General features: G+C 48.1%; 7 protein-coding genes across 21 annotated transcripts; 2 read left to right on the forward strand and 5 right to left on the reverse strand.

Moving 5' to 3' along the window:
* Positions 1–8,847: 8,847 nt before the first annotated feature.
* Positions 8,848–16,600, reverse strand: SFXN3 (sideroflexin 3). Its single transcript, XM_060641722.2, has 11 exons — positions 15,985–16,600; positions 14,579–14,742; positions 13,740–13,914; positions 13,297–13,391; positions 12,848–12,923; positions 12,594–12,679; positions 12,206–12,333; positions 11,976–12,025; positions 11,091–11,140; positions 10,559–10,606; positions 8,848–10,291 (listed from the first exon to the last, which is right to left on the reverse strand). Exons 2-11 carry the CDS (start codon positions 14,737–14,739, stop codon positions 10,195–10,197), a joined length of 966 nt encoding a protein of 321 aa, XP_060497705.1. The 5' UTR covers positions 14,740–14,742; positions 15,985–16,600; the 3' UTR covers positions 8,848–10,194.
* A 772-nt stretch (positions 16,601–17,372) lies between these two features.
* PDZD7 (PDZ domain containing 7) lies at positions 17,373–36,977 on the forward strand. 5 transcript variants are annotated; one of them, XM_060641710.2, is made up of 17 exons: positions 17,373–17,477; positions 18,135–18,526; positions 23,285–23,425; positions 23,731–23,905; positions 24,440–24,616; positions 24,844–24,991; positions 26,315–26,375; positions 26,753–27,160; positions 27,680–27,877; positions 29,447–29,494; positions 30,070–30,245; positions 33,367–33,458; positions 33,569–33,660; positions 33,816–33,887; positions 34,391–34,984; positions 35,279–35,379; positions 35,786–36,977. In XM_060641710.2, the coding sequence occupies exons 2-17, from the start codon at positions 18,301–18,303 to the stop codon at positions 35,999–36,001; spliced, it is 2,925 nt and encodes a 974-aa protein (XP_060497693.2). In that variant the 5' UTR covers positions 17,373–17,477; positions 18,135–18,300; the 3' UTR covers positions 36,002–36,977. The 5 variants fall into 5 exon arrangements, 3 of the variants coding, with proteins under 3 accessions (XP_060497693.2, XP_078290863.1, XP_078290864.1); XM_078434737.1 differs by lacking the exons at positions 35,279–35,379; positions 35,786–36,977 and having other exon boundaries at positions 34,395–34,527; XR_013550552.1 differs by lacking the exons at positions 33,367–33,458; positions 33,569–33,660; positions 33,816–33,887; ... (1 more) ...; positions 35,279–35,379; positions 35,786–36,977 and adding an exon at positions 29,030–29,126 and having other exon boundaries at positions 30,070–30,130.
* On the reverse strand, positions 36,821–46,942 carry LZTS2 (leucine zipper tumor suppressor 2). Of its 7 annotated transcripts, XM_060641716.3 has the most exons (6): positions 44,055–44,155; positions 41,662–41,725; positions 41,068–41,517; positions 39,776–40,438; positions 38,991–39,248; positions 36,821–38,183 (listed from the first exon to the last, which is right to left on the reverse strand). In XM_060641716.3, the coding sequence occupies exons 3-6, from the start codon at positions 41,473–41,475 to the stop codon at positions 37,500–37,502; spliced, it is 2,013 nt and encodes a 670-aa protein (XP_060497699.1). In that variant the 5' UTR covers positions 41,476–41,517; positions 41,662–41,725; positions 44,055–44,155; the 3' UTR covers positions 36,821–37,499. The 7 variants fall into 7 exon arrangements, with proteins under 7 accessions (XP_060497699.1, XP_060497698.1, XP_060497700.1 ...); XM_060641715.2 differs by lacking the exons at positions 41,662–41,725; positions 44,055–44,155 and adding an exon at positions 46,830–46,942; XM_060641717.2 differs by lacking the exons at positions 41,662–41,725; positions 44,055–44,155 and adding an exon at positions 45,002–46,120.
* Positions 46,943–49,260: 2,318 nt separating this feature from the next.
* On the reverse strand, positions 49,261–54,735 carry TWNK (twinkle mtDNA helicase). 2 transcript variants are annotated; one of them, XM_060641713.3, is made up of 5 exons: positions 52,759–54,735; positions 52,332–52,572; positions 52,073–52,180; positions 51,615–51,756; positions 49,261–50,455 (listed from the first exon to the last, which is right to left on the reverse strand). In XM_060641713.3, exons 1-5 carry the CDS (start codon positions 53,999–54,001, stop codon positions 50,135–50,137), a joined length of 2,055 nt encoding a protein of 684 aa, XP_060497696.1. In that variant the 5' UTR covers positions 54,002–54,735; the 3' UTR covers positions 49,261–50,134. The 2 variants fall into 2 exon arrangements, with proteins under 2 accessions (XP_060497696.1, XP_078290865.1); XM_078434739.2 differs by having other exon boundaries at positions 52,540–52,594.
* MRPL43 (mitochondrial ribosomal protein L43) lies at positions 54,728–56,236 on the forward strand. Its single transcript, XM_060641724.2, has 3 exons — positions 54,728–54,901; positions 54,990–55,096; positions 55,218–56,236. The coding sequence occupies exons 1-3, from the start codon at positions 54,771–54,773 to the stop codon at positions 55,457–55,459; spliced, it is 480 nt and encodes a 159-aa protein (XP_060497707.1). The 5' UTR covers positions 54,728–54,770; the 3' UTR covers positions 55,460–56,236.
* Positions 56,237–56,869: 633 nt separating this feature from the next.
* SEMA4G (semaphorin 4G) lies at positions 56,870–71,011 on the reverse strand. Of its 3 annotated transcripts, none has more exons than XR_009612907.2 (16): positions 70,880–71,011; positions 67,497–67,976; positions 67,243–67,391; positions 66,898–66,960; positions 63,539–63,637; positions 63,323–63,416; positions 63,058–63,171; positions 62,703–62,872; positions 62,458–62,627; positions 62,017–62,161; positions 61,651–61,873; positions 61,115–61,230; positions 60,829–60,992; positions 60,600–60,661; positions 58,100–59,162; positions 56,870–57,961 (listed from the first exon to the last, which is right to left on the reverse strand). XR_009612907.2 is itself a non-coding variant. In XM_060641712.2 (15 exons), the coding sequence occupies exons 2-15, from the start codon at positions 67,618–67,620 to the stop codon at positions 58,333–58,335; spliced, it is 2,523 nt and encodes an 840-aa protein (XP_060497695.1). In that variant the 5' UTR covers positions 67,621–67,976; positions 70,880–71,011; the 3' UTR covers positions 56,870–58,332. The 3 variants fall into 3 exon arrangements, 1 of the variants encoding a protein (XP_060497695.1); XR_009612906.2 differs by having other exon boundaries at positions 56,870–57,965; XM_060641712.2 differs by having other exon boundaries at positions 56,870–59,162.
* A 4,478-nt stretch (positions 71,012–75,489) lies between these two features.
* On the reverse strand, positions 75,490–121,110 carry SLF2 (SMC5/6 complex localization factor 2). 2 transcript variants are annotated; one of them, XM_060641709.3, is made up of 20 exons: positions 120,756–121,110; positions 118,111–118,154; positions 116,833–117,566; positions 115,384–115,441; positions 109,778–110,763; positions 108,731–108,801; positions 106,350–106,472; positions 105,794–105,961; positions 104,695–104,797; positions 99,321–99,396; positions 98,384–98,525; positions 93,342–93,444; positions 92,184–92,360; positions 90,877–90,974; positions 89,844–89,931; positions 88,473–88,604; positions 87,955–88,032; positions 84,668–84,754; positions 81,584–81,652; positions 75,490–78,775 (listed from the first exon to the last, which is right to left on the reverse strand). In XM_060641709.3, the coding sequence occupies exons 1-20, from the start codon at positions 120,893–120,895 to the stop codon at positions 78,740–78,742; spliced, it is 3,513 nt and encodes a 1,170-aa protein (XP_060497692.1). In that variant the 5' UTR covers positions 120,896–121,110; the 3' UTR covers positions 75,490–78,739. The 2 variants fall into 2 exon arrangements, with proteins under 2 accessions (XP_060497692.1, XP_060497691.1); XM_060641708.3 differs by having other exon boundaries at positions 109,778–110,766.
* Between the last annotated feature and the right edge of the window lie 18,338 nt (positions 121,111–139,448).

The raw sequence follows: 139,448 nt of genomic DNA on the forward strand, positions 1-139,448 counted from the left end.
ACACGGGGTGGGGGGGGGGGGATGATGGGGGGAGGAAAATCTCAGGCCCCCACTCTCTGTGTCTTAGCACTCCCTCTGTATTCCTTTCATTTTCTGCTTCCAAATCATTATTTTTCCCCGTGCTACTTTGGTGGGGGGGAGGGGGGGAAAGGAGACCAGAGATAATTCACATCCCTCCAGGGCGGTAGAGGGGGATCCCCTAGTTTTACCTCCAGAGAAGATAAACTAAAGTTGAAACTTAACTGAAATTATTTGCCCCTGTTGACACAGCATATCGGGTGTCTCTGGACCTCGAACCCCATACCCTGCAGAGAGGGGGATGGGTTTAGTTCTGGATCACCACCATCTCCAAAACAAGAGATACCTAGGATCACCCCCAAGGCCCCCCAAGGCTTAGAGACCTTAGAGTTAAGAAGGGGCTTCCCCAGGGTCCCCGATGATGAGACCTTGGGAGAAAAATCAGAGAGTGTTAGAGAGAAAAGTTGTTTTCATCCTAGTTTTGCTTCTAGCTAGCTGTGTAACCTCAGGCAAGTCACGTTGCCTCTTCAGGCCACAGAGTCTGCAAAGAATGGGGTTGGAAGCGCTCTAGAGCTCCTGCGCCCTCAGACACAACAATCTGTCAGACAAAGTGCGGAGTCCGGCTGGCAGGCCTGGGGGTGCAGCTGTGTGCCCAGCCCCTGCCTGACCCTGGGGGAGCTTATGGCCTCAAGGGGAAGAAGACATTGAATGGATAATCATGGAAATAATTAATAAGTCGCAATTATGATAGGAACTAGAAGGAAGAGTGCAGGTGCTAAGACGGTGTTGGAGAAGCGAACGGAGGGGGCTTGCGCAGGAAGCAGATGTTTCAGTAAAGACACAGGGAACGTCTGTTGCCCACTAACTCGTTCAACACACGGTTACTGAAGGTGCTCCAGAGCCCAAGGTGAGCAAAACCACGGTACTTCTCCCTGGAGCCCATAGTCCAGTGGGGGGAGACAGACAGCAATGATCTAACCACACAAATGAAAGCAAAAGCACACATACGGTACACCTACTGAAAAATACGACGAGTAATGAGCGAGAATAAGAGGAGGGATTCACTTGGAGAAGAGAGGGTCCAGGAAGCCTCTCTGAGAGCGCGATGGTCAGTCCATCATTGAAGACCAGAAGCCCTTCAGTGGAGTCTTTGGGAAAACGGGGTGGGGGAGGGAGTCTCCTGGAGAGGGCGCACCTTCCTCCCCAACGCGCCTTGCCTTGGAGCGCGCCCAGGACGGAGACCCAGCAGAGACTAGGGTTCCGGCCTCTGACACTCCGGACCCCACCGTGGGGCTCACCTGAGAGTTTCAGGCGAGCCTAGGGGGCGGAGGGCGGGCCGGCGGCGGCAGGTGGTACACCGGGCGCGCACCAAGTTGGCCCGAGCGGAGTGCGCGGCGCCGCCGCGGTATCTGGGCTCATCTCCCTGCCCCGGAGCCGGGCAACGATTAATCTTGGTTGACGGTTTCTAATGTCCTAATTGGGAGGTGGGGAGAGCGGCCCAGTCCGCCCTAAAGGTAGAAGCGGCTAATGGGCCTCTTCATCACCGCCAGGAGCGGGTCCCCGGTGGAGCGCGAGGGGCGCTGCAGCAGGTGAGACGCGGAGCTGGCGGCGGCCCTTAATGAAGCTGCCCGGCCTGCGCGGACCGAGAGGAGAGCTCCGGGGAGGCAGGCGGTTCCAGGGGTGGAGGGCGGTTAGCTCAGCCCAGCGCGGGGGCTCACCTGGGTGCCCTTTCCCTGAGGAGGCCTCCCGGGGGCGCAGGGCTGGGTGGGTGGGGGTGCTGGGTTAGACCTGAGTAGAGAATGGATCTTTTCGGAGGTGACAGGAGTGGGACGGGATATGGCCCTGCAGTAAGGAAGGGCCTGGCACTAGGTGGGCTCTCCGAGATGTTGCTGACCCACAAGGCCTGTGCCCGACGTGTGCAGGGCAGAGATGTGAGAAGCAAGTGTGGATTCTCAGGCTTTCGGGGACCCTAACGACTCCAGAGCGCCTTGTCTTTCACAGCTGCGCCCCTTGCCCTCTGCGACTCAGTTTCCCTTCTGGAGCGGGTTTGTGAGCTCCCAGCCCCTCCAGCTCTCAAGCCCACCCCATCCCCACCCCCTCCAGCATATACTAGCGGGACCTGTAGCTAACCTAGTCCTACCGATACAGTCTCCCTCACCCATCCCCATGTGGCCCAAACTGCGGGGGCTGGGGGGTGCGGGTCACGCTTGTGCCCCACTCCCACCCCCCGCCAGCCCCGGACGCGGTCCGCGCCGCTCTTGTCCTCCCCTGGGAACCTCTGCTTTCTGGAACCGCGTCTTCTCCGCGGGCTTCGCTGTCTCTCGCTCGCTCGCTGGAAGCCTCTCTCCCGCCCCCTTCCCCCTCCAGCCGCCCCAGAAATATATTGTATTCTCACCTAATCCTGTTCAATTACAGCATAATAAAACACATAATAAAAACCTAATTCATTTTTCTCCCGCGCCCCCCATCTCCCGGCATCTTCTTGCTCGGGATTAAAAATTTGTCTTCATGCTTGTGGCACCGCAGTCCCGGCGCCTCGGCATCTTTAATGTATGAGCCGGGGAGCCAGGGACCCGCCGGCTCCGCCGTCTCCGCTCCGGAAAGGCGTCCGCTAGTCACCTGAGGATGCGGGTGGGGACGGAGGGAGGAGCGCATCCCTGAGTGGGGCCCCATTGGCAGCCACCCCTCCTTTCCACGGGACGATTTGGGGCTCAAAGGTCCTCAGATTCCCAGTGGTGAGGCGACAGCTTGTCCGTCAGAGCCAACGGACCCAGTGTGGCCTCCAGGGGACGCAATGTGGGGCAGGTCTCCGGGAGGGAGTGTCCTAAGGGAGGCTTGGCTCCCCACCCCCTAATGCAGAGCAGAGCCCCAGTTTCCTCGGCCTTCATTCTCTCCTCTGCTTGGGCACAACCTGGATCGCTGAAACAAGGTTAGAACTTCCTACAAAGAATTATCAAGAATTCGATACGAGAAAATTTCCTACAAAGGCACGGTGCCTGGAGATTGTAGAGGGCAGGTCTGAGACCCGGTACAACCTAGTGGTACTCCCTCATGCCTTCATTTCTTCCTTCATGCATTTAGGGCAAGGGTTCTCAAACTTTCTATGGGTTCCAATGGGACCTTTAGTTTCCCACTTTTCTTCACAGTACCCTAGGCCAAAAGAGATATCTAACAGTTCTGTGTAAGTACTTAGGTCCAAGCAATTCAGTACATATTTCTGTCCTAACTCCTTTGTACCTGTTTGAAAAACAAACCCACATACATTGCGGGAGGGGGGAGAATATTTTTATATAATTCGTAACCTTGATTACTTACTAACAGGATGTGTGCACCTGTTGAGATCTGCAAAACTTGTCCACACTTGGAACCAGCTTGGCTGCTGTCACCCTCATTGCCTGTGCCCCATTGATTTTTGTGTACTTCTTGCTTTTTGGCACATCAGAAACCCAGTTTTGCAAAGGCATTGAAAGTAATACAGCACAATCTAATTTTGAAACCACGAACTTGAGTTAGCAGTTTGTGCAGTGTCCAGCGTATGTGGAGTATGCTGGGCTTCTCTTGAAAACTGAAAATATCGGGGCGCCTGGGTGGCTCGGTCGGTTAGGCGTCCGACTTCAGCTCAGGTCATGATCTCGCGGTCCGTGAGTTCGAGCCCCACGTCGGGCTCTGTGCTGACAGCTCAGAGCCTGGAGCCTGTTTCAGATTCTGTGTCTCCCTCTCTCTGACCCTCCCCTGTTCATGCTCTGTCTCTCTCTGTCTCAAAAATAAATAAACGTTAAAAAAATTAAAAAAAAAAAAAGAAAACTGAAAATATCTTGCCACAGTCCTAACTAATTCACTGTAGTGCTCTGGGGTGCCTAAGTACATGGTTGGGAAACCACAGATTTAGGGAGTCTGTCTGTTTCCTTTACACAGCAAGCCTCTAGTGGTCTTGGAAAGTTTGGGACAAGTGAATGGAAGTCATCTGATTCGGCCAAAGAAAAAGAACTTGAATCTTATCCACAACTCAGAGATCAGATAGCAGCAGGGTAGTCTGACAGCCTGGGGCTTTAGGTGTCAGAAGCCAGCTTGCAGAAATGGGGCGCTGGAAGAAAATCACTAGCAGTGAAAGCAAATCCAGCAGGAAGAATCTGACCCAGCAGAGGGCTTGAGTATCATAAAAAGGAATGCTTCCAGGTATATTGTAGGGTGATGCTTAATCTTACATCACTGCTACCCAGCACCTCCCCCACCCCACTGTGCCTTGGTGCCCTGGAGAAGAGAGGGGGCTGAGCCCCTCCTCTCACTGGCCATCACGTGTAAGGACACAGCTAGAGCAAGCTTCACCTTGCCTGAGGGACCTTTCAAGCCCCAAGGTTCTGATATGCCTCCCGGGGAGGATAGGCTCCCCCATCGTCCAGGCTGAAAGTCACTAAAGATGCGAACCATTGTATCTTTTGTGAATCTGTGACGTATTTTAGGTTTGCTGAGGAGTAATAAAATAGAGAGACACTGCTGGTGATCTTACCTAGGACCAACCTATGAGTGAGCTTTAGGGCTCTTTTGCATTCCACATTCATTTATTCAGCAAACATGTATCGAGTACTTACTGTGAGTCAGGCGGTACTAGGGGTGGTGTGGGCATAAAAAAGTGAATATACGAGCTGTTGTTTAATGGGTACAGAGTTTCAGATGCGCAAGATGAAAAAGTTATGAAGACCTGTCTCACAACAATGTGCATCTATTTAACACTACCAATTATACACTGAAAAACGGTTAAGATGGTAAATTTTGTGTTATGTGTGTTTTATCACAATTTGTTCTAAAAAAGTGAAGATAATGGGGCCCCTGGGTGGCTCAGTCGGTTGAGCGTCCGACTTCGGCTCAGGTCATGATCTCGCGGTCCGTGAGTTCGAGCCCCGCGTCGGGCTCTGTGCTGACAGCTCAAAGGCTGGAGCCTGTTTCAGATTCTGTGTCTCCCTCTCTCTGCCCCTCCCCCGCTGCCTCTCTCTGTCTCAAAAATAGATGAACACTAAAAAAAATATATTGAAAAAAAAAAGGGGGGGACGGGTTTACTTCCCTGTTGGATGTATGGGGTTGGGGAGGGAGGGGCTGTGTTTGTAGCCCAAGCTATGCAGGGTTCCTCCCCTGCTCTAAGGGTTGTTATTCAGTTTTCAGAACCTTGCTGGTTTCAGATTGGAAGGAGGAAAGAAAAAGCTGGAGGAGGCTGGGGCCCAAAACTGGGGCCTGCGGTTATCCTTCTGGCAGCCTGAGTTGGGAGGACTGCCCGTGAGGAAAAAGGTGTGTATATTTAGAAAGAAAGGAGGGAGCTGCCCAGGAAGTTCCCTTGGAGGGTATGATGTAACTGGGCCAAGATTCCTCCACAATTCCTAGCAAAAGAATGCCTCCGCAGCAGCATCAAAACCGAGATCGCTGTAACAGGCAGGGAGATTGACGTAGAGGGGAGGAGGGAGAGACATCTTAATGACTGCTGGGCACAGGCTGTGTCCCTGCAGATGGGGAAGGACTCTGTTCACCCAACAGGCCATTTCTACCCAGCACCGAGCATACAGCCACTCTTAGCAGTTCAGTAAACGTTTCCTGAACTGTGGGATGCAAGCGCAAGTGGCAGGGCCAATAGTCGGGTAGGCCGCGGAAAAATCCGGGCTTGGGACCCAGGAGAGGCATCGCGCGATTCCTCGAAAACGTCGCGGATTTCCGGGCAGGAAGTCAAAGGGCGGGCGCTGGGGCGCTCGTGAACTTCGAAACTGGAAAGGAGGGAGGCGATCTGGCGGCTGTAACGGTCCGCGACCGAGGACACCCGGAAAGCGGACCTGATAGTAGGTTCCTAGCTCAGGTAGGGATGAACAATTGCATTTCCGGCCAGCGGCGATAAAGCCGTTGCCTGGGAAACGGAAAGGAGGTGGAGCCCAGCCTAACTTTGATTGACAAGGGCCAGAGGAGGGGCGGGACTCTGCGCTGACTGGCTTCGCCCCCCCCAGGGGGCGTGACTTACCGATGACTGACAGCCCCCCCCAGGGCGGGGCTGGCTTGAGACTGACAAGCTTGACTGAGAGGAAAGGGGCTTGGCTGTGACTTGCAGGGCGCCGCAAGGGGGTTGGCGGGAGAGCGAGGGGGAGGGGGGACTAGCCTACTCTGATTGGCCTGCGCCCACAGAGCGGAGCTGAAGCTGGCCCTAACCAGTGTCCCTGAGATGCCAGCCTCAGTGACCCTAGAAAAGGGCAGGCTAAATCTACTCCTGAAATCATTGTTGCACTATATGCTAACTGACTTGGATGTAATTTTAAAAAATAAATTAAATTTAAAAGAAAGAAAGAAAGAAAGAAAGAAAGAAAGAAAGAAAGAAAGGGATATGCCCATTTGGCTCCCTCCCTATGGCCAGCCTAACCCAGACCTGAGCCATTTTTCTCCTCAGAACGTGGGTTGGGAGAGAGGGACGGTTGTGGTCTTTCTTAATAATGGGCAAGATGGGAGTTCTGGAGCAGATGAAACCAGGCCAGGGGAAAAAGGCTGGAGAGGAAGACCTAAGACGCAGATGTAGGCTCCCAAAGAAGGTTCCCAGAGTCTGGCTGCGCATGAGGAGGAAGAAGGGAGGCCCAAGAATGGGGGAGATTATTTTCCAGCGAGAAAAGTGCTACCTCTGTCCAAATGCTGACTTCCCAGGAAAATTCCAAGTACGTGGAAGCAGTTTGGAAAAGGCACCTGGCTAGGATTTGCCCCTAGAGAGCCTGTGAAGTTAGCCTACAGCCAACTTTTGCTCTGAGAAGCTGGTGTGGAATTAGGAAGGAAAGATGGCAGGAAAGCATTCCTTCCTAACTGGCCTCACTGGTGCCTTGGCCAGTCCCCTCCCTGATAGGGTTAGTGTTATCTACAGAACACTGTAAGTTATAAAGTGTTCTTAATGATTTTGTTTAACAGAGGTTCCTGCACCTCCCTCCCCAAATAGGTTTGTTTTACATGGATTTTTCCAGTAAGAGTGCAAGGCCTCTTTTCAAGGAGGTTACCAAAGACCAAAGCAGTACCTGCAGAAAGAGGTTTCAAGAGTTGACCCAGAGCCCTCTGGGCTTGGTAGGAGGCACCGGTCAAGACTGGCAGAACAGGATGGAATTGAAACTGGTTTTTGAAATGTCACCCCATATTTAAAAACATTTTTTTAAAGTAAACTCTAGACCCAACATGGGCTCAAACTCACAACCCCAAGACCAGGAGTCACATGCTGTACTGACTGAGCCAGCCAGGCACCCCATCGAAGTGTTGCCCTGTATTTAAACAATTTTTTTTAATGTTTGTTTATTTTTGGAAGAGAGACAGAGTGTGAGTGGGGGTGGGGAAGAGAGAGAGGAAGACACAGAATCTGAAGCCGGCTCCACACTCTCAGCTGTCAGCACAGAGCCCGACCCAGAGCTTGGTCTCACGAGCCGGGAGATCATGAGCCGAAGCCGGACGCTTAACCGATTTGAGCCACCCAGGCGCCCCATGTTGCCCCATCTTTAATCAAGAAGAGAAATCTTTGCTTATGCTCCTTCAGCTGTAAAACTCTCAAGCTTGGAAACTCCTCGGGCTTTAGTAAAAGGTCTGAGTACACTTGTGGGCCTATCAGTTTTGTGGGCCTATAAACAAACTGGGCCCAGGGAGGAGAGGCCCTGGAGCGTCAGAGAGACGAGGAGAATGATCTCAAGTTTGGCTGGTGGCTGGCAGGTGAGGAAGAAGCTTAGCCCAGTGGCTTCAGAGTCACGCGACTCGACTTGAATCCTGGTTCTACCACTTCCTAGTTGTGGAACCACGGGCAACTTTTTAAATGTCTTCAAGCCTGTGTTTTTGCTAAGAATGGACATAACACGTCTGGTCCCCCAGTGGGTTGTGAAGATCAAAAGGTGGGCTTAAAGCACTTGGCCCAGCACCACACGTACGGCTCAATGAGCAGTAGCTGGTATCACCCCCACTGCCCATACAAGGAAACTTCCATTTCCCAAGAGGAGTGAGAGAGCCCAGGCCAAGGTACTAGGTTCACTTCAGGTTGTTGTGGGACCATACAGTCCCAAAGATTGTCTCCCACCACCTAGTGTGAGAGTTTGGAGCTGAAAAAGGGGAGATGAGGGGTATGTCCTGCAGGGAGTAGGCAATGGATTTTATCATAGATTCATACATGTTTATTCTTTTGAATCTTCCAAAGCCAAGACTTGGGGTAAGAGAGGCAACTAACTATAAACTGTTTAATAGTAGCTCTCACCATCTGTTCAGAGGCATGAACTTTTGGCCTCATTTCTCCCAGGGGGGGAGAAAAGGGTTACATAAGGGGGGAGTGGAGGATCCTGGGATGGGGGGGCAGGAAGGGGTGCTAACTAGCAAATGGTCCCTGCCAGGCTTGTTCCTCTGCTGTACTGGTGGGGGCATGGAGGGGTATGGAGGGTGTGCTGGTGCTCTAACTTCTCTCTGATGGAGCTGGACAGTCCCTAGCCTTCCTCTCTCCAGAGGCTTCCCTGGGAACCAGAGGCCCACCGACCCATGCCAAATGCCTGAAGGGAACCAAGAAGCCCAGAGCCTGAGCTGGTAGGTAGGTGGGATCAGCCTTCCTAGCCAAGAACGAAATGAAGCCAGGACTCTATCTGCAAAGGGAATAGAAGGCATCTACATCCCCTTAGTTAGCACTCTGGGTGCTGATGGAGGACTGATTTTCTAATCTCAGAGTGCCCTCTGCTGGGGGCTGAGGTTCCATACAGAAGGGAGGGAAGAGCTAGAACCTAGATTTTGTGGGGGAGGGAAGGCTGAAGGCAGAAGACTGGTTCTTCCTGAGCACTCAGAACACAGAATCAAGTGAAGATCAAGAAGTAGATCGGTTTTTAGTTTATTGAGTAACAATGGCATCATAGTTTTAGTCACTGGTAGCAGATAGTTGGGGGAGCACAAAAATGCTCTTAGAGGATCCCACTGGGGCCTTCCTCCACACCACCCACTGCTTCAGCTAGAGCTCATGGGAGTTGGAGTCAAGGTCAAGCTCTGCATCCTGTGAGCTTAACACCATACCTTCCATTCCCAAGCCTACCTGCCCTTTGGACCAGCTATGGATGCCTGGGCCCTTCTTCCTCGTGGGAGATGGGGGTGGGAGTGGAGGTAGGAGCAGGGCCAAGCCTCAAAAAAGAGGAGCTAAGGTCAGGGTTCTGCTGAATGTCTAACAAGAGTCAAGAGAAGACAGAATTTCCTGTCTTAAGATTGTACACTCAGGGCCTAGTTGCCCTTGAGGGTGTGCTAGTTGTCTCCACTCAGATACCTGTGGTATCTGAGGTTAAGCACCATTCCCACAGCTGTGTCCCTCTGCAAGAGGGGGCGCTGGGAGCTCTTAAAGGGGGAATGCTTGCTCTGCCTCCATGGCTTTTTGGTTTGGGTTGGGACTATAGGTGTAGATTTGAGTCTATGATGTCAGAGCAGACCAAGAACTCCTAAGAATGTACCTAAAGATGTCTACACTGCAGTGTGGGGGCGAGGGGAGGATGGCAAGAGTTGTACAGGATACCACCCCTTTGTTCTGACAGAGGAAAGGAGAGGAAATGAGCTCTTTCAGGATGTGGGGGGTGCACAAACTCCCCGTCTCCCTTACCCTGATAGGTCTTTCTCTGCCAGCCCAGTTCCTGCCAGCCCAGGAAGCAAAAGTCGGAAGGAGTCGGGCCCGTTTGGCCTGCTAGTATCCCTCAGTCTCTGTTCTGAGATCCTGGCTACTCCTGTGTCCAGAAGGGGCCCTCGAGGTGCTGTCAGAAATGACTTGGCCAGTGGAACTGTTTAGGCAGGGAAGTCCTGTAGCCTGGCTGGCTGACAGGTGGCAAGAGGCCGAGAGGAGAAGCCAGATTATCAGGACATCCTAGGACAGCACGTCCGTTCCTAGCTTCTAGGACAGCATGTACACACACACATACACACGTATCATGTGTGTACATACATAAACATAGGAGCACAGGAGAAAGGGATTATGTGGCCCTGCTCTTTGAAACCAGAGAGGAGAGAAAAAGGCTTAACGGGGGCACCTCTCAGCCTATGGATTGCTGGTCTCAATGGCTGCTTCCCCACCAAGCCCCCCCCCCCCCCCCCCAGTACCAGGAAGAGGGGCAAGTGGCAGGGACGGCAAGGCTCCACTAAAGCAGCAGCCCAAGGAGGTGAGAGAGGGGTCCAGGGGCTGACCCTCCCTCAAAGCCCCTTGTTGTAGTAAACCACTTCGATGCTGGGGTTTTGCTCACGGACCCGAGCTCTCAGCTCTGGCTCCAGCCTGCTCACATGTAAGGAGCTGCAACAGAACAGCACAGGCAGGCTGAGGATCCCCTCAACCCAACCTGCATCAGCCTAAGGGCTCACCACCTCTCCTCCTCCCAGGCTGGACAGTCTCCTTCAACGGCCAGAAGGCCCAGCTCACCATCAAGTCCCCACCCCCAGAATAAGTCTAGTGCCTGCCAAGCCTCCTCCTGGAACACACTAAAGGACCCTAAGGTCAGTGGGTTCCAGAGATGTGGAGACCTATTCAGAGCCCCCAACCAAGCCCGGGGGCAGCACTTACCTTCTCTGGGGGAAGAGGGCACAGCACAAGGGGGTGGCAAATACCAGGCTGGGGGGAGAAGAGTGTTGGGAAGGTTTGTGAAGTTTTGACCTATGGTTGTTGCCTCCCTGCATCCCACCCCATCCCTGGAGACAGCCCCGAGGGGTAGAGATTGATTAAGGCCAACGCTGACATCAGGTTCTGGCTAAGGAAAGAGCCTCCAGGGCAATGACCCAGAGCTCCACAGCCAGTGAGTGCCTGAATCAGAAATTAAACATGCATGAAACTCCTGGATGATACCAAAAGGTATATTTCCACGCTTTCCTCTTGTACACAAAGACTAGAATGTATTCAACTAGACTGTTGACCTTCAAGGATGGCGATCACCTGCTAACACACACAACATGCCCTACAAGTGTCTAAGAGCCCTACCAGCTGAATGGATGAATGAATGATGTACATAAACATCTTAAAATCCGCAAATACCCACCCACATCCACCAGGGAAAGGGCACTCCCACACACCCTAGCTAAGTGTGTCCTCACACACTTACCAGAAGCCCACCAGTCCCACCTGCAGGGGCGCTCCCAGCCAGGGGCGACGCTGTAGGGAGACAGAGGCAACGGGATGGCTTGTGTCCCCTCCTCCCCTAGCCCCCACCGCATTTCCCCTACCACAGCTCTATCCCACCAACCCTGCCTTTGAGTCTTTTCTTTCTCCCAAGACCATAACAGGCTTGGAATTTCTAAATCACCAGCCTCCAGTCCAGCCACGCCTACTTGCGACACCCTCCCTAGTGTCCCTTCACCCACTCTCCCCTCACAGGATTGGTTCCGCACTTCCTCCAGGAGCTGCTTTCTTCAGGAAGCCTCCTCTAACACTCCGCTCCCGTCCCAGTAGCATGCATGAATCTGTCCCTTTCCTGTTCTGCACGCCCTTCTCCATTCCCTCCAGCCACAGGGACCAGCGTTCGGTTCCTCCAGTGGGCACAGCTGGTGCTCAAGATATATTGGTGAATAAATGATTCAATAAATGAGCTTGTAGTCCTGTGCCTTCTCTGTTCTGTTCGTGCGTGTGTGAGCCTGTGTGTCTCATTGTTGTCGGTAGGTGACAGCATGAATATAGTGGCCAGTGTGATGGTGGTGGTCCATCCCCGTGTGTGTCAAGAGGCCTCTGGAGTGATACCAGCTCTCTTCAGGACAGAAACCATTTCCTTCCTTTCCTTATCTTCTCCTCCTGCTCCCTCAGTGTTCCTTCACCCCAGCCCACTTCCTTCCTGCTGAATGCATGAATGAAGGTGGAGGGGGCAGCCCAGGGGTGGGGCCAACAGGGAGCAAGTCTCAGACTCCTGGGCCAAGCTGGAAAGAGGGTTGGGGACTGGTCACTTCTGCTCCCAGCCGTCACCTCTTCCAGGGTGGGAAAGGTGGGCGTGGCCTACCTTTAGGAAGTCTTTCTTCTCCAGAGTGTCCATGATCACCGGGGGAATGGCTGCAGGGAGAGCAGGTCAGAAGAGGAGGTAAGAGTTAGTGGAATGAAAGTCAGAATCCTGAGGAGGGGTGGATCCCCTTCACAACTCTTCCCACTCCCCCGGGAGTGCTCAAAACCCCTGGAGAATGCACCCTGTTCTCTTAGAGCCTCCCGTGCCCCACCCAGGCACCCCTGCCTCACCCATGGCAGGAATGGCCATGCAGATTCTCGATATCACCACCTGGAAGATTCCCTGCTTGGCAGCGGCCACTGAGTGGCCAAGTCTCTGACCTTCCTCATCAGTCACTGGGATGCCCACCTGCAGTTCCCTGAAAAGGGAAGGGGGTGGGGGTCAGATCACAGGCCCGCATCCTACCCGCACTGCCCTCACGGGCAGCTATTCCCTGGGGTCCCGTCAGATATCACAGATTCAGATATCATTCCAGGATCCCAGAGTCAGACTGAGACTGTGCCCAGAAGCTTCTGTTTGGAGAGGGAGAGGACGGTCCCCACCTGGGCCAGTCGGCATGGCGGGATGGTGTGCCTGCCTGCACGCTGGGCCTGCATGCCAGGAGCTGGAGCCACTCACCTCTGCCTCATCAGGGGGATGTTGATGCAGTTGGCAGCTGCCACAGCTGCAAAGGGGACAAATCTGCCCACCAGGGGGGGCAGGTGCTGGGGGGAGGAAATATATCGTTTAGTGGCCCTAAGGGCCATGGAGTGGTGAAGAACTCTGGGGAGGGATGTGGGGAGCCTGTAGGTTGGTGTGGACGAGCGATGGGGAAGAGGGAGACAGATAAAGGGTAAGTGAGGGGGCAGTACAATGGGGGGGGGGGCATTTACCTTGGTGAGGGATTTGAGTCCCAGGGCTGTGGCCACGGCCCCAGTGGTGGCACTCACATAAGCTGTTCCCAGCTGCCTGTGGGTGGAAGAGGCAGGACACAAGGTTGGAGGTGAACAGTCCAGCGTGTGGTTCTTTCCTTCAGGGACACGTCAAAATCCTCAATACGTGAGGCGTGACGGGCAGAGAAATTCCTCCCCTGCTACAGCATAGACTTGCCTGGAAGCTCCAGTCCCTCGGACAGGGCCTCCCTTAGCACAGGCAAGAGGACCCCAAGCCCTCAGGCCAGGAGAGTGGGGAGAGGGGCGGACTGAGGGGAGGGAGTTGAGTCACTGGCTGCAGGAGCACTGAGGAACAGGAGCAGACAAGAGGGAGCAATGGTAGGCCTGGGGAGGCCAGGGCAGGGAGAGAGTGGGGGCGGGGGAGTCCCGGTGAGGGGATGAGCTCTCACCCCACAGTGATGGGAGCGTCGCCACTGCGATTGGAGTAATTAACAACAGCATTGAAGGACTGATTCACCCACTGCCAGAACACCACGGTCGGGGTCTTCCTGAGGGAACAGAGACACTTACTGCTGCTCCTGCTACAGCGTCCCTTATCCTCAAACCCTAATAAAGAAACCCTAAAGGTTATTCCCAAACCCTCAGGAGGGACCCAGCTGATGACCTTAGAACTTGCTTCGGTGACCTCTGCATGACCCTCCCCACTGACACGACCACATACACTTGTCTCTGGGGTGGGAGGAGCCCTGGGGCTGAGTTCTGAGGAATGCGAGGGATTCTAACACAAGCTCTCATTCACCCACTATTTTCTGCCCAAACTGGCCTCACCTAGTCATCAGGCTACACTCTAGCTTGGACAGAGTGCTCAGGGAGGGGACACACGGGGCAGGACCTGCCTGTAGAAGGTGAGCATGCAGCCAGTGATGGTCATGTTCATGGGCACCTGGGCTGACATACGGCCAATCAGGACCACCTTCTCCCCCGTGTCCGGATGGAAAGCAGAATCGTACACATACTTGGCCCTCCACAGCTGGTCCTCAGTGAGCCCTGGCGTCACCACGCCAGCCCTGCAGAGAATGTCAGGGAACAGACAGGCAATTCTAGGGGCAGATCTGCCCCCACCAGGCCTGACCACTTAGCTCAGGGAAAGTCTGGCCAGAGGACCAGGAACTTTGGCCCTGAGTCTCAGAATAAAGGAGCTCCTTGTCTCTGGGGGAGTCAAATCTTCCAGAAGGGCAGGGGGCTCCTATTTCCATTTTCCTTCTAGCCACATAAAGAAGGGTGCCCTTCTGTTTCTGCCTAAATGCCTGGTCATGGGTAATGGTAGTTTCCAGTGGGTCAAAAATGGCTGGGGGCATCTCAAAGGTATTTCCTCTTGGGGACAAGGGGGTGCTCTCCTATCTCCTTGGGACTCAACTTTGAGCCCCATCTGTCCTTGAAGAGGGTGGGCCTAGCAGTGGGACAGGACCCTGTGGAGGGTTGTGAAACATACAGCAGCCCCCCACCCACAAATATCAATGCCACCTCCTCAACCCAAACACCCTGAAATTCTCTGGGTTGAAGCGCTGTGCCATAGTTGCCTGTGATTCCAACATATAGAGCTAGGGAGTAAGGGGGCCAAGGAGTGGGACAAGGTCACTCTCAAACTTGAGGAGATAGATGCAAAAGGTACCATATTAATGGCAGGGAATGAGTACCCCAGGGTCTCATTCGGACGGGGCAGCAGGCTACCTGTAGTTCTGCACGATGTTCCGGGAAGCTTCCAGCTGTGCTCCAGACAGCAGCAGATTTCGGGGGTCAGTAACGGTGAAGAAGTGCCGGGCTCTGCCCAGGAAAGTGCTCTGGTCCCAGCGAGGTTCCTGGATATTGATATCTAAGGGCAACTCCCCCATTTTCTGCAGAGCAAAGATCAGGATCAGAAGGGCTCCAAGGAGGGAGTCCAGGAACTCAACCTGCGGGAGCCTCTGGTGGCTCTGCCCTGGTCCCCGGGCCTATCACCAACCCCTTCTAGAGCTCAAGGTGACTCCAGATAGGTAAGCAAGGGTTGGGGGGAGGAGTTGTTTTCCAGGCAAGGCCCTGGCTCAGAGACCTGCAGCCATTGGAGGAGGGGGCAGGGGAAAACAGAACCAGAAAAAACAGATCTCTTTTGCACTCTGGCCCCGTGCAGCTTTTCATCAGTGAGGATTTACACGTGTATGGTTGATGCAACAGCAGCAACTAATCCTATGCAGCTACTCTTGTGCTCTGTGTGCACAAAAGTGTGTATTATATGCATTATACATGCATGCTCAGGTCAGCTTCAGGGCCCAGCTGCCTTAAGACCTAGATACAAACCCCCAAGGCTGTCTGGGAAGATGGCATAAGCCGTCCCACACCCCAGCCCCTGATTGGAGGAGAACAAGGGCTCACTGGCTACTTCGGGGCTTATCTATTCCAGATCTCAAATAGGGGACTCTGATGCCAGCCAAGCATGCGTGCTCGCAGTCATGCACAAGTCCCCCTCTCCAGGGGCATTTTTCTCAACCCACACTGAATGGCCCAAGGCCCTCCTTGTTCCCCAGCTGGGCAGGGCTGGCACAGACACCCATCCACCTCTCCCCAAGCCACCTACGTCTAGAAAGGAGGAGTCAGTAAGTGCCCTCTCCACCCAGTACCAAGAGGAAAGCCTGAAGCAGCCGGCTGGCTGTGTTAGGCAAAATCCTACAATATGACTAATCCTCTCCAACCGCACTTCCTCCCGCACTGGAGGAGACACCCTCCCCTCTCTCACAAACTCACACTCACATACCCACATACAAAGATGCGTACATGCCCTACACAGATATACAAACGGCGGACACGCACTGCATACACCAGCCCACAAAGACCGTTACTTGCACACTCACACACACGCGCACACACACACACCCCATATGCATCAACTGCAGACACGTGAATGTGTGACCACATAAGGCCCCACCCTGACATTCCTCCCACCAGCCAACCTCCCCTCGTGCCCCAAGAACCTCTCTAGAACCGAAGATACTGAATCCGGATAGGATAGAGAGCACACCCAAGGCAGGCTTCCCTCCCTCTTAGCCCTCAACCTCCTACTCCCCTGAACCCCGCGAACCCCGCCCCGGACAGCCAGCACTCACGCTTTGCTGAGCTCCTGGGCTTCTGGCCTCTGCAGCTCCCGGACCCGCCTTTCTCTCGGCGCGTCGCCCCTGCCTCCGCCCCCCCAACCCATCACGCGTAACGTCACGCGTGACGCTAACAGGCAGGAGGGGCGGGGGCAACCCCCGCGCGTCCGCCGGGCGTGCCCAGGGATTGGCAGAGCCTGGGGGCGGTGGGTGCCATTTGGGGCGACGCCCCCAGCCCCGGCTGCAGGGAGCTGGCTCTACGCCGCCTCCCAAAGCCAATCAGGGCTCGGGGAATAGGTTCTGGCCCGTCCCCAGGCCTAGAGAGGAGGGGAGGAGCCGTGGGCGCTGCCCCCTTTGCTTGCAGTCCCCTGACTGGCCTCGGGAGGCACCCGGCTTCGGCAGCAACGCGTCTAGGTGCCCAGGGCGAAGGCTCGCTGGGCGCAGGACGAAGGCTGGCGGCGTGGAGGGGCCATCCTCTGATGGTGAGCCCGGAGGGACTCGGGTTACCGCCTGGGTTGTTTACTAGATGGCCGCCTTGGCAGTGGCCTTTGCCTACTTGGCCCCCTGGGCTCCTACCCCAGTTCTCACAACCTCTTCTCGCAGCACTTGGGCATTCGCAGTCCTCCACAATCTCGTTCTGCTCGTGCCTGTGCCCCCTTCTATGTCCCCACCCTTTTCCTCCTCCAGCCCCCTCCTTACCTAGCTCCACTAGGTCCCAGTTTCCTTACGTCCCTGATCCCTATCCCGGCACCACAGACCTAGCCCCAGTCCCTGCCCTGGGAGGTGTAGGGGAAGAAGGCTCAAGGTAGCTCTGTCTGCATCAAGCAAGTGGCTCAGAAAGATTCTTCCTCCCCCTAGTGTCCTGGAACCAGTGATCCACTCTGTCCCCTTTCCAGAACTGAGGGGCCAGAGAGACACTTTGTGACATAGAAGGAAGACGCATGAGAAGGAAGTCAACACTCAAACACACACCCACACCCACCCACACACACATATACTTCACAACTCATCCAGTCACCTTACAGGGCACGCCTGCCGCACGCCCAGGCGCCAGCCCACGCTCCTGCCCACCTCATGCTCACGCCCCCACTGCCCAGGTGACATTCCTTCACTGAGGCCTCACAGGTGACGCGAAGGGTCAATTCCGAGCCCTAGCATCTAGCTTGGCCTGGAGAAGACGCGGTTCTGGGCTCCCCTGCGCTGAGCCGGTAGCGGGAGGGGGCGAGGCGTGACCCAAACCCTAAATTCGTGGGGGCGTGGTGGGGCATCAGAACTCGAACTGCAGGGGTCTCAGCCCAGGTGACAAACGCCTGACCGGAGTGCCCGAAACAGGGGGCGGAGAGAGTGACTGGCGGCCCTCGCAGCCAATGGGAGCCCGGGGCTACGTAGGCCAGCCCTGTTCCAGCAGCTAGGCGGAGCGTGGGCGGGGTTCCCCGGACGCTGCAAGAGCTCGCGCCCGCGCCCACCGGCTGGCTGGCGAGGCCGGCGGCCGCCGCACCAACAAGCAGGTGAGGGGGGCCAAGCTCAAGAGGCGGGGGCCGAGGGTGGGATGCTGCGTTCTGAGTCCCAGAGCTGCTCTGGGGGACTTAGCTCCGGGTTTGGGACGCGATGTTGTGGGACTCTAGCCAGCAGGTCCTCCCCGCAAGCCTGGGAGACGTTGAGGCAACCCCTTTCGACGGGAGAGGGGGTGGGAGGGACAGCAGCCTGGAGCCAAGGGATCTGTGGCGGTCGGGAAATCTCCGGGGCCATTGGCTGCAGCTGTCCCAGGTCCTGACGCCCTGCCTCGAGACATGAGCCCCCTGCCCACAAACACAAGGAAAGGCATGCAGTGACTGGTCCTGCCCCCAATTTCTCTCACACCACTTGAAGCCCTAGGGCCCGCAAGAATCCATCTCCACTCTCTCAGCCTCTACTGAGAACTGGTCACTGGGGTGGATGACTCAGCTGAGAGCAGGAATGAGGGGTGAATGAGAGGTTCCCACTGGCGTTGTATAAATGACTCCGAAAATCCACGATGGTGCCTGGACTGGGCCAGGGGTGGGAGACGGGAGGGGCCTAGGGCATGGGAGGGCAGGAAGCTCAAATCAGGGCGAGGGCTGGAAGTTCTGGGAGGCAGCAAGGGCAACATTCACACCCTTGTCCCAACCCCTGCTCTCCCTCCGCAGGCCTGGAGCGCACACTGCTGTGAGGCAACGGAGGTGGGGGGCTCCCAGTCCCTGAGACCCCAGTCCCGCACGGAAGGCTCATGGAGCCCGGGGCACGCGGGGCCCTTTGCTCCAGGGCTAGCAGATTCTTTCTGGACCTGTAGGGCGCCACCCCAGTCTAGCCACAATGGCGCACAGTTTTGCGGTGGGCTTCGACCCACTGGGCCTTGCAGACCTAAGCTCGGGCTCTCTGAGCTCCCTCTCCTCCCGAGGCCACCTGGGCAGCGACTCGGGCTCCGCAACGCGATACCTGCTGAGGAAGCAGCAGCAGCGGCTGTTGAATGGGCCCCCCCGCGGAATCCGAGCCTCATCGCCCATGGGCCGTGTCATCCTCATCAACTCTCCCATCGAAGGTGGGGGCGGGGCCCAGCTTGGGCCGGGAGCTAAGGGTGGGGGTAAGGGACAGCAGCACTAAGCAGGAGGAGGCAGAGCCAATATGGGTGGAGGAACCCAAGTGATGGGAGTCTTAAGGATGTGGGAGGTGGAGGGTCTCTGTTTACCCTTATACTCTACCTTATCAGCCCTTTCCTTATGTTTAGGCCAATCCTTTAGTGTTGCAGGGCTGTAGAGAGGTCAGAGGTGGGAGATAGGAGCCCGGAGGCACCGGAAAAGTGTGTGTGGTATGCTAGCCCCAAGTGAGCAAGATAGGGTATTGAATTGGCCCCTCCATCCTATGGGCTCTGCCTTTCTCCAATCCCTTTGTGTATGCCTTTGGTGGGGGGGCAGGATAGAGAATGATATAATCCCATCAACCAGCCCATTGTGTGACCAGCTCAGTGCGGGGCTGTGAGGAGTCAGTGCCCAACTGAGCAGACAGAATTTAAGATTTCAGGTGCAGAGGCCCCTGACCAGTTCATTCAGGAGAGCGTGCGGCTCTTGATCTCAGGTCATGAGTTCAAGCCCCATAGTGTGTGTACAGATGATTTCAAATAAGCAAATAATAGGGGCGCCTGGGTGGCTCGGTCGGTTAAGCGTCCGACTTCGGCTCAGGTCATGATCTCACGGTCCGTGAGTTTGAGCCCCGCGTCGGGCTCTGTGCTGACCGCTCAGAGCCTGGAGCCTGTTTCAGATTCTGTGTCTCCCTCTCTCTCTGCCCCTCCCCTGTTCATGCTCTGTCTCTCTCTGTCTCAAAAATAAATAAACATTAAAAAAAATTATTAAAAAAACCAAATAAGTAAATAATAATAATAATAATAATAATAATAAAAGATTTCAGATGCAGAAGAAAAGAAATAGAGGTAGAGCAGCAAATGTTCCAAAAAGTAGGGAGAAGAGGAGGGTTGAGGATCAGGAAGGGAGTCCCAGGACTGAGCCCTGGTACCTAATCAGGGGGTACCTAATCTTCTGTAGTTGCCCAATGCTGTTTCATTGCACTCCTGTTCTATACCAGCCCTGCTTAGGTCCTGTAGGGGACCTAGAGAAAAATAAAGGTCAATCTTCACCTTCCAGAAATTTACAGGGTAGCAGAGCTTAGAGACAGAGCAATGAGAACAGCTGCTGCTGGGGTAGAGGTATCCCAGATAAGGCTGGAAGTGGAAAACAAGAGTACAAGTTGCGGGGTGGGGGGGGGGGGATGCAATTAGGAGACAGCCAGGCTGCAGTGACAGATGTGAGGCGACACAGAGCTAGTGAGTAAGGCAGGACCTTGAATGCCCATGGGGAATGGGGACCCCCCGCCCCGGGGTTGGGCTCTCTGCGGGCCAGATGCCATTAATGTCTCCAGCTCCCCTTTTGTCTCTCAGCGAGCAGAACTCCCCTGGCTGGATCCCAGAGTGGGCTTTTCAGACCCTCTTCCTCCCCTCTGACCCAGCTGGGCATCTCTGTTCTCCTTCCTGGGCCACTGGGGCAGGGATAGCCATGTTGCTCAGGCAGCAGGCTTTCCTGCCTCAGTGGCCCAGCATGCCCACCCCCATCATCTACTATGATGGGCCTCACCCCTAGGTGAGCTGTAGGGCACTGCTGAGGGTCAGCACTGTCATTCGGGTCATGGAGCAGAAGTCCTGAGAGGAGCTAGGAGACATGGTAGGGGACAGGGAAGGCACTGGGGCAGGACCCTTGTAAGTCCCATTGTATTAAAACAACTATGTTTTACCTCCCCTTCACAACCACGCACACCATGCCCAGCTACGATGTAACAGCTCTGTCCACTGTCCTGCTAAAGATCCTCTTGCAGAAGTTCCAGGATTGCTCTCTCTTTCTGCCTCACCCTAGAGCCCCAGTGCAGCCAGGAGAGCAGGGTCTCCCAGCAATGGGAGGACTGGGGCATTGCTCTGACCTGCCAGCCCCTACCCTGTCTGGGCTGGGAAGCTCTGAGCCCAGAATCTTCCCCCTCTGCCCGAGCACAAACATCTCCCAATTCACCGAAGCCTGGAACCTCTCCCCCTTGTTACTATTCAGACCATTCCAGAGGCCTAAAATAGCTGGTAAGGGAGAGACAGTGGGAAGGGAGAAAGTGCTACCCCCATCACCCCCACGAGTTCCCACCAGCTCCACAAACTCAGCTGGTCCCAAAGGAAATGCATCCTCTAATCCAAACCAGCCCTTACTCTTCACTCTCCTTGTTCATTGGTCTATTCACTCATTCATCCATTTATTCTTTTACTCATTCAAAAAAGACTTAGCAGATATCAAGTGCTGCGCAGCACATTGGAGATATATTGGCAGAAAAGAATTACAAAGTCCCTACCACGATTGAGTTTACAATCTAGTGGAAGGAGACAGACAATAAAATATGAATAATCAGTATATGAATAAATAATATATGAATAAGCAAATAATGAGAAAGGATGGTAAGAATCTTGGAGGTACTAATTTGGATGGTACAACAGAGTAGCGGTTCTCAAACTTTGGAATACATCAGAATTGCCTGGGGTGGGGGGACTTGTTAAAAGACAAGTTGCTGGGTCCTACACCCAGAGCTTCTGATTCATTGTGTCTGTAGCGAAGAGCAAGAGCACACATTGTTGTTATATAATTTTTTAAGACTTTATTTTGAAGTGATCTCTATACCCAACCTGGGGCTCGAACTCATAACCCCAAGACCAAGAGTTGCATGTCGTACCAACAGAGCTAGCCAGGTGCCCCAGGTATACATCTTTTTTGAATAAGTTCCTGGGTGTCGCTGCTGCTGTTGGTCTGGGGAGCATGCTTTGAGAACCGCTCTAATAGAGACCATCTGGGAAGAAGGGAAGGGACTTCTTTAGGTAGGGTAGTCCAGGAAGGCTTCTCCGAGAAAGCGGTGTCCGAGCCAGGAGGGGCTGCAGAATGGATGCTGGCTTTACAAAAGTCTGGACAAGAGTATCAAGGATTGAGGGAACACTGAAATGATTGGCCCGTGAGAGGAACAGGAAGGAGGTCAGTTTGGCCAAAGCTCAGTGAGGCTAGGGATGGTGGCCAGAGGTGAGGGTAGGGAGGTGGGCAGAGGACAGCCCATGGAGGGCCTTACTGGGCATGGGGAGCTGTGGAGTTCCTTCTAGAAGCCGGAGCAGGCATTGAAGTTCTCAATAAGCAGTCTACTGTAAAAGCTGGCTCTGGCCACTGTAGAGAATGGTCTAAACGAGGCAAGAATGGAGGTGGGGATACAGTGAGGAGGCTGTGAGTGCCTAGAGGGAGAGGTCGGTGGCCCAGGCTAGGGTAGTGGAGATAGAGAAGTTTCCATCCTCAGAGGCCCCAAGCTCCTATGCTCAAAACCCCAGTGTGGCATCCCTCTGGCTCAGGGCCCTAGGAAGGCCCCAGGGAGGGCCTGAGAAGAAAGAGGGTTGGGGGGCAGGAAAGCAATAGACTCCTTGGCTGGGTTGAGACCTATACAGTCAGAATCAGCCAGGAAGCCTTAGAATATCGCACATCTCTGTCCTGCACCATCCATGCCCACAGGCTGCCCTTGGAGATTTCTTCCTGAGCTGTTCTGCTCATGTATTGTAACCTGATTTCTCTTAGATCACAGAGAGAGAGAGAGAGAGAGAGAGAGAGAGAGAGAGAGAGAGAGAGAGAGAGAGAGAGATTTGTCCCCCAGAAACACCTCTAGAGTAAGCCTTGTTCAAGAGGAAATCTCATCTTCTCACCTTCTCACCTGAGACCTAGCTTCCCTCTGCAGTCTTCTTATTTTTCTCTAACCAAAGGCCTTCTCAAGGACTCACTCCATCCCCTTCTTCAATAGTGCCCTCCCTTTCTGCTCCCCCCCCTCCAACCAAATCCCACTCATCTCAGGCTTCCAAATCATTTTCCCTGACAGCTCCAGCCCCTAGGGACCCTGCTCCTCTGACTTTTCCCAACACTGATGGAGGGGACCCCTCTGGGCTCTGGGCACACCCTGCAACATAGTGGTGTTTTGGGTTTCTCTCCTCATATAGTCAAGTAGCTCCTAGAGCCCTTACCTCCAGAATCACAGAGTTGAAGAGATAGAAGGAGCCTCGGGGATCCGTCCACAATATCCCAGACAAGGATTTATCAGGGGTCAGCTTGTATGCCTCCAAAGATGGGGAACTCATTATCTCTCCAAAACTCATTCCGTTGTCTGACAGCTGAAGGTTTTAGATAGATAGCCTCTATCTCAGGCTTGGTTCTGTCCTCTGGGTTACACAAACAAAAACATCCAATGTCTTTCACAGAATAGCTCTTCAACTGTTTGAAGATTAGCATACTCATTTCTGTGCAAGCTGAAGAGCCCAAATTTGCTCAACTCTGCCCTATCGAATGGAATCTTGAACCTCTTCTCTATCCATCTGACCCTTAGAGTGACAGGATTTGTAGGAATTTGTCCTATCTCAGGCCTGTGGGTGTGAGAAGCTGAGTAAGAATTAGAAACACACACACACACCCGCACACACGCGCACACACATACGCACACACACTCACCTATATAAGGGAAGGAGAAGAGTGGCTTCTACTGTGGAGTCCTGTCCTGCCTATTCCCACACTCTCCCTGGCCCATGGCCTCAAAACCACCAATAGGGAACTCAGAAATTGGCTGCCCTCAGGCCTTAGAGCTTTAGGTATCTTTGCCTAGAAACCCAGCCTTTGCAGGCCCCAACCTGGGAAACCCAGGGGCCCTCTGTGCCCAGAAAGGACATGGGAGTCATGCCTATGTCCCTCCCACCCACACCACCACACAGCCAACAGTGATGAGAGCGACATCATCCATGCGGTCCGGGTGGAGAAGAGTCCAGCAGGGAGACTGGGTTTCAGTGTGCGGGGCGGCTCGGAGCATGGCCTGGGCATCTTCGTCAGCAAGGTGGAGGAGGGGAGCAGTGCAGGTGAGCAGGGCTCCCAGGAGCGAGGTTCTGGCTTAGGATGGTGCTCTTATCAGGGATGGGAGGAAAGGGTCCTCAGCTTTGGAGGGCCCGATCCAGTGGGGACATGGGGCCCCCTCCCAGGGTGGAGTGGGCTAATGGACAGGTCCCTAGTCTCATAAGGACTACTCAGACCTCACCTGGGGATCCCCAATTTCACGGAAGAAGTTTTACCCCAGGGAGCCTTGTGTGGTGGCGGGAGGCTTAGCTTCACCCTAGAGGACTTCTCCCAAGTGGCCCCTGCCAGCCACGCCCCTCCCCTGGTGCAGAGCGGGCCGGCCTGTGCGTGGGGGACAAGATCACGGAGGTGAATGGGCTGAGCCTGGAGAGCACCACCATGGGCAGCGCCGTGAAGGTGCTGACTGGCAGCAGCCGCCTGCACATGATGGTGAGGCGCATGGGCCGAGTGCCTGGCATCAAATTCTCCAAAGAGAAGACCACATGGTGAGAACGCCTGGCCCCAGCCCTGGCTTTTCCCCTCCCCATCCAGTCCCCCCCCCCCCCCCCCCCCCCGCAGGAGAGGCCGAGGTCACAGGGCTCTTCGTGGAACTTGACTAGTATGGCTTCTACTCTTCCCTCCACCCAGGGCACCGGAAACACAGGGATCCCAAGGCCTGACCTTGAAATAAGACAAGGCCGTGTCTCTCCCCAGCCCTCCTCCCAACCCTGCCATCCCAGAGGCCAGCTGCCCTGCCCCCAACACCGCCCGGCCTCTGCTGTGAGCCTGGGGGTGGCAACAGCATCTCCCCCTCAGGGCTCTTGTAGGGAGTTGGGCACGATGGAGCTGCTCCATAAAAAGAGGAGATCCAGGTCGTTTTCCAAATTTGGCAAAATCTACATCCCACTGAACGTCCCTGGGCTGGGGAGTCCCCCAAGGCAACCTCTCCTTTCCCGTGCGGTTGTCAAGGATGCTGGGAGGAGGGGGGTGGTGGTGGTGGATGCGGGGCCCAGGTCGAGGGCCCCTTGCTGTTGTCCCAGGGTGGATGTGGTGAACCGGCGGCTGGTGGTGGAGAAGTGCCGGTCAACGCCGTCTGACAGCGGCTCGGAGGATGGCGTGCGGCGCATCGTCCACCTGTACACCACGTCAGACGACTTCTGTCTGGGCTTCAACATCCGCGGGGGCAAGGAGTTCGGCCTGGGCATCTATGTGTCCAAGTGAGCGCTGGGCGGGGCATGCAGTGGGCGGGGATCATGGCCTGGCCGATGACATGTCCAAAGGAGGGCCTGGGTCAGGGGTGGGGTCTGGAGAGGGGTGGGGGGCTCCGGGAGAAGAGCCAAGGAGTCTGGCCGGGGCATCCCTGTATCCGAGGGAAGAGAGTCTGGACTAGGGTGAGCGAGGGCAGGCTAGGCAGCCGACCAGACCGCCTCCTGTCTGACCCCAGAGTGGACCACGGTGGGCTGGCCGAGGAGAATGGCATCAAGGTGGGGGACCAGGTCCTGGCGGCCAACGGCGTCAGGTTCGACGACATCAGCCACAGCCAGGCCGTGGAGGTGCTGAAGGGCCAAACACACATCATGCTGACCATCAAGGTGGGCAGGACTGTGGGTATCAGGGAGAGGCCAGACTATAGAAGGACTTCCCTGACCGCTCTAGTACATCATTATGCCCATCGCTCTACAGTCTATGGTTTTGCCATAGCCATCGGAGAGGGAGGGCAGGCATTGCGCTCGTCCCTATTTCTCAGAAGAAGAAACTGAGGCTCAGAGAGGCAGAGTAACTCAGGAATCCCAGTCCATTACTCAGCTGGTCAGTAGCAGGGCCTGGGTCCAGTCCTGCTCTTCAGATGCCTAGGGCAGTGCCCCTTCATATGAGTGGTGGAGGACCTGGGCTGAAAGGAGAAAATGTCCCACCCAGAGGGTGGGGTGGTAGCTGTGGCTTTGGGCAGGACGTGGGCACAGGGCAAAGAGGCTGGGCTGGGGCCAGAGATTGGATTTCAGGGGAGGCACCTGCATTCATTATTCATGTGGGTCTCACACTTGCCTGAGGATCAGGTCTTTCTCACTCTGTCTCCAGAGGAGGTGACGTCTCGCTCTCCGCTAGTGCCCAGTCCCAGCCTCTGCCCTGCTCTCTTCCCTTTCCCAAGCTTTCACCCACATTGCCCTTCAGGGCCTCCTCTGCCATTCCTCTCCTTCTGCAACCTTATTTCCCATCCCACGACCACCCCCCCCCCATCCCGTTTCTCCCTTTCCTTCCTCTCACATGACCCCAAACACTCCTCCTCTCTCCCGCTCTGCCCCTCATTCATCCACTGAACATTTTCGAGTACGTTCTACATGATGGCCACTATGACAGGTACCGGGGCTGCCACGGTGAACAAGACAGGCAAGGTCTCTGCTCCTCGGGGGAGACGGACACACTAGATGTGGGCCAACTGTGACGAGTGCTACACTGTAATTAACAGAGAGGTGGGAGGGGTAATTTGGGAAGGCCCTTTTAGCCAGAGCGGTCAGGGCAGGTCTCTCTGGGGAAGTGACACCCGAAGAGGGAGGAGCTGGCCAGAAGGTGAGTTGAAGGAAGAGAATCAAGGCAGAAGGAACAGCAAGTACCAGGCTCTGAGGTACAGAGGAGTTTGGCATGTTGAGAAATAAAGCAGCTTGTTTGTCTAGAGCATGATGAACTTGGAGGAGAGAGAGAGATGGGATTGAAAAGTTTACTCCTGTCCCATCACTCCCCCTTCTTAACCCCATCCCTTCTCACCCACCCCCTTCTCGTCTTCCCTCACCCACCCCTCCTTCCACCCACCCCCTTTCTCATCCCTCCTACTCACTTACCCCCCTTCTCATCCCCCTTCTCACCCACCCCCTTCTTGCCCACTCCCCCATGCCTTCCTATGCCCACCGCGCTCTTCCCAGGAGACTGGCCGGTACCCTGCCTACAAAGAGATGGTTTCTGAGTACTGTTGGCTGGACCGATGTAAGTGGCTCAGGTCCATGGGTTGGAGGGAAAGGGCTGAGGCCCAAGGGTGGGTCAGAGTCTCTGAAGAATAATTGGGCAGGAGGAGCAAACCTCCTTGGGACTTTCACACCACCCAGCGCCATTTCTGGGCTCCCTTCCGAGGAGCTGCAGGTTTGGTTCCAGGCTCCCCTTGGCTCTGGGGTCCTGCGGTGAGTGGAGGAGAACTGATTTGCCTAAGTCAGTGGCAGGACTGCTGAGCACCGGTTCCCCGGAGCCCGTGCTTCCAGCCCTGGCTGCTGCCCCACACTACCCCCCCCCCCGACCACCCCCAAGCCCAGGGTGGTCTGCAGCCCGGCCTTCCCCTCAGCCGCCCCCGCCTTCCCCACTGCCTGCAGTGAGCAACGGGGTGCTACAGCAGCTGTCCCCGGCCTCTGAGAGCAGCTCCAGCGTCTCCTCCTATGCCTCCAGTGCCCCTTACAGCTCGGCCGAGGGCTCGGGCTCCCTGCCCTCCGACCGCATGGATGTCTGCCTGGGGCCTGAGGAGCCGGGCGGTCGGGGGCCGGGCTGGGGGCGGGCGGACACAGCCATGCAGACGGAGCCCGATGTGGGGGGCCGCGTGGAGACCTGGTGCAGCGTGAGGCCCACCGTCATCCTCAGGGACACAGCCATCCGCTCCGATGGGCCCCGGCCTGCCCGCCGCCTCGATTCTGCACTCTCGGAGTCCCCCAAGACTGCCCTGTTGCTGGCCCTGAGCCGACCCCGGCCCCCCATCACAAGATCCCAGAGCCACCTGACCTTGTGGGGTACGTAGGGGGATGCGTGGCTGATGTTCTCTCCGAAACTCCCAGTCCCAAACCTGCCTCGCACCTTGTCCTGGGCCCCAAACCTCCCTTTGCCCCGGGCCTTGACCCAACCTCAGTTGCAGCCCCAGAATACACTTCGATGCTGCTCTGGGCCCCATTTTAAACTGGTCCTGGACCCCAAGCCCCAGTTTGTTTTCCTGTCAGTTTTGGGCCCCAAACCAGTCCTAACCCATCCCTTCCACCCTACACACACACACACACACACACACACACACACACACACACACACACACACCAGCCCTCTTGGAGACTCCTCAAAGAACTAGAGCTGTGGGGTGGGGGAGGGTGGAAAGTTGGAGGAGGACACCCACCCCTACCTCCAGCACCACCTCCCCACAAAGCTGCAGGTCCTGTCTGCCACCTATTCTCTCTCCTCTCTGTCCCTCCTCATACCCCTGCCCCTCGGCCTTCCCTTCTGCCCACCACTCCAGCCCCGCGGGCGTTCCCTCATGTCTGCAGAGGAGAAGAGGCAGAGGAAGAAGGAGAAGTTGGGGTCTCCTGGGGAGAAGGGAGCCCTGCAGCGCTCCAAGACACTGATGAACCTCTTCTTCAAGGGAGGGCGGCAGGGGCGGCTGGCAGGGGACGGGCACAGAGAGACCTGGACGCTGGACAGAGGGACCCCGGCCAAGCCCCGCCCTCGCCTGGACCCGGAGAAAGGTAAGCGCCATGCCGGTCAGATGGGATGGGGTGGACGCAGGTGGGTCCCACGTTGGCATCCAGCAGCTCTGGGTTTAAATCCCACCCTGCTTATTACGAGCTGGGAGTAACCACTGGCCCCTGTAAGCCTGTTCCCTTATGAGTAAAGTGAGAGTGATGATACCTATTTCTTTAGGAATAGTGAGGAATAAGTGTATGTATGGATGTAAACCACTTAAGGACCTCGTCTGGCATATGGAAGGTGCTCAGAAAATGTAGTGGTTATTGTTATACTGTCTTGTCTCCCCGCTTTCCAGAAAGGAAATCTGATAGAGGCACAACATAGCAAGGAAGTTGAAGGGCTTGGGTCAGATCCCTGTGCCCTTGGTGCTGAGGTGGGTAGGGGGCTCCTCTCCTCGAATACGTGGCTACATCTCCCCTGGCCAGAGCTCCACAGGCCCTACCCAGCTCTAGAACCATCCTTGAGCAAGGTCATTTCTAAAGCAGGGCCCAAGCAGAAGGGCCTCGGCAGGCTCCACTCTGTCAGGGGCTTCAAGGACCCTCAGAGAGGGCCTCTCGTCTCTCAGGTGAGGTTCAGAGACTGGACCGAGAGTGGACAAGTTGAGACGCTTGGGGTTGTATGGGCCAGAAACTCAACTCAAATTAGGTTTAAAAAGCACTGCTTGGCTCAGCTACTGATGTAAGTGGGTCTAAAGATTTAAACACTCTCATCAGACATCTGCCCCCTTCATCTTTGGTTCCATTTTCCCCTGGGTTGGCTTCATTATCATGTAGGTTTTGCCCACTCAGAGTTAAGATGGCCACTGTTGCTTAGCAACCCAGGGACACGAAAGCTTCTTAAATAGTTCCGGCTGAAGTCCTAGGTTCTCACTGACCCAGCGGGGACCACATGCCCAACAAATGGCTGTGGGGGGGGGGGTTGGGGGGGTGCTCTCATGGGCCAGCCTGTGTCTTGTGCCCACTCTGGAGTACATGCACCGAGAATGGGGGTCCCCAGGTGAAATCGGGGTGCTGTTTCCGGAGGGAGAGTGGGTGTTGGGTAGGAGCTGGCCCTGCCCCTCCTGGGGGGCTAAAGTGAGAGTCTCACGGGAGAGACTCTTTAAATGAGGCCAGGCCAGCTTCCACCTCTTCAACCCATCTCTTTTTCCACAGCCCCCGGGGCCCTGCTCTCTCCTGATTCTCCTCCCATCCCTCTGGCCTCTCCTCTCTCTCCTCCAAAGGCTCTTCTTTTTTTCTCTGTCCCTTGAAGGTAGGTGCCCTCCCCCCACCTTCCCTTCGGGGTTCTTCCCCCCATATATTTGCCTCTGAATGAGTCTCCACAAGCAGAGGTCAAACTGTACCCTCTCTTGGTCCCAAACCTTCACGGACTTCCGCTGCCTATGAATGAAGTCCCTAGTTGACCATGGCCCCAAGACCTTCATGGCCTGGCCTCTGGCCTCCCCATTCCACCTCCTCCCAGCCTGAGCTTTTCATCCCAGCCAGTGATCCAGCTGTCCCTGAGCCCCCCCCAAGCCCCATTTGCAGGTTGGGCGCCAGGGCCTTCAGCTTAACCCTTCTTCTTCACGGCAGGGGCAGTGGGGCCCATGCAGAAGTTTGTCACATGGAGACTGAGACGCGGTAATTCAGCATCCCTTTAACAAGGCCTGGTGACAGAGCTGCAGATGGGGTGCATGTTGGGGGCTGCTAAGGAGCTTTGGGCTAAACTCAGTTGGGGCCAAGTGTGGGGGACTGGGTGCATATTGAGGGCAGCTAAAAGCATTGGACTAAGCTTACTCGGAAAGACAGGGCTGCAGACAGATGTTGGGGTACGTTTTTGAGGACTGGGGAGCTTGGTTGGGACTCCCAAAGACAGATTTTGGGGGCGGTGAGGAAGCCTGTGCTAGAACTCCAATGAGTACTATGACAGTGCATGTTCGGGGGCCCAGAGGGCACTGGGCTAGGACACCATTAAGGAACAGACTAGTAAAGGGGTCTGTGATGGGGGCCACGGGGTCTGGACTGGTGCTCCACTGGTGGGCAGATTGCTATGGGAGGCCATGGAGGGGAGAATCCGGGCTAGGCCAGGATGTTGTCAGGGGCACCTAGGCCTCTCACGGACCTGTTCTGGGGTCCGACCCAATTGAGAGAGGCCCCTACTTCCCCCTCCATGTCTCCTGGCTCTTTCATCATACACCTTCGTTCCTGCCCTACAGAGCGAGAGAGGGGCCGGGCCCTCCTCTCTGCCAGGTCTGGGAGCCCCTCTGGCCAGCTCCCTGATGTGGATGAGCGGGTGCAAGCCTGGGAGGGCCGACGGCCCCTTATTCAGGACCTGGCCCGACGGCTGCTGACTGACGACGAGGTGCTGGCAGTCACCCGCCACTGCTCCCGGGTGAGCTTCCAGCCTGCCCCCAACTCCAGCACACGGTCACCCAGCCCCTCGTTCATTCAGGCCACTGTCTCCGGCTATCTGGGATCGAGGCCGTGAGGTCAGTGGTCGGAAAATGCAGGAGTCACTCCTGTCACACACACACACACACACACACACACACACACTGAGCTTACAGGCAGGAAGGGGAGTTACAATGACTAGAACCTAGACACCCATAGTGGCAAATCATGTGAAGTACTGTGAAAGGAAAAAACATGAGAACATAACCCAAGAGATACAAATTAGGTCTAGGGGGGCCTCCTGGAGGAGGTGATATTTCAGCTGAGACGGAGCCAGACAGGTGATGAGTGGGGGCACATCGCAGTCACTGCCTTCCTCCTCCTCTCAACCCCAGCCTTCCCTGCCACATGCCTCCCTCTGCACCTGGGTCAGCCGACAGGCCCAGCCTCATGCCGGACCCCCTCCCCTGTTACCCAGGTAAGTTATCCTTTGCCCCCCGCCACACACACACCCCGAGCCTCCTCCGACATCTACATCTGTTTCCTTCTACTTCAGACAAGAAGTAGGGCCCCAGGGCGGGGTGCAAGTTAGAGGTGAGGCAGTCCTTGCGGCCTGAATGTTGGGGAGGCTGTGGGAGGCACAGGTTATCCCTTCCAGGGGGATTGGTGGGCCCTCCCCTATCCCTCTGCCTCAAAGACCCCCAGGTTTCCTGTGCTGGGGTCCCTGTGATGTGCCTGCATCAGTGCACGTGTGAGCCTGTGTGCAAGGACAAACTGAGGGGTTCCAGGGCATAGTTTGTGATCCCCAACCCCCCAAAGCTCTCTCACTCTGGTCAGGGTAGGGCTGTGTTGTGTGACTGTGTGATGTGTACATTTGTGTGTCCGTGGGGTCCCTGGGTTTGTGTCACCCTAACTGTATGACGGATCTGTGTGTGAGCGTGTATGTGTCTGGCTAAGGCACGTGTGTGTCACGTGGAGACTGAGGCCCAGTAATTCCTGCGGCCCTTTACCAAGGTCTGGTTTACAGCAGAGCTGCAGATGGGGTGCGTGTTGGGGGGAAGCTAAGGTTCTCTGGGCTAAACTCCGTAAATATCAGCCTGCTCCACTCTGAGCGCTAAGTGGGGTGGCGCGCCCCGGCCGCCGTGAGCTTGCAATTCCGGGCTCCGGCCATTAGGTGGCGTGATGTGTCCGTTTCTTTGGTCAGGTCCTTCTCCATCATCCCTCTGTTCCTCCCACCCTGTCCAAACCAGGACCACCTCTCACTGCACCCCCACAGCACCTGCACACCACCCAAACTTGACCCGCACGACACCCTCACCAAGAGATCAGGCCCTCTGGGGTAGAGCTCTGGCCAGAATGATTAGTAAATCTCCCCCAGTGACTCAGATCACCGGGCCTCCCCTCTCTCTCCTCCTCTGAGCTGTCTCTCCACAGCCACCAGACCAGGCTTTATAAGTCACCTCTTTGATCACTTTACACTCCCCAGACCCCCTTTCAACCTCTTACCTTGACGGAATAGAGTTCCTTATGCTCACATTCAAGGCCTTCCCCGATTTGACTCCCCAACCACTTAACCTCAGCTCTCCCATGGTCACCACATCACCACGTCATTATCTTCTGCTGGCCACTACATAGGGGTGTACAGGTGATGAACTGCACAACTCCAGAGCACTGCCTCTGGGAGTCACGACGTGCGTGGCCTACACGGAGGCCCTTCATGTACCCCGCGGCTAAGTTAAACTTCTCTCTGCCCGTTATGCCACGTCTCCCTTGGAGCGCCTTCCTCCCGACTGGCATGTTGTTCCCTGCATTCATCCTTAAGAGTAAGTGTAAATGGAAGCCAACAAACAGACCAAAAGGGCTCAGCGTCAATGCCGCCTCCTCCAAGAAGCCAACTCCGGTCTTGCCACCCTCCTCTGAGACTCCCTCTGCCTCATTGCCAGTGGTTTGGAATTCACTGGGGCACGTGGCTCATCCTGCCCCTTGTTCCCACCACCAGACTGGCTTCTGAAGGAGCTGGAACAGGGTCATCTTCCTTGTGCCCCCACTGCCCAGTGCAGGGCCAGGCCCGTAGTAGGTGCTGAATGCAGGTTGGTGGACTTGAAGTGTGTATGTATGTGACTGGTTCTGTGCAATTGTATGTATCCCTCTCCCGACATGTGGGGTTGTATTTTTGATACGTGTTTGTCTGAGTCCCTGTAAGTCTGTGTGTGGTTTAGGGCCCCGTGGCTGACAACTTACTTCCGGGTGTTTCTGAACGTCTCACTCTGACCACCAGGGCTTGCTGTGTTGTGTCTCTGTCTATCCCTGTCCAGGACGCTGTGCGTGCGTCTCCCTGAATCAGTACGTGTCTCCCTTTCACCACCAGGGGGCGGTGTGCCATCCAAGCAGGGTGGCTCCCAGCGTTCGGTTTACCAGTTTGTCTGCGTTAGTGGGGTGTGGCTGGTGGCATCCGGGCAGTGCCAGGCAGAAGGGCCTCCCCCCAACCCTCCCCACCCCCCCGGGTACTGACTGGGTAGGCTTTCTGTCGAGCCGCCCCTTCCCTAAGGTCCCCATTCCAGCCCTGAACAAAGCCTAATTGGTAGGTCTATGTGCAGACATATGCTGGGCCTCCCAGGCCCGCGGCCTAGTGTTTGGCTCAAATTCCTTCCTTCTGCCTGGGAGGTGGGGGTGGGGAAGAGAGCCCGCTGCCTGCACATCCTTTTCCGGCACCAGAGCAGGCAAGGGCCAGACTTCTCAGGTTCCAGTCCCTCTTCACACTTCCTTACCTGTGTGGCCGTGGGCAAAGTCCTCGTCTCTGAGCCTCAGTTTCCGCACCGGTAAAACGAGGATAATTAATGTCATCTCTCAGGGTTGCTCAATGAGAGATCATATGTAAAAGGCTTAAAAAAGTGCTTGCTCCAAAGCTGTCATTGTCGTTGCTGCTATTATAGGTCTGTTATTATCGCAGGCTTCCACCTAGTCACCAACGTAAGACCGTCCTGTGAACAGCCCGGGGTTGGGGAGAAGCCTTCCTAAACGTGGGGAACCCCACATGCTCAAGCAGCAACCCCCCGCACCACCCCCCCGCCCTGGCTCTGGATGGCGGTGCTGCTATCTGACCTCTGGGTCTCTCTCTGCAGTATGTGCACGAGGGCGGTGTGGAGGACCTGGTGAGGCCCCTGCTGGCCATTCTGGACAGGCCCGCCAAGTTGCTGCTACTGAGGGACATCAGGTGGGGCGGAGGGTGTGGGGAGGGCTGGGGGGCAGAAAGGGGACCTCTAATAACTGCCCCTACCTCCAGAACTGTGCTCCTGCCCACCCCCTATCTCTTGCCCTCCCCAGGAGTGTGGTGGCCCCCACGGACCTGGGCCGCTTTGACAGCATGGTGATGCCCGTGGAGCTGGAGGCTTTTGAGGCCCTTAAGAGCCGGGCAGGTCAGCAGCTGGGCGGTGGGGAGAGGGTGGGACCTGTAGACCCTAAGCCCCGGGTGGGGATGGGAGTGGAGTCTCCCAGGGGAGAGGGGGCAGAGATGACCAGCCGTGTCCCCCGCTGAGCCCCCCGTCTCTGACCGGATCTCCTCTCCCACCAGTGTGGCCTCCTGCCTTGAGACCAGCCCAGCAAGACGCACCTCCCAAGCGTCACCTCGTCATGCCCGTGCCTGGTCAGTCAAGAGTCCCAGAGCCTGGGGAGGGGGCACACAGCTGGGGTATTAGGGAAGGGAAAAGGGGCCTTCTGCCCCTGCCCCTGTGTAGGGTATCCAGGCTTCAGAAGTTTGTCCGGTTCCCTGAAGGAAGTCACTTGTCCACCGGAACCATTTTTATCGTCTCTACTCACCACCCACACTATTATTTCCTTAATAATTGGTTTTAGACCCACTCACTTTTGAAATCTAGTCTCACTCTCTGCAATAATCTCCGAGAAATTGCCAGTGTGGTGTGCGAGCAATATTTTTTTCTACGACACATATCGCGATGGAAGAAAGTATGAAAATACTATTCCAACAGAACCCGGGCAGTGTCCCTCACTGTGGCAAAGCTGCCGCAGGGCCCAAGCAAACCCACGCCTGGTTCCCCCAGGCCCTACCCCAGCAAAGGCAAGGACTGGGGCCTGGCACCAGCAAGGGCAAGGAGGGGCAGCCTGCCTGACCTCGGCCCTCTTCCCCAGATAGCCGTGGAGGTTTCTATCTGCTGCCTGTGAACGGCTTCTCAGAGGAGGAAGATGATGGGGAACTGAGGGAGCGGCTGGGGGGCCTCCAGCTCTCCCTGGGGGCCCCTGCTCCCCGCCACCCTCATAAAGGGATCCCCCCTCTCCAAGACGTGCCGGTAGATGCCTTCACCCCACACCGAAGCACCCGCACCCCCCCTCCGCAACCACCCCCCGTGGCTCCCAGGCCCCCAAGGCCTAACTGGCTGCTGACAGAACCCCCGACCCTGGAGGACCCGCGGCAGAGCCAGATCCAGGGCCCTGCCCGGAGCCGCAGCCGCAGCCGCAGCCGGGGCCGAGGCAAGTCCCCAGGACGCAGGCGCTCCCCGTCTCCAGCACCTATCTCCACCCAGAGCGTGGCCAACGGGCGCTACCACAAGCCTCGGAAGGCCAGGCCACCTCTGCCTCGACCTCTGGATGGGCAGGCAGCCAAGGCGGGAGGCCACCAAGGCCCCTCTGAGAATGGAACTGGTGGGACAGCCGAGGAGGCAGCCGCGAAGGCCCCTGGCGGGGAGCTGAGGACAGTCACGTTGTCCAAGATGAAGCAGTCCTTGGGTGAGTCCAGGTGGGCCTGGGCCTGGCAGGTGGGGCTCTTGGGTTTGGTGGGGTCTGTGGGCTCGGTTTTGGGCTATAACTAGGGGGCTTGGGCTTAAGAAAAGATTGGGGTATGGGGGTAGATTGCGGAGGTGGGAGTAGACGATTTTTGGAGTTGAGGACTGAGTAATAATAGAATATGGGGATTAGGGAGAAGTCCGGGCCCGGACTTGCTGTTGGGGTCCTGGGTTTCTCCTGTGAGCTCTGGGTGGAGGGGGGTGGCTGCGCGTTCACCCACTGCTTCTCTCTCGCCAGGCATCAGCATTTCTGGGGGCATTGAGTCCAAGGTGCAGCCCATGGTGAAGATAGAAAAGATCTTCCCTGGGGGGGCTGCCTTCGTCAGTGGGGCCCTGCAGGTGGGTGAAGAGCACCCAGGCCCACTCCTGAGGCCCAGAGCTGAATTCTGGCGGGAGTGGGGCTAGAACATGCTCATCTTCCAGCCAGACAGGTTTAGACCAGGCCATGGGAGGAGGCTTGGGTGCAGGGGGGTCAGGACTGCAAGATGACCAAGCCTAGGGAAAAATCTGTCCCCTCATGCCAGCCTGGGCCTGAGGGTGGCCCATCCTGTTCCACCCCTAGCCCCAAGGGACAAAGGGCCATTGTCTGTGTCTCACCCTGCCCCCGACCGCTCCAGGCACAAAAGTCCCATTGTCCATCCCCTCCACCCAGATGGGGAGGAGTGTCCTCGCTGGTGGAGGTGAGAGGTTGGGTGTTGGGCTGACCTGAGAAGGGAGGGCTGTGATTTTCCCACTCCCATCCCAGGCTGGCTTCGAGCTTGTGGCAGTGGATGGAGAGAGCCTGGAGCAGGTGACCCACCAGCGAGCAGTAGATACCATCCGCCAAGCTTATCGAAACAAGGCTCGGGAGCCCATGGAGCTTGTGGTCAGGGTCCCTGGGCCCAGCCCACAACCCTTACCCCCCGAGTCGTCAGCCCTCGCCGATCAGTGCCTTCCTGCTGACCATTCCCCTGCCCGCTGACTCCCTCCTGGTACTCATTCCTTCCCACTGCCTCCCAGAACCTCCCATAAATGCTCTTCCCACCGATTCCCAGATCCCTCCCACTGATGCCAGTCTCCTCTAGCGGACCGCGAGCCCAGTCCCTTCTCCAACCCCTCCGGACTCCCGATACTAACCCCAGACTCTCTCCACCTATGCCGGGACTCTTCCCACTGACCTCAGATCCTCCCGCTGCCTCCCAGGACCCTCCTGCTGTCTCCCAGACCTCCCCTCCTACCCTCCTCTCGGGATTCAGGAACCTCTCACTCCTCCTCGACTTGCCTCCTCCCAGAGCTCCACACTGCTGGCGCAGACCTCCCCACTTTCTTCCCTCCCCCGCTGTCACTAAGGCTCTGCCCTTTCCAGATAAACTTGGTGTCAAGGACAAGGTGCTGCGGGGTAGGCTGTGTCACCCGCGCACTGCCCCCAACCTCCCACGACCGGGAGAGGTTGGGAGAAAGCCAAGGTCTGGAGCTTGGGACTGGCGGGCCCTTTCTCATGAGGCCCCCTTTAATGCCCCCAAGCACTGAGGAACATGGACTCTCAGGGCCCGGAGGGGTCATTGCATCCGTCCCCCAGCCCCAAGCAGTGTTCTGTGCAAGGGATAGGATGGAAAGCTTTTCTAGTTTCTCAAATCCTGGGAGACCGCTTCATGTGGTGGTCTGTTAGGATCTCACACTTTCCACTGGATTTGTCCATCCCCCATCACCCTTTCTCTCCCCAAGACCTCCACGAGGGGTCAGAAAGAGGTGGGAGTCGGGGTCAAAGAAGTTCCCATCAACTCTCTCTAGCACACTCGTCTTTTTTTACAAACAGAAAAATTTTTAATTTGTTTCTTTGGGTTTGTACAAGAAATTTACAGTGTGGAAAAATATACAAGTGAAAACGAGGCCATAAACCTGGGTGTGGGGAGGGGCCACTTGGTCACAAACACAAATAAACAAGACGTTTCTGAGTTCTTCCTTTGGTCTGACTACAGCCCCTCACCCTGGGAGACAGGCTGCAGAGCTGGAACCTGGGTGTCAGACCCCAGTCCCAGCCCTGTCGCCCGACACGGGCAGGGTGGGGGCAGGCACATCTGGAGCAGCTGGCACTGTCTGGCTCTCTCTGGCTTCGGGGTAGGGGAGTGTGGAAACGAGGGAACCCCTTCTTCTTCCCAGCACCCCCCCGCCCCCCCCCACCCACCCCGGGCGTCTGGGATGAATGCGGTCGGCAGAGTGGCAATGGCGGCAGCTGGGGAGTGAAACGGGTGGAGTGAGCAGGAACCTCTGTGTGACAGTGAACACGGGGACCTTCGAGGAGTCCGATCTTGCTCATCCGAGTCACAGGGCAGCCCCAAGTTCTTGGCAGAGGCCCAGAGGCCTGGACCCCCGGGGGGCGGGGGACGGGCGGCTCTGGGGCCCTCAGTGGACCTGAGGCTCCCGCCCCCCCCCCCCCCCACTTCGGCAAGGCTCCCCGCAGATCCGGGACGCCGAGGGCCCTAGATTTCGGTGGCGGTGATCTCCTCCAGGCAGATGCAGGGAGCCGGCTCGGCCAGGCCCAGGTCGGCGAGCTCCCGAGCCTCCAGCTCCAGGCTGAGCTGCTGCAGCTCCTGCTCCAGCTGCCGGTTGCGCCGGTACATCTGGATGTAGTTGTGCTGCAGCTGCTTCTGGTAGCGGATCACCTGCTCCTTCTCCGCCTGCCAGGCCAGCCGCTCGCCCTCGAAGCTGTCCCGCTGCTCCTCGCCCCGCCGCCGCTCCCGCTGCAGCTCTGCCCGCAGCCTCTCCACCTGGGCCCGCAGGCTGCCCCCGACCCCGGCCGCTGCCCGCTGCACCTTGGCCTCATCGCTCTCCGCCAGGAGGAAGGGGTCGGCGGTGGCAGGTGGCGCGGGGGGTTCCCGGAGTCCGGCGGCCTCGGTGTCCAACTGGCCGGCTTTCTCTCGCAGCCGCTCGGCCTCCTGGCGGTGCCGCTGCAGCTCCTGGGAACAGGCCTCCAGCTCCAGCTCCCGAGCCCGGGCCGCCTCCTGCAGGCCCCGCGCCCGGCCCTCACTGACCCGTAGTGTGGCTCGGGCTTCTCGCAGCGCCACCCGCAGCGCCACCAGCTCGCTGCCCTTCTGCACCAGCTCCGCCTGAGACTCCTTCAGTTGCTGCTTCAGCAGGGAGATCTCGCCTGACTTCTGGCACACCTGTTGTGGGGGGAGGAATGGAGAAGGATGGTGAGAAGAGTTCTCCCGGGGGGTCAGGCCCTGAGATCACGCAGGGTATGTGGGGAGAGGCTCTCTGATCGTGACACCCGTAACACAGATGGGGACACTGAGGCAAGCTTAGTGATATGTCCAGAGTCACACAGCTGGTAAGTGGCTGAAGGGAAATAACGGATCCAGATCTTTCTCCTTCAGAGCAGGTGTCTTTAAACCATCGTGAAGCACCACCGAGCCCTGGGGACAGGCTGGTGGCAGGCCGTGCAGGAGTGGGTGCGGTTGAGGGCAGTGCCCACATTTCCACAGGCAGGCACCACGGTGTCTTGGTTAACAGCACAGACACTAGAGCCAGATGGCCTGAGTTCAAATCTCAGCCCTGCCACGGACTAGCTGTAATTCTGGGCTCCAGCCTTTCTGGGCCTCAGTTTCCTCAAACGGGGATGTTAACAACACCCAGCTGGCAGGGCTGTTAGGAGGATTAGAAGATCCCCCCCATATGACATAGAACGGTGCCCGGGGCACAGCAGCACTACGTTCTTATTCTTAACTGGTCGGGAGGCAGCGGGTGGGAACACCACTGGCTGTGTGAGCGCTAAACCCGACTGCTGAGGAGCCCCACAAGGGTGGCACAGGGAGACCCCCACCCAGAAAGGAAGGCCAGAGGGGGAGCTTCATCTCACAGAGGGGAGGGTGGGGGGGGGTCCTCTAGCAGTAGCAGGCCAGAGGGGGTGGGTATGGCTGGACTCCTTTTCCCAGCAGGCCCCGCTCCCTGCCCCTCCTGGTCTGGCCCACCTCCCACTTGGTCTCCTCGAGCCTCGGCCCGAGCTCCCGCTGCTCCCGCTCGAAGGTGGCGCAGCGCCGCTCCAGCTGCTCCCGTTCCTGCAGCAGCTGTGCAAAGTCGTCCTGCAGCTGCCGCTTCTCCTGCTGCAGCTGGAATACCTGCAGCTGCAGCAGCTGTTGGGCCCGCTGTGCCCGCTGTGCCTGGGCCGCACCGTCCTCCCGCAGGGCCTCGCGCTCCCGCGGCCAGTGCCGCTGCCGGTCCTCGTAAGCCTGGGGACGACAAGGCGGCCCTGGGTCCTGGCGGCCCCCCCCCCCCCGCCCCAGACCCCGAGCCCCGCCTGCCCACAACTCCCCGGTCACCGACTGCTCTGGCGGCCCAGTGGCTGGGCTCAGGGACGGCAGGCTCCGCTGCACCGGGATAATGATCGCGACAATAATCACAACCACTTTTAGGACGCTAGAAACAATATCCATAATAGCAAGCGCTTCTGTAGGAGTTTCTAGGTGCCAGGCGTTATTCTAAGCACTTTACAGCCTTTGCCTTACTTCATCCTCATGATAAATATCTCCATTTATAGATGAGGAAACCGAGGCTCAGTACCATTAAGTATCTTGCTCAAGTCTGAAAGACAGCAGACGGTGGTGCTGGCTTCGATTCCTTACCACTCTGCAGGTTACGCCGGACAGCTGGGCTGGGGACCGCCCCCCCCACCCAGCACAAACAGAAATGCTCCTCGGACTCCCCAGCACCTCTGGATGTCCTGCCATGCCACCCCCATTATCGCTGCTGACCACACCTGACACATGGTCACCTCACTCTCGTCCAGACTGTCCCGCAGCTGCTGCAGCTCTGCCTCACGGTCTCGGAGCTTTCCTTCCAGGACACAGTGCAGCAGGGCCTCATCCGAAGGGGGTGGCGGGGGTGGGGGCGGGGGCGGAGAGCGCTCCCCACAGGAGCCGCTGTCAGGGGAGGCCCGGGCACCGCTGCCCAAGAGCCCCCCAGCCACACGGCCTCCCAGGGAGCCTGTGCTCTTGCTGGAGGAAGACCGACCACTGTCCGAGTGGGAGGGCCCAGTAGGGGCCCCTCGGGCTGGACCCGGCAGTGCCCCCCGCCCGGGGCCGTGGGAGGGCAGGTGCCCGCCTGGGGAGCTGTTGGCTGGCTCTGCACCCCCGGTGCTGTAGGTGGGCAGGCTGGACAGTGAATTTCGGCCGGAGTCAGACAGTGTCCCCGATGGGCAGCCACTGGCCCAGCCACTCAGTGCCAGGGGTTTGTCAGCAGCCGAGGAGGAGGAGGAAGAGGAGGACGAGGCAGGGCCCCCAAACAGCTGGGTTAGGCTGCCCTGGCTCCCAGACAGTCCGGCGGCCCGAGGACCCAGGAAGCTAGGTAGGGATGGTGCCCCTCGAGGTTTGGGCAGCACTGGCTTGAAGGCTGTTGGGCGGATCAGGATTTTCTCCATGTTCTGAAATGAGGTGCCATGGGACACTGGGGATCAGCTGCCCAATCTTTCAAAGCCCTTATCATACTCCCTGCCCTCCCACCTGGGGTCCCGATCCCCACATGTTAATAATAAATGCTACCACCGGCTGAGGGCCTCCCGATGTCCTCTACATCAAGCAATTTAAAAGGTTCATCTCTTATCATTACAACAGCCATACAAGTAAAATATCATCAGTATCCCCATATTACAGATGAGGAAACGGAGGCTCAGCAAAGTCAAAGACCTCGTTCAACATCAGACATGTAGTTGTTGTGCAGTAACAGTAATTTGAGCAGCTGACATTTATTGAGTACGTTATGTGACAGGTACTAGGCTAAACCCTTACGTACATTATTTGACTGAATGCTCACAACGATCACATGAGAGCTAACCTATTACCTCCATTTTACAGGTGCAGAAACTTTGGCTCAGAAAGGTTAAGTGATTTTCCTAAGGTCGTGCAGCTAGAAGGAGGCAGAGCTGGGATTAGAACCCAGGTCTGGTGAATCGGGAGCCCACATTCTCTCCTCTGAATCGACCCTCAAATTCCGGCTTCTTCAGGGGCTCCTGATTCCACCCAGGCCCCAAAGGAAGGGCTAGCCGGTCCTCACCTTCTCCAGCTTTCCAGAGACAGGGATGAGCTTGGGTGGGGGGCCGCGGAGATGGGCATTGCGTGCCCGCTGCTCTCGGGCATCCTCAAGGTCACTGCTCGGGCTGGGGGGTGACTCTGTCCGGAAATCCTCGTTGATGTAGGTGAAGCTGGTACCAGGGACGGCCTTCCTAGGGGGCACAGCTGGACACAGTGGCTCCTGTGCCTCATAGCCACCCCGTAGCAGGCCATCCTGCTGGCGGAAGAAGGTGGGCCCAGAGGGTCCGTGGTGGCGGGGAGGAGCTGCCCCCCCAGGGCAGGGCCGGCCTGAGATGAGGCTGCTCACGCTGCCCATGGCTGGAGGTTGTGGGGCAGTGGTGGCCTCAGGAGTGGGCTCCAGTGGCACTGGCAGAGTCTGCACAATGGCCATGGCGACAGGGGCTCAGGCCTGGCCAAGGGCCTCCAGGGGAACCTGTGAGCAGGGCAGGGGTGTAAGAGTCCCTTCACCTGAGGTCCCTCCCTATCTGAGTCCCTGAGTCCCTCTCCTGACCCCGCGTCCCAAGACAAACAGCCCCCTGACTGCCCACAACTTCCCCCTCCAAGCACTAGCACCAACCTGACTTCTTCCTGGGACCCAGACCACTGCCCAGCTCTGGTCTGAACAGGGCTAAGGACTGACTCTACAAGCAAAGATGATGATGGGATGTGAGGTCTGGTGGTTACGCAGGGCCCTTAACAGCAGAGGCCCAGGCCCCAGCCTAAACCTGCACCCCTCATGGAGGCTAGGACTCAAGTTTAGGAGGGAGCTCTCTGCCAGCTCCCAGCACATGTTGCTGGTCCCCTAGGACAGGTGTCCTCATTACAGAGCAGTTTGGGCACAGGCAACCTCAGGGACAGAGTCAGCAGCCACTCAGATGGCATTTAGGGAATAAAGAGCCAAGGCCAGGCAGTGCCCAGCCTCCCCCAGCTGGGCCTCAGTTTCTCCCAGACAGAGAGGCAGCAAGGATGGAGCTGGCCAAACAAGAAACCCAGAGCTTTTAGGGAGCCCACAGGTGCCCTCTGGGGTCTCCCGCCTTCCAGACGTGGATACAGGCTCATGCGTGTTTCCATGACAATTCCCGGCCTCACCATACCCAATCAATCAGGCCTAAAGGAGCCTACACAGGCATGCCACCAACCTCTAAGAAACCATGCGGCTTTAGACATTCCCCAGAGTAACCCGGAGGGGATGAGGGTAGAAGCCCCACCATCACCTTTGGCAGCTGCTCTAAGATCTCATTTCCCTGGAACCCAGGGAAGAGGGCTCCACCTCCCCAGGCTCTGCTCCTTCCTGGAAGCGGACAGCAAGTCTCCGCCCGGAACTCCCTCCCCAGTCCTGAGGCCGAAGACCAGGACTCAGGCATCTGCTGAAATCATCATGCAGAGCGGGGGCCAAGAAGCGGACAGAATCGAGTCGGAACAGGAGTGTGCGTTTGTACTCATCGGTGTGTGTCGGGCTGCGCACAGGCGCATGGAAATGAACTTACTTCGCGTGTATGTGAAAATGTGTGAAAACGCGAGTGCATCTGAGTGTATGTATGTTTGACTAGAGGTATGAGTACATTCGTATATTCGTATGTGTGAGTTCATATGTGCACGAGTATGTGCGTGCCTCCGGATCACTCTCAGGAAATACGTAAAAGTGGTAACTGCATATGTAGTAAGTAAATTTGTGCTGTATGAACGTGACTGAGAGAAGAGAACATCTTTGGATAGATGTCCATTCACATGTTTACGTGGAAACTGCATACGAACAGGGAAGTGAGTGTGCACAAGCGGGTGCAGAGCAGTGTGTGCACAGAGCATGTGTGAGAGTGGGTGGGAGCCTGGGTGGCGAGCAGGGCCACCTAGGTGAGCAGGAGCCTGGTTTCTGTCACTCATTCGAGTGTGGGGAAAGGACAGACACATTATCTGACTCCTTTGCCGGGTCCGTTCCCCTTCTTTCTTGCTTGTATCGCACGAGGCTCCCCCTCCACTCCCCACTCAAGTCAGGAGACCATGAGAACCGGGAAGGTATCCAGACTGAGCCTGGAAGCGGGGGTAGGGGGGGGGTGGGGGTGCGCTGAGCCCATCGGCAAGTGCCAGCCCCGAGCCAGGCAGCCGGGGCACCGCCTCTCCTGCCCTCTCCCCCACCACTCCAGGGCATAGAGAAAGCTGTGGGGTTAGGGGCTTCTTAGGGGGCAGTGGAGGCTGGCACCTCTGTCTGCATTTGCCCACTTCAGTGAGCACTGAGAAAGTGAGAAGTAAGGGGAGGAGACAGGCGGACTCAGAGAAAGACAGGGGCCCAAACGACCAGAGACAAAGACTCAACAGAGACCCCAGGGTCAGGGAGACAGGCTGAACCAGTGAGCCCAGGGACCTGAACCCCACAGAGCGAGGGGCCCCTAAACCCAGAAGAGACATGAAAGCTGGGCCCCGAGAGTCAGACGCCCAAGGAGCCAGAGCCAGGCCTCTGGAAAGCCAGGCCCAGCCAGCCGGGCTCCAAGAGCGGGAGCCCGAGAGAGGAGGGGCAAGTGGAGGCTCCATTTTGAGAAACGCGTTGTGTCTGTGGGAAAGGAAACCCCTGGCTCTCCCAGCACTCCTTGAGTAATCACTCTGGCCCAGCGCACGCACACCCCCTTCGTGGGCCGGGGGCAGCCGGGTGCTGGCTTCGGCCAGGGCCCCGGGCAGGTCTGGCTAAGCCCAACTCCCGCAGACCTGTTCTGGGGGCTGAAGAGTTGGGGAAAGTCTCCCCCCCACCAAACTCCAAGGACTAGTCAAGCGGGATCGAGTCTGGGATCACGAGTTCGCATTCCGCGATAGGAAGCCGGGAGCCCCCAACCCACCCTCCAGGGCCCCCCGACACCCCCCCCCCCCGCCTCTATTAAGTGCGGGCGGCTGGGGGACGCCTCCTCCCCACCCGCCCACCGCCGCGCACAAGTTGGGGGCGCCCCCGGGTCGCCTCCCAGCCCGGCCCCCCCTCCCCCTCACCTCCGCCGCGCCGCTCCATGCTCAGCCCCGGGCCGCCCCCAGCGCTCCACAGGCGCGCCGCCCGGCTCCAGCCCGCGCTCGGCCACTCGGAGCCGCCCGGCCCGGCCCGGCCCCGCCTCCGCGGCGCCCCTAGCCCGGCCGGCCCCCGTCCGGCCCGAGTGGGCGGCGCAGCGCGGGGGAGGGGTCGGAGGGGCGTCCCCGCCCCGGGCGCGGACACGCGCAGGCGCCCCGCGTCACGCGAGGCCGACCAGGCGCACGCGGGGGCTGCGCCGGGGGACCCAGGATCCCCGTCCCCCCGCGCCCCCACTCCGAGAGCCGGTCGGCTCAGGACTCGGCCGCGGCCGCGGGTCACCCTCTACCCCTACCCGGGCCCCGGGGCCAGCGGCAGCTGGTCATTGTTCGAGCACAAAGGGCCGGGCGCCAAGGCGGCCGCCCTTCCCCCTCCGCTTCTTCGGTCGAAGCCTCCCCCGCAAGACACACTCTCCGGCTTCGGAGTCCAGAGCGAGACGCCGAGGGTCGGCTGCCCCTCCCCCGCCCCAGCCCCTGCTACCGGGACCCTGCGCCCCAGGATGAGTCGGGGGCCGAGGCTCGCGCCGGGCCTGCCCCCCACCCCCAGCGGTTGGTGGAGGAATATTTGGACTTGCGGAGGCGGCGCCACCTGGCGGCGCATTCGGTGAATACACTCAGTCACCCCCCGCCCTCCACCTTGGGGGCCTCTACACGACTCCCCGGCCCTGTACCCTCTCCTGCGCGAGCCCAGGCCTGTCTCAGGCGCGGCTCTCTGCTCCCCAACCTTCCCTCAGAATCATTTAAGAAGGAGGTCATTGCTGGGAGAGAGGCGCAGCCCCTGGTCCCCCAACAATCACTGGGGTGAGCCGGTCCAAACCTACACCAGCCTCACAGCTGACAACATTCCTCTGCCTTCTCAGGGTCGCAGATAGTCTCACCTTCTGGCAAACACCACAGTCTTCATAACACCCACACGACCTTTCCCACATGCAGTCCCACGCAGCCACAATCACACAGTCTCATCCATCACGTGGTTCCACGCTCCTTTCCATAATCTTTCAGGCCACCGCACACACAGACATACTCCCTGTCACAAACCTTGTTGTGCACAGTCTTTCACAACAACTCAAAGTCCTTACTACCGACTCACGATCTTAAATAGGCTTCCTCTCCTAAGCATCTTTCACACATTGGTGGTCTCATTCACAGTCAGACAACTTTCATAAACAGTGAGTTTCACAAACATTCTACCACACAGACTTTCCCCGAAGGGTCTCTGTGCCCCAGTCAGGTCAGCTGATGCCCACACCCCTGGGCAAGAACAGCTTCCCACCCCCTACTTGCAACCCCACCCCCAAGGCCAAGGCCTGCCAGAGCTCCTCTGCCCCAGGAAGGAGCATCCCCCCCTTCCAGGCCACAGCCCTGGCCAGCTCTCAGCTCTATTTTTAGCTCTATGGAAAGGGTTGTTTTTCTTTCTTTTTCCCTGGAAAGGGAGACATAACCCAACTACCCTCAGGCTCATCCCAGACCCTGAGCCTTACAAGAACAGACTGAGCCCCCCCTCCCCAATAGAGACCCCCTCCCCTGGCCTTGCCCTGATCCCAGCCTCTTGGGGCACCAGGAGCCTCCTCCCCTTTCTGGCAGCCAGCCCAGAAGCTCAGGCAGCAGCTGGGCTCAGCATGTGTGTAGGGGTGGAGGGTGGGGCGGTGAGGGAGGCAGAAGGCCGCTGCCCACTCCCTCATTCCCTGGGGGAGGGGGCTCATCCTCCCTTCTAGGGGAGGGAGATAGGCCCACTCTTGTATTTAGGGACATTTACCCTCATGCATTCTCCGGGAAAGGGCTCCCACCCTCGCAGGAGTGGGCTTTCTGCTCCTACATTGGGGGGAAGAGCTCCCAGTTGTGCAAGGAGGGGAGTGGTAGGAAGGGGACCCACTGGGGCTCAGGCAGCTGCTCCCCGGACTGGAGGTATGGGGCAGGGGCTGCTGTACACTGCCATCAAAAATAACTCCCTTCTTCGATACCTTCAGGGATGAGGGCACCACGAACATGTTCGGGTGAAGGAAGGAGAGGAGCCCAGGTCACCCCACCCAGTGCAAGTCTCCAGTCCTGCGCTACCCGGACTCCAGGGGGCGTTCTGTTCCCACTTCTGTGGGAAGGTTTAACACTTCTCTGGAAGGAGAATGGAATACTGCTCGGCTGGAGACCTTGCAGACTCGCCCAGGACTGGGGAGGGAGGTCCTCGCCCTGATGCGCGGGTGGGGGAGCACAGCCCACTTGTCTGCGAAGCGATCACGTGCTCGGCGCCTGTTTACGTCTTAGTCTTCACCTGTGGGCGGCCAGGAAGCAGGAACCTCGGGAGGTGTCCCACCCGGCCCGCCCCCGTCGGTGGTCACAGGGCAGCCCTTTATCTCCAACCCCCGTCAAGTGCGCGACAGCAGAGCGCTCTGTCCGCTGGGGGTCCGTGCGGGCCAGTGGCGCTGCTCCAGGGACTGCAGGGGTAATCTATGGGGCGCGTCCTTTCCTGAATGCACGTGTGTTCGTGTGTCCCAAGTGCGTGGGTCTGTGTGCGCGCGTGTGTGTGCCCGCTGGTGTGAGTTTGTGTCGGTTCCCTGTTCAGACTCCTCGCCTGCGCCCCGCCCCCGTCCCCCAGAGTGGGGACCCCTTTCTCACTCCAGTCCCCGGCTTCCCCAGATCGGGAAAGTTCGCTCCGGAGCCGGGATGTGTGGAAGGCTGGAGTTCCGATACCTCCGTGTCCCCACCACTCACCCAGCGCCACCTGCGCCGCCGCTCCAGCTCCCGCCCAGCTCCTGCTCCAGCGCGGGCACCTCCTCGCCGCAGATCCGCCGGCTCCCAGCCAGCTCCGGGCTCCGGACTCCGGGCGCCCGCCTGGCCGGGCCTGGTGGAGCGGGGCGGGGCGGCTGAGGCCGCGCCCCCGGCCCAGGAGGGGAGTGGTCTGCCCAGCACCCCCTCAACAGCCGACCCGGTATCCAGCCCAGCAGTAGCTCAACGGTGGCCTGAGGCTGCTCCGCTGGCCTCCGACTTCACAGGCTTCTGGATTTGGCTTTCGACCTGGGAAAGGGGCGAGCAGCACGTGACCGAGAGCTAAACTACCTGGGTGCCCTAACCAAGTTGGCGATAGGGCTTTACTGCCACCTGCCCGGCCCTGTGGGGAGCCAAACCGAGTCCACTCTCAGCTCCTTCCCTAGGCACCGGGAAAACCCCTAGGAAGCAGACAAAGAAGGCTCAGGTTTCACCAAAACAGACCCCGCCCCACCCTCGGGTCAGAGCTGCCCTCGCACAACTACCTTCCCCCTCCCCTGGAGTAGGTGTCTGCCCAGGTGAGTGTGCTTGCCAGTTCTGGCCCCCCACAGAGCAGGGGCCAGGCTTCCCTTAGACTCATAAAGTTCCACCCACAGGCACAAACAGGAAGTTGCCTTGTACTGCAGGGAGGCACCTAGGGCTCCCTCCCTCCATGGCACCCGAGGCGGCCTGTGGGAAGGCACAGACTGCGAGGTCTCTAGGTATCTGGGCCACACTCGCAGCCTGAATACTTGGGCAGCGGGAGTGCAGTGAATTTAGTCCCTTCTCAAACCCATCTGCAGTAACGAAGCTGCTGGAGGACTGAAGCTGCCCCCCTCACAGACAAATGTGACCCGGAATCTGAGAGCTGCTGATCCAGCTGGACCCTGCTTGGCCAGGCCCTTCCTGAATGCTCAAGGAGATTCTTAATATCCAATTGGACATAGGCAGAACCAGGGTAATTTGACTTAATCTGCTCTGGTTGGGTACAGGGACAGTGGCTCCCAGGGATTCCCCCACTGCTTTCTAGGCTCCTGGGACTCTTGAACATACTTTGGGCTAATCTTGATGTGAGGAGTTTAAGACAGGGGTGCAATGGAATGTGTTTGTGTAGGGGGAGGGCTGGGGGAGCATTAGCTTCCCCTGCCCCCCATCATTATTCTCGTTTGTGCCGGGCAGGGAGTCTGCTAGGAGGGTGGGCCAAGACAAACAGGCAAGTGTGTGTCTGTCCCTCTATCCCCAATTCACAGGGACCTCCGGGATTTCCTGAGAACTCACCAGGAGTTCCCAGTAGATCAGAATGTGGGATGTAGAACCCACATCCTCAGAGGTAGGACTGACCTGGTGGTGTGCATCTGGAAGGCATGGCTGACGTTGTTATAGACCCTGGATGAGGCCTAGACCAGCCAGCGGCTGGGAATGATTACTGCGGGATTAGGAGGCCTGGCTCCAGCCAGTCTGGGAGACCCCCAAGAAGGGAGGCCCTGGAGGAACTACCCCCTCCCTCCCCCACAGGTTCTTCCCCAGAGAACAGCTTTGTTCCAGGGTCTATTTCAGGAGTCAGCTGTAGCCATAGTTCTCACACCCAACAGACCAGAGAGCCCAGAGCCTTCCAGAGGGCCCCAGAAGCCCGCTTAGGTGGACTTGGGGAACCTGATAAGGCAGCCCTGCCTGGAGCGAGCAGGAAACCTCCGCCTACCCTTACAAAAGGCTTCTTCCCAGCTCCCTCAGGACACCTGGCATTCTGACCACTCTTGCATGCAAATCTAAAGGGAAAATAGGGCTTAAGGGTATCAGAGGAAGTGAGATGGAAAAGTGCCATCATTTAGAACTATTTTTCACAAGTCTCTTACAGGACAATCCCCTTCAGTACTTGTTAAAGACGAGAAATCCTGTAACTTTTCTCAAACCTCTAGAATCAGAAACATCTGTGTGTGTGTGTTGGGGGGGAGGGGAGTAGGCCCTAGGTTCTTCATTTTTAAAGAATCCTAGGAGTTCTGACACATACTGACATAAGACAAACACTGAGTGTACAAGGATGAGGAAAATGGATGGGGAGTCCGATAAGAAGGCAGCATGCGGAACCCGCACTCAGGTCAGTGAGTGGCTCGTATCACTGAGGGACAGCTGGTCAGGCAGGGCCTAGACATGTGGCCCACTGACCCACACCTGTGCCAGGGATCACATGGAGATCTTCAGGGAAGATAAGGATAAAGAGACACCATTCTGTCATCCCTAAGCCAAGAAGAGGTATAAGGGGTTGTGTGGGTGAAGGCCCTTTAATGCCCGTTTCCTTGGGAGTGCACAGCTAAGACTCCCTACTGAAAGCAAGAGGAAAATCCAGTTCTAGACTGGGGAGACACCTGGTGGACAAATAAGAAAAAACACAGAAACCAAGGCAATGGAAAAACTGTTTTCAGTAAAACTAGAAAAGGCTCTACAAAAAGTCATGACTGTCCACCCCAGTGGTCTGAGGTGACAGAATATGGAATCTGTGTCCATGTGGCAGGCACTCCGGGCTCTGCTTCCTTCCATGGCTCTCTGGCCAGCTTCCACCTTTGGGGCCCTGATACTACAGGGTCAAGCACCTAGGATCCAATCAGTGGTAGGGAGTGCCACCTCATGGCAGGGTCCAGAATGGGCCAGAGAGGAGTCTGGTACCCACCATGTCACCCTTTGGCTCCACAAGCCTAGGTTTGAGTTTGGCAAGAAGTCCTCTATTCCCTTCTATGTTCAGGGGGCCTGAACCCACTACTTTGAACTCAATTTGCTCATTCCCACCTCAGGGCCTCTGTATCTCATTTCCGCTCTGCTTGGATCCCTCTTTCTCCAGATGTTCACACGGCTCAATCCTAGTCCTTTAAGCCCCATCTCCGATGTCCTCTGCTTAGAGATATCTGTTCCGACCCTAATCTACACTAGGCTGTACGTATTGCCCTGTTTTCTTTTCTTCATGGTGTATCTCACTGTCTAAAAATACGTTTTGTGTTTGTTCATTATTTCTCTTGTCTTGCTTATCAGACTGCAGGTTCTAGGGAGGCAGGGAGCTCATCTGTCTTGTCAGCGCTGTATTCCCAGGACCTAGAACGAAGCCTGGCACACAGGAAGTTCTCAAGTCTCTCACTATGGAACTCTGCCCTAGGTTAGGCCCCTCCGTGGAGGACCCCTAGCTTAGGCCCACAGGACAGAGGTAGTCTTGGCAGAGGGCTAAAAATGTCTATGCCCCTGCCTGTCCGGCCAGGCTCATTTCAGTGTCCGGCTCTGAACAGCCTTCACCTGGAGGGCCTGGAGGGGTCTGGCTGGCAGGGCTGGTGGGCCTGATCCAAGCAAGTCTCAGAGTTCTGGGGCACAGCCCCCTTTTTGCCAGAAGAGGGCTTTTTGGTCGCTAGCCCATTGTCATCCTTGACCTTCTTGAGCCGAGCCTTGCTCTTTGGTGGTATGGAGAAGGTAAGAGAGCTCTTGTTGAATTCAAGTGGGAAGACACCTACGTCTCCATCAAAGCGGTTCTTGGACACCTGCAGATACCGTTTCCCTGGACCAGTTACCAATTTCCTGTCCTGTAGGATCAGAACGTTGTCCGCTTCCTGGCTTGCCTGGGGGATGGGGGCAAAAGGAGGAAGGAGCAGTGAGAAGACATAGGAGAAGTAAAAAGGAAGGTTGAGGGTCCAGGGAAGAATGGCAAAGCCATGGACTACTGACCACAACCTGGGGCCACCTGAATCCTTCAGTTCCTTGACTACTCACTGCTGCCCTAGATTCTGTACACGCCATTCCCTCTGATTGTAACACTTTTCCACAGCCCACCACCCCACTCAACCCCTGCTTCTTATCACTCAGGTCTCTATCAGAATGTCACACTTTAGGGCGCCTGGGTGGCTCAGTCGGTTAAGCGTCCAACTTCGGCTCAGGTCATGATCTCGCAGCCCGTGAGTTCGAGCCCCGCGCCGGGCTCTGTGCTGACCGCTCAGAGCCTGGAGCCTGTTTCAGATTCTGTGTCTCCCTCTCTCTGACCCTCCCCTGTTCATGCTCTGTCTCTCCCTGTCTCAAAAATAAATAGAACGTTAAAAAAAAAAAAAAATTAAAAAAAAAGAACGTCACACTTTATCAGAGACCGTTCTTCATCCCCATAAACAAAGAACGAACCATCATCTTCCCGCTTCTGTGTTACTCTCTTCCCTAGCTCCATGTCTGTTCCATTGTGGCACAGTTTGTGCTCCCCACCCTGTATGCCCTGTGCCCAGCCGGCCTGCCATGTAACAGGCACTCAGTGTACCCCTGGAAGCTCCAGGACTGGGCTGGTCCCGCTGCCCAGGAGGCCCTCCCATTTATTCGATTATCTAGCACTTACTGTCTGCCAAAACTCAACCTAACCTTTGTTGACACCTCCTCTCCCCAAATGGGTGAAGAAGTCTCCCCAGATGTCCCAGGCTGACTCAGATGTTTCGCGGCTCCCCCAATGCCTGTGTTGCCTACTGTAGCTCTTATCATACTGAGTTATAATCACGGTCTTGCTATTTTCCCCACTGGATGATGTGAGCTCTTAGAGGACAAGGAGGGCAAAGGACCAACTATCATCAGCCTTTATATTCCCAGCACACGTATTCCTCATGTCATGGCCCAAAGGCAGCGATAGCTGTCTCCTGGCTCTTCTAAGTGGACAGTCAAGATGATTTAAGGCTGAGTGAGGGCCATCCCTGGTCACACCTGCCCCCTCTACCCTCCTAAGCTTGGGCTCCTCTAAAAGCCACTCACTTTGGCTGAGCCAAAAATGGACGCTGTCTGCAGTTCCTTATCGTCATCCTCCTTCCGGGGGTGAATGACCAGTGTCACGTGGCAGCTATTGTCTGTTGCAAACTTTCGAAAGGCCCCGACGATGTAGTCTTGAGCTGCAATCCTGCCCCCACCCCAACAAAGTGAAGAGGTTATCGGACACAGACAGAAGCACAAGAGCGTACACACACTCTTGATTTATTCGCATCTCCCCAGGCCACAGACCCACACTACTTCACTCTACCCAAGAACTCACACTTAGGCTCCTCTCCATACGTCCCACTGCCACAACCCACACGTCTGTGAAGGCAGAAATACACACAGGGTGGTGTGTACCGGCACACAGGTCAGACATCAAGAACACAGCGTGTGCCTAAGGGCCGGCTGCCTACGAAGACACGCGTGTTCAAGTGTGTTCCAGTTACACAAGAGGGTGTCACCTGTCTGTGGACAGCGGCTCGTGCCCCATCATGAACTGCAGATTGTCGATGACCACATGACAAATGTCATACACGTATACTGCATGTTGCATTGTGTCTATCACAGTCCTGGGAAGAGGAAGAAGCAAGGAATTCAAGAGTCAGTTACAAGCAGTCTCTAGACCATCCCAGCAGAAAAGCCAGCATTCCTGAAAATTCTGTTGGGGATCTGTTCTCCTGCAGTCCCATTCTCTGAAAACCCTCGGCCCTGGAATCTCACCTGATGCTCTGCTGCCCATGGAAAGTCATGAAATAGAGAGGCAGGTCCTCAAAGCGGTCGGCCCACTCATCGTATTTGTCCAGTTGCTCTTCTAGCCGCCCCACAGCGAACTGTGTCAGCATGACCCGGGCGAGTCTCACGTTGCTGATCTCAAAGCTACCCCATAGCGTGTTTACCCCCTGGGTACACAAATCCAGGGCATACTCACTGATGAATGTGGTCTTCCCACTGCCTGTTGGCCCTGCAGGGGGTTGAATACAGACCTGGGTAAGGGAGGAAAGTTCTACCCTTAAAATTAAGACCCGGAGCAAGGGTTTCAAAGTTGGGAGAAGCCTCCTCTTTAACATTTGCCACGGCCCAAACCCACATGCGTTTCATCACCTGATCCTCTGCCTCTTACCCCAAGAAGTGATTTCCCAAGGCTCACCTGTGAAGACTGTCAGCTCGCCCTTCCGATGTCCCTTCAAAAGACGATTGAGGTCTGGGAAGCGGTTCCAGCGGATGCCAGCTGCCTGCTCCACATTTGACAATTCTCCTAGCACCTCCTCCCGAAGCTGCCGGAAAGACACGATCGACTTGTGCCAGGCGGGCAGGGCGGTACGCAGAATACGAGAAAGACTTAAGCCTCGGTTCAGGGCCTCCAGGGGCCGGGGCTGCCGGTCTCCAGGCCGCACCAAGGAGCATCGCTTGGGATTCAGTTTTCGGGCAAACAACTTGGCAGCTTCCCAGGACCGAAGGTCATCTCCTAGCCAGAGCACAATACGTCGAAACTGTTCGAGGTAAGGGAGCAAGGCAGGGGGTAAGCAGGCTGTTCCTCGGGGTAGGGCAAGGGTGGGCAGCCCTGTGGATTGGTTCAAGGCCAGGCTGTCCAGCTCACGACTCGTCAGTACCACCTCAACATCTCGACGACTGATCAGTGGTAATCCAAACAGATTACGGTAGACCCCAGGCCGGGGAATGGTGGTTTCCTTGTAGTGCACTCCATCTCCCTGGCCTTCAGCGCCTAGTAGCTTCAAGCCTCGTAATCCCAGACCTCCAGGGGAGAGCCAAGGGAAGACAAGGCTGCGAGCCGGCCGCAAATACCGCACATTGAAACGCCTGAGCGTGTCATCTGTCACTCTGGTAAGGCCAAACATCACACGAGCCAGCTGGGCCTCCTCCGGCTCAGGCAGCTCCCAGAGAGGTACAGCTCGGTCCCAGATCCTCCGGACCTCCTCACTGTCCTCCACTTCTGGGGCCTCACTGAGCAGGACTCCCTCTCTGGCCCCATCTCCTCGTCCCTCCACACTGGCCTGGAAGTCTTCCCAGCTCCCCTCTGCTAGACTGGTCATGCAGAGAAAGCGGCCTGTGGTCTTGTCAATGAAGAGGCTGAAGGAAGCAGTAGCACCATTCTGGTCCTTGAGCGGCAAGGCCTTTACAAAGGGGCTGGGTGCCCGCAGGCAGCTGTGGCCATCTTGGAAGGGGATCCCACGTGCCCGCAAATATTGGCGGATTTCAGTTGCAGTTACAGGCAACACTGGCACCTCCAAGGCTGGGAGAGCCTCCTTCCTGTACCGTCTTCGGGGAGGGCCTGGGGCCAGGCTTCTGGGCAGGCCCCTGCGACCCATCCACTCCCCACGCAGCGGCAGCAGGATACGGAGGGGGTACCCACCTCGAAGGAGTATCCACATTCCTAGTCAAACCGAGGAAGTCACTACTTGGAATGCCTTCCGTGCCTTGTTGGGGGGGGGGGGGCTTCGCTAGGTCAGACCCCAGGGATCCTCGGCGCAGCACTCTACAGAGCCCACTGGAGGTGGTTTCTTTCTTCCAACTTCTCCCTCATAAACATCTCTCTGAATCCTCTTCAGCCCCTGCGCATTGCTACTTCACATCTATGGCCATCTACAGGACCCTTTCACGTCCGTGGGCTTCTATCTGGCTCTCTGTCTCCATGGCCCTGTGCAGCCACCTCACCTCTACGACCCTCCACACTGCCCCTCACCGCTGTGCCTTGCCTAGATCATCTCTTTACCACTTCCGCCCCTCCAGGGGATCTCCTGGTCGTCCTCATCTCTACCGCCGCCTGAGCCCTTCCTGGCCTCAAGGCGCTAGCCCCCAACTCGAGGCTCTCCTCGCCGCTCCTTCCTTCAAAGAGGACTCACCACAAGTAGAGCGCCACCCGGCGGCTCCCGCCAGACCCCGCGCTCACCTCGCCCCCGCGCCCGGGTCCTCCCTCGACTCTACTGCCAAGAGCTGTGCCGCTTGCGACCGTGGCCGCGCATCACCACCTTCCTCTCGCCCCTCTCGACCGCAACGTGGGTCACTGTCCCACGCCCCGGGCCATGACCGCGGAAGCAAAACTCCCCGGCCGCGTGTGTTCCCGGAACCGGAAGTCCCGGCGTTCGTCCCGCCCCCGTCCCGCGAGGTTGGGTTGGGCTAGGCTGCCTGGGCGCTGTAGCCATGACGGCGCGCGGGACCCCGAGCCGCTTTCTGGCCAGTGTCCTCCACAACGGTCTGGGTCGCTACGTGCAGCAGCTGCAGCGTCTCAGCTTTAGCCTCAGTCGCGATGCGCCCTCGTCCCGCGGCGCCAGGTGAGCCGGGCGCAGGGCGCGGGGCGCTCTCGGGGCAGAGTCGCCCAGGGTCGGGGGTCGCCGTGCTTACTCTTCTGGGCTTCCTCAGGGAGTTCGTGGAAAGGGAGGTGGCAGACTTCGCCCGACGGAACCCGGGGGTCGTAATATACGTGAACTCGCGGCCGTGCTGTGTGCCCAGAGTAGTGGCCGAGTACCGTGAGTGGGGCCGGACGAGGGCTGGAGGGCGGCATCTGGGGGGTGCTCCGCCGGCTCGCCTTCCTCTCGTCTTACGCTGATCCATCCGCTTCCTCTCCCCCCACCCCCTCCCTTCGGCCAGTTAACGGGGCTGTGCGCGAGGAGAGCATCCACTGCAAGTCAGTGGCGGAGATTGCGACGCTGGTGCAGAAACTGGCGGACCAGTCGGGCTTGGAAGTGATCCGCATCCGTAAGCCCTTCCACACGGACAGCCCTAGCATCCAGGGCCAGTGGCATCCCTTCACCAACAAACCGACAACGTTGGGCGGGCTGCGCCCGCGAGAAGTCCAGGATGCCGCCCCAGCCCAGGTGCAAGTGCCATGAAGAGTTACCCCAACAACTCCAATCCCAGGCTTTGGACTCTTGCCCCAGTGGAGGTGGTTCTTCCTCTCTGGTTCAGGGGATTCCAAGCCCACGCCGGCAGATGGAGCCCACCAAAAGGGAAGTTGACGCCAAAGCTTTTGCTTGGGATAAAGAAGAGCTGCTTGTCTTCGTTGCATAGGAGGAGGGGCAGTGACTTTGTTAAGTCTCCTAATTATTGCCCAGTTGACATCCTTGAAATCTGATTCTTCAAGGATTTTATAGGCTTTTATTTCTCTGTAATCCAGACTGATAATAGTGATCTCAAATCCAGGTGTGGGGTTTCAAGACTGGCTTCTGAGGAATCTCTGATGTCCCAGTTCTTTCTTTCTTTTTTTTTTTTTTTTTAACATTTATTCATTTTTGAGAGAGAGACTGTGTGTGTGTGTGTGTGTGTGTGTGTGTGTGTGTGTGTGTTTGTGAGAGAGCGGGGGAGGGGCAGAGAGAGAGGGAGACACAGAATCCGAGGCAGGCTTCAGGCTCTAAGCTGTCAACACAGAGCCCAATGTGGGGCTCAAACCCACAAACTGAGATCATGACCTGAGCCAAAGTGAATGCTTAATTGGCTGAGCCACGCAGGTGCCCCTCCCATCCATGTCCTATTTCTGCAACCATTGAACTAGAGAGAGCTAGCACCTTAGATTCTGCTGTGAACCTGGCATTAGGACAGCCACTTTACATCCGTGTAAATGTTTAGATTAGAAAACTGAGGTTAATAAACTTGCCCAAAGTTACACTTGAGATCTTCAAAATATGTGTATATTTTAAGTCTAACCCCATTTTTCATTATCCTAAAACCAGAAGGGGAACATACAACCCTTCAGGATGGTTAGTGTTAGAGGCCATGTGATTATCCAGTCCTAACCCTTGGAGACTGATTCTTAGGCCAGGTCCCTGGTAACAAGCTTGCCCTGGTCCTAACTACTAACTACTCCCCAAGAAGACAGGCCCCTCTGCAGAAATGAATTCATGTTGTCCCTCGTTGGGGGGAGGGACGGGACTGAAAAGCTTCTTGGGGATGAGCAAGAGAGCTGATAAACAGAGAGCATCTTCTAGGCTTAGCCAAAACAAGGGGGAGGAATAGTGAGGAAAAGAGCTAGGAGGTAAAAACCTAGACACCCTTGTATGAATTCTTGGAGTGTTGTAATTTTGTTTGTCATGCCCATACCACCATGATCAGTGAGTAGTGAGAACGTTATAAAGGCCTTTGTATCCACCCAGGGCAGTCAGATGGAACCTGAGGATCCCAGTTTCCTCTGCAAATGGTTTTATGGGGAGCAGAGCCAACCCTGCAGCACCATTTCCGTAGAATCAGAAGCCTGCCCCCTGGTGACCAGGGGAAGGCCAGTCTAGACCAAGCAGACCACACGTGGCTGTGGGGAAAGAGGGTATTTATTAACCAACAGGAGGGGGAGGAGCTGAGCCCAGGCTCCCCACTCTGTCACATGCCTGTTCTGCCCACCTTGGTGGTGAGTGGGGGCATTCCTAAAGAAGTGTAGCCGTTCTCACAATAAATACATTCATTGTGGGGTGGAGGTGGGAGAAGTTGGGTGAAGGGCAGTAAAAACCCGTGGGATTCCACGTTCTCAGCTACAAAAATAACAGTCATCCTCACCCAAAGGGAATGGGGGAGCTCAGTCAGGATTTGATTGTCCCATATGGGCCTGGAGACTTCAGAGGCCCCTGGACCCTGAAAGTGCCCCGGTGAGGTAGGACAGGGATGGGAGCCAAGCATCCAAACTCCCAGCCTCTGCCCTTTGCATAGTTCCAAGAACGGGCTTCATGTGCCAGGTGAGACATCAGATCTCCTCCCCCTGCTCTGGTCTGGGGGTAGCAAATGCTTGGTCCCCAAAAGGGAGGCTGGCTCATTGCAGTGTTGGTCACCCGTCCTAGGGAAATGTCTGAGAGGACAGCTGAATGGGAGAGGGCTCTCCCTCTGAAATGTCCATGGACCAAACCCAACAGATACAGGTCCGAGGCAGCAAAGGGAGGCTCAGAAATGCAAGTGGAAATGTAAGCATGTGTGTGTGAAGGGACATGCCTGGGGCTCTGTCTGTCACTCTTGAGAGTGACCAAGGGGGTGAGGAGGTTGACCAAAGAGGGCTGCACGTTAAGGAAGAAGAGGGGAATGACACAGTCCTACCTCCCCAGACTGGCCTGTTCCCGAGCTTTTGCCAAAGAGGTCACCACATGGGGCTGGGACTAGGGGAGAAACCTAGATAGGATGGGATATGGCCATTGGAAGGGTACCCAGAGTCCAGGAGAGATGAAACACAATGTTCCAGGAGATGGGGGTGGGGGCCCTGCAGCCCAGCTGATAGACATTCATCCGTGTGCACACGTGAATGCATGCAGGGCTCAGGTGGCTCTGGTGGCTGGCAGAGGTCTTGTCTGGTTTCGGGACCATCCAGCACATAGGGCCACGCAGAGGGTGGTGACCTTGAGGTCATCTGGACCTGCAGAGCCCTGCCTGGGAGAAAGAGGAAGGATTTGAACAGACAAATGGGGCAGGAAGTTGGCATCCTCTCCTCCCAAGTGCTTGGGGTAAGGGAATAGGAACTGGGGCTGGGTCTACGGAATTCCACGTCCTGGGGGAGTACCCACCTCTGAGGAGCACCGGTGGGCCTGGGCTGCTCACAGATGGGTCTGTGGAGACTGAGGAGGGGACTTTGGCTGGGCCTGACTCTGCCAGCCCTACAGGGACATCACAAAGTTGGGAGAAGGGCCTGGAGTTGGGGGGAGGGAGGTGAAGGTAGAGTGGCTGTGTTGGGGAAGCAGCAGCCCAGCCTGGGGCAGACAGGCTGGCTTGGAAGAGCATTTGTCCTAGGAGGCTGGGCTCAGACAGAGCTCTCGTCCAGGTGCTCTACAAGCTGTGTGTGTTTCCTCTTCTCCAGGATGCGGCTGAGCTCCTCAGCAAACGAGCAGGGCCCTGCTGGCACTCCGTTGTTGCTCTGCCTCAGGAGCACGTAGCTGTTGCCGTTCATCCTGCGCAGCCGGCTGGGTAGTGCCACCAGCCCGTTGGTCAGCTCGGCCGGTGGCGGTGGGGGCGGCGGAGGCGGTGGGGCTGGGGCTCCCTCCCCAGGGATGATCTGGAGGCAGCCACCTTCCAGGCCCCCAGCCCCCTCCCCATCATCACCCTCGTCTTCCTCTCCAGGACATTGGCCTGAAACTGTCTGCAGCTGCACAGCAGAGCCCCCTGCCCGGCCAGCCCGACCCAGAGAGTATTTCCTTCGACGCCCTCGTCTGCCTCCCTGAAGACAGGCCACATAGAGGAGGGAGGAAGCCAGGATGAGGCAGAGGCCGCCAAGCGCAGCGATGGCTAGCACATACAGTAGCCTCACGTCAGGTGCCAGCTGTGCCCCGGGCATGGCAGGGGCTTGTGGAGCTGGGGCAGGAGTGGCTGGCCGGACTGTGAGGCTGTAGGAGGCCAGCAGGGTGCGGAGGCCATTCTCCTCAGCATAGCAGCCATAGTTGCCACTGTGCTCAGGCTGTATGTTTGTCACCAGCAGCCCATCCACGCCCACGCGGTAGCCATGCTGTCCGTCATTCAGGCCCATGCTCCCATTGAGCAGCCACAAGGCCCGGGCCAGGTTGGATGGCTGGTCACAGGGCAGGAGAACATCGTCACCTCGGAGGACAGAGCGGGTTCTCAGTGGTGGTGGTGGCCCTGGAGGTGGGGAGGGGGGGGCGGTGAGAGGAGTGGTCAGTGTTGTCTATCTGAGGGAGGGCGTTGGAGATGGCAGGCCAGGTGGTTCACTGTTACGTCCCTGGCACCAAGCGCAAATCTGGAATCATGGTGACAACTGAATGAGGTCTCCTGCGTTTGTGTTCCCATTTAAGGTTTGCATTGTCCCGTCTCAGTGGTTTCAGTGCCTGCTATCTGCCAATGATTTGTAAGCTCAATCTCTAGCACAGAGTTCTCCCCTGATCGACAGACTTGAACATCTTCCACACACAGGGCATCTCCACGGGAGGTCTCTTGAACATGGCACAGGAACTAAGGCCAAAGCCTCCGTCCCAAACTACACCATGTCTTTTCCTTGAATTGTCACAATGAATGGCATCAGTAGCTACTCAGCTGCTTAAGTCAGAAACCGGGGAGTCCCCTTGCCTCTCTCTCTCCTTCACCTTCGTGTCTAATTCTCACCAGGATTCTGCTTCCAGAATCCATCTCAGCCCTGTTCACTTCTCTCCTTCCCCAGCTGCTGGCCCACTCTGGCCCCCATGTAATTTATTCTCCATGCAGGAGTGGGGTAACCTTTTAAAAACACCACACTGATTGTGCCACTTCCCTGCCTCAACATGGTCCCTGCCCACTTCTGCAGCCTCTTGGCAAACACCCCAAGCTCATCGGCCTGCTGTCCCCTCTGCTTGGATGTCACCCCCCTCTCCGTGCCCTCTGCTGGTTGGCCAGGGGGAAAGAGCACAGAAGTAATGAAAAGCACAAACTCCAGTCAGACTGTTCGGGGTCAGGTTTGAATTCTGACCCCACTACTTAATAGCTTATTAACTTTGGGCAGTTTACTTACTCTCCCTGTACCTCAGAGAGATTGCCCCTCATAGGGATGGGGATCGTGGCACCTCTCTCCTAGCAATGCTGTGAGCATAAGAGAAATCGTGTGTGTACGTGTTCGGTCAGCGCCTGGCACAGAGTAAGTACTCAGTACATGTTAGTATGACTATTAACTTCTGCTCCTCCTTTAGGTATCAGCTCAGTCATCTGATCTTCCTCAGGGGAGTATTCATTGTCCTTCAAATCCTTGTCATAGTTGTAAGTATTCCTTTTGTAGCAAAAACCAATGGAAAGAATTACTTGGGTGATCATTTAATTGCCCCCCCTCCCGCCCCTGCCAGCACACACTTGGCTATAAGCTCAGGTGTGACAAAAAGAACTTTTATGTCATGAGCCTTTCTCCTCATTTATAATCCTTTAGGGCAACAGATGTCTGTGGAGCACTTACTCTGTGCCACACTGTGCTGGAACATCCTCGCTGAAAGCACACAGACACAACCATTCAGATACGTACACGCACAGGCAAATGACAGTAAATGTAGAGGACAGGCTGTGCAGCCGGGCCTACACACGTCCATGCCTGTCACCTACCTGTGTCCTTGTTGCCTTCACAGCCTCGGTTTCCTCTCTCTATGTCCTGTATCAGTGCTGTCCTAAACTCACGAACAGGGGAACTGAGCTTTAGTCTCCCCAGTGGAAGTCAATGATGCTGTTGCCAACAACTGCCCCCCACTCCCCCTCCAGCTAGCAGGCCCGCCTCCTCCCCTCAGGCCCTGATCCCCTGTTCACACGGGACCCTTACACCCCTACCACCTCTTACCTGCTACCCTGGGACCTGTTGGTTATGATGCAGGCATGGGTGCTGGGGTCCCAGCCACAGTAGGGGTCCCGGGCCAGGATGCAGTCATAGCAGGAGCGGTAGCGGGAGCAGCTAGACAGTGGTAGCTGGATGACACCACTAGGGGCCCCCACGTAAAGGCTGTGCTGGGAGCCGGAGAGGAAAGCTGGTTGGCAACACCCCCAACTCCCACCTACAGACACACACGGCCACTGCCCAGCCACCCACTCCCTCCCCCTATTCTGGCAAGTAGTGGGTCAGAGGCTACCTGCATTGGAGAGATGACCAGATTTTCCACAGACTGGGGCTCCTTGAACACTTGTGTCTCTTCGATAATGTGCATCCCAGAACCCAGCACCACGGCCTTGTGGATCCAGCCATCAGCTGGTATGTAAAGGGCAGAGGGTCAGAACCCAGAAATGGAATTTGTTTTCAGCCCCCTGCAATAGCCTAATGGGAGTAGCTTGGGAGCCAGGACGTCAGGGACAAGGATTCAGCCGGTAACAGTTACTCAGGACTGGGAACAGTTCCCTGGCTGGGAACTCTGGGCTTGCCATGGCAGGAATTGTTGGGTCCAGAAACATTAGTGATCAGGGTCAAATATCACTGTGGTTGGTGACAGGAATCCGCAGGTACCAAGAGCCAGTGGTCATTGGGGGTCAGTAGTGAGTGTTCATTGAAGAATCGACATCATTGGTCACCAGGGTTTTGTGATCAAAAGTCATTCAGGGGATGAGCGGTCAACGAGGATCAAGGACCCAGGTCAGCAGTTACCAAAGGGCCCAGGCCAGGGGTCAAAAGTACCTGTGCCCAGAAAGAGCAGGTCATAGGTGGGTCCGGCAGGCGTGGTGACAGGCGTCCCTGTGAGGTGTGTATAGCGCACACTGCGCTTGAGCAGCAGGGGCCGTCCTCGTGTGGGTACCACGGGCCGAGCCATCAGTGGGTGCAACTTCACAAAGTCCAAGACGAGGGATGGCAAATCCTGGGATGAGTTGTAGCCACGAGTGCGCAATGAATCTGTGATGCACTGGGGTGGGGGGCAGAGGCAGTGAACCTCAGGAATCTACTGCTTGCGTGCCCTCCCCCCCCCCCCCCCCCCCAAGTCTAGGCCCTCCTGCCCCTCCCGGGGGTTCTGTCTACTCAGCACTGACCCCAGGCCTGGGCACTCACTGAGCCGGGCCGGGGCTCCGGCACCCCACCCTCATAGCGGCCCCAGCGCCGGGCACCATCCTGGTATTCCATGTAGGGACCTGCGAAGACAGCCTGCACCTCGGCCAGGTCGTAGCGGCAGATGGCTGAGGCCTCTAGGGTCTTCCTAGGAAGGGACATAGGGGAGGGGCCTGAGCCACACTGGGTGGAGCCTGCCCCCTTGCCACCTGCCCCAGCCTGGAGCTCACTGTTAACCCTGGCCAACCCCAGCTCTCGGCCTCAGGGCCTCTCCTAAGGGTCAGGAGGCCACTGTGGCCTCTGGCTCCAGGCGAGCTGGATGTGCCTGGAATTCTCTCTCTGCAGCCAGCCTCCCCACAAGTGATCCTATTTCTCCTCATTGACCTCTGCTCCAGGCCTCAGGCTGTCCCCAGTTCCTTGTGTCCCCACTGTCCCTGCACTGACCACTGTGTGGTCAGCGTGAAGGCCGCATAGAAGTGTGTGCGTGCTGAGGTATCAGTGTCCAGGCTGCAGACACCACGTAGCATCTCATACTGTGGAATGTGGCAGACTAGACGCGCCTTTAAGAAGGAGGTCCACTTCTTCTGCAAGATCTTCTTTCCTCCTAGGTCTCCCTGGGGAGGTAGGGCACAGGGTCAGCGTCAGAGGTTCCGCTTGTACACTCTTGGGCCAAACTTGGTGCTACTCACCTTGCACACACGGGCCACACGGGCCACACGGTGGCTGTTGCGGCTCTGAGTGAAGCTGCTGGGGCCCTCGTCAGTGGCCCGCTCCGTGAAGAAGTAGTAAACCTTGTCGTCATCGCCCACTGTACTGGCCTCGCTCTCCCGTACCAGGACGGAGAACACAAACTCAGCATCTGCAGGTTGGGCAGTTCAAGTGGCCCCTGAGACAGGATGGGGATCCCCTCCACTACCCCTCACTCAACCACACTCAGGAATAGACAGGCTCACCTGGGAATTTGGGGATGGGATGTCAACTGCCCAAGGGAGTAAAGATGAATAGTCCCCTGCCCCCCAACATCCCGTGCCTCATCCTCCTAACCATTGAGCCAGTGCATTGGAGCCTCCTCAGTCCTCAAGGAGTGCGGGTGGCGGCTTCGGCGGATGTCAGGGATGCTCCGGAATTCATACCGTGTGGCTGTGTAGAGGCCTCCATCTGGAGCACAGGCATGCCACGCATGACAGACACGTCACATACAGTAAGGCACATAACACATATCAGTGGCAAGTCCTAGCAACGAGGTCCGTGTCCCCCAAAGAGCACGCTGATGGACAAGGGGCCAGGGTGGGGAGGAGCGCATGCTCACCGATGATGAGGCCTGTGAAGCCACGGGCTGGGTCATAAGGACACTTCTCCTTCCCCTCCTCAAAGCTTGTTGGCAAGGTGAAGGCCTCAGCATCCTGGAGGATTACGAGGCCAGAAGTCAGTGGTCTCGAGGACAGGTAGGGGTCATGGCCCAAGCTCAGACTGGTCCAGGGCCAGGGAGCAGCAATAAGGGCTGGGCTGGGGCAGGCCTACTCACAATGGCTGCACAGAGAGGCTGGAAGGCGTGAGTCCCGCATGCATAGAAGTGGGTGGCATTGAGTCGCTGAAGGAATCGCACATGGTTGAAGCACTCCGTCTGGGGGGGAGGTGGGGGAGGGCTGTGAGCCCCCAGCCTGCTTAGAGGCCTTTTCCGTTAATCCAGCGTTGTAGTTCGGCTCTTGCCCCCACCCACCCGACACAGTTCTGAGTTCCCAGTGGGCCTGCTCACTGCCCGGAACACAGACTACTCCCTGGAACCCACTGTCCTTGGGCTTCCCAGCGGCACTGACCCCTCTTCAGTCTTCTATCTCACTGTCAGGATTACCTGACACATTTTGCCAGCTTCTGCATTGCCTGCAGCCCTCCGCACCCCCAGTTCGGGGGCCCCCAGGGCTCCCACCACCCTGAGATACTTCTCTCACATCTCCTTCTCAGCAGTGTCCCCTACTCCTGGAGCTCCCACACCCCCTGTGGGGTGACACTACCAAATGTATCCCCAGGCTCTGCCCTCTCTCCACCCAATAGCTAGCTCATTCCCTCCTCCCTAACCTGCATCTTCCCTCCTAAACCTGTTCATCCAGTCTTTCCCACCTCACTTCATCCATCCATCCTATTAGTCGATTCCAGGAGTCATCCTTGCTGCTTCCCACTCCCTCACCCCCATGTTCAGTCCTTCCTCGAGATTCTTTGTCATGTCTCCTGATGTGGTCCACTTCCCCCTCCACCACCCTAGTCCATGTCACCACTGTTGCCTCTTCCCTGGACAACTGTAGAGACTGCCTGACAGTTCTCCCAAGCCTCCGCCACTCTGTAAAAGCTACTTGTTTATTCAATGAGTGAGGAATGCATGTACACAGTGTAAAATTCAGCGGGTACAAAGGGATAGGTTGTAAACAGAGCGTCTCCTTTTATCCCTGTTGCCTTCAAAGGGGACTGCTCTTACCATTGTCTGGTTTCCTTCCAGAGATATTCTACCGATTAGCACCCTCTGGCAACCCACTTTCCAAGGCATATTTTAAACATGTAAACCAGATCGTGTCACTGCTGTATTTAAAAAACCTTCAGTGGCCCACTAGAGTCCTGAACATAGCCTACCACTTCCGGCCCTGCATGGTAGGGCTCTGCCCCTTCCTCCCCTCCCTCACCTGCTCCAGCCACACTGCTCTTCTCTGCCCATTAAATGCCTCAAGCTAAGCGCCCCCTCCCCGACTTGTTTGCCTTGTTCACGATTCCTCCTCCTGCTTGTTACCCAGGGTTTGAATCCATGCAGGCCTTTTTGTCTCATCCCATTGCCTCCCAGGGTCCCTTCTCTCCACTAGCCTGCTCATGCCTTCCTCCTCTGACCCCCATGATGCCCCCAACCTTCACTGCCTTTCCTGCCTCCAGACTCACTATTTTATTTTATGATTTTTTTTGAAGGATTTTTTTTAAGTTTATTTTCATTTATTTTGAGAGAGAGATAGAGAGAGGGTAGGAGAGAGGCAGAGAGATAATCCCAAGCAGGCTCCTTGCAGGACTCAAACTCATGAACCGCGAGATCACGAACTGAGTCAGATGCTTAATCAACTGAGCCACCCAGGTGTCCCATAGACTTACTCCATTTTAATCCATCTAGTGCCTGGGCCTGGATTAGTATTACTCTAGTAGTGTTTCCCCAAGATGTTTACATTAAAAAAGGTCGGGGTCCCTGGGTGGCTCAGTCGGTTAAGCGTCCAACTTCGGCTCAGGTCACGATTTCACAGTTTGTGAGTTCGAGCCCCGCATTGGGCTCTGTGCTGACAGCTCGGAGCCTGGAGCCTGCTTTGGATTCTGTGTCTCCCTCTCTCTCTGCCCCTCCCCACTCATGCTCTGTCTCTTTCTCTCTCAAAAATAAATAAACCCAAAAAAAAAAAAAAAAAAAAGTGGGGGGGTGGGTGGGATGGGGGTGGGTGGGAAGGAGAGCACCTGGGTGGCTCAGTAAGTTAAGTGTCTGACTCTTGATTTCGGCTCAGGGCATGAACTCATGGTTTGTGGGATCAAGCCCCATGAGGAGTCTGTGTGGGATTCTCTCCCTCACCCTCTGCTTGCCCCCCCCCCCCATTCATGCACACACACTCTCTCTCAAAATAAACTTAAATAAATAAACAAACAAATAAGGGGGGATGAGGGAGGAATACTGTGGTCAAATAAGTTGGAAACCATGGCTAAAACCTGCCTTGCCAGGGGACTTCTCAGGGCCTTAGGGATGTTGCTGTGCACTGTGGGATTAAGCATACAGCATTTCCCAAACTCATCTGACCATTAAACCCCCCCTTTTGAAAATTAATGTTTCTCAGAACATGTTTTGGGAATTGTCTTCCTGAAGTCTTGCTACCCAAAGTGTGGCTTGGGGAGCAACAGTATCAGCTTCCCCCGGAAGCTTGTTAGAATTGCAGAATCTTGGGCCCCTTCCCCAGACTGACTGAGTTAGCACCTGCATTTATAACATACCCAGGTGATTCTTGTGCACACTAAAGTCTGAGAGTCTCTAAAGTACCAAATGGTGAGGGTGCCACTGTCACAGAATAAAACCCATACCTCTAGCTGGGCATTTGCAGTGCTCTGTGACTGGGTTCCACTTGCTTCACCAGCCCCACTTCCTACCCATGCTGCTCCAGCAGAACTTTTGATGAAATCTCTTAGCGGTGCCTCGTCAAACACACCTATCCCGACACCACCCCAGACCCACTGAATCAGAACCCCTGGGCCAGGGAATATAGTTTTTTTTCTTTCTTTTTGGGGATGGCTCTATGCCCAATGTGGGGTTTGAACTCATGACCCTGAGATCAAGAGTTGCATGCTCTACTGACTGAGCCAGCCAGGCACCCCTGGGAATGCGTATTTTTAAAAAGTTCTCCGGATGGATCTGTTACATAGCCAGACATGGAACCCCTGCAGACACCCTGTTCTTTAGCTTGGAAGAACTGGCAATTCGCTAACAGCCCTCCATGGAATACTGGTATTTGAGCTAGCCCTTGACTAAACCTCATTTGTCTCATCTGTAAAATGGAGGATAATACTATTTCATAGGGTTATTTTAGAATTAGGAGAGATAATGGCTAAGTCAGCATTTACTAGAGATTACTTATTTCTATCATGATTCTTACTCAGGAGCCCAGAAGAGATTCAGATGCCACTATAGGCCAAGCTGGTAGGTGACCAGCTGTTTGGATTAGAAGCGCTGCACCTAGGGCCCACCACTCTGGCTACACTCACGTGTTTGCTGTGGTTGCTACAACTGACTGGCTGATCCATACCTCTCCCATCTGTGTCCCCACCAACCTTGACATCCCCAGCTGAAGAGAAGGAAAGGAGCTGGGGAAAGGACAGACCACATACCTGGTTGTTTTTCCCTTTTTGATGGCATTTGCTTTGCATCTCTGGGGAGGCCTCCCAGTGGATCTGGAGACAGGGAAAGGGAATGGGCTGATGTGTTGACCCCAGGACCCTTCCCTTTCACCATTATCTGTGGGACCAGGTATAGGACTGCAGGGAACAGGGGAAGCTGGGGTACAGGTAGGTTTCAGGAGGAGCATTGGATGGTAAGGGAGACGTGGGTTAGGAAGGGCCATGCTATCTGACCAGGGGGCTATGGAAGGCTGGCGAGGCTTCCAGGAAATTGAGGTCCCAGGGAGGTGGATAAAGCCAGAGATCCTCTGGGTGTTCCAGGTTCTAAGGGCTAACCTCTTTGTGAGCCCCATCTCCTATGTCACGGGCATTGAGAGAGAAGAGGGCACCTCGGGCTCCAACCAGCAGTCTTGCTGAAGACTCCTCCAGCAGCAGTGTTGAGTAGTTCTGGGCTCGGCCCTTGAAGTGCCGGGTCCTGGAGAGCTCTTGGGGAGAGTGGGAGTAGTGAGCCCAGCCCTGGGGTGTCCTCCCCACTCCCAGACCTGGCTCCTGCTGAGTTTCAAATTTGGCGGGGGGGGGGGGTGTCTAACCTTCATAGGGGATGGTCATCCGTGGGATGGCATCTAGTTCTCTGGATGGTCTCCGCAGTGAGGGTCCAGGGACTGCAGATGCTGTGAGGAAGCTCAGGAAGAGGGGCCAGAGCCTTCCCCACATTTTTCTGGGGAGGCCCAGACCAGTAAGACCCCCAAGGGGAGCCAGGGCCACAGTCACAGGGTATGATGGCAAGAATAGTCACAGGGGTCAAGGTCCAGGGAGGTCACTTGGAAGGTCAGGGGTCATGGGGCCAGGGAGGGTCCTGGAATCGAGGGGACATGGAATCACAGGGTTGTGTGGCCATGGAATCCCAGGTTAGAGGTCAGAGGGAGGGATGGATCACACACTGCTTTTCTGCATCAAATACAAACTCCATGGTGGGAAGGAGTTGTGGGGTCATAAGGGGGTTGTAGGTCACTGATGGGGTCACCCTGCCCCGACAGCAGGACTAGTTCTGGTTCTCTGAGGTCCGTTTTCTAAAGAAAAAAAACAGGGTAGAAAAGCTCTTTTATCTGTGTGTGTGTGGAAGGTAGATGGCATTACCCCCAGACTTCAGGGGGCACTGGTGGGAGGGACCACAGAACTCCTACATCAGGATTGGCTCACTGTCGCTGTGTCCACTTCTCTGCTCTGATGCAAGTTGGGTAGAACTTGCCCTCCTTACAAGACCCTAGACTCCTCCCAACCCGAACCCAAAGTATCCACCCTCCTCTGACCAGCCCAGAGGCTAAGCTAGGCCTCTGACTCGGGTGGAGCTCCGTTTTCAGAGAGAATGCCTTCTCCTCCCAACAATGGGACCAAACTTGGGGCAGCAGCTGCCCCTGCTGCCTGCGGGGGTGCCTTATGCAAGAAGGCTTGGCAGAGACATTTAATGGGCCTTTGTTGATTTTGTCCTGTTTTCCCTTTGTTTTTTCTTTTCCCTGGCCTGAGAGCTCCCTCTGGAATCTCTCTTTAATTAGACACTTCTCCTCCTCAGCATTCCTCTCTGAGGGGGTGCACATCTCTACTCTGCCCATGCGAGTCTGTACTGCACTCTCTGGCTAGGCATCCACACGTGTCCCTACCTGCAAATAGGCATTCATAGACATGGTGGGGGGCGGGTATCTGGGGCCCCCTGGCTGCACTGCACAGGTGTAATGTCTATGCAGGATGCTCTAGTGTGCAAGGCCAGTTGAGATAAAAGCAACATGGAAATGGTGAGTGATGGGAGCTCTTGGCCACCTCCCCTGGCTTACCTTGGAGACTATTCCACACCTGGACTCTCTCTCAAGTCATGTGGGGATGGGGTGGAAGTAGGTGGCAGATCTCCCCTGACCCCTGTAATAGGCCTGATCTCTGAGGTGGCTCTTGAAGGCTTCCTGGACTGGGCTGGGTGTGGAGGAAGCCTGACCCACCCAATCTCATCAGACACCCACAGACACAGCCACAAGGGCCACTGGCCTCTCCCCTCCTTTCCAGGTCAAATATTAACTATGTGGCCTTGAGGCGAGGGGAAGGACTAGGATCTGGCCAGAGGGAAAACAGGAATTTGGAGCATTTATTCAAGAGGTAAAGGTCAGCACTGTAGTGGTCAGAGCCCAGAGGGGGAGAATATAGTATGAGTGTAGAGAAGAGTGTAGACTAGAGGGCGTCAGCTCCTCATCTGGGGGCTGGGCAGCACAAGGCCCCAGGCAAACTGCCCATGCCCCACCCCTCACTGTGGAGGCACACCTGTTTACCTTTGGGGCCTATTTGCTTAGTGCAGAAGTGGGGTGGGGGGTGGAGAGGGAGCCCTACGGCTATGAGGTATCAGGCTCTAGGACTGGGCAGGAGGAACACACTCCAGGTTAGAGAAACCACTCAGAGTGTGGTTCATGGCAGAAGTCAGACATGTCCAGAAGGGGGTGATGTGCACGCAATAGGTGCACATACACACATGTTCACAGAAGGGCTGCGAACAAATGTACTCATAGGAGAGTCATGCACACATACATTCACAGGGAGGTTTGTGCACGCATATGCTCATATAAAGGGCCTGCCAGATGCGTTCATACACATTGACAAATAAGGCTCTATTCACATATTCTCATCCATTCATTCAGCAGATCGCACAGCCTCAGAAGTTAAGGAGGGTTATAAATCCACACGTGTGCATATGAAGGATTGTACACCTATTCACAGAAAGGTCATGCACATACATATGTGTAGGGACATGCACACAAACCCACCGATACAGTAGGTCAGGCATGTTCATGTTAACAGAAGGGTCAAGTACATGTATGTTCACACAGTGCTCAGACACACAAATTACATGTGTGCAGAGGCAGCATATGTTCAAACAGGGGTCCAGTTCTCACTGCAGGGTTGGAGGCTGCCAGTGTCCACTGAGGTGCAGAGCAGCACTACCTCCCTTCCTCAAAGTCCCAATTTTAAGGCCAGATTCCAAATGTGTGTGTGTGTGTGGTGATGTAGGGAGGCATCTGACCTCAGATGTTCAAATGCAACGGGCTTCTCTGCAAAGGAAGGGGTACCTAACCCAGACGGAAGGAGGCCCCTCGCTTTAGCAAAAGAAAGATGGAATGGAACTTAGCACCGCTCCACTCCCCTGTATGCAGCCGTTCTAGATATGGGAGTTGGGCAGGGGCTCTCAGCCTCCATTTAACCTGTTGGGAGGGAGGGCGGGGCTAAACGGGGGGCGGAGCGGCTGCCCTCCCTCCCCCAGTGGCGACAAGGCTTCAAGGTCTCCAGTCTACACCCCACACTCCACCCCCAGTTCCACAGTTTGGGTTCCTCCCTAGGGCCAGCCCCCTGAACTCTGATCACCTTCCGAGCATTAGATCCTAGGGCTCAAGAAACTGAGGAACGGAGGCACCCCCTCCCCCCCAAAACAGGATCGATGTTGGATCAGCAGGCTCTCGACCTTCATCCCAGACGTCCACCTGCTTAGTGTAGGCGGCATTCCCCTCGGCCCAGTAGGATGGCCGTCTCTTCTGGCCTGAGAGCCCTTCCCCCGCTACCCTCTCCTTCCATCATCCTGGACAGTATGAGGGTCTTCCCTCTCCTCAGATCTAACCTCTGTCTCTACTGCTGCAGCTCGAGGACAAGCTCTCCTTCGATCCCGCCGGACGCCAGGAGACGTGACCCAGATCCCGGGGAACACTGTTCGCCACGCGGGTCCCCGCCCCGCGCCGGTCCCCGACTCCGCGGTGGCGGGTCTGCGCCCTGCACGGCAGGAGGCCTGGCCCGCGCCCCTCCAGAGCCTTTATAGCAGCACCCGGGACTTGACGGTGAGAAAGGCCTGGCCCAGCTTGGAGGGTGGAATGGATGTGGGGAAGGCCTGGCCTGGCCTCCGCCCCCCGGCCCAGGCCCCGCCGCCGCCCGCGCTCCCTGCCTCTCTCACCTTTGCGCTTGGATCCCCGGCCATAGAGACGGCGACGCGCTGCTCCGCGGCCCCACAGCACCAGCTGCGGGAGGAAGGGGCTGCGGCCGGAGGCGGGGCGGGGGGTGGAGGCGGAGCCGGGGGTGGGGCGGGGGCTGGAAGGCGGGGCCAGGGAGGCGGGGCCGACAGGGTGGGGTGCAGGGAAGGGCGCCGCTCTCTTCTTTCGCGCCCCCCACCCTACACAATAAAGGTTTGAGGCCAAGGCTCACACGGCCTCCGGGCATCTGGCGTCCTCCACCCTCAAGGGCAGCAGCACCAGTATCGCCCCCTGGTGGTGGCCTCACTACCCCTGCGCTCTCTCCATGGGCTTCTGGCCCACCTTCCCTCCCCTCTAACCCCAGGACCCCTCTGACTTGCCTACTGCTGGAGACTTGCAAACCTGTTCTCTGGGGGCTTAACTTTCCGAGGGCTCTCTGACCAGTCTTCTAATATGGACCTCACTTCTTGCGTTCCTGCTACGCTCTTGGGCTCTCTGCCCAGGGTGCTGAGGGCCAGGGTAGAAGGAGGCCAAGCCTTGGGGGCAGCTCTGAACATAGAACTGGGTCTGGATTCCCAGCTTCACAGCCTCCGGCTGCCTGGTCCTTCAGCTTGACTGTGAGTGGGTGAAAGGAGTTGGGCTTGGAAGGATGAAGTAACAGCTTGGCAAGAAATTCACACAGAAAATGCTGTTTTTCTGAATAAGCCACAACCGTTTGTACCTGTCCATTCAACCAAACCTTTTAGTAACGGGGTTCACCTCCTCAGGGACTGGGTCACTCAGATAACTGCCTTCCTTCCCTTCCAGCTCATGTTGAACATCATTCTTACTCCAGATCTTCCAGTGAACTCTCCTCATAGGCAATTAGACATTCTGTCCCTCCTAGGCTCAACCACCTCACCCCGCAGCGATCTAGGAAGCCCTCCTCAGAATCAACTCCCCAACTCCTCAGACTCAACCATGATGGTCCTCCCATGCAACATTTGGTGCTGCGGTTTCCCTGCAACTCAGGCCATGCCTCTGCCTCAGGGCCTGTTTAAGACCCCTCTAGGGTTTGAATCAAACCGGAGCTCTAGCCATGACCTGGCCTGCTCCTCCCTCCATCATTTATGCCAGTATTGCAGTGGGCCCAAGAGCAGGACTTAAATGATGAAGGCCGCAGGGACATAGGTAACTGACTCTTGCAGGTACCTGGGTGTCTGAGCTCTGGAGAGGCAGGGGGTCAGGGAACAGGCAGATGAACACTGGCCTGAGAGAAGGTGAACAAGAATCAAGTGGCTCTTGTCATTATTGAACTGAAGGGACTCTGGGAAAGGCATGTCACCCCTCTTTCCTGAATATCTCCCAAAGCTAGTTTGGCACTTCATCATATACAGGCTTGTAGTCTGGGCTGCTGTGTGTGACTCCAGATCGCTAGACAGCAGGGCCCACGCTACACTTCCACTTCCCCAGCACTCTAAATAGGATGTGTGTGTATGCGGAGAGGGAGGCAGCTGAGAGAAATGCATATGGTAAAGTGTACACACACACACTTACAAAGACTATCAGGCTTCATTTAAAAACACCGTACCCTCATTCTGTCCTGAGGGATTAATAGCCCCATTTTATAGATGGAAAAACGGGCTCTAAGAAGTTAAGTAACTGGCCTTGAAATTCACTGTTGTGTTTAGAGAGGAGAATCTGTACCGGAAAAACCTGAGAAGAGAGATACAGGGTAAACCTGAAGGGGAATTATCAAAGGCAGAAACATGCACAGACGTCTATTGGGAGGAGTAGGCAGAAGGGAAGGGGTGTGAAAGAGAAAAGTGAGTTTGATGTGATGAGATGGGAGGGCTCCTAGTGGGAACTAGAAGGGAAAAGTCAGCAAATAGTTCCAGAAAGACCACAGAAGAAAATCCTGATAGATTAAGGAAGTCCACGCTGGGAAGTCCAGGAAAGCCACGGCTAAGAAAAATAAATCTGCGGTCCTGTGGGCAAGTGGGTTGGGGGTGACAGTGGAGGGAAGGCAGGAAGGCTGCTAGCCCCATCGTACCAGACAGGAGACAAATGAAACTGCAGGGGCCCAGTGGGCTAAGAGACGCAGCCCATGTTCTCACAGAACTCACAGCGCTGACTTCAGGTATCTGTGCAGCTGTAGTGATGTGGTGGCAAGTTTAGCATCCCACTTGCCTACACTGTGAGGCAAGCCTTTCTCCTCCAAGGCGTACGATGGCAGACTCAGAACCTCACACATTCCAAATGAACAAAATGTGTAAATTACAATGCGGAGTTCCAGCATGGCGCTTGCAAGACAGTAGTTGAGCAGCGTATCTCTGATAATATAGATTTAGATCACAATCCATTTCTCTCTGCTGTCCTTCCACTTCAATCTCTGAACCTAATGAAACGATCAGATGTCATGACAATTAATGGAACTTTCTATGAGAAGCCCCTCTGATGGACCATGCTCTTCTCTGCAATCAAGCTGATAAAATATGAATGAGGGGAATACCGACAGTGGAGGCGACTCAAAATCAAAGCAAGAAACAAACCCTAATCTAGCCATGGATCTGTGTCCGGGGACACAGGCAGGGCATTCTTTGAGCAGGTCGTTAGTCATCCTTAAAGTCACTAACCCCAGCTGCTTCACAGGGTGGCTGTGAGAGGACCCCATCTGAAAACCTTCTGTTGTACTTCACAAGCACGGAACATAAAACGTGCTTTTGTTTTTGCTAGACTATTCTCCCCAACTCCGCTGTGAGAAAGTGGCTGTTGTCCTCAGCCACCTACACACCAGTGTTTGCTCCAGGCTTCGCACAGAGCAGTTACTCACTGTAGCAGGGATCCTAGGTGAAGGGGGTAGGTATGAACTCCTGAAACTTGAGCAGAGGTTCCCTGAGGCAAAGAACTCTGGCCTAGTCAAGTTGTCCTGCTTCCTGTTCACTGTGGCAGCATTTCTGTTCCTGCTTTGCCATCTCCACCTCTGGTTTGCCCAGCACTCTCCCTTTAGGTGGCGTGATCTTTATTTTGGCCATATGTATAGCTGAGGTGCTTCTTCGGTAGGGACTGTCACCAGGGCACCAATGCTGTAGTCTCACTGTTCCACTGTGCCTCAGAAGCCTGTTTTGCCTGTTAAGTTTTCCTCCCAGCCAGTCGTCTTGGAGTCAGACCCAAAGCTGGGCCTTCTGGTTTGCCCTCTCTTGACTCCGGCCTGGGGAATGGTTAGCAAGGAAAAGGGAGTGTCAGGACATGTCCACAAATGCTGGAAAATCACCAACCACCACCCCTTCTCAGTATTAGCATGCTGAGTCCTAAAAAACGTCACAAACTTACATATATATATATATATATATATATATGCACATATATATATGTGCGCATATATATATATATATATATATATATATATATATATATATATATATATTCTTTTTTAACCAGTAGAGACAGAGCTGGACAGAGAAGCCTCTGAAGCTGTCAGAAGGCATAGAGCACACCCACACTACAATTTTAATATCTGGTTTGCTTAGATGTCAGTGAACCGCACCCCCGCTCCCGCCAAGTGCCTTAAGTTCAATTTTAGCTGTCATTTGAGAAGAGCTTTGAATTGGAGCTAAATAACAACACTTAGCATATATGTCAGGCACCTTGCTAAGAACTTTTCATGGATTAGTTCACTTAATCCTCACAAGTTCTGAGATAGACATCATTATTATTCCTTTTAACAGATGAAGAAATGAAGGTTCAGACAAGTTAAGTAACTTGACAAAGATCAAGGGTTTGGCATGGTCAGTCTGGGATCTGAGGTCAGGACTAAGGTCAAGGTCAAGGCTCTTAACTTGCACAAGGCTGTACTGCCTGTCTCTCTGTACTTCAGGCAGCACCTATGCTTCCACCTGGCTGTCACTCCCCCCACCTCTAAAATGCTCACAAGTGGTCTCCTCCAAACCAGCCTGTCAGAAGACAGAAATACTGGTATGGTTCTGGAAACTGAGGCCTCTGGTAACCCTTCTATAAGCTCATTAACAGTTTCTCCTGTGAGTTGTCGTCAACCTGTGTCTCCCCTCAGCTGGCATACCCACAACCGTATCTGCCTGGCAGGTTGAAGGTGGTCCCGAGCCCTGCCTCTGCATTGTATGGCTTCTCCTTTCTTTGCCCTGGGCTCTAGAACAAGGGAGCCAGGCCAATGGTATTCCTTTCCGGTCCACTTTGCTGAGCACCAAAGCATTTTCACCTGGATACCAGAAGGGTAAGAGTCAGGAGAGCTCTGTGTTGTTCGCCACTGAATCCTCAAGAGTGCCTAGCATGTAGCAGGTACGCAATAGTTGTTGATGAACCTAGTGATCGGGGTAATGGAAGAATGAGATTACTGAATTGCTGACTGCCAAGTATGCAGCAGATTATTATATGGGTTATGTAAAACTGAACTGTGTGCTACTATAGCTTTATGTTTTCCAGAAATAGGAGACATCAAGCTAAAAAACAGACTGAAGAATCCAAAGCAAGAGGGGGAAAAAATTCAGTTTAAAAACTAGGGGATGGGGCAGGGGAAGAAACAGCACATTCCAGAGACTTCACCATTCCCCACTCCCAAACAAATATTACCAAACACATGTTCAAACTGAGAAAAAGCATTTTTAATAACACACACATACATTCATGGGACTTTAAACAAGATGTAGTAAAAAAATCTTAAAAAAAAAAAAAAAAAAAAGGAAAGAGGAAAAGAAATCTGCATTTACTTTTGAACTGCCTAAGAGCTGGTGGATTAACTCACTGACAGGACTGCCCAGGGAAAACAAATGCACAGATAATGAGGTGCACCAACACTGTTAATGAGTAAGAAATAACAACCACGGTTCATGCTCTACACACCCAGCCACCGGTACCCTAATCTTGCCTCCTTAGAGACAAACCAGGACAGTCCCTTCCCTAATTTTCCAACTCAGTCACTTGTTAATGGGTCACCTCTTAAATTTTTTATTTTTAAATTTAAAAATTACCCTTGGTTTAAAGACTCCACACATTATTACTGGCCAGTCCCCACCAACTATACTTGTTTTGATAGAAATAAAAATGCAAATGCTCTAACTGAGCCTGGATGACAACACATCTTTATCTCTCTTTTACATCTGGGGAGATTTTTGTGAAGTCAAAAGCAAGCTATTATTTGTACTGCAAAACAAAACCAAACGCCAACCTTCCGAAAGGTGACAAAGGCACCACTGCCATCAGGAGATAGGAAATGTACAAATGCTGTTACTTTACTGCTACATAGATGCGTTTTGTGCACAGAGAGCCTCTTCACTTAACATGATATAACGAATAGAATTATTATTTTCTGATAATGAGAAAAAAGTTTAGAAAAGGCAAACAGTTACACACAAAAGCATAAACACTTACAAGTACCTTAATTTTTAGCTTGCAAGAAGGGTAATAAGTTTGACATACATATCCAGAAAATTAGACAAGATTATTTTTGGCACAGTAATATTGCCAAACACACCACCACTCAGTGCAAGCTTTGTTTGCCAAGTCCCAAAAGTGGCCTGACATTCTCTGTGCAATGAACATTTTCTCCCCTGCTACCATCCCATTCGCTGGGCAACAACAGCAGGAGGGAGACAAAACATGGGGACTCAAGAGGGAGAAGGATAATCCTTGATTTGGGAGAAAAGTCATGGGCTACTTGTGCTAGAAGAGAATCACAGGATTTGTATGAGAACCCAATGCAAATACTGACTGGAGTATGACCTGGAGATGGAGATATCTAACCAGAGTCATAAATACAAGGGCCCAAACCGATGTCTGGCCATTTTTAAAGGGACAGATAAAGTCTTTTTCTCTAATGAAGAAAGGCAATTAAAAATAGAGACTTTTCTTATTGGAACTGCTAAATAAAAATGTATCAAAGTGGTTTTAAATTTGATGAGCAGTTATCTGTGGAAACTGCGATACAAAAGGGTCACTTAAAAAAAAACCTGAATAACCCACTTGTCCCCCCGTCAATGTACACGATTAGAAAATATTTACACACTGTAATTACAAGCAATATAAGCAGTATTTTATACTTTGAGATTTTGTACACTTTACACAATGCAAAATGAGAAAAATATGAACACTTATAAAATTACACACAAATAATGTATCTACAAAGTATTAAATTACAAAGAGTGAAAGCCCCCATTGTTGGGCAGATAGATGCCAGAGTTTCAAGCTTCTGTCAAATAGAACTCTTTGTATCTATCTCATTAACCATAAGTGGCATTTTCTAATAATACCCTTGAGAGGTAGTATCAAGATAATAATATTCTTACCAGTAAACTCAACACAGAATAAAACTTTTGTTGGTCTGACTCTTGGAGCCTCATTCAGCTGGGGTTCTTGGGAACTGGATTTACTAAGTCTTCCCTATAAAATCTCTAACTGCTCAATGCCTGACATGGGCTCAAAAGTTATTTATACTATTGTAAATGATAAATTTAAGATAAAATGCTTTCTTCTCCTAAGCCTCAATTTAGAGGTAGAAAGCTATTTTTTCAAAATTTATTTTCTCCCCTCTCAAATCATAAACGCGCAGTCCAATTCCCTTCCTCTCCATCGTCCTTCCCCCACCACAACTGGAGACATGAGAATGCTCAGGAAAGCAGTGTCATCCAAGTCAACATTGAAAGAAAAAAGTTGGCATTTTCATTCAAGAAACAAACCGTCCTAAAAGGACAATCAACAAAAGAATTGCTCAGTTAGCTAGTAAGAGTCTATTACTACCAAAGGCTTCAAAGGGCCCTTGGGCTACGATCAGCATGTGCACTTCTACTAACCCTCCACCATTTAAACCAAAGGATGGCTTTCCAGTGTTTAAGAATTTAGAGCAGCTGTGGTTTTCAAGTGCAACAACTTTAAAATACAAGCACACACACACGTGTGCAATATTCCAAAGAATAAACTCCATCCAGGTCTCTACCAAGCTTATATACTCATGAAAGTAAGGTTTTTGGAAACTTGTCCAGATCGTTAAGCTTCTATAATATAGACTTCTGTAATATGGCTAACCAAGGGCCAGAATTCTAAGATTTAGCCAAGAATCTAAGATTTAACCAGTATTTAAAAAATATATATACACTTAAAAGGAATCCAAAACAAACGGCATATGAATGTTTTGGCATAAAAACGGAGATACTATTTTATAGCTTAACTTCTTCCCCTTAAGGAGGATCTAACACTATACCAGATTTGTTTCTCAACTCTTTAAATGTATTTTAAAACCTAACAGATTTATAATCTTGAATAGTGAAGGAAAATGTATGGATTGAAATCTCCCTGTGGTTTATAGGAGTTACAGAAAAGATTTATCCTTTTTGTTATTAAACTCAGTTCTAAGATTTCTTTTTGAGTCCTAAAATAACCAAGAGAAAATTAAACTCAACTGGAACTTGGTCTTGATTTCCATCTCCAACTGCTCAAGTTGGTCCAAACCCTTTCCTACATATTTCCTGTGATTATCCAAGTGCCATAAATACAATCCAAAAAAAAAAAAAAAAGGATAACTGGCTTACAATTTAACAAGAGCAGTTAATAGGGGCAGATTCGACATGCAACTATTAGCTGCTTCTACCTCTCCCCTCTTGTTATAGGATTCTGCTCTTTTTAAAAGGCCAGTTGCCTTAAAATTAAGCAGATCACGTTTCATATCTGCTTCAGAAATGGCAATTTCTTCATTACCAGCTTCATACTAGACATTCAAGTGGCACATTGCAGCGCATTTTCTAAGCATTCCACTGGAGTTTGTAGTATTCTTTCTACTCCTCTAGGAAAAACTCTTATTGAATTTCTCTTGGTTCATATTTTTGCTGCTTCAACTCCTGTTAAGAATCTGGTACCCAGAAGTCATGAAGCTGCCCCTAGAAAAGGGAAGGGGGGGGAAAAAACAGGACAAAGTGAAGTCAGATTATGAATTAATCCTTATAAAACTAACCATCAAACAGGCTTTTGATAAAAAAAAGCAGTAACATCTTTATATTGTATATTTCTCTGAAAATTTATGGTAATCAATTTTCACATTTTGTGGTCTAACTTTAAATTAAAAAAAGTATAAAATAAAACCAAGATGTTTTCCTCACCAACACCTATGTGGAGAATCACATTTGAGAAGATTAAGTAAAATGTTAGGCTGACTAATATAAAAGTTTTGGTATTAAATTCTTTTGTTTTAATTCCACATTAGCAAAGATGGCCAGCCTAAAATCTTTCGCGATTAGAAACCGAAACAACAACAACAAAACATTCATCAGCTTAAGATTTCTCAAAGGTTTCTTCTCTAACAGAGCATGTGTATCTTATGAAGGGCAACTACAGCAAAAGAGCTAAAATACAAAATACAGAGATTACTTTTCTTAATTAATCTTCACTGTTCCTGTTGCTTTGATATAAAATATAAACAACTGCTAGGTCCTAGCTACTGAAATTATGGTCCCTGGACCAGAAGCACTGCCATCTATCTGAGAACCTGTGAGAAACGCAGCATCTCTCAGGTCCCACTCCACACCTATCAAGTCAAAATCTGCATTTCAGTAAGTTGATGCCTGTGCATATTAGAATTTGAGAAATCACATTTTTATTTATTTTTAACACATTAAAAAAATGTTTATTTTGAGAGAGGGAGAAAGCACGTGCGCACAAGTAGGTCAGGGGCAAAGAGAGATGGAGGGAGAGAGAAAATCTTAAGCAGGCTCTGTGCTATCAGCGCAGAGCTCCTAGTGGGGCTTGATTCCTCGAACCATGAGATCATGACTGGAGCTGAAATCAAGAGTTGGATGTTCAACCAATTGAGCCACCCAGGTGCTCCGAGAAGCATCATTTTAGACAACAACGTATCAGTTAGTTTGTATGTAAAAGGCAAATTTATAGTATGGCAAATTTAATACCAGGTGCTTATGCCCCTCTTAAGCAAAGTCCCCTTAGATATGACACTATAAGCCTAAGTAACAAAAGGAAAAATAATAAAACTGGACCTCATCACAGTTAAAAAACTTTTGTTCTAACAAGTGATACCATCAAGGCAATGAAAAGACAACACACAGAACTGGTGACTATATTTGCAAATTATATACTTAACAAGGGATTTGTCTTTGGAACAAAGGGAGAATTCTTTTTCTTTTTTTTTTGAATTTTTAAGTCTATTTATTTTTGAGGGAGACAGAGACAGCGTGAGCAGGGGAGGGGCAGAGAGAGAGGAAGAGTGAGAGAAAATCCCAAGCAGGCTCTGCACTGTCAGCGCAGAGCCCGATGCGGAGCTCAGACTCACAAAACTGTGAGATCATGACCTAAGCTGAAACTGAGAGTCGGAAGCTTAACCAACTGAGCCACCCAGGCACCCCCAATTTTTTTTAAGTTTATTTATTTATTTTGAGAAAGAGAGAATGAGCTGGGGAGAGGGGCAGAGAGAGAGGATCCCAAGCAGGCTCTGCACCATCAGTGCAGAGCCCGATGAACAATTCAAACTCATGAACTATGAGATCATGACCTGAGCCGAAATCAAGAGTTGGATGCTTAACCAACTGAACCACCCAGGTGCCCCAAAAACAGATGGAGAATTCTTACAATTCAATAATAAAAAGATAAAAACCCAATTAAAAAACAAGCAAAGGATTTCAACAGACATTTCTCCAAGGAAGCTACATGAATGGACAACAAGCATACGAAATGTGAATCAAAACCACAAGGAGATTCCACTGTTTAACACCTTACTATGGCTATAATAAAAAACAACAGATAATAACAAGTGCCAGCGCAAAGTGGAGAACTTAGAAACCTCATGCATTCTGGTAGCAACGTAAAAGGGTGCACTTCGGAAAACAGTCTGGCAATTCCTCAGAGCATTTAACACAGAATTACCATATGACTCAGCAATTGCACTTCCAGGTATACACCCCAAATCTTTTCATTTGAAAACATGTTCACAAAAACCTGTGTAAAGTTATTCATGGAAGTATTATTCAGAATAGCCAGGAAGTGGAAACAACTCAAATGTTCATCTAAAAAGTGGATAAATCAAATGAGATACATCCATACAATGGAATATTATTTGGCAACAGAAGGGACATATGTGGTAGCTGGATTCGCCTAACATGTTGTGAAAGAAGCCAGTCATAAAAGACCACCCAGTATATCATTTCACATCCATGAGATGTGAAGAATAGGCAAATCTATACAGACAGAAAGAGCAGTGGTTGTCTTAAGGCTTGGGAAGAGTTGGTAATAGAAATTCAGGTGGTTGGGGAATGGGCAGTGACTGCTAATGGGTTCTGGGATTTCTTTCTAGAGTAACAAAAATGTTTTAAAGTATATTAAAAATTTGGTAGTGACGGTTACACCGCTCAGTACATATACTAAAGACCACTTTTAAATGAGTGAAATGTATGATACGTGAATTTTATCTCAATAAAACTGTAAAGAAAAACGCTCCTGAAGACATAACCCCCTTTTGATGCAATGTAACATTTTAAAATGGGCTCAATAGTCTCTGGAAATAAATTAATATAAAGCAAACAAAAACTAAAAAACATATACACACTACTATATGGGAGTTTTCAGTTTATCTTAAGATACCAAGAAGCAAGTGCTCGGTCATATTTTTTACGAACAGTATGAAGAAATGCCATTTAGCAAAACTACTAAGAATAAAATAAAATTGTTTAATAAAATGACACCTGAGTAGGCCGACAGTTCTGGATTATTTCCTGCCATTTTCCATGTATCCTGGCAACCAGGTCTTTTACCTTAAAACATCAAAAAGGGGAAAAGGGATCAGATCAAAACATTCTTAACTAAAATCAATTTAATGTTTTATACAAATTATCTGATAGTTATGACAGGCCCACACCCAACAATTCAACTTAATTTTGTCAAGAAAGAGAAAATAAACTACTCATCTTCTGGCTTTCAAATCATAGTGATTAATAATAAGACTTTTCTTGATCACCATAATCTAAATTACTGAATGCTTAAGACTCTATTCTCCCATTAGTTACCAAAGATCATCCAGAGAAAAACATATTCCCTGCCTTCAAGACACTTATATTTTCAACATGCTGGCTTTTGAACACCCACATAGAGAAGCTGAAGTGTGGGCTTTGTTATAGGCCCGAAGACTTTGGCTGTTCCCTGCCTTTCCAACTTCTATTTGAAAGACTTGAGGCCACAAAAATGGTTGTCATTTGCTCCTTTCCACATATTGGAACATCCAAGATTCACTGTTACGTCTCTCTAGGTATCTGCAAAGTACTACGAATCTTCTTTATTATTATTATTTTTTTTTAACATTTTTTTCATGTTTATTCATTTTTGAGAGAGAAAGAGGACGAGTGGGGGAGGGGAAGAGAGAGAGAGAGGGAAACACCGAATACGAAGCAGGTTCCAGGCTCCAAGCTGTCAGCAAGAGCCCAATGCGGGGCTTGGACCCACGTCGAGGTAACTGACTGAGCCACCCAGGCACCCCTATTATTATTTTTTAAATGTTTATTCATTTTTGAGAGACAGAGAGAGAGAGAGAGAGAGCACACGCGAGTGCGTTCGAGCATGCCCCAGTGGGGGAGGGGCAGTGAGGATCTGAAGCAGGTTCTGTGTTGATAGTAGACAGCCTGATGTGAGGCTCGAACTGACAAATCATGAGATCATGACCTGAGCTGAGCTGAAGTCGGATACTTAACCAACTGAGCCACCCAGGCGTCGCTATGAATCCTCTTTAAGTACCAAGTATATTCCTGCATTTGAAGGTTTAGTAAGACTGTCTGAAAGTCAAACTTTTCAACCACTCTAGAGATACTCAATAAGCTCTTAAACATAATTGCTTGAGAAAAATGTTTTCAACAAGTCAGGAATTTTATAGCTGCTTTAAGGTCTGTTTCCCCCCGCTTCCCCTTTAGAGTTCGGCAGATTCAGTTTCTCCAAAACAATCACCTTTTCTACTATGGGCTGTGAAGAGGCAACTTCTCAGCAGAACCATCCTCTGAAGCAATTTCCATACATCTCTGTGCTCTCTCCACTCTTAAGTAAGAGAAGCCCTGGCACCAGTCTATCCTGACACTTGGCTTTAAGAAACAGAAAACTTGGGTGGTCCTCTTTTCTCTTTCAGCATATCTGTCAGCAACAGCCACTACCACCAAGTTCTACAGGCCAGTAACTCGAGTCAATGTTCAAAAGCATGTGCTTCTCTGAAACTATGGTTTCCACTCTAAGGCAAAGAGCTATCCCCTACATATTTCTGAAAATCTGCAATCTGATATGACTTCATTAGCTGCTCATCTTTGTATTTAACTTAAATCTACTAAAATAAATACACATACCGAATCCAAACAGGCATTGTTGAAATGGTTAAACTTTACAGCTAATTAATGTAAGATATAAAGTTACAAAGCTGAAACTTCACATTTAATGATTTATCTAAACACAGTGGAAAAAAAAAAAAAACAACCACAGCTTTACATTACAAATGCTAAAAGGTGATTTGGAATAAAAAAAAATCCTTAGAAGAAAAAGCTTTAAAAAAAGTATTACTTATTTTTGTTTCAGAAAAAAACGTCAAATCATTTTATTAATACTAAAGTTGCTTTCCTAACTCCATTATCATATTCTGCTTTTCTAGTGTCTTTGAATATACTAAATTTTTAAGAAAAAAGTTTATTACCAAGCTTACTGAACCTTTTCCATCCTAGAGCTCAGACTGGGTGATGTAGAACTGAGAAATCTGAAGAATCCTTTTTAATATATCCTCTAATGGAGCATTCAAAGAATAACAGCTAACCTATTTCTTCTCTATGAACAAAAGTTTTCAACCATCACAAAACTTTATAACCACTTTTAAAACTTATATATTTATTTAAACAATGCTTTTAACCCTTGAAACTCACTTAAGCATAAAAGTCTTAATTTGTACAATAGGACAAAAGCTAATAAATTTCATTAGAACTGAAGAATTTTCTCCTTAGCTGTCAGGAGCTTTAGAATAGAGAGTATAGTAAAATGAAAAATGTATTTGTTTCCAGATTTTTTTTCCTTTTCCTTTTATTTTTTGAAGTAATCTCTACACTTGGGGCACCTGCGTAGCCCAGTCAGTTAAGCATCTGCCTCTTGATTTTGGCTCAGGTCATGATATTGCCATTCATGAGTTTGAGCCCCTTGTTGGGTTTTGCTTGGGATCCTCTTTTTCTTTCTCCCTGCCCCTCCCCTGCTTTCTCTCTCTCAAAAACAAACTTAAAAAAAAAAAAAAGTAACCTTAACACTCATTGTGGGGCTCAAACTCACGACCCCGAGATTAAGAGTTGCATTGCTCTATGGACTGAGCCAGGCAGGCGCCCTTCCTTTCATTTTTAATCTAGTTAGAAGTACTTAGTAGAAGCTTCTACTGACTTCTATTATTAAAAGAGAAAGTCATATTTCCCATCTTATGTGTACTTTTTTTTTTTTTTAATTTTTTTTTTCAACGTTTTTTATTTATTTTTGGGACAGAGAGAGACAGAGCATGAACGGGGGAGGGGCAGAGAGAGAGAGGGAGACACAGAATCAGAAACAGGCTCCAGGCTCCGAGCCATTAGCCCAGAGCCTGACGCGGGGCTCGAACTCACGGACCTCGAGATCGTGACCTGGCTGAAGTCGGACGCTTAACCGACTGCGCCACCCAGGCGCCCCTGTGTACTTTTTTTTTAAAGAGAGGCTTATATGTTTCTTTTCCTTAAATATTAACATAATCAAGGTTCAACAACAAAACCTAACAATTCTTTGAAAAACACACTTACCTTAGTTCTATAAAACAGTCTTGCATCTTCCCTAATGTCACACTTAACATGCTTTTCCAAAGCCCCACAGAGATGCACGAAGTGTTTCTGTGCAAAACAAGCATGAGGAATGAAAACAAGTCTGAAGCATTGTAAATTAACAAAGAGATTATGCCGTTAGAACAAAAACCATTTAAAAATCTGTCATTAACTAGTTAGTGACTTTTGATGTTAACCATCCAACTTAATAGCAGTCGTATCAGTGAAAATAGTAACTGCCACAACAGTAAGACTGTCAAGGTTTACTCCAAGTTGACATAAAAATATACACAAAAATGGAAGTTGTTTTGCTGTATATTAAGCTACACTAATGAAAAATTAATGCTAGAGCTCAGACTATGAAGTAATAATGCTCAGAAATTTAGAGTCCTTTTTTTCTAACACGTTCTGTAACTGAATATTCAAATAACAGCTAACTTACTTTTTCTCTATGAACAATACAAGCTTTAAAAGTACTTTTTTGAAAAATTAAGTGTCTTAAGTTTTAGAAGTGTATAGGCCAAAAGAGTCATTGTCATATATACACTAAAGTTGAATATACTAAGGTGAGAATGTAAATGGACACTTTTGGAAGGGAAATATAATAACCACTATCTTATAATAATTAAAATTTGAAAAATTTACAACCTTTGATCTAGAAATTCTAATTCTAGTAATTTATCCTATAGAAATGCTTATATAGGTTGGTAGAGATCTATAAATAAGCATGTTCACGTTAGTACTGGTATAATCACAAAGAGTATAATGTTCATCAAAAAGCTTTTGAAGTACTACCGTTATCAGACAGAAGTGCTAATATCTTAAGGCGAAAAAAAGTAAGTTGCAAATATGAACAGTATGACTCCATTTTTTGTTAAGTATATGCACAAATTATGGAGAAATTTATAGGAGGGCACTGGATTATAGGAGTCTTTCACTTTTTACCTTACATAGTTTTAAAACAGCTGAATTTTTAATAATAATCACTGCTTCTAATCAGAAAAAAATAATTTAAAAAAATGTGAAGACCATGTAAGAACAATATAGATACATGACAATAGATTCCAACCAGGAGAGCAAACATAATTCTATGTACAATAATGTTTATAAAAATACATGAACCAATCACTGCACAAAGAAGGAAACCATGAACAACATGAAAAGGCAATCTACTGACTCGAAGAAGATATTTGCAAAGGATATATCTGATAAGGGGTTAGTATTCAAAATATAAAAACACTGAGAAATAATCCAATTAAAAATGTGCTGAATACCTAAAAAGGCATTTTTCCAAAGACGACATACAGCAAATAGGTACATGAAAAAATGCTGAGTATCATTAATTACCAAAGAAATGCAAATCAAAACCACCATGTGATATCACTTTACACCTGTCAAGAACGGCTAGAATCAAGACAAGAAAAAACAAGTGTTGGTGAGGATGTGGGGAAAAGGAACCCTCACATTGGCAAGAATATGAAGTGGTGTGGCCACTGCGGAAAACAGTACGGAGGTTTCTCAAAAAATTAAATAGAAATACCATATGATTTAGTTATTCCATTACTGGGTGTTTACCAAAGAAAACAAAAACACTAATTTGTTGTCGGTTTTTTTTTGTTTTTGTTTGTTTGTTTGTTTTGAGAGAGAGAGAGAGAGAGAGAGTGGGTGCACAAGCAGGAGAAGGGGAGAAGGAGGGAGGGAGAGAGAGAGAGAGAGACAGAGAGAGACAGAGAGAGAGAGAGAGAGAATGAATCCTAAGTAGGCTCCATGCCCAGCACGAAATCATGACCTGAGCTGAAATCAAGAGTTCGACACTTAATGACTAAGCCACTCAGGCACCCCCAAAAACACTAATGTGAGAAAAAAAATGAACCCCTATGTTTATTGCAGCATCATTTACAAGAGCCAAGAATGGAAGCAACCCAAGTGTCCAGCGACAGATGAATAAAGAAAATGTGATATATACACACAATGGAATAGTACTCAGCCACAAAAAGAATGAGATGTTGCCATCTGAGACAAATGGATGGCCCTAGAGGGTATTATGCTAAGTGAAATAAATCATACAGAGAAAGACAAATGCTGTATGACTTCACTTATACATGAAACCTGAAAAACCTAACAAATGGATAAAAAAAGCAGAAACAGACCTATAAATACAGTGAATAAACTGATGGTTGCCAGAGGTAGGAGGGGTGAGAAGATGGGCAAAATGGTTGAAGGGGAGGGGGAGATACAGGTTTCAAGTTACGGAAGGAATAAGTCATGGGGATAAAAGGCGCAGCATAGGGAATATACTTAACGGTACCATAATGGCGCTATATGGTGACAGATGGTAGCTACACTTGTGGTGAGCACAGCGTAATACATAAATCTGTCGAATCACTGCATCATACACCTGAAACTAATGCAACATTGTGTGTCTACTTAACAAAAAACAAAACAAACAAACAACAAAAACCAAGAAAACCCCACATCAACCAGTCTTGTGTCCTTTTCACAATGCCTGGAAGGGGGACCTGCATAGCTCAGTTGGTTAAATATCTGACTTTTGCAGTTTGAGTCCCACCTTGGGCTCTCTGCTGTCAGCCTGGAGCCCACTTCAGAGTCTCTCCTAATCTCTGCACTTCCCCCACTCGCATGCGCTCTCTCTCCCTCTCCCAAAAATAAAAAAATAAACATTAAAAAAAGTAAACAAAAAAAGTAAACAAATATAAGACAGGTTGGAATACCTAGAGTATTCTCTAGGAATACCTAGAGAAACATGAGGACTTAAACAAGAACTTTCTCCAGAAGTACGGATTATGGTAGTTTTGGAAGAACAGAATAATTCAAGATGAAAAGTTTAACGCAGGGGGATAATTAAGAAATGTGTATCTAAAATAGCCTGACTTACTATCAGTTTAATTCTGAAGGCAACTATTATTTCTAAAGAAAAAGTAAGTGTAGCAGGAAAAGAGACTGGAAGAAACCAGCTTAGAGCTGGCCCATTTGGTGAGCTTGATTATCTTATTAATGTATTACATTGTTGTCAAGTTATGATGGTGAAATTACACTCCAATAAACAGAACTAGCACGTACTGAAGAAAATTCTTGTCAATGCTATGGTTGCAAAGCTACTATTACTTCCCTCTTTTCAGCGTACACTGGGATTTCTAGAGCAAACTCCAAGTTAACTTTTACCAAGTTTTCTCCTATGTAAAGAACATTCATTCATTCCATCAATAGTGACACTTATTGAAAACAAAATAGCACTAAAAACTACCTACCCGTTGTCCAGAAGAGAAAGAATGAGAACAACTAACTTCACCAACTAAATGAAGAAGAATGTAGGTCAGATAATATGCCTGTTAGAGAAATAAATAAAACAAACACTCATGAATTTGCTAGCATAGATGTCATCCCAGTTTACAAGTTAGGAGAGTTGCCCAGGAAGGATTAAGAATTTGCTAAAGTTAACTGAGCTGGTATGTAGGGAAATGCCAACCATTTAGCCTAAGCTTCCTGACTCCTAAGTCAAGTGTGTTCCTTTTACCATCTCCTAACTGCCCTAGTAAAGGACTACAAAAAATACTCCCAGTATTAAATTACCAAAAACCATCCTATAACTTCAATTCTCAACTCTCAAGAATAGTGGAGTTTCATGACAGCAAGAAGTAAAAAAATATCATTTACTTTATAACTGTGTTTGCTAGAATGTATCTGAGTCTCTAAATCAGTCTGTAGTTAAAAAGTTGGCATCAGTCATGCTCATATGTATTTTTTTGAAATGACCTAGCCTGGATACCTGCTTTTCAAGCTCCAAATGAAGGCTATCATCAATAGTGCCATTTGGTTGTTCAGCCCTTTTCTTCAGGACCATTTTCTTCAACAAATCCGACGGTTTCATTTGCACAAGGTAGCGATGTAGGACTGATATCTATTAACAGAAAGAAGAGAAACTGAACAATATGAAGCAATGCAACTGCTCTTTCCCAGTCTACTTTTTTGTCAGTGATCCTCTGTTCATCTGGACTTCTCTAATTTTGCCCCTTTAGCTTTCTTTATAGTCCAGCGATAACGATTCTCCTTTACTTAAAAGTCCTCAATTGCTTAAAAGGGATTTTAAATTAAAAGGTTCAATACTTGTAATGGAGGATAAAAGCTGGAGGAGGAGACTAAATGGCATTACAACAGAGGCAAAAGGGAATGCTTTCTCTGTGAAATTATTTGAAAGTCAGCAAAGCTGAATCTCGCTGTGAAGAGAAGTCACTGAATTCTGAAAAGAATTCTCTTTTGATGGAAGTAGGTATCACTGAAAGGATTGAGAGCTATTTGGCTGGTGGCTCAGAAATGGTCCCCATATATCTGGAATCAAATCGACCAGAACTCTACTATCCCTTTCAATCTCTGTGTCCCTCTGCATCCTGTGCATACTTCTATCATTGTTCTTACTACAATGAACCACAACGGCTGGTTTATTTTGTTTCAACGTAGATTATGTTTTCAAGGGCAGAGTCTCTATCTAATTCATTTTTTCATCCCGAGGACCTGTAGAGTATCTTATACTGAATTGAAGTTCACACAAGAACACATCTAGATCAGATTATACATTGAGTTTTAAAATTCCAACTATGTGTAGGCCCTGTAGCCCCCTTAGTGCTATTAATGTTTGTAAAAAGCTTTCAGGGCCTCTCAGTGGAGCTTCCAGTGGACATGTTTAAACCCACTCACATATATATGATATATTCAGTACTGAACAAGTACTAGAGGACAACCATGTTTAAGCTCTACAACTTAAAGACTAGTATTAAAACAGGTACAAGATGCAATTAATGTACAGTGGTTCTGCAACTTCTAATCCTGTGATAAAACTGCTAATCTTGATAAGGTGAACTAAATAGTCCTATTTATATAGCACATTATGACTTTCCCAGGAGTGTCCACACATTAATTCATCTAATTGTCCACAACCATTCTATATGGTGTTGGGTATGGTATCATCTCCATGTAACGGATCTCATTAGGAAGGACCATTCTAAAGATTACATAAAGAGTGTTATGCCTGAGACTTGAGATCTAACCCCTAGAACTTTTGACCTAAGAAACATCAATTTTCCCTACACCTACCCCACTATCTTTCCCACTTGTAAAAAGAAAGCAGAAATATTATTTATACCTGAAGATTATTGGCATTAGGGATATCTTCATGTTTCTCATCCAAAAGCTTTGAAATAATCACTAGGCTGAGGCACTGTCTCAGTTGCCTGGAATTAGAATTTAAAAGTATTTAAAATGCATTTTTTTTTTTTTTTTTAACGTTTATTTATTTTTGAGACAGAGAGAGACAAAGCATGAACGGGGGAGGGTCAGAGAGAGGGAGACACAGAATCTGAAACAGGCTCCAGGCTCTGAGCTGTCAGCACAGAGCCCGACGTGGGGCTCGAACTCACGGACCACGAGATCATGACCTGAGCCGAAGTCAGCCGCTTAACCCACTGAGCCACCCAGGCGCCCCATTTAAAATGCATTTTAATCAACACTGCTTGAGAAGCAATGAGCCAAAAGTTGTTCTTCTAATTGGAAACATAGCTAATGTTTCAAGAGAAGGCAGTACAAGAATGTATAAACTTCCATAGAACAGTAAAATTTTCACGTAAAATATTTGTACATAAAGTTAGAACTGTGTGAAACTCAGGCAAATCATTAAGAGCCTTTACCTTTGACCATGCTGATTTACTGAGAGAAAACCTATTTTATTGCCTGAATTTATTTTTACTAAAGCAAAAAAAAGAAAAAAAAAGAAAAAAGCCAGTTCATTCATTTTCATATGTGCCATCTGTATCTGTATTGTTACAAGCTAAAATTTAAAAAAGAATACTATGGACTGCCTGTCTGGCTCCATTGGTAGAGCATGTGACTCTTAATCTCAGGGTGGTGAGTTCAAGCCCCACACTGGGCGTGAAGCCTACTTAAAAAAAAAAATTCAAGAATATCATAAAATATTTTATTTTATGATAAATAAAATACATAATACATAAAATATTTTAAGTATTAGAGTCAGGCTGTCAATGCCCTTTCCCACAGTTGAATATGAAATAAAAGACTGATCTAACATTCAAAGGAATGATGAAAGGGAATAAAGAGCCCAAAAGCATTTCATTAATATAAACATACGTTTTTCTTCACGCTTAATTCTCAATTTTCAATACCTTCCACGAGATGTCCAGTTAGGGACCAGCTGTACCAACCACAGAAGGTTGTGGGGATGACTAGACAGTTCATTTATGGCCAGACAGAGTTCAGGCACCTGAAAACAAAGAATAAGCAAGATTTTTCAAACAGGTCAGTGGAACCAACTTCTAACAGACCATCCACATCCTTTACTGCCTTAATGGAAGCATTATGACAAAAAGAGCACTCGTTTTCAGAAATAGCATGGAGTCTAGAACCTGATAAAACACACACAGTACACGGATTTAGTTTTATTTTAAACTCTAGGACTGAACAGATACATTTAGCAGAATTTCACTTGGCTTTCAGGTTTTGTGCTATACCTCTACCTGTATCTAAACAGTCCTCTGGAAGAATTACAAATCTAAATCTAAACTGATCTAAATACAAATGCCATCTTCTAAAGGTGTATAATGAGAATTGCAGAAGATCGCACGTTTCTGACCTGTGTGCTTTCTTGCATTTTAGGGATCCTCAACTATTTCACAGTATTTAAAGTCTAACAAAATTGCTTCAAAATAATCTCTGAGTGGGGGAGTGAAGTATGGGATGAGGGTAACAGATGAGACAAGGTTGATTATATCTTGTTAATTGTTCAAACTGCGTGATAGGTACTTAGGGGTTTATCATACTCATCTCTCTACTTTTGCACGTTTGAAATTTTCCACCAAAAAAGATTGAAAAATCTAGTTTTTAAAAACCTATCAAAAATTATACATGTTTACCCTCAATGTGGCTACAGATGTGCAACTAAAATTTTTATTATATGTGTGACTTTGCTTCATCATTTCATGTAGGGCTCTCCTTGAAGGTCACTTCAGAAAGGCCTTCCCTGACTGCCCTACCTGAAATAGCAGAGCCTCCCAGCCTTGCTATTCTCTATACCCATGTCCTGCTTTATTTTAATTTGTAGCCTTTATTACAACTTGACATATTATAATCTACATTTACTTTATTACCTAACCCTCTCACAAGCATAAAACTGCCACGAAGGCAAGGGCTTTAGGTTTTTCACAGCTGTACCTACGTTACTGCTGAACCACAGTAAATCCCCAATAAATACTTTTTTTTGAATGTACGGCTGCAGTTTTAGAGAAGATTCAATTATCATAAATTTAAATACAGTTCCAGCAAAGAAGACCCCTTCCTCAGTTTATTTTTCATCTGCCAAAGATCTTAATTGAGTTTAGAAACTATTAATTCTGTATGCACTATGAAAGTCAAATTGTGATGCAGACAAAAAAACCAACGCTAAAACCAATAGAAAGGCTTTAAGTACAGTTACCTTTGTGTTCCAATCTCTAATGTTTTTCATCAGATTTATCAGGAGGCTCTGAAAGTCCACTAGAGGAATCTGTTTCAGCTGTTTTTCCAAACTCATTTTAAACAACATTAAAATAAGCAACATTATCTCACGATCCTGGTAACCTTCTGGATGTATAGATGTACACAAGCCTAGAAACTGTGACAGAAGTGTAGAGACAAAACAACTTAAGGAGATTCATTTTACTTGAAGAGTTTAAATTTGAAAACTTTCTGACAAAAAATACAAAAGAGAAGTTATAGAAAACAAAACATCCAGATGTCTAGAAAAAAGAAGGCAAAAAGAAACATGCATGTTAATAGTTAAATTAGGACATAAGTATTTTCTTCTCTAATTTTCATTCAGATTTTTTTTAAATGGCTCAGTATCACTGCTTTGATTCAGCCACTAAAAAGATTTAACACTGTTATTCGTTTTTTGTTTTCAGAGAGAGAGAGAGAGAGAAAGACAGAGAGAGAGAGAGTGCAAGTGAGCAGGAGCAAGCAGAGCCAGTGGGCATACATGCACATGTGCATGTCTGAGTGGGGAAAGGGGCAGAGGGAGGTGGTAAGGGGAGAGGAGGGGGAGGGGGGAGAGGGGGAGAGAGAGAGAGAGGGAGAGAGGGAGAGAGTGTGCAAGCGAGGGCTAGCAAGGGAGCATCCTAAGCAGGCTCCATGCTCAGTGAGGAATCTGCCTTGGGACCCAGTCCCAGGACCCTGGTATCAGGACCTGAGCCGAAATCAAAAGTCATGCACTCAACTGACTGAGCCTCCCAGGTGACCCTATTATTAATTCTTAATCACTAAGTCATATGGTAAGTAGTAACTTTTATTTTCATACATCCTAACTCTAAAAAAAATTGTTTCTAAAAAATACTGGTTTCTAAAAGCTTCTTGGTAAAGGTATTCCTAGAAATACATTAATTCTGTAACTTTGAGCTAAAGTTCCCTTTCACTCCTAATACTAAAACAAAAATAAAAACAGCAAAAACAATGTTTACTACAAAGATTACTGCTAAGAAATTCCAGAGATTGGAAATCACCTGGTAAAAACACTAGTGATTTTGTTTTAAAACAACTAACCACAAAACTAAATGGTTCCAGTTTTGTGCTAAAGACATTAAAAAGAGTTTTTCCCTACCTTAACCACATTTAAAATGTTGGTTTCAGGAAGAGTTGAAAAAATTGGCTTACAAGATGAATCTTCACTTCCTTTCCCTCCCAATGTCATCTGTGTTTCAGAACTATTGAAAAGTGAATAAAACAATGTGAAATTGGGCACAAAATAATGATTTTAAGAAATACTGAACAACAAAAACTAAGTTTTGTTTAGGCATAACTTATAAACAATAAAAGGAACATATCCATTTTAAGTTGTGATCAATGTATATAGGAGCATAACCACCAACAGAATCAAGAAGTAGAACATTTTTCCATTACCCACAAAAGTCCCTTCATGCCAGATCCAAGTAACTTTACTATCTCCCATTTCAGTAAACACCAGTCTGATTTCCGTCTTTATGCATTAGTTTTTCCTTGAAAAGCTACTTTTTATAAGGCAGTATCCTCACTGCTCTTGGTGTCAGAGAACTATGTAGAAGGTAGCTCTGGCTACGAAGAACTCATAATATTTAAAGACCTCATGAATAGAGAGCAAATATAAAGAAACAATTTTAAGCACCCCAATTCCGGTTGAGGTAATCGGTGAAGGTTCATGGAGGAGGAGACACATGAATTTGGCTTTCAAAAGTTATTTTACTTAAGGAAAAATTTTTATATGTTTACTTATTTTGGGGGGGGGGGGGAGGGGCAGAGAGAAAGTCAGACACAGAATCCGAAGCAGGCTGTAGGTAGGCTCTGAGCTGTCAGCACGGCTCACGTGGTGTTCGAATCCATGAACCATGAGATCGTGACCTGAGCTGAAGTCAGATGCTTAACCAATTGAGCTACCCAGGCGACCCCCTTGTTTACTTTTTTGAATAAATATCTTCATATGGTTAAAAAACCTCAAAAGGTATGAAGGTATGGTACGCTGCGCAGAACCACCCTTTCAGTCTAGACCTTCTGCCACCCATTTCCCTCCCCACTATCACTACTAGTTTTAACCCTTCCTTCCGCGGGCATTTTATGTATACACAAATAAATATGAATATATGGCCCCCTTTAATATAAATGGTAACATATACTATATGCTCTGTTGTGCACTTTCACCTAATATATCTTACAGATACTTCCATAACTATAAGTGAAAAGCTTTCTTATCTCTTAAAGTCTCTGCTTGGTAGTCCTGTGTGCCTTCTTAGCTAGTTAACCTCAGGAAAATTACTTAACCTCTCTGTGCCTGACTTGCCTGTAAAATGGGAGTGAAAATACTATCTAATAGCTGTAGTGACTATGAAATGAAGTACTATATGTTATGCCCTCAGAACTGCACCTGGCACATAGTAAGCAATATATAACTATTAGTACTTGTGTTGATTATAAACGTATCATGATTTATTTAATCTGTCTCCATACTGTCTTGCTCTTTCCGACAGTGCTTCAGTAAGTGAGACAGGTAATGTTTTGGTGAGCAGACACTGATGATGGAGGTGAGAGACCAGCAGGAGGAAAAGCCAATGCCACAATGACTAATATGAAGGAACAGCGAACAAATCAATTTGGTTAGAACAAAAGGGAGAGCAAAATAGAAAATAGGTCAGAATCAAACTGTAGTCTTAAATACAAGATGTAAAGGTTTGAGAATAGGGGAGATAGAAGTTTAAGGCTATACTTTCATAAAAGGAATCCTCCAACATTGAAAAGAATATCTTGGGGGTAGAAAGCCCCTGGGGAAAAGGAGATTTTTTTTTTTTTTTTTTTTTTTTTTATTACCAGAGTAGGCATGAAAAGAGGATCTGAATCAGACTGACCCTGGGAACAAAAAAAGAAGGAACAGCTGTGAGATGAGCAGAGGAAGAACACAGGGATGTGAGAGCTGATGGAATGTAGAAAAGAAAGAGTTATGACTCATATTTTAAGTCTGTACATCTAACAGAATAACGGTCAAGAAAAGAACTGTTCAGGGAGCCTGGATGGCTCAGTCGGTTAAGCATCTGACTCTTGATATTGGCTCAGGTCACCATCTCGCAGTTCGTGAGTTTGAGCCCTGCACTGGGGCACTGTCAGCGCAGAGCCTTCTTGGGCTTCTCCCTCGCACCCCCGTCAAAATAAATAAATTAATTAAAAAATAATAATGTGGCAATACATAGTATTACATAAAAAAAAAAATTAAAAAGAAAAAAAAGAAAAGAACTGTTCTACTATCTATCTTTTAGTATCTTAGTCTCCCTATCTGAATATTTAAGCACCTTCAAACATTTCATGCCTACCAGCAAAAATGGTTAGGCTGCATGTGAGTCTTAGTGAGAAGAGCTGCAGTCGTATCTCAACAGGATTCAGTCTTGTACTTGTGTTGCCTACACAGGCATTTCATCACGTTTCGCTCATTCCTTTACCAGCTCCCTCCTGCTTTCCTGTCCTCATCAATGCCTATCACTACACAGCAACAGTGACTACAGCCACCACCTCCCTGCTGGAGTCACCAAACCTCACTGAGGTCAACTTTTCAACTGATAAGTAACCAATAAATAAACTACTTTACTAAGTATCATTTGCATGTGTTATGTCTTAATGCATTTATATCTTTATTTCACTATTTCCACTATAGTACCTGCTTGCAACAGTGAAGAAAAATTCAAATCTGTTGCATACAACATACAAAATTACCACACATGATTGAATTCATTAAATGTTAATAAAATCATTGGTATTTTAACTTTTTAAATATAGGTAGTTTGACTATCTTAGTAATATCTGGGGGAAATGGTTGGGTTTTTTAGATAGGCTGGGAAAGCATTATTTTCCCTATTTAAACTGATGGAGGGGCACCTAGGTGGCTCAGTTGGTTAAGCGTCTGACTTCGGCTCAGGTCATGATCTCACGGTTTGTGGGTTCGAGTCCTGCATCGGGCTCTGTGCTAACAGCTCAGAGCCTGAAGCCTGCTTCGGATTCTGTGTCTCCCTTTCTGTCTCCCCCTCCCCTGCTCATTCACTGTCTCTGTCTGTCTCTCAAAAATAAATAAATGTCAAAAAAAAAAATTAAAAAAAAATTAAGTGCTGGAATATAGTCTTATCTGAAAATGTGCTATCCAATATATTTTTAGATACAGATTGCATCGGAGCAATAAAGGAACATGTATGGAGTAGAAAGGGAACTGGAGAGATAAGAGTTTGGCTTTAGATATACCAAGTAACAAGAATTTACCTTTCTCTTAGAAGTTAAGATGAGTATATTATCATGCTTAAGAACCATTTTTATTCCTGTGATCAGTTTATTCCTTTGTCCATTTTTCTATGTCTATTTTCTGTTTTTCTTAATTTGAAACTAAACCTTTGTCTGTAACCAGAGTTGTTTCATTCATACATATACGAACATGGAAAATTCATCTGAATATGTATCTCTTTCCCACTCCTTTTTGAAGTTTTTCTTTTGACTTTGTGTATAGTGAACACTGTCATGGTAATCTGTTTTTAATGTGGTCAAATAAGTTAATTTTCCTTTTTATGCCTTTTGAGTGTTAGTTCATACATAAAACCGTCTTTTCTAGGGTTATAAAAATCTTGTTTCTTCTATTACTTTTATGGTTTCATTGCATACATTTAAATCTTTGCTCTATTAGTTTGAGGTATGGATGCAAAAATTTTTTCTAGATGGCTACTCATTTTTCCAAATACTGGATAATACCAGATACTCAATAAGCCTACTCTTTCCTCATTTGTGGAAATATCACCTTTAGCATTTACATAGTATCTATATGTACTTGGTTCTATTTTGGACTTATTTCATTCCACTGACAGCTTTGAACCTTGTACTTGTCCCATACTTATATCTGCTAAGGCCGATCCTGCCTCCTAACTCTTCTTTCTCAAAGATTTTCAGCATATTATTTTTTTCCATATGACTTTAGAATCACTTGTATAGTCTCAACTCTCCCCCTCCCTACAAAATATCTGACTGGCATTTCTTATTTGAATTTCATTAAGTTAATGGCTCAACTTTAGGTGCTCTCACATACTTATATTACAATGCTTTGAGTTTTCCTATCTGAAAGCATGGTATGCTCTTTCATTTATTTAGGTCTTTTATTTTGTCTCTTAGTAATGTTTTTACACACACACACACTCTCTTCTATTTAAGTTTATTCCTAGGTACTTCATATATTTTTCTTATTATTGTAAATGAAGTCTGGTTTATCTCTTTTTAAAAGATTTTATTAAAACATTTTTAAATGTAATCTCTACCCTCAATGTGGGGCTCGAACTCACGACCCTGAGATCAAAATCACATGCTCTACTGACTAAGCCAGCCAGTTTATCTTTTAAACTAGGTACAGTTCATCTATCTGAAGGTTACTAATTTCTCTTTATTAACTTTGTACCCTGGCATCCATAACAATTTCTCTCTTTTTTAAAGTAGGCTCCATGCCTAATGTGGGGCTTGAACTCACAACCCTGAGATCAAGAGTCACATGCTCCACTGACTGGGTCAGCCAGGAGCCCCATACCAATTTCTCTCTTTTTTTTTTTTAATTTGTTATAGCTTTTTAGCTGAGTGTTAGGCTTCTTTGCATACATTAACATACTTCTGCAAATAATGAAACCTTCAACTCATTTGCAGTTTTTGTATCTCTTTTTTCTCTTACCTAGTTGCTTTACTCAGTACCTCCAACAGAATAATGTCAAATAACAATGGGCAGTGTTATTTAAAAAAAAAAAAAAATTAAAGATTTTAAATGTTTCTATTTCTTCCTTGTTAAACACGATGATGCCCCCCGCCTTTTTTTTTTTAAGTAGGCTCCAAGCCTAGCATGCAGCCCAATGCAGGGCTTGAAATGACAACCCTGAGATCAAGACCTGACGTGAGATCAAGACTCAGATGCTTAATCGATTGAGCCACCCAAGGTACCCCCATGATGATGACTTTTAGATTAAAAATGTGTCTAACTTAAGATCCATTTCAACTTTGAGAGATTTAAAAAAATCAAGGATGGGTACTGAACCTATCAAATGAATATTAACTGTTAGTGTATTACAAATTGTTTAAAAGAATGTTTTTGAAGTTAATTATGAAAAGAAAACTTACACTAGATTGTCTTCATTAAACTCTGGCTGAAGATTCTCCAGAGGAAACAAAGACCTAAAATCAATTCCCATATTGAAAAACACAGCTGCTATATCAGATAATGATGGGATCCAGGGCCAAACTGGTGAATCACTGAAGGTATCTAGTTAATAGAAAAAAATATTTTATCCCAAATTCCAGGTTCACAGATGCACAGTCAGCATGTGAAACATGGATTATTACCATTTTACAGAAATGACATCTGGTAATGATATGTAAGCAATATAGTTATTTAGAATGATCATATAGGAATTATAGGTGTTTAAGTAAATGTGAAGGAAATGACATTTATGAAAGTATCTGAGAGTGATGATGAATAAATGGGTGTAACTCAGGAGGAAGTAACACATTTTGAAAAATCTGAAAATAACAATGGTAAAATATCAACTACTGCTAATACAGAAAGATTTTATCATCTTCAGTGCCCATATAGTCCAAATCCTCAAAACAAATGAAACACATAAATCATAACACTTATTTCATTATAAGGGATCTCAAAGGTGAGAAAGCAATTGTCACATTTCTGTAGTGGATATTTTCAGTCTCCTCAGTGCATAATCAGCACAATACTTGTTTGCCAATAAGCCAGTTAAAGTAAATGGCTAAATAAATAAACACACTTGCTATTTCCACTTACCCAGGACAGTAACCCATGAGTTGGTAGGTAAGTATTAGGTAAGGGTTGTCACCTCAAGATCTTATACCCTTTTTCTCAGTGCAACTAGAAAAATGCAGATACTCATTTTTGATTGGAGTTTCATTTCATTATTAAAGATTTTAGATCAAAAAAAATTTTTTATTCTGTATTTCTGAATAATCTACATGTTTAGCGATATGAAAGACTGCGTACATAGCAACCAATAATTCACAATGCTAATCAGTAAATTTACATACTCACCATTTCTAATTGTTATTTCCATCAATGTGCTTAAAATCTGTACAGACACAATACAGTCTGTATGAACCGACATCATCTGCCAAAGTAGATAAAAGTATTAAGAAAGAAGAAAACGAGCATTTACTATTTGCCATGCATATATAAAAGTGTTTTATGTGCATTTCCTTTAATGTGGTATTTTATGTGCATTTCATTTGAATACTTTACAATAGTTTTATGAAGTGGTCATACATCATTACATATAAGCAGACAGGCTCAGAGAAATTAAAATACTTTACCCAAAGTAATACATGAGGAGCTGGAATTTAAATCCAGGTCTGATTCTAAAATCAGGGCCCCTTCAATTCAAACATGCTGATTGTTTAATCATCAAGGAAAAGGCTGATTGATAGTTGATCTAATCAGATCATAAACTAGCCAAAGTATTTGAAAAGATACATGTAAATTAATATACCAATATACTTTTTAAAAGATGTTCAATATCATTAGTAATCAAAGAAATGCAAAGAGAAATGACAAGCTATCGTTAGCTTGTCAAGAGAAGCTTGACTGAGATTGTTAAAGATCAAGAATATTGATAATACCCAGTATTCACAGGGTACTAGGAAAGAGGTAGTATACTTAGTGTAAGTATAATTTGGTAAAATTTAAAAAGGAATTTGGTAATATTTAAGCAAGGTTATTGTTTTTATACTTTGATCCAGTTAGCCTTTTTACATACAGAATTTATATGCAGAGGCATAAAATTTAACTTTACAAGACCATTTTTTGGGAACAAAATCTCAAGTTTCAAAAAATTTTTTTTTTTTAATTTTTTTTTTTAACGTTTATTTATTTTTGAGACAGAGAGAGATAGAGCATGAATGGGGGAGGGGCAGGGAGAGAGGGAGACATAGAATCGGAAGCAGGCTCCAGGCTCTGAGCCATCAGCCCAGAGCCCGACGCGGGGCTCGAACTCACGGACTGCGAGATCGTGACCCGGGCTGAAGTCGGACGCTCAACCGACTGAGCCACCCAGGCGCCCCTCAAGTTTCAAAAATTTTTAAAGAATCATGTGACATATTGAAAGTGATTTTATCTTTTTAATGTTTATTTATTTTAAGAGAGAGAGAGCGAGAGCGAGCGTGAGAACATGCAAGAAGGGGAGGAGCAGAGGGGGAGAGGGAGAGAGAATCCCAAGCAGGCTCCACGCTGTCAGGGCAGAGCCTGATCGGAGACTTGAGCTCCCGAACCAGAGATGATGACCTGAGCCAAAATCAAGAGTTGGATGCTTAACCAACTGAACCACCCACGTACCCCTGAAAGTAATTTTAAAGTGGTTTTGTAGGGGAAAACATTCCTCTTTCCCTTTTGTTTTGTAGCCATAGATTATGATTACAGTAAATTTAAATCTAACACATAAGGGAGAATAACTCAAACACTGGTTTCAATCAGGCATACCTGTGTTACTGTATGTTAGTATTTGTGTCATTTGTGTGTTTCTGCCATTTTCAAAATCTACCTGAGTCAAAAAGTCGGTTATCATGTTTGTGTTATGTTTTGCCACTAGTGGGCAGCACCCCTCAAAGGCATGTTTGGAAACAGGACAAGTTTTAGATAACAATCTTTTTCGGGGGGATAATGAATTCTAAGGTGGGCAACACAATACTAGGAGATAATTCAATAAATGTGCAAAGAGGTGTATATAACAATCTAATGTCTATCAGTTGAGACTGGGTTAAATAAATCAGCATAACACTACAACAGAATACTATAAAGCCCTTGAAAAGGATGACAACATACCTATACTGATGTGAAAATAATTTGTTATCTGCAATAAAAAAATCGTAAGGCGGAACACATTCTGTTGATACTATCATACAGCAATCTATGTACACACAGAGAACAATCTAGAAAACACTAAAATGTAGCAGTCCCTGGAAACTGGGGAGGCTAATGCCTTTTAAATAATAACAAGCCTTTAAAAAAAAAATCTTAATTTTACTTGAACTTTTCAAAATTAAGCGTGAATCCCTTTGAAAACGCTTTTAAAAAGTAGTCAAGTGTCTTTCTAGTTTTACACACTTAGGATAAAATCAGGAAAATGCGAACATTTTAATTATCCTTTAACAATTAAATTGACAAACTGTTAGTACCATAGATTTCATTCTTTTTTATGGCTGAATAATATTCCGTTGTGTGTGTATGTGTGTGCTGCATGTACATCTTCACCCACTCATCTATTGATGGACGCTTGGGCTGCTTCCGTAATTCGGCTATTATAAATAATGCTGCAATAAACGTAAGAATGTACATATCCTTTTGAGTTAGTGTTTTCATATTCTTTGGGCAAAAAGATTAAAAAAAAAATGCTAGAACCGTAGCATTAAAATAAATTCTGACACACTTTCTAAAAAAGAAAAAATAGTTTTAAGTTGGTATGCTCCATCCATCATGAAAAATGGACTTGGAATTGAAAAAGAGAGATGAGACAGTGTTTTACACAGAAAAAGTAATTAATGAATGATTGTTACAGTTTTCAAATAATAAATACGAAGAGTATAAAAACTGCTTACATGAAGATATGCTTTAACGTTATCATCAGGGTTTTTAGAGGCTATAATGAGGAGGGCACCGGGGTGGCTCTGTCAGTTGAACATCGGACTCTTGATTTCAGCTCAGGTTGTGATCTCATGGGTCATGAGTTCGAGCCCCACATTGGGATCTGCGCTGGTAGTGCGGAGCCTGCTTGTGATCCTCTCTCTCTGCCCCTCTCCCATTCATGCTCTCTCTCCCCCCCCCCCCTCATATAAACATTTAAAAAAAGGATATGAGGACCCACATCAACAAGATAAAAATAAACACAGATAAATGCAAAATTTTACTTGTAAGTTTAAGAAAAGATATGTTACCTAATTAGAAAATAACAAAGCTCTGGCATGACTGCAAATGAAATTTTTAACTATAGTACAAAATAGTATAAAATAAAATATAAAAAAATATAAAAACATATATTATATTTATACATATTTACGTATATATAAAATATACGTAAAGTATAAATATAGCATAAAACAAAAATATGTCGGTGGGTAGATGGGAAAGAGTCTCACTGGAGACTGCTGTTAAGAAAGACCTTATCTGGGAGCAAAGTGTCTGACTTCAGCTCAGGTCATGATCTCACGGTTCGTGAGATCGAGCCCCACATTGGGCTCTGTACTGACAGCTCAGAGCCTGGAGCCTGCTTCAGATTCTGGGTCTTCTCTCTCTCTCTGCCCCTCCCCCACCCGCACTCTATCTCTATTTCAAAAATAAACATTTAAAAAAAAAAAAAGACCTTATCTGGAGCATATGTGCATTTATGGGGACACATTTTAGGAGCTAAAGGTCATTCAGAAAGATGATCAGTAAAGAGACTAGAAATTTGGTGACTGGAGAGAGTTTAGTGTTGGGGAGAGATGAGGGTCATGATAGCTATTTTAAAATGAACGAAGGACTGTTAGATGAAACGTATTCTGGAGAGCTCTTGAAAAGATAATTAGTACCACTATATAAAAACCACGGGGAGGCAAATTTTGATTTAATTAGGACTGTTTAAAAAATTTTTTTTTTACCGGGGTCCAAGTAGGAAGCTCCTCACCGCTGGAAGTAACACTCCTGCCTCATGATCTGCACCACTTATCCTCTCTGCCTAGAATGCCCTTTTCCCACACAGTGGCGTGACTCATTTCAGCACCTTCTTCTCAGATCTTTATTCAGATGTCACCTTATCAGTAAGGCACTCATTATCAACTATCTTACACATACATTTAAAAAAGCAAACTTTCCCATCTTGACACTTCTCTGTATCTACTCTGGCCTACTACTTCTTCATAGCACTTACCACGTGACATAATAGATCTCTAAATATGCACACCACATACACATTTACTGTCTGTCTCCTCTATAGTACTAGAATGTGGCTCTCAGGGGATCAGAAATGTACATTTTCTCATTGCTGTTCTCTCCAGCACCTGGGACTCAAAAATGCCAGCTATATGAAAAAAATGAAAAAAAAGGCTACACTGGAATATCTAGGTTCTCATCATTCTTTGAGATGTTATCTTAAATCCCAGAATAAACTCCTTATGTTTCTCTCACTTCTCACTTCACACACAATAATCATATTTTTTTGTTACAAAGTTACCATGCAGATAACATAAAATTTTAGATAATTACTTTTTATAAAATTAAAAAAAAATTTTTAAGTTTATTTATTTATTCTGAGAGAGACAGAGACAGTGTGAGTGGGGGAGGGGCAAAGAGAGAAGGAGAGAGAGAATGCCAAGCAGGCTCCGCGCTATCAGTGCAGAGCCCTATGCAGGGCTCGAACCCATGAAACTGTGAGATTATGACCTGAGCTGAAACCAAGAGTCAAACGCTTACTGACTGAGCCACCCAGGCACCCCAAAATTTAGATAATTATTATTATTTTTAATGTTTACTTACTTTTGACAGAGAGAGAGAGAGAGACAGAGCATGAGTAGGGGAGGGGCAGAGAGAGAGGGAGACACAGAATCTGAAGCAGACTCCAGGCTCCAAGCTGTCAGCACAGAGCCTGATGCAGGGCTCGAACTCCGGACTGTGAGATCATGACCTGAGCCAAAGTCAGATACTCAACCAACTGAGCCACCCAGGCGCCCCAAATTTATATAATTACTTAAGTAGACTTAAGAATTAAACATGAATGGGGAAGAGAAACATTTGGTTGGAGATATTTATATACAAATGGGGAAATGTTAGAAAACAAGTAAAATCCTAAAAATATCTATGCACCAATCTCCATAAAAATGGGACAGAAAAAGATTTTTAAAAACCCCACAAAGCTCCCACCCCCAAAACAGATAATGTAAGAATTAGAACTCTTCTAAAACTAAGTGTAATAGGGGTGGCCGGGTGGCTCAGTCGGTTAAGCGTCTGACTTTTTAGCTCACGTCACAATCTCCTGGTTCGTGGGTTTGAGCCCCATGTCAGGCTCTGTGCTCATAGCTCAGAGCCTGAAGCCTGCTTCGAATTCTATGTCTCCCTCTCTCCCTGCCCCTCCCCCACTTGCGCTTTCTCTGTCTCAAAAATAAACATTAAAAAAGAAAAAAAAAGCCTAACTATAATAATGATTTACCAGCGTGATGAAATGTCTTAGGCACAACTAACATTACGGACTATTCTGCACACTACTGGCATTAGCATTTCCTTTATAATCTACCTACACTGACTCTTTTTGCCTCATTTTAACCCACTGAAATCATGGGTTTGATATGCTAATTTTTTCTCTAGTAATGTGCAAATGTGGTATTTTGCTTGCTTTTGACTAGGAAATGCAACAGGAGACAACTATACTCCCCAAACGTTCTCTTACCCGAAACAGCCACTTTAACACAGGTATGGGACACTGGACATAGTGATAAGCAGAGGTAAGGAAGCCTTGTGTTGTCAAAAAAATTTGATCTGTTTTTCCTGATCTGAAAAAACAAAATGAAATTAATGACTGTTACTTTCACGGTAAGAAACTTCTACCACCATCACATCTGACATTATAGGGAAACGAGCAAGCACACCATCCTCAGTCCTTGGAGGTGGACTCTACCCCAATATGGATGGGTTACTCATAAAGGAAATTCAAGTGCTAGCCTAAAGCTGATCCAGTCTGTTGGCCTACCTCCAGATTTATGTGGTGGACAAATCTACACTAGCTGGCAGTGTTGAGAAAGTATCAAGCTTAGCGCATCATCTGCTTTTGCCAGCTTGGGTTTGTACTTCCAAAACCTCACCACCGGAATTAATGTGATCTCTCTGGATCTGAGATTTCATGCACTGAGAGAAATTAGACCAGTTTGGGCATTGTGGTACAGACTGGTAGCTGCCCATCCCAATACCTATTCTTGCCTTTCCTCCTGGCAACTGAACACTGATTTTGATCTAGGTACACTTGCTGCCTGAAACAAAAATAATTTCCCAGTCTTCCTTATTAATTAGGTGTGGCCATGTTGACTAAGTTCTACCTAACTAGCCATAAGTAGAAATGTGTGGGATTTCTGGGAATTTGAATGTAAAGACTGGAATACCAGTAGCACTTGAGGCAACCAGGTGCTAAGGGTGGTGGAAAAGAAAGATTATATGGTGGAACACCAGTCCTGGACTTCCTACCTCTGAACTTCTTTCACATAAGAAAGGAATATACTTCTTGTTTAAAGCCCCTGCTATTTTGACAGCTGCTGTTATTATATGCTAATCTTAATCCCAACTAATCTTTATTAGTTAGGCATGTAATATGCCAAGAGACCATCTTACACTGATTCCATAATTAATAAAACACAAAAAACAATAGTAATGAGGATTAGGAAACTGGATAGGTTATCACAGAAATTAATCTTTTAGGAGATTATGCCAGTTAGAACTCCTTTAAGGAAAATTTTTATATGGGAAAAAGTAAAATGTTTTTCTATTTTTCTACTTACTTAAGAATAAGCTTTTCTACAGCGCTCTGTCCTATAAAGCCAGAGTCTCTTAAATCCAAGGTATACTGATTGAAAATTTTTCCGGAATTGAGGAAATTAAATATTTCTTCACCTGGGTGATGATCAGGGATAGCATCAATTGTAACTGAAAATTTCTTTAGAAATTCCCTGGAATAAAAAAAAATTATTGAATACCAGACAGTTACACTGTATATGGTTTTGTATTTAAAGGCTGGGTACAAAGAAAACTTTTCTTGGGAACAATGTTAATTCCAGATAAGAAGACTAGCATGAGAACATGTGTTTTGTTCCTCCCACTTTTCGCTAGTAGTTAGTCCAAAACCAGTAAATGGGTCTGTGTAAAAAGAAACCATAACCAGGAGAAAAGATAAAAATGCAACTTGGCCTTAACATCTACCCTTCAAACTCATCATGGATGGATTAGAAAACCACCACAGATTACTAAGTAAATAACCCATCAAAGGTCCATTTATTTCACACAAAATTAAAAACATGTAAGCTTTAAATAGAGTATACATTATGAAAAATGCTATACCTGTGCTCTTCTAAGAGGCCATCCTCATCATCTGTACTGTCTTGATCTCCAATTCTGATGGGGGATTTAATACCTCGGCCCTGCCTTATGTCTTCCTGTAGTTGCTTCTGCAGTTCATCTAGCCTGAGAATTGAAAGAATGTTACAGTCAATGGTTTACCCTAAAAATAACTTTAGTTTATGCCTAAAAGCAGCACCAAAAGATAAAACACAACCTGACCATGTTAATCAGGCTTTCTAGCAGCATCACTGTCATCTTCACTAGCATCACAATAGCTAACACTGAGCACTTACTACGTGACAGGCATGTACTAAGGACTTTATGTATTAATTCTTTGCACCCTCACAACAACCCCATGTAGTAGTTTATTATTACCCATTTTATACATGAGGAAACAGACTTTAGGAAAGCTAATTTGCTCAAGCTCACAATGCAAGGAGCTGGGATTCAAAGCCAGAGAATCTAGCTCTGCAGTCCTGGCTTATACTGCTTGCCAGGAATAAGCTATTTTAATCAAGGTCCTTACTCCCAGCTCCCTTCCCACAGTAGATGAGTATAAGACAAGAGTAAATGAGCAATAAATATAATGCTCTATCAATACAGGAAAGAATCAATCATCACATCAAACTAGCATCTTTGCCTCTGGTCTGTACAACGTTCAATTTAAATAAACCACTTCAGATCTGACATCACAAATCACATGAATTCATGAAATGTTTAAAAGAATTTTATAATAGAGATAATTTCTCTAACTAAATGTAGAAAAGGGAACACTTCTGACCTACTAATTGTAATTCCTATGGTTAGCTAACTTGTTTATCAAGTTTGGGACACATCTATACCCACTTCAAGTCAGCTGAGCTTTTAGTGAAATTCTCTGGGGTAGTTTTGAGGATATTCCTTAAATAAGGAATATATTTTTCCCCTCATTAGCAAAATCAGTTTGCAACTAGTGACGCAAATTTTATTAGGGCCATTATGATCCTCAACTTTTTGGTTTCTGTGTGTGTATGTGTGTGTGTGAGAGAGGGAGAGAGGTACAGTGACAGAGAGAGAGAAAGAGAGAGACACATAATTCTACACTTCTTCCTTAAGAGCAACTTGATGTGGAAATACCATGTCTGGCCATGCTGGTTTCAAAATTTGGACTAGGTGAACATAGGAATATTTTAAAAAGTTCTACCCATGCAAACAAAAAACCCCCAAACCACTCAATTAAAAAATGAGCAACGGATCGGAATAAACATTTCTCCAAAGAAGCTATACAAATGGCTGATAAGGACGTGAAAAGATTCTCAACATCATTAGTTATTAGGAAAGTGAAAATCAAAACTATAATGAGGAACCACTTCATCCTCATTCGGATGGCTATTACCAAAAAACCAAAAAATATCAAGTCTCGGTGAGGATGTAGAAAAACTGGAACCCTTGGGCACTGCTGGTGGGAATGTGAAATGGTGCAGCCACTGGGGAAAACAGTATGGCAATTCATCAAAAAATTATGTATAGAATCACTGTATGATCCAGCAATTCTACTTTTGGGTATATACACAAAAGAATTGAGTAGGGACTTGAAGAGATATTTCTACATCATGTTCACAGCAGCAACACGTCCAACAGCCAAAAAATTGAAGCAATTCAAGTGTCCATCAAAGGATGAATGGATAAATAAAATGTGGTATATACATACAACAGAATATTATTCAACCTTAAAAAGGAAGGAAATTGATACATGCTACAACACAGATAAACCCTGAAGACTCTATGCGAAGCAAAATAAGCCAGTATAAATGGACAAATACTGTATGATCTCATTTATACGAGGTACCCAGAGTAGTTAGTTTCATACAGACAGAGAGCAGAATGGTAGCTGCCAAGGGCTGGGAGAAGAGGAAGATGGGGAGTTATTATTTAATGGGTATGGAATTTCCATTAGGGAAGATGAAAAAAAAAGTTCCGGAGGTGGATGGTGGTGATGGTCGTACAACAATGTGAATGTACTTAATGCCACTGAACTGCTCATTTAAAAATGATTAGAATGGTAACTGAAGTTATCTATACTTTATCACAATAAAAAAAAATGCACAACAAATTCCTCCCCATACTTTTGATCAAGAATTTCAGCTACTAGTTAGATTCTAGTTGTGGTAAGCGGAAAGGAATTTGTATTATTACTGAATGCAGTAAACCACAAAAACCTGAGCTTTTCACCCAGCCTGTGAACAAGAATACTTTATTTCTAACACAATTGACTGCAAAACTGCGGTAATAGTACTAGCGCAAAATGCGAATTTCTCATGATTTTTTAAGGTAAACTGAAAGCCAGCCACGCAAATAAGGAGAACGTTAAATTTAGCAAGGTAGTCACGATGCTAACTAACCTTTGAGTGTCTTCCATCTCTTTCACTAGACGTTCTAAAGTATTTGTATATGTTCCACTATGAACATGTTCCTAAAACAGAAGAAAATTTAAGGATACTTCATAACATATCTTAGAAGAACTGGGATGTTTTAAGTTATTCAGAGTACTAAAGAATATTTTCTCTTTTAATAACCTAGGCCAGGAGGATACCTTTCTTAGAGAATTTTCACCATCATGCTTTAAATCTATTATTTTGTACTGCAGGCAATTTGATTTTACCACTTATTAGGAAAGGCACTACTTACAAAACCCTATCAGCCTTAGGAACTGACTGTAAACACCCAAGGGCTCCATGGCTACCCTGTCTTTATTTTTAAATTTTATTTTAGTGGAATCAAACTACCAATTTTTAGGTGTTACCATGGAACATTAACACCTTCCCCACCAAATTTTACAGACATACTAGAATTTAATGCAGCTTATCCCCAAGATAGAATGAAGCACTTTATAAATAAAATTGCACACCACAATTAACAACATTTCTACACTCTACCTTCATTTACAGCAGTGGTCTCCAAAGCAGGGGGTGTGCAAGGTGATCCATTGGGGTGCAGGAAGAAAATAATAGAACTTCTATTTATATGGAACTTCTATAGAAACTCCAGTAGAACTTAGTCTATAGTAACTTCTACATAACTTCTAAAGGAAAATACTTTTCTCTTCTTCCTTTTAAATTCTGTTTTTGTATATATTTTAGCAAGTACACAGTAGTATAGTGGTACATGTATATAATCTATACGTATACATATATATTGGAGTACATGCTTAAAAATTTTTTTTTACTAATAGAAGTGTGTATGATCTAAAAAGTTTGGAGACCACTGATTTACAGTAATAAAACTAAAGATATGGGAAACCCATTACAACCAAACAAGAACTATACCAGTTTCAGTCCAATTATGAATCACAACAAATACTAAATTTTAAAATAAGTTCTAACCATTTATCCCTCTACTAATCAATCTTTCCCTCTTCAAGTAAAGATAAATGTCACAGAACTACTTACTGTATAGTCTGATGACTGAGATCTAAGCCCCTTGGAAAGAGCAGGAGGCTTTCCTGTAGTTGTGGGAGTCTGATTGAAGTTCAAAGCCATTATTTCTTCCAGTGATTTTAGTGTTTCCTCTTCCTCATCACTGTCTAGGTTGTAACCTAAACTTTCTTCATCACTATCAAAATCACCCCTTAGTTTTCTTTTCAGTGCACTGCTACCTGCATTGGAATTTCCTGAACTCTCTTTATCTGAAGGGGCTTTATCTGAAGGTGCTGTAGGGCTTGGGATACATGGCACAACTTCCAAAGCGGCTGGGGGAGACTTTGTAGGAGTGCCATATTCTGAATGCAAAGATCCCCCAGAAATTTTCCCTGAAGATACATTAGAATCAGCTTTATCAGTCTTTGCTTTGTGTTCCTTGTGTTTGGAGGACTCTGTAGAATGCCCAGAACATTCTTTAGATGAGGAACGCTCTTTTTCTTTTTTAGGAACTGGAAGAGTGCAATTTTTAGCATTTAATGGTACCCGAGAGGAACCAGCACTTGGAACATGGGAAAGTAAAGGTAGAAGTTTTGTCTCCTTTGATGCCACAGAGCTAGCAGGTTTATTTTTCTGAAGGCTGCTAGCTTTTTTATCGGCAGACTTTTCCTGAGGTAAAGATAAGTGGGGTTTCTGCATCTTAGTCTCTTTGGTACTTGCCACACGGATTTGGTCACTATTCCTGGAAGAATGGTGGCCAGAATTTGAAGGTGTCAAGCCTCCAGAGGAGCGATCAACTTCTTCACTGGGTTCCTTGGATATATCTTCCAAGCGCAATACATCCCCAGGTGTCTTCAGTGCAATATGTTTTATAAATTTCTCTCTCTGATGTGATCCGTCAGGACGCTTCTCAAGGAAGGACTCTTTTACTTTTGGCATTATAGATTCTCTTGTGCTTTTCAGATCTGAGTCCACAGAGTTCCTTTTTCTTTTGTCAGGGAATTTATTCTGCTTAGACCCTGCTAAAATTTAATTTTTGCCAGATTAGTGAAAAGTATATTTTCCTATCTTAGTAAAGTTTATTCAGTGAGTGTTTAGAACACTCCAACAAAAAGCTTAAATTCTAAAAGTTTAGGCTGAGATCATTTAACATATGTAGGATAAGGAAAAAGAGTTCATACTACCATTTATTTCATTAATAATAAATACTGGTGTCTTAAGAAATTTAAAGCTAATGACAATGCTCATTTTCATTCCAAAGCTATTAAAAGTTTATCACCCAAACAAAATTTAAGGTGCTGCTCCCCAAACACAAAAATTGCTTATCTGTATCATGGAAAGGATTGGAAAGGCACTTTCCCTCAAAGTTCAGATATTCTTTCTTAGACCAAGGACTCTCTGCTTCCAGAAATGAAATACTTCTACATCTAAATTTATAGTACCTTAAAACATGTATACAATCACTAGTTGAAAGCAAATTTTAATTTCTCAATTAAAATAAATCCACCCAAGTTTCTCTCGCCAGTGTTTCATTTTTCCTGTGCATCCTTCTAGTCTTCAGCTGAGTTATGAGTTGTGGATGAATTCTGGAAAATGACTCCCAGAATCTCTGACTTTAACTCGAAACAGGATCTTTACAGGGGTAATCAAGTTAAAATGAGGTCATTTGGGTGGGTCCTAATGCAGTCATAACTGGTGTCCTTAGATAAAGGGGAAATTTGCAATCTTTTTTTTTTTACATTTCATGCCATGAATTCATAGGGAATGGATTGCAGCACCTCAAGCTCCTTTCCATCGGTTCTCACAAAGACGTGCTTCTCTGGGCGGAGCAGGGAGGTGTTTTAGTTGAACCCAAGTACCTTTCTCTTTGGGTTCCTTCAAAAGGCGAAATTTGGACATGGAGACACACTTGAAGAGGGAAGATGATGTGAAAACACACAGGGAAAAGATGCCATGTGATAGGAGTGCTGCATCTACAAGTCAAGGAATGCCAAGAATTGTAGGCAAACACCAGAAGCTAGAAAAGGCAAGGAAGGATTCTCTCCTAGACTGGTTAGAGCACGGCCCTGCTAATAATCTTAATTTTGGATTTCTAGCTTCTAGGACCATGAGAAAATTTCTGTTGTTTTAAGCCACCTAGATTTAGGAGCTCCACCCAGAAGACCTTTAGTAAAGCATATCTATTTGAGTTAACCAAGTTTAAAAAATTTCTCATTGTATTTAAAAGTGTGATGTATAGGTTCATAGGATTGAGCCCTGTGTCGGGCCCTGCACTGACAGTGCGGAGCCTGCTCGGGATTCTAACCTTTGCTGTTGCCCCCACCCCCAAATAAATAAATAAATAAATAAATAAATAAATAAATAAAGTATCATTAATTAAAACCCATTATTCATTAAATATTACTATTTACATAATCAGTATTCCCCAAATCAAGTTTCTCTCTGCATATGGGTAGATGTCCTCAAATCAACAGTTTAAGAAAATAAAATAATTCAAGAGTTAAAAGCAATTATTTGGGTAATTTAATACATAATCTGAAAAATTCAATTTATAAACATGAAAAATCAATTAATAAACAAATGCTGCTATCTCCATTTTTCTCCAGATATTTCCTATTACCTGAAAAAACCATCCTATGCCCACTCAGTTTACTGGGTTAACTGTCATATAAAAAAGAACAGGAGTCCCTTAGAGTACAGGATTAGAAATCACATAACCAAGAAAAAGAAGATCTGGGGTGGATTTACACTGATAATATTTCAACTTTGAGGTTACAAAAAAGATACCTACAGAACCGCCAGTATGAATTCAGTTCCATTCTCCTAGAGAAATCAATTTATATACAGCTAGAAATGAGGAGAAATTCCTGCTTTGCTCAAGAATTGAAGACCTGACCAGGAGGAGAGAGAAACTGTTTTTGGGCAAAGTTTAGGAAAAAGCAGCTTATTAAGAGCTTCTGACACCTAGAATTAGAGGATGTTGAACTGGTACCGTAGGTAGGCTCCCCTTCTGCAAGTTCTCTAGGGCAGTGGGTTACCTGCATGATTCTTTTTGCACTGCTTGTACAAATTGTAGACCGTTTAAGCACATTTCAAATATCTGTTAATATATATATAAAATAGACAGGGATTGAGTTTGTAAATACAAAAAAGGTAAAAACCCAAATGTTCATTAATAGAAGATAGGTCATTAATAAATTATAGAATAAGCAAGGGATGTTAGAATAAGTTGGACCTCAGAATGCAGCACAAGGACAGGACTCTGCAAGACCCCAGGGCTAAACGCCTTTAGCAACATTTCTGACATCTTTTAACTTGTGTGTGATTAATAAAGGTGTAATTATATATATCACCCTCACAACTGAGAAGTATAATAGCAGTAGCATTCTTCACGTTATCTAGAGTGAAAAAGCCCTCTATGTCCTTTATATTCTGTTGATGGTCAAATGCAGTATAAATGTGTATTTATTAAGAATGCAATACCATAAGGGGCACCAGGGTGGCTCAGTTGGTGAAGCATCCAACTTTGGCTCAGGTCATGATCTCATGGTTCATGAGTTTGAGCCCTGCACTGGATTCCACGCTGACAGTGCGGAGCCGGCTTGGGATTCTCTCTCTCTCCCTCCCTCTTTCAAAAATAAAGAAATAAACTTAAAAAAATAACATAAATTTTTAAAAAGTATAAAACCATAATTAATGATTATGAAACATGCAAAGATATTAGAAATAAAAATATAAGTGAAGGCAACCATCTTAAATCTGCCTGTGACAATATGCAGAAAACATCTTTTTCAAGCACTGTTCAAAAACTTCAGTATGTGGGTTTGTATAAATGAAACCACTGCAGGCAACACTGATGAAATTTGCAACCCATGAACTGAAGAGAATTTTTATCTTAGTCATCATCAGAGAGAAAAAAAGCTGAAGAGCTTGGTGGCAACACCACCACCAGCAGCCCCTTATGTTGGCAGAGCAAACCTAAAAATATTTTGTTCTTCTGCTCACCTCAGTGCAAAGTGATCATTTATTACAAATGTGTAATACCGTTGAGTACAGGAATAATCTCATTGCTAAGAAATTATTGTTCTTGTACTTCATAATGTCAAAATTCAATGAAATTTGAAACTAAAACCAACAATAATGTAAAAATGAAATAAAAAATAGGGGCGTCTGGGTGGCTCAGTCGGTTGAGCGTCCGACTTCGGCTCAGGTCATGATCTCTCAGTTCGTGAGTTCGAGCCCCGCGTTGGGCTCTGCGCTGACAGCTCAGAGCCTGGAGCCTGCTTCAGATTCTGTGTCCCCCCTCTCTCTCCGCCCCACACCTGCTTGTGCTCTCTCTCTCTGTCTTTCAAAAATGAATAAACATAAAAAAATTTTTAAAAAATTAAATAAAAACTTTAAAAACCACATAAAACTTCAAATTTATTCCTGTATTCTAGAAGCTCCTTCTATGATGGTAAACTATGGTTTCGGATTTTAACACCTGAGATCACCTGGTCAAAATGCAATGTACCTCTAGAATATATAAAAAACAGAATTTTACATGAGGGGCACCTGGGTGGCTCCATCAGTTAAGCATCTGACTCTTGATTTCAGCTCAGATCATGATCTCATGGTTGTGAGATCGGGCCCTGTATTGGGCTCTTCGCTGACAGCCTGGAGCCTGCTTGGGATTCTCTCTCTCCCTCTCTCTGCCGCTCCCCTGCTTGTGCTCTCTCTCAAAATAAATAAGCTTAAAAAAAACAAACTAAGAGTTTTACATGAAACCTGAAGAACAAGGAGTCACAACTGTCTCTCTGTACCTGTTTTTTCATTTCTAAAAGTATCTTAAAAAGATGTGAAGATCAAACAAATTAAAAGCACATAGAAGAGGGCATGGCACACAGTAAGTGCTCAATAAACCTTGGCTATTATGTCCACTGTATCTTACTGAGTGTAGAAATCTGTAAAATCCATTTTTCAAAGTTTGTAATCATGGCAGAAAAAAATCTGATACACTAGACTATTAATGGTTGTTATTTCTAAGGGCCTTTCATTTTCTGTTATAAATTTCTGCAAGTGTTTGAATTTTATACTGTTCTATTTTCTAGTTTAAAAAAAGATAAAGATACTTTAGGAATTACTGAATTAACACTAGCTGTTTGTTAGTTATGTTATTTGCTCAGCCAACAGATACTAGAAGTACAAACCAGTTATCATATAGGTGTCCTTGAAATTTGATATTAAAAAGGTATCTTAGTATTTGAAATATTAGGATAACACTGTTTTGGATCATGATAGCAGTTTCAACTTTATACAAAGCATCTATAATACCAAGACCTCAGACAGTCCATAATTCCAATAATGTAAGATTATGCTGCTTAATGTAGGCAAGATTCAGCAGAACACTGAATACCAAAATGAGAAACATGTTGCTAGGAACTCTTAAAAAAGGCAAAAAAGTCAAGACAAACCATGGGCTACACAAACTAAATTCAAGGACTATTCCTTTCCAATGTAATTTTACCAAACTCTTAACTAACCTGAGACATTCAATTCACCTCTAGGAAGCCAACGGTGCATTTAAACAAATTTGTTTTTAAAAAGTGCCACTGACGTACAATTTTATTTAAAAATTAATAAATTAATTTTGATTCTACCTGAAGCAGGTTCCCATGAATCAGAAGAGGCTCTTTTCCTTGAGAAATGTCCATTTTCCTTTTAGCAAAATGAGAAAAAATTAATTAGGAACTGGGGCCAGTAAAGAATATGAACTTTTCTTCCTAACATCTAAACACAGATTTCTAGACCAAATAAAGCAAGCACTTCATTTGGAGGTAAACTCAAACTTTTATAGTAAAATATTTTAAACTCTTAAAGTTTTACAAAAACGAAGGGCCTTTATATCATAAAAAGGTAAAAATGCCATAAAAAATAAAGCCAGTTTTCAAAATACAAATTTAGGGATTTATATTAATTCAAGATTAATATTAGAGCACTATACCATTATTTTGATAGAGAAACAGTAAGCCTAATATTTGCCAATTAAACAGATACAACTTACTCTTCAATACTTCAAGTGCTGATGCACCACCAAACACTGAAATCTCAGGATGGAGCAAATGTTACAAACCTCCACTGATTGTTAGCAAATCTCCCTGGTAAAGACCCCAAACTCCTTGCAAACAAACCCTGGAGTTTACAAATACATTTTCAAGCAATATATAAGGCAACAATCTCCATTCACTCTTAAAGTGTCATAGTTTGGTTTACTTTTGGTCTATCTGGTTTTAAAATCTCATAGCATCTTACCAACACTGCCTTTTCTTGGTATCTGATCTTCCTTTATTCCATCTGTACATAGAGAGGCTCTATGAAACAGAGGTATTTATCTTTCTAAGGGAGAGGGTCACCTTTTATGCTAATCTAAAGTTGGTCTATTTTCAAGGGAATACGATGAAGTTAAGATATATCTGGATAGCTTTCTAAGTGTTATCATCTAAGTTGTCTAAGACAACTTAGGACTTCTAAGGAATCTATATTCCTTAGGACTTCTATATAATCTAAATCAGTGATTCTCAAAACTTTAAAGTACATCAGAAGCACCCAGAAGTCTTGGTAACTGCAGACTGCTGGACTCTTAGCTCCAATTTCTGATTGAGTCTAGGGTTAAGCCTGAGAATTTGCATTTCTAAATTCCCAGGTGATGCTGATATTAGTCCGGGGACCACATTTTGAGAACCTCTGTTCTAAACCATTTCCTACTATTTTAGATTTTCTATTCCTCAAATATTTCCTTTCAGCACAGCCTCACTTAAAAATGACTATACTTGCCTAAAAAAAGAATGCTTACTTCCTTGATTAAGAAAGATTTTTTGTTCCCAGTCTGAAAAAATTAAAGGCAAGAAATACCGCTTTACTGAGTCCTACGGACAGTTGGGAGGAAACCTAATGTAATTAGCTTTTAAACAAGCTGTGTATCAGTATTTCCTGAACAAAAGCTACCAATGTAATGTTAAAAAATATTAAATATATGAAATGCTTTTAGATTTAGTGTTCTAAATATAATAAAGCAGCAACCAAGCTAATTCAGTAATTACTACACATACCAGGTTTGAAAGATTACTCTTTCCAGGTGTGACATCATTCTGTTTACTTTGTTCCTGCCTTGGTTTACATTTTCTTTCTATACTAGAGGATTTTAAGGAAAGATTGCTTGCTTTTGAGAAGGAATTTTCTGAGTTGATTCTCTGCTCCATTTGCTCCCTCCTCAACTTCTTTAGTTCTCTTTCTCTGCAGTAAGAAGCTAATGACAACTGGAACTTAGCCCCCAAAGGACTTTCTCCTGGGTGGTGCCTGGACAGGCTGCTCCTGCTGCTAAGACTTTTAGAGCTGTTCTTGAAGATGTCAGCTTCTGTCACTGTGGCCTGCTTTTTGGAATCTGCACTGGTCTTGTCTCGATCTCTATCATTCTTCTCCCTGCTATTTTCATGAATGAACAGTGACTTCCTTCTCTCTGGAGATCGATGTTTTTTCTTCAGTGTCTTCATCTCCTTTGACAAGCAATATGGAGGAACATAGACTTTTGTAACTGCCTTTGGATATTTGGTGGCTATTGACACACAAGGTCGACGTGACTCATGTATACCACGATCTTTATGGTGCTCTTTAACACCTTTCATGAAAGCCTCTAAAATAGTGCTCTTTTCTGATGGCATCCTTTTGGGTTTGGATTTTTTTGGTGAGGATAGTTTCCTTTCAAACTGTTCTGTCCCAGTGATGGAGAATCCACTTCCTCCATATTTGATGTCTGATTTTTGTGGAGAATCCAACATATGTCTGTCTAAACGGCCAATTAAAACACAAATTGCATGTTATTAAAAGTAACACAATCTATTACATTTTGTATATTTATTTAAGTTAATATTTAAAATACTAAACTATAACAAAAACTTTCAAATCAATATTTAGATGATGATACACATTTTATGGGGGGGTGGGGATTAAGACATGGCTTATTATTTAATAACCTTACTTTCAAAAAAAAAAAAAAAAAAAAAAAAAAAAAAATAACCTTACTTTCATAAAGCTCCCTTTTGCTACATCTTGTAAGCTCACTGTGGCTCCGTTTATAAAATGTTATTAGAGGACCAAAATAGTATGCATTATGAACATTATTGACTGGAATATTTTAAATGTAAGCATAACAGCAAAAAGTTTCTTCACGATGCTTAGAACTGGCTTATCTTTGTAAAAAACACTGCATCTTCATATTTTCAATTTGAACATTAGGTTTAATCAAATAAGAGCTGTTAGAGAAATTTAAAAATTCAATCTATCTCCCTCCTCAAAAGATCCTGCAAAAAATGCATTAATAGCATACATACCTTGTTTTGAAGCTGGTTTGAAGAAATCTATAATTGACTGCTTCCTGAAAATAAAAGCATAACTAATATGGTATCACATAAGTAAATATTAAAACCTCAATAATTCAGATTAAGGGGAGAATACTAGTTGGTTTACAGGATATAGATTTGATTTCACTACCTGGTTTAATCAAGTTCTGACAATGGCAGGAATACTTTGCTAAGCTGATTATAATAAACTGAAAATATAGTTTGCATTTCCTGTAGGAGTAAATTTATAAAAGCACAACTGAGGTTTATATAATCTATAGTACCAAAATAAGATTGGAGTATGGATCCAGTATGGAATTGGTAGTGTCCTTCCTAGGACTGACAAGCTTACTGCTACGTGGTAGAATAAATGATTTTGAGGGGATCTGATCCTATTGCTTGGTATCTCCGGTGTCTGGTACAAAATAATGCTCAATAGATGTTTTCCAAACGAATAATGGAGATTATAAAAACAGACTAAAACCTAAACAGACTCAAAATAAGAGTAAATGGTAGAATGGCAATATTGGTGATTTGGCCCATCTGGGGAGGCAGCTGAATTGAAGGGCATGCTGGCCCAAAGACAAAAAGGATTAAGTACCAAGCTTATACTATCCTCTTTATGTACTACAGTAAGATGTTAATCTAAGTAACAGCAAAAATTAGAATGAGTCTTCAGGACTAAACAGTGTTTCAAATCTTATTTTTTATCTAGGAATTCTTAAGGTATTTACAAAAATAACACACTGCCTGGAGAAAACACGAAACAGAGAAAAGGAAGAAAGTTAACAATTACAAAAACCGAATTGTTTTAAGGTTTTCTGCACTTTACAGTAAAAGAGAGTGAATCGTATTACCGGAATTTGTACTCCGATTTATATTTCTAGAGTTATTTGTCAGCGGCACAAAAAGGAACGTCACATGTAGAGCAAAAAGTTAACTTCCTGCCAAAATCCTGCTAAAATGTATTCGTTTTACTGAAAGAGAAGCAGTATATGACCAGTTTCCCTAAACATTAATCCACTATGAGGTGGGAATACTCAGAGAAAACTTGAACAATCCAAGTCCCTTGGACACTTTACAGGTCACATTAAAGGAGCCACATCCATCTATAATGGTTTACTGAGAATCCACATGTTTGTGAGATAGATGTTGGTAGAAAGGCTAACTGGTTATGAAATGAATAGGAGTGACAGACTAAGGAAGAATTTATGCATCTGTTTGCATATAATAAATTATACCAGCCAAATTAACTCCAATGGAGAATACAGTTAGAAATGCTAGAGGTTCTGCAAAGGAGGAAAGGAGAGGATGTTCTCAGTTACTGGGGGAGGAAAGAGACAGGAAAGGATTAAGCGGCAGCTAATTCAAGACTATACTAAATATGCCTTTACGTTAATTACTAAATAACGTTCTATCTCTTCCCAAAATATGAGATCCCAGGCTCCTTTTTGATTAATACACTAAAGAGAAAAATGGTTTTGGGTAAAACGTACAAGAAATCTGTAAAGTAATCATGAATGTAACTTTCAAGTAGGAACAGTTGCCTAATTTCATATGCACAGAAATACCCATTAGTTATTTATAACTAGCTTTAAAAAATTATAACAGCTCACAAGCCCTTATCTGAAACTTTTGGGGTCAAATGTATTTTTGAATTTTTAATTTACTGGATTTTAGAAAGGGGGTAACTTAGATGCATTATGTAAAGTCCCCACCGGGTGTGACACTGCACCCCCAAAGCGAACGCATCAATATGTCTCCGGCATATAAATACACTTAATGAGATAATGACCATATACAGCTTTCCATTAGTTCTAGTCAGGTTTGGCGGCCAAGTAAGATGTGGTGCCAAACTTACTGACAACTTTTGATTTTCATAGCACTCCGGCTTTCATAATTGAGATAAGGGATTGTAGACCTGTAGCACAATATTAGAAGATAAAATTACTGTTAAACTTAAGTTACAAGCTTTTTAAAACTTAAAATAAAAAAGACAGTACCAAGTGCGTAGAGAATTTAAACATATTTTATTGTCAGAGGATGTCATTTGATAACATTCCCCATCTCATTACATAGCTCCCACAAAATCTTCACAAGGTACCTAGCCTCTTGGAGAAGCGTAGTTACTGAAGGAAAAAACATCACATTCCCGATCGGCACGTTCCTTTTAAGTATGAATGATCGTGTATACTGGGCTATAAAGTAATTCGTGGAAGGGTTTCCCTCGTCCATCGTACATAATTTCACCCACGATTTAGAAAAGATTTATACTGTTAAGCTACTACGATCAGAACTGACAACGTACAGAATAACCCACCTAAATATGCACTAAGCAGTTAGGGCCCCGGGTCCACCATCGTAAAGGACAAAAATCACGTTCTACCTAAGGCGGGCTCTCCGTAGCCATCCTGGCTATGGTCACTGAACGGAGACCGGCATCCCAACTACAGAAAAGGAAACTCGAAGTCCCAGAAGGCCCCGCGCGGAGGCGGGGCAGGGGTTTGCCAGGCCGCAAAACGCCGAGGCCCGAAGCTCGCGGAGGATGGCGGGAACTGAAAGAGCGGGCGTCCGCAGTCCTCCCTCATACCCTTGCCCCCGCGACCCGGCCCCTTCTCCAGCCCTCTGCACGGTACCTGTCCCCAGGACTCTTTGTTCTCTTTCCCGCTGCAGCAGGGGCGGTACTACCGGGTCTCAGATGGCAGCGCGGGGGCGACGACCCCGGGGCTGGGGATGAGGGGAAACCTGGCCTAGCGGGCATGCAGCGCCTTGTCATGTCGGCGCCGCTGGCGACGGCGGCATGAGCTGTGGCTGGAGAAGTTGGGTGCGTGGTTGCCGTCTTGCTGCTGGGACTCGGGGAGGCTGTCGGAGCAGAGTTGGGCGGCACCCCCTTCTCTCTTCATGGCGGTTCTCTCTCTTCGGAAGTGACTCCTGTGTGAGGGGGAAGGAACCTCAGGACCGACAGGGGGCGGGCCTTACTGGAAGGGTCGCATTCTGACTGGCTGGCACGGCCGTCACTCCGGTAGTGGCGCAATGGAAAGCCGCAGCCTCTCAGGAGAAGGCGGGGTTTCGAGGAGGGGGAGGGGTAAGAAAACTGCCCCCCCCCCCCCGTCACGTGCGCGGTTGGTGGGGAGGGCACCGTCGCATCCGGGCCGCGTCGGCCTTGGCAGGCACGCGGGGGCGGGTTGGCGCGGGCCGCTGCAGGCGCTGCGGCAGGCAGCTGGTCGAGGGCGAGGGACGAGGTTTGCAGAAGCAAACCTGAGCCCGGCAGCTGCCCTCAGTGAGGATGGTCAACAGTTGGCCTTCCTGTGTCTTTCAGTTGTGCCGCAGAAATCCCCAGCTGTTCGTTACATCGTCTCTTTCACATGTTAGGTCAGAGTGCCCAAGTGCTGTCACCATTTCCTTGGTTAATCTGCACAGCCCAATTTGAAGACTTGTCCAGTCTGTGAGAGTTCTTGTTAAGGGCTATGGTGGATGCTTTTTCTCCTTTTTTTCAGGAAGGAAGAAAAACAACCCCAGCGAAATAAAGGCCGTGTTTATTCCACAGAAGCATTTTGTTTCTCAGCTGTTGAAACGAGTTATCCATGAAGTCTCTACAGCCAGATTCCTTGGAGATTTTTTGAAAGGAACATAGGGTCAGCTTTCAATTACCCACGTTAAGTGTGGACCGCGTAGATTAGTGAAAGCTGCCAGCAGTCTCCGGTCCTCCTCCGTAAGGAGCTTGTGCTTTGGAGGCTGTTAGGGTTTTCCTTACAAACAGACTGGTCAGAGTATTTCTGAGCCTCAGTTTCCACATCTGTAAAAGGAGTATTCTACTCATCTATAAGATGAAAATTCTACAATTTTCTGGGAAATTGTAAACTATAAAAGAGATAAGCAGTGTGAACGTCACAGTTCAGAATCTCTCAGGTAATAGGTACTAAGCAAATTAGTGTTCCCTTTCCTTTGCTCTTCAGACATACTCTTACACTTGACTATAAAATTTTCCAGGGACAGGTCAGATACTGTCATATTTAATATATTAATAGTTATAAAACATAGTTTTATAACTTTATGCAATAAGTCTTAACCAAAATATCAATCTCCAGGATGCCCAAGCTTTAACTGGCAGGCCTGTTCAAGAATTTAGACAGGTCTTGGGGCACCTGGGTGGCTCAGTCGGTTGAGCATCCGACTTTGGCTCAGGTCATGATCTCGCGGTGTGTGAGTTCGAGCCCCGCATCGGGCTCTGTGCTGACAGCTCAGAGCCTGAAGCCTGCTTCAGATTCTGTGTCTCTCTCTCTCTCTCTGCCCCTCCCCTGCTCATGTGCTGTCTCTCTCTGTCTCAAAAATAAATAAAAACATTAAAAAAAAAAAAAAGAATTTAGACAGGTCTTTATATAATAATGTACTAGATGCTTGAAATGTGTTGAATGAATAATGATTTATATGTTTTGTTTATTTAGGGCTTTTTACATGTATTATTTCCTATCTCTTGTATTAGTGCTTTCAGTTGGATGTTTCTACACTGGTAAATTCTTGCTTCTGTAACGGCCCATCTACAAAACACTTAATCCGATTCGTTTCACTGCATGCTCGGTCCATTAAAAAGAGCAATGCATAAAAAACAACATTCTACATGATCAATCAGTTGCTTTTCTTGGATTATAGTATTTGAATCATCTAGCCTCCAAGGTGTCACTTTAAAGTCTGTAGTCATGCTCCCAAACAATAGTTTTCACATTTTCTTAATCTGAGCAACAGATTATGGAGTTAAGTGAGGCAAGAAATCCCTTGATCAATAAATGGAGATGGAGTCATAATGAAAACACAATTTAAAAAATCTCTTCTTAACAGGGAAGTAGTGATCTAAATCCTCAATAAGCATCAAGGCTCTTCTTTCTTGAAGCTGTGTTTGAAAATGATACAGATTTGGTCACAGAGTGAAATATGCTTAACATACTAACTAGAACTGTTGGGAGCCTCTCGGGCACTTTTCCCCCCCAAACAGCGTTGGGCAGTCTATTTTGTGTTTATATCCCTTCTCCCACATTGAACGTATATACGTATACGTATACATATACATATGCCACATGCACGTATGCGCGCGCACACACGTGCACACACACACACACACACACACACACACACGGTTCATGTAGGGCTTTTTAATTTGTAGTGGGCCAGAAATAGATATTCAGCAGCTGTACACTAGGTGAAAGACGTTAAAGACCTCAGGTGTTTGCATGTGAGGAGACAAGAGGAGAGTAGAACTGGGATGGGGCTAGGGGAGAGAATGATGAATAAACTAGACAAGACTGAATTCGAGACCTCAGATAAAACTTCAGACAGGATTGTCTAAAGAATTTGGAGAAATTAAGGCCAGACAGCCATAAAAGGCTAGACCGAAGATTTCTGGGAATGAGGACGGGCATGAGGAAGTAAAGACCGCAGGAATGGAGTGGCTACTATGCCCGAAGCTTCTGTGGGGTGCAGCTCAGCTCAGCCTGGCATCCTGAACTGTTAAAGACTGTTAAAGGCCAGACTCTGGCCTTGATGGGAACGGATGGGGCAGCAGGAGAAACAGTGTTACATGAACAACAGATCAAGTTTGCTGGGAGCATCAGGCCCTACGTGGGAATCCTGAGAGGAGTGATAACATAGCCGATGCCAGAGATTCTAAGCAGTCACAAAAGAGACAACAGCGTGGGCAGATTGACTCACACGGTACCTTAGCAGGCAGGGACTCAAAGAACAAAAGGTCAGTAAGTGACCAAGAATGTTACTAAAAAGAAGACAACTAAAGGAAAAGTAACTTCTCGTTCTACGGTGAGGACATACTTTTGCTCTGAGATTATTACCCTCTGGTAAACTCCGAGGCTCTTGTCGGAGGGTTCTCTAGGACAGGCAGAGAGACAAAGATAGCTCTGGGGCAGAGCTGACTGCCGTTTGGCCAAGACTGGATGTGTGGCGGGGAGGGTAGAGGGACCTGGGAAGGGGGATAAGGAGCAGACCCAGAAAAACAGGAAATAATTAACTTGAACGCCTGACAGAGAAAGAAAGAGCACGTGATGATCTGAAGAAGGAAAAGCGAGCTCCAGCTTCTCAAGATCCACACAGCTCACTTTGCAAATGGATGCCGAACTCAAAACTGCCCAAGTGGTTGGAAAAAGCACCGGCCTGGTTTTAAGGGGCTGCTAGGGAAATGCCAAAAGTAATATAACGTACTGTCATGTAATCTAAATTTCCTGGGAATAGCGAGTAACACTCTGCAAAAGCAGATCTGCTGTTGGGGGAAGTACGTTTCTTGTTATTTCATCTTGGAATGTTGCAAGGTAATATTACCTACACTTTAGAACGCAAGTAACATAGTTGTGATTTTTGACGTGCCTGAATATGTCCTATACTAATATTTACTTAACATTTTCACTTAAATCGCTCTTAAACACATTTACTTCGGAAGAAAACTTAAAATCATTCCGTAAGTTAAAAATCAGTATCACCTGGGAAGTGATAACTTTCCAAATGGAAGCAAACTGTAAAAACTAATAAATAAATAATAAGTAGAAACAAACATGTCTCCACGTTTCTCCTCAGGTCACCTTATTTACTAGTGGTGGTAGGCATAGATATTATTCAGACGTGTGAGATACAAGAGACTCTTCGGGAAATACTAGTTTTAGGGACTCTGGGCTGTAACCAGGTGTTTTTCAGACTTGGTTAGCAACCATTAGAGGGTTTTGAAATTGATACAGTGGGTCACAGACCATACTGAAAAAAAGGTGGGAGAATGGAATAGAGGATACCCGTGAACTGCACATAGTTTATGGTTATGTGTTATTTTGCAAAACTTTTTTATATGGTAGTGATATAAAAGGTATTTCTGTGGCCCCTCCTATGGTCAGTGGTGGAAATGTTTGAAAGTCCTTGCTGTTATCAGTGTTCATATTTCCCACTTCTGTGTATTGGTGACATTGAACAGCAGAGGCTGCTTGGAAGAGAAAAGATGGGCTTCCTTTGGTCACTCCTGTGGTTGGGGAGGGTAGGGAGACATAACTCAGGCTCTCCTTATATCCTTTCAAGGCCATTCCCTCCAGGAGTGGGGAGCCTTGTAGAGGGAGGCGGACTGTCTCTCCAAAGGAGCTTGCCTTTACCCTTCCTGGGCTGTAATCGATTCAAGATGGGAAGGAGTGATTGAGGTGGCCCTCTCAGGTCCTGCCTTATGCTCAGTAATCTAGGGACCGTGGATGAGAAATGGGAGAAGGAAGAATGTTGCAAACGAGGCAGAGAGATCCCCTGTGCAACCTGCCCCTCACATAAAATGCCACCACCCGGAACTGGAGAGGGTCTGGTAGGGAGAATACATGTGATCTCACACCTTTGCAGTGCTCTTCCTGGAATTCCAAACACCGTGACCCATCAGGTCTTTCTTCTATCTGTCTCTGACTTTCCCTTCAGTCATTCCCCACCAACACTATCCTGAAGCTGTAAGCTTCCACAACACCAAAATACTGAATCTTCTGTGCCAGGCTTCCTGAAGATGTGCTTCCCTTAGCTCCCAAAGAGTTTGTTAAAGATGTAGGACAGCATTTAAAAATCAAGAGATTTCACACAAAATTCCAGATTTCTGGCTTCAACAGGTACAAAGAGGGGTCTCACACTTATGCCTACAGGGGCGAGGTAAATGCATATATGAATCAGGTCCATTCTCCTGACTTTTGTAGAGAACTGGGATCAGAAAATACTTCTTAGGACAATATGACGACAGAGGCAAACTCCTATTGGGTCTTAGCATTTCTTCCTCTTCTCTCAGCATCAAAGAGAGAAGCACCAGGCAATGGTGAGGTAAGACACGATACAGGACCACAATAAAAGCCTGCAACCTCCTCTCTGAGCTGCCGTAGATGTCTTAATATATAACCTAATATTTGTTTCTGTAGTCCTATGAGATAATGCTCTCTTAAAGCAAATGTCTCCTGGAACCAAGAGAGGAGAAAATAGAGCTTTTGGTGCTCAGAGAGGTGTTACAGGAAGTTAGCAGGATTCTCAATCAGGGGTTCTTACTTAAAGAAATTGCCACACAGTGGTGCCTGGGTGGCTCAGTCTGTTAAGCATCTGACGTTGGCTCAGGTCATGATCTCATGGCCTGTGAGTTGGAGCCCTGTGTCGGGCTCTGTGCTGACAGCTCAGAACCTGGAGCTGCTCCGGATTCTGTGTTTCCCTCTCTGCCCCTCCTCTGCTCGTGTTCTGTCTCTCTTTCAAAAATAAATAAACATTAAAAATTTTTTTAATAAAAAAAAAGTGCCACATTTTACCTATGATCAATACCTATGGGTATGTATATATGTATGTATTTTTGAGAGAGACACAGCATGTGAGCAGGGAAGGAGCAGAAACACACACACACACACACACACACACACACACACACACACACACAATGCAACGCAGGCTCCGGGCTCTGAGCTGTCAGCACAGAGCTCCATGCGGGGCTCGAACTCACGAATTGTGAGATCATAACCTGAGCCGAAGTGGGACACTCAACCCACTGAGGCGCCCAGGCACCCCTTTAAAAAAATTTTTTTTACATTTATTTATTTATTTATTTATTTATTTATTTGAGAGAGAGAGAGAGAGAGAGCGCACAAGTCGGGGAGGGGCAGAGAGAGGAGATACAGAATCTGAAGCAGGCTCCAGGCTCTAAGCTGTCAGCGCAGAGCCTGACTTGGGGCTTGAACTCACAAACTGTGAGATCGTGACCTGAGCCGAAGTCAGACGCTTAACCGACTGAGTCACCCAGGCGCCCCTAATACTTATGGGCATTTAAAAGAAGCAGTGGCCAGGGCACCTGGCTGGTTCAGTTGGTAAAGAATGTGGCTCTTGATCTTAGGGTTGTGAGTTCAAGCCCTGTGTTGAGTGTAGAGATTACTTAAAAATAAAATCTTAAAAAATAAAAAATAACAAACGAACCAATGGCCTGTAACTATCAAAAATACAAAATGCACATGTTCTTTGATTCAGCAATTCCCCTTCTAACGTCTCTTTAGAAATATACTTCTACATTCACAAAGGTGGATCTATAAAGTTATTTGTTGTAGCATTATCAGTAGTGTAAGGCTGAAAGGGAACTAACCAGCCCAGATTCGGGGACAAAACAAATTATGGCACATCCATACAGTAGAATACTGTGCTGCAGGTAGAAAGTCACTTGGAAACCACAGCATCCTTCCAAGAGTATTGGTGTATACATGCAAATAACCCCTTTTGTTTATATAAGCAATAACATAGTCTATGTATACACAGTAGTATACACTGTTTTGCAACTTAATTTTTTCACTTAATATATCTTAGAGACTATTCCATACCAGTTTATATTGTTGATGAGCATCAAGAGTTCAGCTAAACTTTGTAATATTGCCAGCTCGGCATCCATTTTGTAGGCCAAGAAGCCTGCAGGGGCCTTGAACTGACATTTACCCTCCCACGCACATGCCTAGAGAACAGCCTGCGAAGTAACAAGTGAATGTAAGTTCCTTATATGACTCCCCAACAGTCCCTGTGATCAACAGTGTCCCCTGCCTTCCAGGGCCTTCCCCTTGTGTGCCTCTTTAATAAGACCCTCGTGAACCTTACCAAAACCCATCTCTTTTGAATTTGAATTGACCAATCTGGCCGTAGCCTGGGAACCCCAAAGGATTCCACCACGGACCCTAATAAAGGCATGTGCTTTAGGTCCTGCTGCTCTGTCTGACTCAGTAGTACAAACATTTGATGCTGGGTTCTCCAACTCTGTGTGTCTTAAACATAACTCCTTTTCTCCCCTCCCCAACTTCCAAATTTAATGCTCTCTCCCCCTGTATTTCTTATCTTAGTGAATGGTGTCATCAGCTCCCCTCCCCCGTCGCCCAAGCCAGAAGCCTGGCAATCCTACTAACGCTTCGTCTCTCTCATCCTTAGCCCTGACCTGTCATCAGTCACCAAGTCTTAGTGATTTTGTACCCTATCACTTGTATCCTTTCTTTTCTCTTAATAATACATGCACATACAAAAAAAAATACATGCACGTACACACACAGAAACATATATTTGGGTCCTTTTAGAAATGTAGAACATAGAGAAAAATACAAAGAAAAATATCATAAACACATATTCACCACCAGACTCACAAACTGTTAACATTTTGCCTAGTTACTTGTCCTCTTTTGTGGTTTTTTTGTTTTTATAATAAAATATCACGGGGACATCTGGGTGGCTTAGTCGGCTAAGCATCCAACTTGGGCTCAGGTCATGATCTCCCCATTTGTGAGATGGAGCCCTACATTGGACTCTCTGGGTTGGTGAGTTCGAGCCCCGCATCAAGCTCTCTGCTGTCAGCGTGGAGCCTGCTTTGGATCTTCTGTCCCCCTCTCTGTCTGCCCTTCCTTCACTCCCACTCTCATTTTTTCTCTCCCAAAATAAAGAGACATTTAAAAATTAAAAAAAAAATCACAGAGGTAGCTGAGTCCTTATTAACAAACACCCCATTTTAATCCTCCCCCCCCCCCCCACTATTGTGGGTTTCAAGTCCACAAGGTCTCTGTGCCTCTGGTTCCTTGGTTTTTTTTACATACACCTACATTTTGTCATAAAGAATATATAGGATTATTTTCTATATGTTTTTTAAAAGATTTGCGTGCTTGTACATCTAATTTCTATAGGCAGTTTGTATGCCACATTTTATCCATTACAAGCGATACTGTCGTGAACATTTCTGTACATGCGTATTGTGTCCATGTGCAAGATTTTCTGTGGGTTATGTAATCAGAAGGGAAATTGCTGGGTCATAGGGTATTTGCATTATCAAGTTTATTGTATGCTGCTAAGTTGCTTTCCATAAATGGCTGAATTAATTTATGGTCCCACTAGCAATGTATGAGAATTCTGTTTTCCTCATGTCTGCTCTAATATTTGATATCATCATCCTTTTTTATTTTTGCTAATCCGAAGGGTGAAAATGGTTTCTCGTTGTTTTATTTTGCATTCCCTTAATTATTATGTTGACTACCTCTTCATACATTTGGCGGGGGGGGGGGGGCTATTTGGATTGTTTTTTGTTGTTGTTAATTGCCTATTTCTATATTTCATTCATTTCTAAGCTATTTGTATTTTTCCTATTGGTTTCTAGAACTTAAAACTACATATTATGTGTACACAAAAATCCTTTCCATCTCTCTTGCTGTACCCCAATACATATCCTAATTATCCCCTGCAAAGTCTCTTGCAACAGCTTCCAAACTGGTCTCTATGCCTTCAGTTTATCCTTCTTCAATTCATCTTCCCACTGCAGCCTGGGCCAATTTTCTAATAAGCAAATCTGAGTATTGCCACTTCCAAATTCATTACTGACAGGGGAACAAAACAAAAACATCATCATCAACAACGGCCAAATCCCAAGCAGACAATTAAAAAAATTTTTTTTAGGGGTGCCTGGGTGGCTCAGTCGGTTAAGCATCCAACCTTGGCTCAGGTCATGATCTCACAGTTTGTGAGTTCGAACCCCGCATCAGACTCTGTGCTGACAGCTCAGAGCCTGGAGCCCGCTTCGGATGCTGTGTCTCCCTCTCTCTCTCTCTGCCCCTCCCCTGCTCATGCTCTGTCTCTCCCTCTCTCTCAAAAAAATAAGCATCTAAAAAAATGTTTCTTAATGTTTAGTTTTTTGAGAGAGAGGGAGAGACAGAGCGCAAGTGGGGGTTGGCAGAGGGAGAGGGAGACACAGAATCTGAAGCAGGCTCCAGGTTCCAGCACAGAGCCCAGTGCAGGGCGGGAACTCAGGAGCCTCGAGATCATGATCTGAGCCGAAGTCAGACGCTTAACGAACTGAGCCACCTGGGCCACCCCCTCCCCCCCCGCACAGTGGACAAATTTTAAAGCCTTAAATGTACAATTAAACCCTTTGGCAGGCCATACCAGGTACTCCGCGATTTGGTCCCTTTCCACCCGTGCGAGGCCATCACATTTTTCCTCCCTGTGCGTCTTACATCCAGTCGTTCAGAACAATGGTATTGGCCATTCTTTGAACACATCAGCCTCACTCGTGCTTCTGGGCTTTTCATACCTCATTTGTACTGCTGTCTTGTCCTCCCCCTAAAATTTTACCTGACATCCCTTAAGACACCCAGTTGCTCCTTCATCAACCCAAATATACGCTATGGCCCCACCATAATAGTTGCGACCTTGCATAGAAATGATTTATTGTATATATGTCTGCTCTAGGGATTGAAAGCTTCACTTGGCCCTGGCTCTGTGTGTTTGTCTCAACAGGCAGAATAGTAGAGTGGTTAGGAGTATGGGCTCTGAAGCCAGGTGGCCTGAGTTTGAGTCTCAGCTCTGCTATTCTTTGGAATTTGCTTAGCTTCTCCATGACTCAGATTCCTCATTTGTAAAGCAGAGATAATGATAGTACCTATCTCATTGGCTTGTATTAAATCAGTTAATATATATAAAGTGCTTGTAACAGTATACAGCATGTAATAGATGCTCAGTAAAGGGTAATTCAGATGATCTGTTTGTTTAGCTTTATTAATCACCCTTATTTATTCATGGTAGGCCCTTGGTATATTTGCGCAAATACCTTGTCTATCCACACGGTATGTCTTAATGCTCTTTTCAGAATTAGTGCTGAGAATGTTGAAACACATGTCCATGGTCTTTGGGGTATTACATCCTCCACAGTGGGTCAGTTCCCCCAGTCTGCTACAGTTGGGTCAGTTCCCCCAGTCTATCACCTGCCCAGTTGTGGCTTCCTCTGATTTCCAGACACAGGCCCATTCCTCAAAAAGAGATTCCTAGGGCAAGAGGATGCACTTAGTGTAGGAGCAGTGAGTGCTAGCCTGGGTGACCCATGGACATCCCTAACTAAAATTTCAGGAGTAGCCCCACTGTTCACTTAGTCCTGGCTCGCTCAGTGAGTCTTGGTCAATGGTACCCATTCTTCCTCCCTTCTTTCCCCAGCTTCTCCATCCCAGACACTTAGCTCCCATGCCAGAAATAGCTGTAGGCATTAGAAAAATGCATTACATTAAATGAATCTGAGAACATTCTTTGCATTTTAAAAACCTTAGCTAGCCACTCTACCACACTTCCACCCCAGTCCTTTCCAAACCACTCACCAAATCCACCTTCTTCCTCTTCTCTTCACCCTTGAAGCAGACTTCAGTCTGAAGTCCCCATGTATTGTAAACCCAAACCATCCGTTCCAAGATTCCCCCAGAATCCGTAGTTTCCCATGTTAGGGACTCAGATGGTCTTTACCATAACGTGCTCCTTCTGAACTCTTTCAAGCACAAAATTCTCACTTTGTGTTCTTATGACGAGAGCAGAAACAAATCTTTCCTGGGTAGTTGGGAGCAGGAAAATATGCTTTGTTTTTGTTTTGTAGAGCATAGCCTAGAAATGCCATGCCTGATTTTCTAGAGGCCTTTAGAGTGCTGCTGGCTTAGATCACAAATGAAAAATTCAGATGTGGACAGGTGTGAAAGTCAAGGGATCAGCCTGGGGAATTCTGGGTGTCTACAGCTCAGCAGAACAAATGGCAAAACAACAGGTGTCCACAGATGTACTGAACCATGAGGCCCTCATACCCGAAGCTCACTTAGGGATTGAATTCTCCCATGAAATCCACTCCCGCTTTGTGTGGGGCCCCTTTACCCAATCTCTGCAAGCCCTGAGAAATAATACATTCTGCCGGCCTTATGTTACAGGTACTAGGAGGTTATGTGTGACTCACTCAGAATTAGTTGGCTTTAGGACTGAAAGTTCGGACATTTTCAGGCTGCTTATTAGTCATAGAATGGTGTAGCCTGCCTAGAGATGTTGCCTAATACTAAAAAATTATGGTTGAAGCAAATAACTGGGGGGAGGGGGACCACAGCCGACAGAACAGAGACCTGTTGAATTGGGAACCCAGTGTAGGGTCCTCAGAGCCACAAAGTGCTCTCTTGAAATAAGAAGACACTTTTGCGGGGGAAGAAGGAATGCTATGGAAAAAAAGAATCGATATGACTTTCCCTAACTCGGGGATCAGAAATGGGATGGGGGAATTTTGGAAATTTGGCATTCCACAGAATAAGAACCCCACATCTGTTCTTATCGCTATCCTCTGTTTGCCTCTTGGAGTGGTGGAAGAAAACAAAACCAAAAAGACCTGGGTGCTGGTCATCAGGAGTTCTGGCCAAACAGAGAGCTTAGGGAACTACACGCCGCTCTTTAGCCAGCATGGGTGATGCTGTGGCAGCCTCCAAAGGAGAAGGAAACAGATTGAATACCTGCGTTTGCAGCAGAGATGGACGGGAGAGCTTTGGTGAGGTACACGGTGAGAAGGGGCAGTTGTCCTGAGAGAGGACTGAACTGAGCGGCAGTGATTTCGCGTGTGAATGAGGTTGCTCACAAAAGCCCAGCCTGTAATAGGACATTGGTAACAATGCATGTGTCCGTCAATAGGGATTTGCTAAATAAACTATGGCCCAGCTTTAATATGGGATACCATACAGCCAGTGAAAAGAACGGAGGGGAGTGGCACCTGGAAGCTTCAGTTGGTTAAGCTTCCGACTTCGGCTCAGGTCATGACTACGCAGTTTGTGCGTTGAGCCTGCTTCGGATTCTCTGTCTCCCTCTCTCTCTGCCCCTTCCTTGCTCGCGTTCTCTCTCTCAAAGATAAGTAAATAAACATAAAAAAAAAAAAGAATGGAGAGGATATAGGCGTGTTGATATGGAAGATATTTGAGATATGCTAAGTGAAAAAAGCAAAGTATACAATACTATGCAGATAGTAAAATCCTGTGTGGATTTTACTATCTGTGAAATTTTTACATCTGTGTGGTGTTTTCCTTTAAGGTTAGGCATATAAGATTCATTTACACATTCTGTTAAAAAAATTTTTTTTAATTTTATTTATTTTTGAGAGAGAGAGAGAGACAGAGAGAGAGACAGAACATGAGCAGGGGAGGAGTAGAGAGAGAGGAAGACCCAGAATCCAAAGCAGGCTCCAGGCTCTGAGCTGTCAGCACAGACCCCGACGCGGGGCTGGAACTCACGGAGCAGATCATGACCTGAGCTGGAGTCAGATGCTTAACTGACCGAGCCACCCAGGCGCCCCCACATTCTTGTATGTACATAGATAATGTCTACAGGAAGTTCATGAAACTGTTGGAAGTGCCCCATGTCTGTGCTCTGGGATTCAACTTAGAGGAGGTAGCAGGGAATTATTATTTTCAACTTTATAATCTTTATTCTGTTTGAAAAATTTAGAGGCCATTTATAATTTTTAAAATTTATTTACAGGTAAAGTTTTGAGGGTTTCAGCTGGGAAAGTTTCAGGATTTACAGTATTTGGGAGCCTGTCCGTAAATGCTCATTTCGAATAAGAATATGGACTTTAGTTTTCCGATTTCTTCATTCACCTAGGATGGCGGACAAAATTGCAGTATTTCATGCCATGCCAAATATTTACAATGACCATGTTCTAAGTCACAGCAGGATTCTAGAAGATGCCAAAGAACTGATAGCATATAAAAAACATTCTCTGTCCACAATGTTATAAAATTGGAAATCAGTAACAGAAGTACCAGATTTAAGTAATAAATAACCAACTGAAGACGTAGTCTAATTCTAAATTCTCTAATGGTGATAACATAAAGGAAATCTTTATAAATGAATTTTCTGATTTTTACTTTTCCCCTTAATTATGATGAGGATATTTGCTGCTCCAAAGTTGAACTAGCTGTGAATAAGTGAATGAGTTAATTAATTTATTTGTATCTTATCTCTTTCCGTTAAGGTTTGAAGGTAGTTCCGTTGCTTGTGAACTCAAGCTAAATATGGAGGAAGCTTCCTGGTCAGTTGTTATCACACTAACGTATTAAAGCCATGTAATTCTTCTAGGGGCGCCTGGGTGGCTCAGTCGGTTAAGCGTCTGACTTCAGCTCAGGTCATGATCTCACAGTCCGTGAGTTCGAGCCCCACGTTGGGCTCTGTGCTGATAGCTCAAAGCCTGGAGCCTGCTTCAAATTCTGTGTCTTCCTCTCTCTCTGCCCCTCCCCTGCTCATGCTCTGTTCTCTCTGTCTCAAAAATAAATAAAAATAATAAAAAAAAAAAAACCATGTAATTCTTCTAAAGTCCTAACCTTTGGCCACAGGTACCTGCATTTGAAGGATCCTGTTTTTCTTTGGAAAGGAGCCCACATCTGCCAGTCACAATGATGCTTAGATACTGACATGGACAGATGCCCAAGATACAGCTTACATGAAAAAAAAAACAAAAAAACAAAAAACGAGTTGCAAGACAACGTGTATTGTGCATAGTGTTACATGACCTAATTGCAAACCAGGCTCTACTTGGGGTGTCAAGAAGGCAAATAAATAAATAAATAAATAAATAAAAGTTTGTAAGAACACATGTAGCTTTTAAAGTCCTGAAATAATAATGAAAGGAAAAGCCAAAACTTTGACTTTCCATGTGCTTGTTTTGCTGTTTAGTATTTTTCTTTCTGAGTGAAACACAAGTGGGGTAGGGACACCATAACCATTTCCAAGCTTAGGGTTGCTAAAGTTCTAAGTGTGGGCCATCATTTTATGATAGTAACTTTGCAAAACTTTACGTATATGTGCATATATATGAAATGTCCATATATGCAAAGAAAGCAACCTGGATAAATACATCTCAACTTAAAGGTGTTTATCTCTGAAGGACAGAGTTTTGATTTCTACCTTACATATTCCTGTAACTTTTGACGTTTTTGCAATGAGTATGAGTTACTCTTGTAATCAGGAAAACACGACTGAAAACAAAATAAAACAAATTTGTTTTAGGCAGTGTGCAGTTGGGCCTTGCCTGGGAATATAACTTGTTGATTGTGTGTTGGTGTGATTTTACCAGCTACGGAGATACCACTGCCAAACTCGGAGACAAAATCTTTCCCATAAGTCCAGCCTGAAGGCTTACCCTTGATTCACTACAATTTGCTAGGATTTCTTTGTGTCCTGCTGCCGCCACCTCTAACCTCTGGCCATTCTCTACCTGTCCCCTTGTCCAGCTGGCCTCGGTGGACATGCATCTGACTATTAAGATTCCTAACTGTTTTTCTCTTTCCCAGCTTGGATTGACCCCTTGGAGATCACCTCGGACCTTCTGATAAAACCCTACCTCTTTTTCCTGTATAAACAGGCCTTGTGGCCATTTTCGTGCGTGATTCAGAATGTCATGTAAATGCTCTGGCAAGCTGGATCGATGTAAAATGTGGGCGCAATCAATGAAAGATTCTGAACACAGTAAGTTCGTGAAGCTGTGTCGGAATGAGAGAAGGGCAGGACGGGAGCAAAAGCCAGCCTCTCCCAGGTGGGAGGTCCTCACCAGCTTCCTGACAGTCTGGAGATGAAGACTAAACCACTGGAACAGAGGAGCAGGACAAAAGGTGGCCGGCTGGCAGTGGGGCAATTACGGTGTTTGGGGAGGTGGGGTTATGGAGTGGTGATGGGGGCTTTGGCTGGCTGGGTGGAGAATTCATCAGAGTCTGGAGCTTCCTGAAGACAAAGACTATGGGGACCAACTGGGATTTACTGGGCTTTAGTTAATCCTTGGCTGTAAGACTTGCAGATTACCTGTCTGGACTATTTGTTGGTATGTTATGCAGAGACGAAACCCAGTGAAAAGGAGGCCTGGGAGGGCAGAACCCTCTGAGGTGGAAGGACCCTTCCCCAAGGTAAAGCCTATCACAATTCAAAGTAGGTCTTGCATGATGAATGGTTGGCCACCCCAGGAGAGAGACGTTCTGAGAGAGATGATGTGAGAGAATGAAAGGGGAGCATGGCTGCGTGTTGGTTAGAAAGGAGTCAAGAGCCAGGCCCGGAAACCAAACCTCCTGACACCTGTGTGATTCTTGATGTTGTGAGGCTTTTCCAGTTTGTGTTTCTCCGTGTCTGTTTCCATGGTGATTAGCAGTCATCAGCAGTAGTAAAGCAGCAAACGCTTTAAAGTAAAATGTGGTTGTCTTTGGGGGCAGCAGGGAAGGAAGAGTGGGGGTCTGGCAAAGGCACCCCCTCCAAGGAGGCTAAAGCAGGCTGTCCCAGGGCCCGCTGTGAGAAGGGGAAGGAGGGCTGGACCTGGCAGCAAATCTGGGCCAAGGAGAGCCTGGAGGGCTTAGTCAGAACAAAACAAAACCAAAAACAAAAACGAGAAGAAATAAAAAGCCCTCCCCTGTGGGATTTTCTCACCCCTACTCTCATTTTACCTATTCCTCTATTGTGACGCTTATTTCACCCCTAATAGGAGTTAATAAATTGCCCTGCGACTATTTGCTTTTATATTTCCAACTAGATATTAGGATGAAACCATGTCTCACATGTTCCTCCACTCCCAAGAGCCTGCTGCAGAACTAGGCATATATCAGAGGCTCTTTATGTTTTTTTAATTAAAAAGAATTTTACTTTTATACACAAACATATAAAGTATAGATGTGCCCTTCTCATTTATTCTTTTTCCTTGGCTCTCTCCTCCCCTTCTTCTCATATTTATATAATCATGTACACAAACACGCACATGCACGCATGCACGCACACACACACATGGTTTTTTTGGTAGAAGTATGTTTTAAAAAATATAATGATGTCACCTTATACACTTTTCTGCCTCTTGCTTTCCTTCCTCAACAATGGCTCTTGGAAATCTACCAAATAAACTTCTATAGGATCATTTATTCTTCTTAATGGTTGCATAATAGTCCAAGGTGTGGCTGTGCTGCAGCCTCCAGCTTTTCTACAGTTCACATCTCTTCCCAGCCTGGCATTCAACGACACCAGGCTGATAGCTTGAAGTTAGACATGGTGGGAAGAGTTATACGTTAGGAATCTGCAAAAGCTAGGGCTCTTTCCTAGTTTTAACTAGCCCATCACCGAGCCTTATTAATGGGTTTTAGTTTTTGTCTAGCTTTTTTCTGGGGGAGGGATGTGGAGAGAGAATGGCCAGGACAAATAAACAATGCTGATACACACACACACACACACACACACACACACACACACACACGTATATCTATCTCTTTATGTGTTGGTGTTTTCATTCCTACTATTGATGGGTCAAAGTGAATCCATATTTTCAATTTCAAAAGATGTTGCCAGATTATAAAGGGATGTAGAAATGTATAATTCTACCAGCAATGTAAAAACTGTTTTCCATGAATCCCTGCTAGCAATGGAAATTACCCTCATTTTAATTTTTGTTAGTTTGAAAGGTATAAAACAATATCTCGTTGTACTTTAATTTGCATCTCTTTGAATACTAATAATTTTGAGCTTCTTTTCCTATGCAAGTTGACCATTTGAATATGCTCTTTTGTGAGGTGACTTCTAATAGCTTTTGCACATCTTTTTGTTTTTTGTCTCTTGCCTATTTATAAAACCTTTTTTGTGTGTTTTTAATTGTCCCGTACATTATGAATATCTTCCCTCAAATCTATTGTTTGCCTATTGGCTTTGTTTATCTATTGCTATACAAAAGTTTTTTTTATTGTTACAAGGTAAAATATGTCCATATTTTCATGTATAGATTCTAGACTCTAGTCTTGTTTTACAAAGCCCCCCCTGCCCTGTATTGAACATGTCGCCTCCTAAATTTTCAAGATTGTTATTGTCTCATTTTTTACATTTGTCTTTAATCTACATGGAGTTTATATTTGTATGCGGCATAAACTAGGAGTCCAGTTTTATTTTCTTCCAGATGTAAGTTGTCTTGGCACCATTTATTAAATAATCCATCCTTTTTCACGAAATTGAAATACCAACTATGTCATATAGTAAATTTTCATATATACACTTGGTCTATTTCTGGGTTCTCTATTTTATTCCAACGATACATTTATCTATTCCTATGCCAATACCAAATTGATTTAATTACAGTGGTCTTACAGTACATTCTGATATCTGGTAAGGCAAGTCTCACCCTTTATTTTTCTTTTTCACATTTTATTTGCCATTGTAAGGCACTTATTCTTCTATATAACTTTAAAATTGTTTTACTCAATCCACCCCATCAAAACTTTCTTGTTATCTAATTGGAATTGCACCAAATATGTACATTAATTTCGAAAAAATTGACATTGCTGTCAACATTCTTTCCAAAGATATTTACTGAGTATGTACTTTGTGACAAGCTCTGGGGATACAGCAATGAAGAAGACAGGCATGAGCTCTGTCCTCTTTGAGTCCAGGTTATTGGGCGTTTTTTTTTTTTTTTTTGGAAGATTTTATTTTTAAGTACTCTCTATACCCATTGTCGGGCTCGAACTCACAACCCCGAGATCAAGAGTCGCATGCTCCACCAACTGAGCCAGCCAGTCACCCCCAGGTTATCCTTTTTAATAAGTAAATGGCCCAGAATTCCACTCTTGTGTATACACCCAACAGAAATGAGTACACATCCACCAAAAGACACGTACAAGAATACTCATAGCAGCTTTGTGCATAATAGGCAAAAACTTGAAGTAACACAAATGTCCCTACAGTAGAATGGATAAGTAGACTGTGGCATATTTATACAATGAAATACCACACTGCAATGAAAAAGAAGGGACTATCGATATTCACAACATCATAGATGAGTCTCACAGGTATCAATTCAAAAAAGTACATACTCTGTGATCCCATTTATACGAAGTTCAAAAATTGGCCACACTCATCTAGACATAGGGTAGAACACTGACCACTGTTGGGGGGTGGATGTATATTGACTATGAGGGAACACACGGTAAAGTCCCAGGGTGGTGGTCATGCCTCCCATTTGAACTGGCTGGTGATTGCATGAATACGTACATACATCCACCAACCTGTACATTTATGAATCATCCATTTTGCCGCTTGTAAGTTACATTTCAATTAAAACAAAAAAGAATAAAAGAGAATTCGTCTTCACAGGACGGCCCTCCTCCCCTTCAGGATGAACAGCCATCTGCCCACCTCTGTCTTCTGCCTTCCACATCTCTGAAAAACTGAGCTTGCCAGTGCTTTCTAGGCTGGGCTATTGCAATCTTGAAGTGCCTGCAGCTGCTGTTTACATCACAATTTTCCAGCTCCCTCCCCTCTTTTTAAAAAACATATTTAAAAAAATCTCTTGCTGGAATACAGTACAGTATTGTGGAAAAGCAGCAGGGCTGGTCCAGCCAGCTCAAACTCCCTCTCCCCCACTGGTCAATAAGAAACCCTGGGTTTTTCTGCCTTACCCCCAGAAGAGTTATAAAGTTCAGTAAGTGCCTGGAAAGCAAGCAAGACTCTGCGATGCAATCTGGATCACCCATTACCAATTTGCTTTGCTCACCCACCGTAGT

This window comes from Panthera onca, chromosome D2 (genome assembly GCF_046562875.1).
Source record: "Panthera onca isolate mPanOnc1 chromosome D2, mPanOnc1 haplotype 2, whole genome shotgun sequence".
NCBI lineage: Eukaryota > Metazoa > Chordata > Mammalia > Carnivora > Felidae > Panthera > Panthera onca.

Coding starts and splice junctions, on each gene's coding strand:
- SFXN3 (XM_060641722.2), bottom strand. CDS start 14,739: ATGGGGGAGTTGCCCTTAGATATCAATATCCAGGAACCTCGCTGGGAC. Junction 13,915..14,578: donor AACATCGTGCAGAACTACAG/GTAGCCTGCTGC, acceptor CATTCTCTGCAG/GGCTGGCGTGGTGACGCCAG. Junction 12,680..12,847: donor GACTCAAATCCCTCACCAAG/GTAAATGCCCCC, acceptor TCCTCCCCCCAG/CACCTGCCCCCCCTGGTGGG.
- SEMA4G (XM_060641712.2), bottom strand. CDS start 67,620: ATGTGGGGAAGGCTCTGGCCCCTCTTCCTGAGCTTCCTCACAGCATCT. Junction 61,874..62,016: donor CGGAGCCCCGGCCCGGCTCA/GTGAGTGCCCAG, acceptor CCCCCACCCCAG/TGCATCACAGATTCATTGCG. Junction 60,993..61,114: donor TGGTCATCTCTCCAATGCAG/GTAGCCTCTGAC, acceptor TCCGGCTCCCAG/CACAGCCTTTACGTGGGGGC.
- TWNK (XM_060641713.3), bottom strand. CDS start 54,001: ATGTGGATACTCCTTCGAGGTGGGTACCCCCTCCGTATCCTGCTGCCG. Junction 51,757..52,072: donor GAGCCGCTGTCCACAGACAG/GTGACACCCTCT, acceptor GGGTGGGGGCAG/GATTGCAGCTCAAGACTACA. Junction 50,456..51,614: donor CCATTTTTGGCTCAGCCAAA/GTGAGTGGCTTT, acceptor CCCATCCCCCAG/GCAAGCCAGGAAGCGGACAA.
- PDZD7 (XM_060641710.2), top strand. CDS start 18,301: ATGGCGCACAGTTTTGCGGTGGGCTTCGACCCACTGGGCCTTGCAGAC. Junction 18,527..23,284: donor CATCAACTCTCCCATCGAAG/GTGGGGGCGGGG, acceptor ACCACCACACAG/CCAACAGTGATGAGAGCGAC. Junction 30,246..33,366: donor TCACCCGCCACTGCTCCCGG/GTGAGCTTCCAG, acceptor CTCTCTCTGCAG/TATGTGCACGAGGGCGGTGT.
- MRPL43 (XM_060641724.2), top strand. CDS start 54,771: ATGACGGCGCGCGGGACCCCGAGCCGCTTTCTGGCCAGTGTCCTCCAC. Junction 54,902..54,989: donor CCCTCGTCCCGCGGCGCCAG/GTGAGCCGGGCG, acceptor GGGCTTCCTCAG/GGAGTTCGTGGAAAGGGAGG. Junction 55,097..55,217: donor CAGAGTAGTGGCCGAGTACC/GTGAGTGGGGCC, acceptor CCCTTCGGCCAG/TTAACGGGGCTGTGCGCGAG.
- SLF2 (XM_060641708.3), bottom strand. CDS start 120,895: ATGACAAGGCGCTGCATGCCCGCTAGGCCAGGTTTCCCCTCATCCCCA. Junction 117,567..118,110: donor CAAACCAGCTTCAAAACAAG/GTATGTATGCTA, acceptor TTGGCCGTTTAG/ACAGACATATGTTGGATTCT. Junction 78,776..81,583: donor AGAACTGTCGGCCTACTCAG/GTGTCATTTTAT, acceptor TCCCTTTTCTAG/GGGCAGCTTCATGACTTCTG.
- LZTS2 (XM_060641715.2), bottom strand. CDS start 41,475: ATGGCCATTGTGCAGACTCTGCCAGTGCCACTGGAGCCCACTCCTGAG. Junction 40,439..41,067: donor TCTCTGGAAAGCTGGAGAAG/GTGAGGACCGGC, acceptor ACCTCATTTCAG/AACATGGAGAAAATCCTGAT. Junction 38,184..38,990: donor TCGAGGAGACCAAGTGGGAG/GTGGGCCAGACC, acceptor CCCCCACAACAG/GTGTGCCAGAAGTCAGGCGA.